At 37.0% G+C, this 144179-nt stretch overlaps 1 protein-coding gene across 3 annotated transcripts; it reads right to left on the reverse strand.

The window, feature by feature from the left end:
* Nucleotides 1–1562: 1562 nt before the first annotated feature.
* On the reverse strand, nucleotides 1563–107104 carry CDC42BPB (CDC42 binding protein kinase beta). 3 transcript variants are annotated; one of them, XM_070942089.1, is made up of 37 exons: nucleotides 106927–107104; nucleotides 82354–82445; nucleotides 79216–79299; nucleotides 67280–67375; nucleotides 62192–62340; nucleotides 56812–56905; nucleotides 56195–56395; nucleotides 55429–55677; nucleotides 52986–53065; nucleotides 52442–52608; nucleotides 52231–52350; nucleotides 48990–49123; nucleotides 46993–47235; nucleotides 46156–46266; nucleotides 43334–43581; nucleotides 43089–43194; nucleotides 42495–42619; nucleotides 39956–40061; nucleotides 37721–37869; nucleotides 37293–37387; nucleotides 37126–37205; nucleotides 29908–29997; nucleotides 29400–29474; nucleotides 27757–27862; nucleotides 25775–25911; nucleotides 23805–23944; nucleotides 23366–23447; nucleotides 19321–19537; nucleotides 17774–17836; nucleotides 11740–12336; nucleotides 10253–10350; nucleotides 10063–10147; nucleotides 9275–9395; nucleotides 9066–9183; nucleotides 6403–6508; nucleotides 6248–6318; nucleotides 1563–3363 (listed from the first exon to the last, which is right to left on the reverse strand). In XM_070942089.1, the coding sequence occupies exons 1-37, from the start codon at nucleotides 107102–107104 to the stop codon at nucleotides 3232–3234; spliced, it is 5145 nt and encodes a 1714-aa protein (XP_070798190.1). In that variant the 3' UTR covers nucleotides 1563–3231. The 3 variants fall into 3 exon arrangements, with proteins under 3 accessions (XP_070798190.1, XP_070798180.1, XP_070798199.1); XM_070942079.1 differs by having other exon boundaries at nucleotides 29400–29489; XM_070942098.1 differs by lacking the exon at nucleotides 29400–29474.
* Nucleotides 107105–144179: the final 37075 nt, after the last annotated feature.

Raw genomic sequence — 144179 nt, forward strand, 5'->3', positions numbered from 1 at the left:
GCTTATGCAAAAGACATTTCCAGTGTCTTTTGCATAAGCAATGTGTGAGAAAATATGCACAATGTTGTAGCCTATATGAGTTAAAAACTTTATGGTGAAAATTTTAAGAAACTGAATTTATTTGAATATTCTCATTGCTACTCAGGATTTTTTTTTAAAAAAAAAGGTTGATAAATTCAACTCAAATATGTTGTAGGAACATATTTGAGTTGAATTTCTGTATTAGAGCTAAAAAATAATATCTTTGGTTTTTTAAATGTCTTGATTTGGTTGTTTTTTGGGTGAAAATATACTATCAGTTTGCTGGAATATCCTATTTCAGTGATAATTGTTTTTAAGAGATAACATTACCAACTATTGGCTCCAATCCATCCTCCAGCTATTCTGTGTTCCCAAATGGTACAGAAAATTGGCAGTTCTCAACTAAGCAGTGTCCTCAGATAAAACAAGACAGGCTAATTCAAGTGCTCTGCCATTTCACATATTTTCACTTTCATCCCAATTTCATTCTAGGTATTCAATTATGCGGAATCTTTTATGACTTCTGTTTTACCTGAAACAAGTTATGTGTAATTAAATTCTGTGGTTCATACTGTCAAAAATCCAGAAAAGCCATTAGAATATTTACAACACATTTAACAAACTACCTTGTAACACTCTAAAACAAATGGATTTATTATTAAAATAAGCTGGGCTGGACTGAAATCCTCTTCACAAGATGCAAAATAACTAACATCTAAATTTAACTCTATTTTACTAGTAAGTATTCTTCTACTCTTAGTACATTTTTAAAATATACATTTAACATATAGTCTATTAAATCAGAGAAAAAGCAGTAAGCTGTCCATTAAAATAGATAACAAATCCAGTACTCCACAAAGATCTTTTTTGTAAAGCAAAGAACTTGTGCCAATATTATAATGACTTGTAATTTTCTCAAATGAGTAAACAGTTTTCCATCTGCCCTGAGAAAAACAAAGCAAAAAGTTGTCAAAGCAGGCACTCTTTAAGCGGGCCAGTTACATTAACCCATCCAACATCTGTTATTCCTAATAAATTTATATATATATATATATATATATATATATATATATATATATATATATATATATATATATATATATATATATATATATATATATATATATATTTAAATTGGTAATTCAGCATAGACTAGAACAGATGCCAGAAGAAAAAAGGAAGAAAAGATTAACAAAGTTTGCCTTTGTGACAAACTGAAAAGGGAACACAGCATTCTTCCCATTTCAGCTGCTGCTATAGCTGGGTTTTTTTTTCTGATTGAAGAGGAAAAGTTGATAAAAGCTCTTGCAACAACAAACCTGATTATGTAGGAGTTTTTCTCTTTCCCCAACTGAGAATGCTGCAGGATATTTCTTTTCCCTATTTCTGTAGAGATTAGAATCATGTCACAGTGCTTTCCAAAGAATTATGCGCATTTATCTAATTGTAAAGTTTATTGTCATTGTACGTATATACACAGTATATTCATACAATGAATGATAATTAATGACAGGACAACCAGAAACTTTTTAAAACATCCCTCTTCTGCTTTATTGACAAGTAGATTGTTCAAAAATGTTCTCACAATTCAATAATTACAAAGACTTGAGACATACATTTAAAAAAAGAGTAAAAACCAGAAAAAAACCCCAAAGCAGTAGTGTCCAGCTCAAACTGAGCTTTATTAATCAAGAATCTGAGAAAGAGCAAATATTGTCAAACACTTAATGAAACAGAATTAAATGTTGACTAGAACCACTTGGTTTAAACTAGGGATAAGTGCATGTCCTATACAGTGTCTCAGGAAAGTGTTAGCCATTGGTATAGTATTAGCCCATAGAAACCAGATTTTAAAACAATTGACATCCAACTGTCATCAAATTGGCACAGAAGGCACACTAGTGTGACAATGACAAACTGAATATGCCAGCCATAGAATTAATTACACGCTTTAAAATGAAACATGATCACTAGGATGGGTGGGTAGGTAGTGTTACTAAATGTATAATACATGGAAGCATGAGATTAAATATACATGTAATATGTCACTGCTGCAAAATATACAGGAATGTGCTGTGCATTTCCTCCCCTACATATTCAGTACTTTTAATGAGCAATCATGGGGTTGGGATCATCATGCAGGTGAGGATATAATGAATTAAGGGAAGTGGGGGAAAAAAGACGAGGTACCCTCATATACACACCCTTCTAAGCTTCCACTTTGGTTACCAAGAAAAATCAGAAGCGATTTATTACTACACAACCCCTTCATACAAGCAGCCATCGGGGAGCAATCTCAAGAGAATGCTGGCCTAGTAAAACTTTTTAAAATGTAGTGTTATCTTTTTACTCTGAAAAAAAAAATCCAAGAGAAATTACAAAAAGGTTTGAGAAGATGAACTGCGAGAAAAACAGTAAAATCTGTTTTCCAACAGTATGTTGTTTTTTAAAAAAAGCCCTGTCCTAGCTAATCAGATTAAAAAAGTAGGGTAAGGATAAAACATTTCTGATAAGTCCTTTATGTACATGACTAAAATTTCAGTAGAAAGACATTTATACAGCGGAGAACATATGTAATGGCTAAGTAAGTTAAAAGGCCACAATCTAGAACTTCTGTTTTCACTTTCCTGTTTTATTCTACTGAAGCTGAAATGGCCCTACAACTTCCTATCATCCTTCTAAATTTTGAAAAAAGAAAGAAACAATATATTTAGAATATATTTAGCCAAGGATGTAACTAGGCTGCTTTTACTTCATAGTATGCAAAGGTCTGCATTTTTTTTTCTAAAAAGAATTTGCTGATAATGAGATATTACATTATCCTATAGAAAAATAATATTCCTGGTACTGTATAGTAGTAAAAACTATCAGCATCTCTCTTTTTTTTCAGCTTAAGTATGAAGATTTTATCAGTAGCCTTTACTGTATGTCATGAGAGTATCATAGCTGTGCAGAAATGGATCCACCTTGAGTGTAAGAGTGAACAGTTTACATTAAAAAAAACAATTTAGTTACTATAGCAATAAAGATCTCTTGCCTCCTTTTTATGCCCTCAAATCTACAATCTAGATACAGGAATTTACTTTTGTGCAATGCTAAAAATTAAGCATCAGTCTTGGCACTGTTGTTGGAGACAGATGTCCTGCTTTTGATGCTCCACGACGTAGCAGACAATCCCAAATGGGAGAAACAGTGGAGAGAGCTGCAGTGTTATGCATCACAGGTTGATTGGTCTAATCCATCTAGTGTCAGCTGATTCCTATGGGGAGAGTTGGGACTTGGGGGACCGCTAGGGTTAGAGCTGTTGGAAGGAGTTGAGTGTTTGGTAGAATCCGAATCAGGCTGTTAAAAAGGAACAGAAAAACAATATCTTCCAGTCACATTCTATTTCTAGACCAAGAACTGCAAAGATGAATCTAACAAAAGGAGAGGCCCAGCCAACTGCCCCTGAAAGGAATCCTTCTCCTCCTCATCTAACATCTCCCACCCTATTATGTGCCCTCAGAAGTCTAAAAATAGTGTAGATTTATTTTTCCTCCAATTTCCTCTTCAAAATAATATTTTCTCCTAAGTCTTTAACTTAAACCCTCACCTATATTCTTATATTCTTACAAAATTTCTGTTTGTATCTTTCTTCTCATGTTTCTTTTTGCTTTTTTTATTTAAATAAATGATATTCTGTCATTGATTACACTGATTAATAGCTCTGTTTAAATCACTACTAATCAGAAGAACGGAGTCCAGACGGCCTCAGAAGCCAATAGGAGCAATCAAATGTTCTAAAAAGAAACTTGCAGTTCACAAAAGCAAAAATATTAAAATCAAACAAATTAAATTTGAGAGGAGAATGTATCGGTACATTTATAGGTATCCATGAATTTGTTCACAGAACTATTTTATGAATAGCCTTCTCTATAACAGAATATTCCCCAATAACTTTAAGTTATAGGAGATTTTGGCCTTCGAAAATACAAAATTCTTAAGATCCTGACATAGTCTCATCAGGCAACTTCAGATATTTTAGTACCGATAAGAGAATATTTTAGCTCAAGATTTGAACTGTGGGGGTCCTTGCTGATTTTTTGAGCTTGGTGGGGTTATTTTTTGCTGATGTTTCATTTACCAAATTAGGAAGCATTAGGATTAATGTATTTTAGTAGTAATTTTACTAAAACGACTAAACTACTGAACCTCAAAACCCTAAAGTCATGGGCAGATGTCCACTGTTCTTCACTAACATCCTTTCAATGAAAGAAAGTAGTAAGTTAGCCAGAACCTATGTCAATATACAGTGGGCATTTCCAGGGCAATAGATGTATAATCATAAATACAGCCTTCTAAAACGCTAAAAAGAAACTGTGGATATTCGTCATACTGATAAGTAACATCTATACTACACACAAACCTGTGTGTTGCACATGCTCACAATATTTCATGGGATAACAAACTACAAACTTATCTCCATCGGGATCAGTTTCCTAATCACATGGAGAGTTTTAATTTTGCTTAGCAAGATGCAGTTTTTGCACAAAACGATGGATCTAAATTTTTGGTCTTCATTTCCCTTCCATCCATTCCTTTTCTTATGTTCTTTTGCGATAGGCAAAGAAAGATTCTGTTGGAATTATATCCTGAATTTGGTTTGACCTATAGCTGAACAAGAAATGTATGGCCAAACTAAGCCAAATATGCAATTGTATAATTTCCTCAGGGCAGAATTCCACCATACTTAGTTTGAGAACAGACTGTAAAGATAAAATTGACCGATGATCTTTTTTATTATTAAGTGGTACAAAAAAGAATTAGAGATTTATGAAGCAGTTAAATATATCCACAGCTCTTCCTTTGCATCCATAGCTCTTTTGTGAGATATCCTGCTGATAGCAGGCATTCAAAGCACTGTCCTTCCTTGGACAATTTTCTGATATTTTAGAATGCAGTTAATTATTCATAATGTTTAGCTTCATAGCAGATGCGTTATAGTGTCAGCCAGTTTAATTGGGAAAAGAAGAATTTATTTAGACAACAGATTAAATGGCTACACTGCTTGAAGATATACTTGTCAAGATTGTGCTGTGGTTGTAAACACTGTATCTAATGCAGTTGTTCAGACAAATGCTGTAATAAGGCAACAATCCATAGAGTACAATCCATATACTGTTCTTTCTATATAAGCATACATACAAGCCCCCACATTGATTCAAGTACAAAATCTCATATGAACTCACTTTGTTTTTTCCCCAATGTATCATTGGATATTATTTGGTCTCTTTAATCCTAATTTGTATGTCATCTAGAGATGCCTTTTTAATTGAAGCAACAGATAGCTAGATTTTTTTTTAAATGCTGCCTAATAGTGTAGGGAATAAATTGAGGAAACCAGATTGGAATCCTTCAATTCATTCACTTGATTCCATATATAGCAAAATACATGAACCAGTACTGTGTTTCCCCGAAAATAAGATCCTGTCTTATATTTTTTTGAACCCCGAAATAATTGTTTGGCCTTATTTTTGGGGATGTCTTATTACTTTGGGGCGTGTGGAGCAAGATGGGGCTCCTCTTGCCATCTTACCTGATTTCCAGCTCTGTCTCCCTAACCCTAACCAGAGGAAATGGTGGGGACCAGCTGCGCATGCATTTAAATATTTTTGAGGAGGGCTTATAGAATAGAATAGAATTTTTTATTGGCCAAGTGTGATTGGACACACAAGGAATTTATCTTGGTGCATATGCTCTCAGTGTACATAAAAGAAAAGATATGTTCATCAAGAATCATAAGGTACAGCACTTAATGATAGCCATGGGGTACAAATAAGCAATCAGGAAACAATTGAACGCATGCGCTCAAAAGCCCGACTGGGCTTGTTATCAGGGGATGTCTTATTTTAGGGGAAACAGGGTAAAACCAAGCCTATTAAGAATTTCTGGTGACAGATGCGTAACATCCAAAAGGACAGCTAAAATATATGCGGAGGAAGCTATATACCACGTTACAAAAAGTATGTATCTCTGAACATTCTCTTGGTAGAGGGAAACCAACTGTTCCCTATTACAGAAAACAGAAAAGCTGATTCAACTTCCAATGAGGAGAGAGCAGAGAAAAAAAGAGGTCCACAAGTCTTAAAATTGCCAAGGTTGAAAACTCCTGCTCTAGTGTATCAACCATTTATCTAAATCCGCCTCACTATTTGAAAACCTGTGAGGATATAGAGATTTATCTCACCTCTTTGTCAAACTCCTGATCTGGATCAGACATACTTCGCAAGGGCATGGCTGCTCCCTGGTCGCTGCCACCTGCAAAGCAAAGGTGTTTGAGAATCTCTCCTAGAGAAGCTTATGAAGCTTATAGCTTTGAAAGAGATCTACTTCAACTCTTACTTGAAGATGGCCATGAAATGTAGCTTTTATTTCTGTGAGGTGCTTGGCGTGAAATGTTGCTTGTTGGAGGACAAACCTTCTCATCTTGTGAAGAAGGTATACCAGTCTGTAGCAGAAATGTAACCAAACTCAATTAGATGGATATTTTCAACTTAAGTTTCTTTTTTTAAATACAGAGCCTTTTAAAATATTTAAAACCTGAAATCAGTGTAAGAAGCTCTTTTTTTTTTTTTTTACAAATCTGTTTCATCTTCACTACCGAGAATCATATAAAGCGAAGCATGTTGCTCAAGGAATCAGCGAGGGGATAAATTTAGCCATTCCACCCCAAAAAGCAAGTAAATGTCAGTATTTAAATCTCAGTTCTTTCCAGCAGCTGGAGACATTTTACAAAAGTTATTAGAAAAATAAGTCTGTTTGAATGAGCCACATCAAATTATCTTTTGCTTTATAGCTTTATTTCCCCCTTGAAAGCTAATGCATAGCCAAAGTTATAACTTAATGCCTTATTTTGGATTTGGTGACATTCTATTAATTGTGTGATCTTATTGATTTTGCCAGTGTGCTATTACAGTCTGATATTATACAGCATAAGGAACAGAATTTGATTGCAAATTATGCCTCTAGGCTTTCCAAATAATAAAATGGGAACATGATTTGCCTTTTACTTTTGCTGCATTTGGCAGCTATGATAGTAAATGCTGGCAGTTTGGTTGCAATGAAACAAATATTGAGTATTATCCAATAAGCTTTCTCTTTGCCTCCTGCCACTGGAAGGATGGTTACTCTCTTATCCTAGATTATTAGCCTATTAGAGAAGACGGGATTTTAGATTTTGCACTGACAGCCTGCTGTTTTAACTGCGGAACTCAGGGCAGGAAAGCACAAGCTTATTCACACAGAGGTTAGCCAGCTGAGAGGTCTAATGTACACGATCATCCACTTCAGTTCCTAAAGAGCTGCTCCTACCCTTGCTATAGAAGCAGAGGAGGGGCAGGAAGAGGAGGAAAGCACTGAGGAGGAATGGTCACTCTGGAGAAAGAGATCAGCAGAGATAGGGCTCATGTGATAGACGTGCTCAAAGCCTGTTGGAGATGATATCAGAGCAGAATGTCGGGAGGATGAGGGGGAAGGAAATTCCTTCTATTATTTTAGACAAAAGAAACAAGAAAAGGAAGGAGGAAAGAAGAGTTATTCAGAAACACTATCATATGCCTGGCAATTTACTTCATTTTCCATGTCCTTGTGAGTTCCTGGCAACAGCTCTCAAAACAGCGTTACAGGGACTATTAAGATGTCATTTCCCATATGCCCACCCCAGAATGAAGGCCAAGGGTTGGGTTTGGATTCTCCCTTCTCTTTTCCTCTGCCTTCAGTCAGGCCTATTAACTAATGGGATCCTTTGTATTTTTTTGATTAGTGTCTAGTCTGTGACCATAGGAGTGTTGGAAAAGATGTCAATGGTAGAAGAGATTTTGGATTGAAATAGCTAACAAATTGTGAAAGGACGTCCCAAAGGTGCTTTTTTTTTTTCCCCAAGAGGCAACTGGACTTTCTGGTTTTTCTTTGAAGACGTTCAAAGACCTGGAGGTTTATCTGTGTCATCAAGGTCACCTGAGAGGGGGGATATGATAACATCTATCTCCAATCTATAACACAGTCTTTTCAACAGTACCAAGAAGACTCCACACCCATTTACGCCACTCAGGTGACCCTGATGACACAGATAAACCTCCAGGTGGCCTCAACAACTCTCTAAAATAATGCAAATGACCAGCTGTCTGCAAGGAGTATAAATCCTTCCATTGCCCACCATCCAGTCAGAAGAATGGAGAAGCTTCTTGAATGAGAAGGGAAACATCTTCAAAGAAAAACCAGAAAGTCCAGTTGCTTCTTGAAAAGGAAAAAAGCACCTTTGGGACAACCATGACTGGGATGACTGAGAATCTCCATAGACATGGTGAAAGGAGTATTTATTTATTTATTCAATGCACAGGTAGTCCTCAACTTATGACCACAATTAAGCCCAACATTTCCATTGCTAAGCAAGGCAGTTGTTAAAGGAATCCAGCCCCCCCCCCCCCCCCCAAAAAAAAATTTTCTTGTGAGAAGCTGCCTAGGAAGGTTACAAAGGGTGATGTATGATCCCGGGACAATGCAACTTCGTAAAATACATGCCAGTTGCCAAGTGCCCAAAATTTGATCACATGAGCATGGAGCTACAGCAACAGCAATGTGAAAAAATTATCATAAATCACTTTTTTTCAGTGCCTTTGTAACTTCGAGCGGTCACTAAACAAATGACTGTAAGTTGAGGGCTACTTGTATAAGGCTGCCCATTTATGTGTGACCTCTGAGTAGCATACTATTAAAATAAATTAAAAGAATTAAATGAAAAGTAACAAAGATTTTAAAAAAATTAAAACACAAACAGCTGATAAATAACCAGAATCACTAATACAACCAAGTGTAAGAGACTGAATTCCAGCCAACCTCTAAATTCTTTATAGGAACCACCTTAGGCCTGCTTAATGATTTCAATTACCCCTCAGAAAACAAACAGTATCCCTGTTTTGACTGCAAAACTGCTGGCCAACTTGTCCTCTGGCAAACCAGCCGAGCGAAGGCTTTCCCTAGGAACATTTTTTGGGGGGTTGTTTTACCAATGGCAGATCCATGAGCACTTGCATTCCATCTCCTGGTCCCATATGAGCCACATGGTTGAAATTGGTGGGGTTGGAAATCATTCTGGATCTGAGCTCGGGGTCTCGGAGCATCTCTCTGAATGAACAAAGGATATCAAATAATGACTTTTCAGCATGGGAAAGATTCCCTTTCCACCCAGGTTGTGACAAAAGTAGGCAAGCCTTACCGTCTTTGTTGTAATCTTTCTTCTTCAGGAACTTTAAAGACGAATCGTCTTTTGCTTCTAGTACGGAGCATTTGCTTTTTGCTGTTGTCAGATGTTTCTGGCACACTAAGAGCAGCTCCTCCTGTAAAATATATATACTGCAATTACATAGCTAAGATACAATCTCCTACAGGCTGCTCTCCAGATTTTCATCTATTATATTGTGGAGATCTCTAGATCTGCATAGCCCCATTACACATAAATCACAGATTGCTTTCTAGAACTGTTACTTGACTGCAAGATGTGCATACTTTAATTTTAGTAATGTTTTCCATAAAGGGCTGTGCGAATAAGAGACTTAATTCAGTCATTTTACAGAAGAGTTTCTACTCCTTGGTTTCTGATACCTTCAGGTAAGGGCTGGGGAGTGTCTCCATCATATGCCACTAATCATGACAATACCAGCCTAATTGACCCATAGTCTTATTTACACAAATACAACCATCTCCTTTTAGCTAATTAAGTCAATACAATTAAAATAAATTAAATAATACAATTAAAATAAAATAGTGTTAATATTTTAAAACCTTAATAGATGCCTAATATTTTTAGTGAAGCACTAAAAAAAAGAGAGTAAATCCTACTATCTATTTTTTTTAAATAAAAGCCACTTTATTTTAGTCTTTTCCTTGTCATGCTACGTTCAAGTCATGATAAAAACTAAAATATAAATAGGTACAATATACTAAATTAAAATTAGACTCCCCAAAATTCAACGAGAATAAGCCCCTCTCCACCCGTCTACCAACCTGAGAACTTGTTCTTGAAATAAATTAACCGAGGAGGTTCACAGCTAAGGAGATTCAATGTGCCATTAACATTTAGAGGTCGGATCTGTTATCAAGGCAAAGTGAGAGAAGCTTTTTAGACTTCAGTACAATGCAATAAAGTTTTCAGAAAATTATAAAGCACATTTTACTCTACACTCAAGATACTAACCTTTCTTAAACCAATAGTTTGGACCCATTCCATAGTGTTAACATCAAAAACATCAACCCCATATTCACTGTACACGGTTAAATAGGATGGATTGCAACCTAGAGAGAAAAAAACCAAAATCTCTTATGGTCCGTATATTTGAGATAAAACTGAGCACCTCAGTGTTTACCGCTGCTGTTTCTCAAGCTGATTAATACTGGAGAACAGTATCTTATGCAAAATTTTCATGAGCATCGAAAATCCTTGCTGGAGCTACTCCATTTTTGACTGCAGGTGGGCACTTGAATTTTGAAAGAAACAGATAAAGTCAAAATTCTGGCCCAATAGCTAGCACTTTATACAAAAGAAATATTACATTTATATACTTACTTAATTTATATCGTACCTTCAAGTTTAATCAAATACTGAAACTTCCATATTTAAACATTCATTTTGAATATATAACAGGGGATCAAATAGGTCTAATAAATAATGGTGTTTACTTACTATGTTTTCAGAAGGTTTTACATCATAAACTTCTGCCTGATATTCAATCACTCTAGAAAGCTAGTTATGCTCATTAAAAAAAAGCAACTCCTGTGGCCATACAATTATCTCATATTTCTATCTGATACTCAAAAGGAAAACTTGCTCTAAACACAGAACTTCCCATAGATAGCATTTTTGATAGCACATTAACTGAAGCATTTCCCATTCAGTGGTTAGATTTCAATTTACCAGCAAAAACCTTTCAGTTTAATAAAAGGATGGCATTTCCTTTTGAATATCATACCAAATCACCTTTCCCTTATTTTGTAACAGTAGATTTCATACATATCTTTAAGGGCTTCTCTTGCAATGGATTCATATATTCTGGCTGGGATGAAGGGCAGCCATTTTAATTTGAGTATTCAAGTATTTGCAGGCTGATTAATATTATCTCCAATTTTGATGGAGGGCAAAGCAAAATAGCAAGAGTTAAAAGCAACCCCAGATGAAAGCAAGCGTCACCAGAAGAACCACAGAGTAGCATTTAACATCAGCAAAACCCTTCCACCACCACACAAAAAAAGAGGGCTAGGGAAGAGGGAACTCCCTCTTTGCACCAACCACACCAGGGTCACAAATTCATACAGTACAGTGAGTAATAAAAGTAAGGTGAGTAACTTTCTGTCTATATTACTAAAAGCAAAGTTGTAGGAGGAACCTGCTTTTTCTTAGGACTCTGAAGTGGCTGATTTCACACTAAGACTAGGCTCATATACCACACTAAGCAATAAATAGAGTGAAGCATGGCTTATACTACTGGCAGGCAACAAGAAAAAGGGTTGAATCAAATCACTATTTCTGTAATTCTTAAATAGTTTCTTCTTCAAAATCTGGAAGCAAGCTTAGAGAGCATGTAAATTAGGTACCACGCTGAGTCAAATCGGCTATTGGGCCTATCAGTTGTTCACAAATTGAAGTAAAGCAATCAAAGATACAGGAACAGAAAAACATATACATACTACACGCAACGGGAGTCGCGGGCCACATTAGTTCCTGCATGCGTGACCTTCGACCTTGTGCATCAACGTATACTCCCAACAGGCTGAAGCAGAGTAGGTATTCCTCATTGCTGAGCTCCACAGCACAAAGGGTATCAAAAGACTGTTGCGAGAGGAATGCAAGTGAAGAATCAGTGGGATTTATCAGGCTTATAGACTGTCCATCTCCTTGGATGTTCAATAAAGAGAAACCGGATGGGTAGCCAACACAAAGCCTGTCTCTGAATACTGCCATCCATTGTACATGGCCAGGAGCTTGGATTTCATTGAACTTTTTATGGAAAGGTTTAGTTCTGTGAATCTCATAGCAGAGAATCTGTCGCTTAACGGCCACAAACAAACTTGGTAAGGAACTCTTCTTCAGCACTCCAGTTGTAATGAACTGGCAGCCTTTTGTTTCAGGAAGTTTGACATCAAAGCTGCTTTCTGATCCATCCAGGGAAGACCAAGGATACAAGTGAACATGATGATTCCGACCACAAATGAGAACAATTATTTTCTCTTTGGGAACAAGCTCTATCTGGTAGACTTTCTTGCAATCAGCAGCTCGAACAATCACTAGGGAAAATAACAGATGCACATAAGAACATGTATGTGTTGAGCCATGATATGTTAACAATGTAATTGTTTGAGAAATATGTAATCTTTTGCTGTAACAAAGACATAGTTTCACCAGCACAAATCTCATTGTGAATTTGAACAACTGCATCAAAACAACAGTCAATCAATCAATCAATAACAAAGCCACACAGTTTTATCATAGCAGGAGCAAAATGTTTCATTTTAAACACATATGGAGCTGCAAGTTTATCCTGAAAATGAAAATCTAAGCAATTATGGATTGTTTGCTGAAAAAAAGGATCCATGACACAAAATCTCATTTCCCAATCATTTTATCAATAGAAACCTTCACACTGCCCAGGAGAGGAGTAGGAACAAATACTAGGAAAAGATAACAATTGTTATTCATACAGAATTTTGAAACAGTACAAATAAAATCAAAACTAAAGTGCAATGGACAAGCAAAAATAAGAGGAGTAATGAGGTGGCGCAGTGGTTAGAGTGCAGTACTGCAGCTACTTCAGCTGACTGCTAGTTCAGCAGATCAGCGGATAAAATTTCACCGGCTCAAGGTTGACTCAGCCTTCCATCCTTCAGAGGTGGGAAAAATGAGGACCCAGATTGTTGGGGGCAATATGCTATCTAGTATACTGTCTTTGGTGTAAGCCGCCCAGAGTCCTCTGAGAGTGGGCGGCATAGAAATATGACTAATAAAATAAATAAAATAAAATAAATAAATAAATTGTAAATGTTCAGAAAAAGTTAGCTTTTAAGATATTTAGAAGGCTATGCTAAGATTGTATGTATTTTTCTATCTTTTGCTCCTTCTCTGTTATGGAGAAGGTTCCAGAATGTGAGTAATTCTACTGAAAAGGCCCTCTTTACTGGAAAGCTTAATTTCCCTAGAGAATCAGAAGATTCTGAGTTCCAATAGCTGGGGTTATACATGGGTAGTCAGGTATTTAAACATCAGGTAAAAACCCTTTGAATTGGGCTCAGAAACCAAATGGCTTCTGCTGCAGGTATTTTAGGATAAGTATTTTTTTAAATATGCTGTCAAAAGTCTGGCAGGTATATTAGCTAAAGCTTCCGAACTGTCTTCAAAGGTACTTCTGTACAAAGATATTACAATAGAGAAGCATGGAAAGTGTAAAGCATGCCTATTTGAATAATCTTCTTTTCTTTGGTACAGAGAAACATGATATAATTTATATTTAACTATCAATAATTCTCTAGAAATCGTGATTCAAAGAATTACACCATTACTTCTTTTGGCATTGTGCAAAATGTGTCTAGGTATGAAACCTATACCATGCATAACTCTTAAAATTGGCCATATGAAAATCACGCATACTTGCAGAATGTAATGGATCAAAAGTCTCAAGAAAAACAGATTCTCATATCTGCTTCTGTCCTGTAAACTCAAGAGAGCCCCTTTCTAGAAATTAGTTAACAAATCATAAAAGTCTCTTCCCCATGTTCAGCATAATAAATACAAGCATAGAAACAGAAATATTGTTCTGGAAATCAGAAATGAATTTTCGATAAAGAAGAGTAAAAAGGGAAAATTTAGTTGATGGATAGAATTATTTCAATTATACAAATACATTACATCCAAGTTACAGGGTATTAAACATTACTGCTAATATTTGGAGTCCTTCCAAAAGTCATAATTATTCTGAGGCATTAGCTTCTGAGGTTCGTGGAACTGGATGACATAGTAGCAGGATTCCTGCGCTGTAGTGCTTGGACATGCCTTAAAAAACCTCCAGAGTAGCCAAGAAAAACTGCTTTAAACGAATAGCCCCTGAAGGCTATTTGCTATTCGGCAACTGATGTAAATACAAACAAGGTAGAGAAAGCATGCAAAACACAGCTTCTGGAATTCTTTCTAACCCCTTAATAATACTAGCTCCACTTATGTGACTAGGAGGAAGGAGAAAAAGGATGAAGCAAATGACATAATTCCTTTCCAACATTCTTTTGGATTAGAAAGAATAAAAATGAATGATATTTCCTCTTTACTCTCACATACTATCTTGCAAATTAATATTATTGTGAATCTGCCTGGTTGGGTTACTTGAGGATTTATAGCTATACAGCATGAATACATATGAATTATTTTTTAATTCTCTATTTCTTGCCTTTTTTAATACAGAGGAAAGCGCCCAAACACTAATAAAATGGGTTTCATGAAGACATTACCAAAATGTTTTGATCAGTAGACAGAATAACAGGAAATGGAGATGTACTCTGTCTTGGATGATTTTGTACTAATTAGTTTGCCAGATTGCCAAAAAAAAAAAAAAAAAAAAAAAAAAAAGCTAATGAGGAATAGATCTGGATGGGAGACTACATCAGAAACCCATGGCTTTAGGCTAGTTTGCGAAGTTGAAAATATATATTTGAAAAGGGCAATAACAAACTATTGCCAAGTTGGGGGGGGGGGAACATTTGGCATATCTATCTAGTCATCAGGAGCCAAGTTCAACTTGATGGAGACAGTTTTTATAGTTTGGGAATGCTTCCCATGCTCAAATGGCTAGCTTTCCTACTTTTCATTTTCTAGCTTTAGATAGTGTGTCCTACTTTCCAGATAAAACAGATTTGATTTTGCTCCCACAAGTCCTAATCAAATCCAGACCAGATTAGCCCAACATGCCAAAAATCACATGTTTTTGGAAAGCATTCAGAAAGTTCTGATGTTTATAGAATATATAACTAAATTAATTTCTGGGGCAGAGAAGCTATTTATCATCTCAGTTTTGTTCTATCTACACCCTCAAGTTCATTTCCAAACCTAACATATTGTATACACACATGTAACACACAAGTGTACACCCACCCATCCACTCTCAAACTATTCCTATTCAGGATAAGCTAAACATTATGCAAGTGAAGAAGAGGAATAATAAATACCAACATGAAATAAGAAAAAGAGTAGGATGGATGGATATATATATATGCAAAAAATTAAAATCTCGGGTGTTTTCCCGCGTCATTGTAAATAAGTTGGTTAAAATATTTAAAATCCTGGTTAAAATCCCAGCTTAAAATCTTCTAAAAATCCTTACAGAGCACTCTGCAAGGTACTTTAAAACCTCAGCTAAAATCCTACCAGTGACTTTAAAAGTTTTTCTTAAAGCAACGTTTCGACAGGCTCACAACCCTGTCATCTTCAGGGTTATATATATATTCTATATATATATTTTCTATATATATATTTTCTTACTTCTTCGTAGGATTTATGTGTGTTTTTCCTCTAGCCAGGTTTTTCCTACGTAACCAAGGTTTTTCTGCAGCCCTAGCTCAGTGGAATCACATCCACTCGATTCTGGGCTTTTTTTCTTTCTGGCAGCCAGCAAGTTCTTGCAGTCTCTCAGTCTCGCAGTCAGCAAGTCTCTCACCTGGCAGCAAGAACTTGCTGGCTGCCAGAAAGAAAAAAAAGCCCAGAATCGAGTGGATGTGATTCCACTGAGCTAGGGCTGCAGAAAAACCTTGGTTACGTAGGAAAAACCTGACTAGAGGAAAAACATATATATATATATATATATCATATCATATCATATCATATCATATCATATCATATCATATCATATCAATCATATATCACATATAGGTTCTAGAATTTCCCAGCCAGCATAGTACTTGAAGTCCATGTATGGACTGTATGTCCATGTATTTTGCTTCTTTAAGTTTCTTAAAGTTGCTTCCATCCTTGCTTTCATCATAACATTACATTTCTGATTGTTAAACTTATAACCTCTTTATGAGGATCTGATCAGTTTTCTCTTACTGTAATTTCTTTGGTTTTTCCTTTTCCTTCACCCCATTCACTTTCCCTTCATACAATTGTTTGCAATTCAATTCACATTCATTCTTTCTGTATCACCAAACTATCTCAGCAAAGTTATTTAATATTCATTGGTTCTGGTGCCACTTTGTGGCCATGCTCCAAAATTGTGTGCTTTTCCCCCCTGCAACTGAACTTATGGAAAGAGGAATTTGGGGGGGGGGGCAAGAGAGGAAGAGAAGAATGTATGATTATTTGTGTAAAGATAAAAGACTGGATTTGAAAAGCTGTTTATTCTAGATTACCTAAAACTTCCACAGTATTCCAAAGGGTACTTCTGTGATGAATTTTATTATGTCAAAAGACAAATCACCAAGAGATACAGCTTAGTGCCCAGGTTCTTTTTTTCCAAGCAAGGTACAAAAGTAGCTTATCAGCTAATTAGGGCGTAGTAGTGAACAAACCAGATTAGCCTCTATGAATATGCATTTGCTGTCAAATGAACAAATGCCTTTTGTGAAAGGTAAGAGCTGTGTCTTCCAAAATGTCCCATTCTCAAGTGCACTCCAGGTATAAAAAAGATTTACATAGTGAAGGAATCTACCGTAAAAGACAAGAATTGGATAAGATCTTATTAGAAGGAGGGAAAGGGATATTATCTAAATGTTATGCATATTTATTGTCTCTGCAGATAGGACAGGATGTAGTGAAGGATTGTATGATAGCATGGGGGCGAAATTTTGGATATCCCCTTGACTTCCAGCAATGGGAACAGATTTGGTTGAAAAATATGAAATTAACCATGGCCTCCTCATATAAAGAAAACATATATAAAATGGTCTACCGGTGGCATCTCCCCCCGGCGAGATTAGCTAAAATGTTTCCCGGGACATCTGCCTGCTGTTGGAAGTGCGGTTACAGCAATGGAACCTATTTTCACCAATGGTGGACCTGCCCGCAGGCGGTTAAATATTGGAAAAAAATACGGCAATGGATTTTGGAAATTACACAGATTAATTTGGAACTAAGACCTGAGATTTTCCTATTGGGGGCAAAACCTTTGAATATTAAATCAGATATATGGTTCTTGTTGATTCACATTATCACTGCAGCAAGATTAGCGTATGCGCAGGAGTGGAAAAATCAATACTTACCGATAGATTTGAAAATAATATATAAAATTAATGAGTGTGCGGAATCAGATAGATTAACTAGATTGATCAATGGTAAAAAAGATTCAGAATTTTATAACAGTTGGAAAGTATGGTACAATTGGGTCCAGAAAAGGTGGGATAGAATAGATATATGATGATGTATATATATATGGTGGCAAATATGTATGTATAAAGGAATGATTTTATACTTATGGACAATGTAATCATATTATACCATGGTGGCAGGATTGTATATTTTATTTGTGTATTAGTGCATAGAATATATTAATAAAAATTAAAAAAACAAAATGTCCCATGAAAATGACCATTTAACAGTTCATTAAATAAGCCGGTATTCTGAGTTTTCACCTCTTGTCAGACAAGCAAATTCTATATAAGGAAATACTGCAAATAATCAAGAATTAACTGATAGAACTCATTCCTTGGCATATATATATCTGCTAAATGCAATCAAGGATTTACTTACCATCACGGGTGACCTCTATGACATAGAGACCTTCATCTGAGCCAATTGCTATTCTATCTCGATCTAATCGTAACAAGGTGAGAAAAATAATTATTAATATAAATATTCATTCTAACCCTGGTTTCTACTCTTTTACAGAAAGCGTCCATTTGATAGATGAAATATGCATATGCTAAAAGAACTGCACTGGATACCATTTTGTGGTATCAAATATCAGACCTCAATAATAATGTAATTCAATCCAAGTCTAAGCAAATGAAAAGTCCACAGAATTTAATAAAGCTTGCTCATAGGAAAGTAGGTATAGCAAAGGAGAACTTTGGAGGAGACTGTCTATGGAGATTCTCAGTCATCCAGGTCATGGTTATCCCAAAGATGCTTTATCAAGAGCAACTACACTTTCTTATTTTTCTTTGAAGATGTTCCGCGGAAGAAGGTTCTTGGATAAGTAGCGAAACATCTTCAAAGAAAAACAAGAAAATCCAGTTGCCTCCCGATAAAGCACTTCTGGGTTTGGAGGAGACTGTGCTCCAAGATTTTTCTATTTTGGAGCTTAAATTGGTAGAGATGAAGGACCAGATTTTTCACTAAACGTTGATCTCATGATCTCTATAACCAAGACTGTAATACTGGGTTAATCCCATCCATCTCATCCCATCTCCCGAAATGAGGAAAAATAGTTCTATTCCAGAAGATTTAAAGAAAGTGGAATATTTTTAAATAGTTGGGTAGCAGTATGCTTTCTCATTTCAAATTGCTGTTAATATTCTGCTCTCTTACTACTCTAAAACTATTATATATGGCGCTAATATAATCCTTTTGGTTCTTGCAGATGGCAACTGTCCATAAGAAGGAATTAAGGTAGGCAGGCAGGCAAACAAATGATGACTCCAAATGAGAAGGAAATATAACATTTGAATTTTTATAACATATAAAAATTTCAATTTCAATTGAACAGTGTGTTGTCTAGGTACAAATCGTTTTAGGAAATAATAGTCAAAGTATTTACAACAGTATTCATTTCATTAGAATTAATTATAACAATATTAATATTAATAATGACAATAATATTTGTTTAACCAATGTAACATACCTTCCTTATGTTACTGATCCTTCTATATATTTCCCTGTTTCTAGCCCATTTTTGTCAGCTAACCATTGATAAAATAGGCCCCAAGTCAAAAAATATTCAGTTTCTTTCTTTTCTTTAATTATAAGTGCTAGCTTATCAATTTCTGCACATTCTAAATACTAGATTTAAACATTTTCATCCGTTGTTTGTTAATGTACTTAACAATTTTATTTTAGCACAATAAGGGATGGGACGAAAACTGAGTCAATGCATCTAAGCATTGCTAATATCTACTTCAAGTAGTGAGAAACATACATCAATTTGTTTTATCAGTCAATCACTGAATTTCATGCTACTAATTTTTCCTGTCAAGAGATGAAAATAAGAAACAATATATTTAGAGATGGCAATGTATCAGTCTCAATTACAGTTGTAATGTTACACATTCAGAGTGTCTTGTTATATTCCAACATACCTATAATAGTAGCAGCTAGGCTGGTTTTAATGAGAGGCAGCGTACTGTCATAGGCTTCCTGTGGAATATGTATAACTTGATTTCTGAGTTTATTTTTGTGCAGAATAGATTGCAGTCCCTCTAGAATTCCAACCCACTTTCGCTTTTCATTCTCATTTTCTGTTAGGATCAGCAGAGAGCAGGTCTTTGAAGGAGAGCCTAAGAGAGAAGCTGTCACCTTGAGAACAAGAAGACAGAAAAGGAAAATAATTGCATGAAATTCACCCACACAAGACATGCCTCAATTAAAGCAAGGTGGCAAAATGGAAATGTATGCTAGTCAGACAAAGTGTTTTTCAAAATGGCCTGCTTCAGACTGAGCCTTCTGTAGGCAGCATGAATAAATGAAGTGGCAAAAGAGAGAAGGGATAATGACACTCTGATTTCTTAGAAGCCATCTACTCTGCAGATATTAACATAGGAGGGATTTGTTCAGTGTTTTCTCCCGCCTCAACCAACTTGGAAGTATAGACAATCATCTTCATTCTTACCCCTGATTTTGGGCCTAAGACTATGAAGCAGAAGAGAGACTGTAAAGTTCATGTTCTTGGGGGAGGTTGATTAGATGATATAGCTCAAAATCCTTTGCATTAGGCAAGTTGGTTTGGAATAATGGGAGTTGAAATAACATGCAAGGCACCACATTGTGTTTGGATTTAATTTCAATGAATTCATTTCTAGTTTATATTTAATTAATTACCAATACAAATTTACTGGCAAATCTCTTTTACTCTTTTTTGTAGAGTATGCCAGAAATATTGCTACAAACAGTGATGTGGAGACAATCACATACTGTATTTACTCATGTGGTTAATCAGAAATTCTTGCTTCATTTTAGGAGACCAGTTGGCATCGCGGCGGGAACGGTCTAGAAATAGTGGCGCTCCACCGAGCTCCATGAAAACTGGCCGGTATTTGTTTGCCGGGAGATCCTATGGGGTCAAAGCCATCCTGGAGGGGTGGTGAAGAAAGGAGAGGTGCTTTGTTGATCATGAGGAAACCGCAATTGCCTCATTAGATCCAAAGAAAACTCTCCCGAACAGCAGCAGGGACGACGGCCATTTCGGCAAGTCACAAGCTGTGACAACTGTGACAATAAGATTATGTATTGCTAAGGGCCTTGGTGGCGCAACAGATTAAAGCACTGTTAAGTAACACCAGCTGCCTGCAATTACTGCAAGTTCAAATCTCACCAGGCTCAAGGTTGACTCAGCCTTCCATCCTTTCGAGGTAGGTAAAATGAGGACCCGGTTTGTGGGGGCAATAAGCTGACTTTGTATAAAAAGAACACCGCTTGGGGGGGGGCGTGAAAGCCCTACTAAGCAGGTATATACAAAAGTATGAAGGCTATTGCTTAACGCATTGTAAGCCACCCTGAGTCTCCGGAAAAGGGTGGCATATAAATCGAACCAATAAATAAATAAATAAATAAATAAATAAATAAATAAATAAATAAATAAATAAATAAATAAATAAATAAATAAATAAATAAATAAATGAATGAATGAATGAATGAATGAATGAATGAATGAATGAATGAATGAATGAATGAATGTGCTGGAGCGGTTTGTGGACAGAGCATTGAAACTGGGTGAGATAACTTCCAACTTTTACTTTATAGAGATTTAACCCAAATAAAAGAAATTATAATTATATTAACCATATTAAGGTTAGAAGGTGGAAGACTATGATTAGGTATACTTAATTATATTATTGTTATTACTAACTGTGCAAAAAGTATATTGAAACTTATAGCTCTTAAGGACTATAAATTTAGGGGACTTGGAGATATAATTCCTGGACTGATTAAACCGTATTCATAATTGGCCTTATTGGTGATCCTAGATAATTGGGATATTGGAATTATGGTGGAATATTGAGTAATTTTTAATATATTAAACAATTAGTGACTCAACAGGGGACAAAAAATACATTGTATGAAGAAATATTATTGATGATGTTTCAATGTATTTATGAAGAAGTGACAAAGAATCATAAGGAGAGAATGGTATTGTTTAAAGACAAAGATGTAAATGTAGAAGAACCCCAACAAATTAGGGGGGGGGGAGATGAGTATAAATTGGGAAATTAGTATTACACACACTGATATATAATAGAATTTATTATAATTGCAATGTGCCTGTTAAGGTTAGAAGTGGAAGACTATGATTATGTATATTTAATTGTATTATTACTGTTAGCATTGTGTAAAAAGTATATTGACCCAGTCAATACACTGTCCACAAAATATGTATGGAAAAATTGTCTATAAGAGTTGTGCAGGTGTAGACTTAAGTAAGCTTTGGATGCTTACTTTCTTTCCAATTAAATTCCTTTCTAATTCATTCCGATTAAGTTAAAACTTCCAGTCCTTTGACAAACTCAGCCTTCTTTATTCCAATTCACTGAGCAATGTATATGCATTTGATATGTTTCATTTCCCATACAAATGACTTCCTCATAGTTCTCTCTCTATGCATTAATAAGATTAGCTGGTGCTCAAAACAAGAGCTTTTGCACTTATTTTGTAATTTATCAGGCTGCTTATATAAGGGAACTCTCACTGTGACTCTCATCTTTAGTAGAAATGGGTCAACAAACAATAGGTAGAATTAAGAAATGGTTTTAAATAGTCCAAACCTGTGAATATATTTATAAAACTCAATAGAGGAGACATACTTATGAAGAAGTGCCACCAAGAGCCTTGGTGGTGCAGCAGACTAAAGTGCTGTTAAGTAGCACCAGCTGCCTGCAATTACTGCAAGTTCAAATCTCACCAGGCTCAAGGTTGACTCAGCCTTCCATCCTTTCGAGGTAGGTAAAATGAGGACCCGGATTGTGGGGCAATAAGATGACTTTGTATAAAAAAGAACACTGCTTAGGAGGGGCCGAAAGTCCTACTAAGCAGGTATATACAAAAGTATGAAGGCTATTGCTTAACGCATTGTAAGCCGCCCTGAGTCTCCGGAGAAGGGCAGCATATAAATCGACTAAGCTCAGAAAGCACCAAGGACCCCTCATTTATAAAACTTGTATAAAAACTATTCTATTCAAATGTATATCTACAGTAGTAACACCTAATTCTTGTAGGTATAATTCAATTTTGCTTTAAAAATTAAAATATGGGAGTTCAATGATAGTAAAAACACCATGAAGGTTCCAGATTCCTAGAATTGACCCAAGTAAAATTAAATTACTTATAAATAGAGTATGTGTTGAAGAAAACTCATGGTTCTGTCCAACACATATTCTCTTCATAATGAACATAACCTGGTTGCAGTGTACTCTGTAATGTTAATTCAGACATAGAACTTTCTATTACTTCACTTTCTTCAACACAGTACAAATTATTTTACTATTTATTTTACCATAATTTTAGATTGAATTCTTGCCCCTAAAATATTTCCAGATATGGATGCTCCTAGTTCATTGGTATATGTATTATGTGTAATAAAGCCTTCCTTATTACTTGACATCATGGTGGTTTAAGGTAATCTGGCAATGAAATTAGCATCCTGAGACACTTTGGTAACCTGGAATTTATCTACATTTTAAAAAAAATAAAATATGACCTATAAACCGGATAACAAAACCAAAATATAATTATGTTGGCTATCTGCAAAATAAATATTTCACCTTCTTGATTCAGACTAGACAATCTCTTCCCAAGAGAGAAGTGAAAGATATCAAGCTGCATACACACACAAATAAATGTGTATCATATAATTGCATAAACTAGCTGAACATGTTTCACCACTGTCTTATCACCCTTTTAGACAGATTCTAAAAGAAATTTAGAAAACAACTAGAATATAATAAAATATATTTCTGTGACTAAATTATTATAAAAAGATTGTAAACTCACAATCAATCTTTGATAGGGTAGCTATGGAAACCTAAAAGTTGTTTTGCCTAGACTGGAAAATTCTGTAAAACTTTATTTTTTATCAATCACGGCTAAGTAAAACATGAATTGTATTTGTACAAATTAGTCAAATGATCATACCCTGAATATACAAGGAACATCTTTACGGGTTGCATGTATAACATCCGATGCTAGGACAGAACTCACACAAAACTCTTCATCTCTGGAAAAAAACACAACACTACATGTTATTAAATTTAAACTACATATCCTTGCAAAGATTATTAACAAGGAATTAACAAATTAATTGATAAAATTTGAATCACTAAGTTAAAGAGCTTTGGTCTACAGATTTATGATATTATTTTCTACCAGAAAAAATCAAGAGCATGTGAGAACATAAACCTATTCTCTCATACCTTATACAAATGTGGCCTACACATTTGTCAAAATGATACACAATGTATCAAAGCATGCTATGTAACATCAAAGAAAATTCAGCGATTGTGTCATTCTTCACTTGCTAATTTTTCTCTGACACAATCAAGCTTACAAAAAGATGTGGCTTAAGGTTGCAAACCTGAGATCCATAACCTGACTTGCAACAACTCCCGGCTGAGTGGATTTTCCTTCAGGCACATCATAGAGGAAAAGTTTACAGTCACAGACAACTGCATAAACCCGCTGCCATCCTTTCTTAACTCCTGTTGGCTTTGGGACCTGTAAATGTAGAAATATATTATTCATATCATAAAAGGGGGCAAAGACTCATTTTTATTTATTAAATTTATTGTTTTATTCATTAAATATATATACCATCTCACCACTGAAGCGACTCATAAAAATATTTCCAGGGATTTCCAACAATATATACTTTTTAAAAGATTGTAACTTCTTCATTTTAGATATACAATGGCTGCAAACAAATTAATCAATTAACAAATTGATCAATAAATATGATTGGCTTCCCTAAGGAATCTGAAGTGATCTTTCGAATGTTATGAGTCATCTCTTCATAGGAAATTAAGTTGCATGACACTCATTTTCTCAATAGCTGAATTTGCAAATAATATTAAGCCACAATTTAATCAAATAAGCAAAACTCTTTCAAGCCGTGGATCAATTTATAAGAAATCTGTTTTAAAAGTATTAATTTAAAGTTAATGATGATGGTATATTTTAATTCTCCCATAATTTCTGATGTAGGCTGCCACAAGAATACTTATCTCTTGAATAAACAATAAAATTCCACCCTTCCTGATAAAACAATTTCCAACTTTGTACTGTTAAATAATGGATACTTTCTCAAACAATTCATTATACAATTCATGGCATAAGCCCTGGTTATTTGAAGGACGGCTGGTCTCCAAATGCTTCTGTCCATCTGGTGAGATCAGGCACACTTGGGATCCCATTGATTAAGCAGCGGTTCCAAGAGGCGTGCCTTCACTGTTGCAGCACCTGCTCTCTTGGAAAGATATCCCCCAACTCCCAAGGTTCAGATGGCTGCAATGTTGATGTCATTCAGGAAGCTTTTGAAGACTTGAATATTCTCCCTGGGTTTGGGAGTAGGGTGATGGATGAGCCCCTGTGCAGGACATTCCAATTTCTATTTTATTTTTGTATTTATCTTATTTTTTTTAATTGTAGGCCACCCAGAAATATTGGAGGTCTATTCGCAACTAAATAATAAATTAATGAATGGATAGATGGATGAAAGGTTTTTCTAAATTTCTTTATCTGGCTCGTGTAAATTCAACAGAAACAGTTGAGCCCAATTCCTAATGATTATATGAACATGTATTCTAGATGTCAATACGGAATGTCTGTACTTGCTTTCTCTGGGAATATTTTTCAGATCCCAGTTCTGTTTAAGTCAAAGTTACAGCTCCTAATAGTCTTCTATTCAAGTACTAATTAGGCCCAATTCTGCTTAACTTTTCAAGATCAGCTGAGCTTAGTTAAGTGCTGCTGATTGTTGTCATTATTTTATGCTGTATAATTACTTTTTCAAATGTCACAGACACTCCACTGAACTTGGTAATTATTTCCATCTACCTATCTTTTTTAATCATGATTTTGGAGGACAGCAGCAATAACAATTTGATAATAATTAAATCCTGAATAATCTTGAAGGTGCAATCAATAAGCCGTAATGGGACAAGTTCTCTTTAAAGGAGAAGGAAATGCTGGGAAATATATTGAACTGGAAAGCTTCAAATGCCCTGAGACTGTTCTGGGTACAACTGTGGTTTGGATGTTGATGACGGGGTTGGAAGCAATGTCTCGTACCCCATCTTGCCATGCTTGACTCCTAAAGTTTCTATTCTAATTTCTTTTACCTGAAATTGTATTAAGTTTGGAATTCCTCAAGAAGCGACCAGCTTGAAGTTTTCAACTGAACCTGGACTCCATTTTACAGCCAGATTTGCCTGTCTATGTCTAAATTTGAACTTGTATTTGACTATGCAAAGTAAGTCTGATTATCTGATTACTGACCATCTGCCAATATGTGCAAAGGACCATCCTCTTTTTCTGTCAGATTCTTACCTTGACATAGCCCTTATAGGCTGTTCCTATGCCTCTTTGAACATCTACTCCAAGGGGTCTCTTGGCTTGCTCTGGAGGTATAGGACAGACTTGCGGTGCACCGTCTTTGCAGGTAACGTGGCATGCAAACGAACACACTAAGGATGAAAAAGTAAACTTGTTAAGCTTTGTATTATGGTACAATAAATTCTATAGACTAGAGAACTGGCTAACAGAATTGTGAATGAGCAAAGAAAGGACATCACACCATAGTTAGTCAGCAGCTAGTCTCCAAGAAAGACCAGTTTAAAATGGCAAACACAATATTCATTTATTTCATATTAAAAAATAATGAATATATCATAGCAGGAGCTTCATTAAACCATAATCATGCTTCAGTAATGTTACATTTTAAAGTATAAAAGACTCTCCAGGTTTTAAAATTATGGCATTTTCTTTCTTCCTGAATTTATACATACTTAATTATTTTGAACAACTCTGTTTCTGGTCAATTATTTAAGTCTTTAAAAGACCCATTAGAGTTCTGATTTTAAACAAAAAAAATGGAACCTAGTTTGGCAAGCCTCCCTTTTTTTCCTTATGAAATAAAGGTCTGCAATAAATATGTGTAAAATCTACAGATAAAGGAATAAAATGCACACCAATATTTTCACTTCTGGGAATGGTTACCTAAGTCTGAAGATATTCAAGATCTGTTGAGCTAAATAAAACTTTATTTTTAGAATTTTATTTCTATTTTTATAATAATAATAAAAAAGCATGCATCCTTATTTTGCATTTCTCAGATTTATGCAAATCTTTGCCCCTGAATGTTATCAGAACTCCATTTAATTTCTAATATACAGGTAGACCTCAATTTACAAGAGGTCACTTAATGGTCATTCAAAGTTCCAACTGACCTGAAAAGGGGGAATTACAAAATGCATTCAAAATTCCACTGGTTGGGCCCCATCTGTGTTCACATGTCCACATCCCTCAATCAAATGACAATGTTTTATGACAGCTTTCCTCAAAGCCAGCATTTACTTCCAGTTTTTGGCAAAACTGCACCCATACTGAGCCACTGGTTAGATTAACAGCTGTGTTTGCATAATGACTGTGGTGATTCGCTTAAAGACCATCACCAAAAAGGTCATAAAATCAGGTTGGGTAATGTAGCTAGCCTATTTTATAACCATTATGATATATGATTGTGATGGGAAGATTGCATTACGGTAGTTTGTCAAGGACTACTGATAATTGGTATTTTCTTGAGTCACCCAAGATATAATATTCCAGTATGAGACACAAGTAGCCTACATGTGCAGAACAGGGAGCAAACATTACTGTGGGTTTGGATAGTAGTCTCACTTTATCTGTCCAATTTTTTTAAAGTGATATGATCTCCCCTCTCCTTCCCAAAATATAGGTTGCAACTATCTGGCTGGCCATAGTTCTAGAACTCCTAGATAGAAAGTTGTAGATACACCTAAGATTAGTAGCTTAATTTTTCTTTATATATTTCATCAATGTATAGGTAAACATTCTGAGAAAGTCCCAAACATTTAGTGTCATTATTCAAAAGAAATTCCCATCAACATCTAATTTGTAGGAAAGCATTCTATAATATTATATATTATAATTCAAGTAAAACAACTGTATACTAAATATATTTTATAGCATCTTTTATATTGTTCAGTGTATATATAATCTTAATAATTAAGAAAGAATCACAATTCCCTGAATTGTGTGCAATTCCCTGAATTGTGTGGCATAACTGTGCATTAACATCATCTAACACCAATTAGCCATACTATAAAAAAGAACAGATTTAAAGCTAAATCTAAACCAATGCATTTGGGAACTAAATTTCTGCCTTTATTCAATACTACTATTATGAATAGATGCTTACTACAAGAAAATTTTAAACAGATTTGTTTTCTTTCCAAATCACAAGTAGGCTGTTAAGATGCCCAAATGTTTAAGAGATTTAACCAACTTACCATCACAAGCATAACCCTGTCTAATCAATCCCACCATGAGAGATGTACAGTGGCTGCATTGAGTTGGGCTTGAAAAGGATTTGATACTTAGTTGATGAGCTTTAGGCTGAAAAATAAGTTCACAATAAAGCAACATAAAAGTTCACTGAAAAATTGACACCTCTGATAAATTATTAATAAGACAGTGTATCAGCTTCCATATCAATTCCATATCAAGTGGACAGCTGGGGTTAATTCAACTGTAAACTCTTATTTGAAATGGATCTTGGTTAGGAGCTCCTTCTCGTATGCTGCTGACACATCCTCCATCTTCATATAAAAACTATTTTGAACAGAATAATGCTTTAGCTGTTCATTGTGATTATTTTCAGCAGTTAATGAGATTAATGTCACCCAGTTTTTGATGAACTGTTAAGAATATATTGATTTCAAATAGGTACTGTTCTTTTGTTTTGCTTTTATGACAGATCAATGTGATTGATTGCGCTTTGTTTGTTTTATCCTGGCTTTTGCACTGGGCTGAAATAGTTTTTGTATTGGTTAATTTATATTTGAATTGTATTGTCAAAAGCAATATAATCATTCTTTCAAAATAAATACATGTCCAGTATAGAGTAGTTTGGGCAAGATATATTTTTTTAAAAAATAGGTGCACTGTGCAACCACCTAAATTATAATCAACAATCAGCTAAGAGTTATAACCTATAATCAAATCCACTCATATACTGAAACTGAAACAATACGTAGGCTTGTTTATATTATTTATTATATTAGCTTTTACAGAAGCTCAACATCTTTTTTATCACCACACTTAATAGTATATAGCAAAACTAGTTGCTTACTGGCTACCACAACTGAATATCGACTGCACTTAAGTCTGTGGAACAAAATAATATAAACAAATACAAAGTTCTAATTTGGGGCTGATGAACTAGGGCAAATCCCTCTGGTAACAGATTTATTTAAGGGGGGGGAGGGGATCTAAGCCAGCAAATTTCCAGTCTGATTGAAAAAGAAGGGGGGGGGGAAGGGGGGAAGGGGAAAGAGGAAGGGGGAAAATGTGGAAATTTGCCAGATCAAACTTACTGAATGGACACAGTTTGCACTTACTTTATGAACACATGGAAGTGGCTAGAGAATTTTTTTAATGTTACAGCAGTTCCAGGTTTTGTGGAAAATAAGAGGGTTCTTCTCTGACATTTCCTTCACATATGGTTGCATAGTCATAGTCACAATCAGAATAGAAACTTCTACTCTTAAAAAAAGCTAGCTTTAATGCCAACTTGCTGGGCTTTTTACTGATTTTTAAAAATGACTGAAAATACCCTCTCAGGCAAAGATTTAGACAGAAAATGCATTTGTCATCTACTTGTACAGCAAGTATTTAGTGGGGAAGGACCTGTCCCATTATGAATTAGCTGGAAACAAAACACCCAAAAACACTTCCATAAGATTCTATACAGAATTCATTTTAATTCTTAGTCCAGGTTAAAATACGCCCGCCAAAAAACATGCTTAGACATAGCTAACATACAGACATGAACAAACTGACAAATGGATCATGCATGAGGCATAATACCTTACATGTTAACTCTCTGCCCACATTTTTTTTTTTGTTAAAACAAACCATTAAAGCCCCCTACCTTTGGTACAGCTAGAGAAATGGACTGAATGGTGGGGGAAGGAGCAGCAGGCATCCTCTGAAGCCGAATTGGTTCCTGGATTGCAAAAAACTATAGCTGAATAACATTTAATTTTTCCAGGATCCCATATACATTTGGTCTTGCAACATTTGACAAATCTACTTCTAAATTTTAGATAAGCGATTCTACTGAAAAATGCTGGCTTGCCCCTAATTTACTAGAAGCAAGTTTGCAGATCAAGATAGACTCACAGGAAAACCTGCAATTTAGCAAGCAGCAGAAGATAAGCAAATAAGAGAGCAAGAAACGCACAGCTGAATGCGACAATGAGAGCCAGGGAAACAGTAGCAAAACAAATGAAATGCACGCCAACTTTCTACATTTAAACATGATACAAGTCTACAAGGAAGCATGCTGTGAAAAGAGAAACTCTTTTCTCATGGATCTCTAATTGAGACACAGATGTATTAGGATACCCCAAATTGTTTATTTGGATATGGATGCTTACTTCTTGCTGCTGCTGTTCTGCAGGTGCAGAAGCTGACAGTGCCACCTCGGCCTTTGTACCTTGTACCTCCTGTTCACTAACAGAATTTGTCTGCAGAAACACAATCAAGAAAATTAGCTTCTAGCATCAATAGTCACTCAATATAGGAAGATCGAGGTTATCCGAGGTTAAAGAATCTATCTGTTCAGAATAAAAAAAGGTAAAGAGAGTTCTTCTGCCCCTACTAAAAACAAGCCCCCAGAACACAATGGAAATTAATCTGATAGAATGATCATGAACTGACTTTTCCTTCTAAAATAAAGTCCTCATTGGTTAGCCTCCCCAAATCATCTGAAGCTCTTTTGAATTGATTAGACACACAATATTCCACTTGATTACAAAGTCCAACCAAATGCCAAAATCTACATAAAGCATTAGTTAATTATGTTTTTTTATTATTAAAGTGTATCTGAAAGCAGTACTGTCTGAATGGCATGGAATATGCAAATCAAAGTGCAGGTGCAAAAATAGTGGAGGAGGAAGGAAACATGGTTATAAAAGACATCTCTAAAAGCAAAGACTTGTGGATAAGAAATCCAATTTATTATAAGATTGATATTCTGTCGTATTTGGGAATTTATAGGGGCACGCACGGTAATCTTTCCTTCCATTCTTTTTCAAACAACTACCCCATGGGCTGTCTGTTGGTCTGAAAGAGAACGGTGACCCAAATCATCCAGTAATGGATGAAGATAAACTTGGAATCTGAATCCACCGATCCAACACTTTAACCAGTATTTCACATTACTGTCACATGACAGAATGTATTATAAAGGAATAAAATAATCTGATTATTACTTGAAACACCACAACTATGTTTTATGTTAATTCATCTGACACATAGACAAAGTCAAACAAAACACATGTGAGTTTTCAAATTGTACATGAATAAATATGTACATTAATATAAAAGAACTAAAGTATTGCATGTATATTTTTGCATTTAGGAGGAAATAGTTAGAATATGATTATTGCTAAGAAAATAATGTCACTTCGAAAATCTAAAATATGTAGGTGGTCTGTAAATATGCTATTAGATAAATATGTTATTATTTGATGTAATATACACTATAATTCCTTGATAACTTTATTTTATAAAAAGTTCAATGTAAACAAAATGTCAGATACTATCTAGCTACATCAAGTGGCTATCAGTCATGTTAACTACTCTCCAAAATCATGTTAAATACAAACTCCTAGAGTTTGATTTACAAATAAGATATTTATTTGCAAGTTGGCTTTTTGTCAAAATTATCACTGGAGGGGAAAGGGAAATGAAAAAAATAGTTCCTCTGAGCAGCTATGAGAAAGGATTTTTGAATTCACAGATGACTGTTGAAGAAGTCCAGTTGCATACAGGTTCTTCAATATGTTTTCCACATTGGAGGGTTTAATCATCATGAAGTTATCAAAGATCATTTTTTTCAAAATAGCAGCAATCTGAGAGCAGACATCCCTTCCATAATGTTGGAGAAAGGTGAAAAGTTGAGCCCAGGTACCAATCCAGTATGGGGAGTTTTGGAAGAAAAATTGCAAATAATCCTGTCACTCTTATTAAATGACATAGATCCCACATAGACATTGCTGCTTTATATTTCCATTGAAATTGAGGGATTTGTGGGAAAGGGAAGATAATAAAATATCATAATTCAAATTGGCATACTACAAAACCACTGCTGTACTTTCAAATATATCATTTTATGGCATGAATGAAAACTGAATAATGACTTTTATGATTTAATATTAGCATGAAGAGAACAAGGTAAAAACTCCAAACCAAAACTGGCAAACATATCAGCAGATACAGGATTACCAGGATTTTCATGAAATATTTTATTAGCAGGTTAAAAAAAATATAAAGAGCTATCCCCAGTGAGGGTGAAAGCAGTAATAACTTGGTATATATAGGAGAGAGTGTCAAAACATCACAAATTTGTTGTTGTTATGAGGAATTTCATTGATATAGGATATCTTCAAAGGATTTCTACTTGGTTGCATTGGAAGCCTTTCAGAATGGTTTTCAAGAAACTGGGAGAATTTCTAACTTGGTTAGAACTAAATCCATCAAGTTTTATGGTTGAGGAAATTAAACTTTGGGTAGAACAGCCATACTTGATAGAGAGTAAGTTGGGATAGTTGAAGAAGTGTTGCATCAGTGGGCAAGATGTAATAAAACAGTGCATTGTGGTGTTCAAGAACACCATGGTGGAAACAGAATGCAGCTAAAGAGGGAACAGTTAGAAAGAGGTACAAAGAGACTCCATTCCATGAGAAAATAATCGCAACACAAAATATATTCCCATCAACATCCACTGGGTATCTATCTTGCCCAGACTGCAGATTGGGTATTTGTATTTGTATTTGTATTTGTATTTATTAAATTTATATACCGCCCTACTCCCGAAGGACTCAGGGCGGTGAACAGCCATAAAAATAAAACATGGAAATACAAAATTTAAAATAGAGATAAAACAAATTAAATAAATTTGGCTGAACCATATTTAAAACCCCAATAATTTAAAACCAAATTTAAAATTCCCATTTAAAAGCGGAGAAGTTTAGGTCAGGCCGGCTTGCTGGAATAGGAACGTCTTAAGCGTGCGACGGAAGGTACGCAGATCCGGAATCCTCCGTATCTCGGGGGGGAGCTCGTTCCAGATAGTAGGTGCCCCCACAGAGAAGGCTCTCCCCCTGGGGGCCGCCAGTCGACATTGTTTGGCCGACGGCACCCGGAGGAGCCCCTCTCTATGGGAGCGTACTGGTCGGTGAGCGTACTGGTTACCAGCTTTCCCGCAATTCAAAACACTGATCTTTAAAAAGCCTCACTGAGATTTGATAAGCAGAGCCAAATGATTCAGTTAGGGAGGCAATAAGGGTAAATTTTGATAAGAGATTTTCAGGAGAGATTCCTTGAAGTCAGGAATGAAGAACTAGAGCCAGGGACATCTGAATTCAAAGGAGTGGAATCAGTGGTGGGTTGCTCCTGGTTCAGACCAGTTCGCAAGAACCGGTAGTAAAACCAACAGGAGGCCCCGCCCACTGCCCTGGATGTTGTCATTGGTGATCTGCGCATGTGCAAAAGCTTCCCATTACGAACCGGTAGTAAAGGTAAGTAGAACCCACCCCTGAGTGGAATGAACATGCCACTCATTAAGGGGTACAGATGACTATGGGCAAAACCAATTACTACATTTATAACACATGGCTCAATAGCTGAAGAATGATCATTGTCTTTGTTCTTGATGAGAGGTTGCATGTAAGATTCACCAATGGAAAGGAAAGTAGTATTGACTCCTGCCCCTCCACATTATATATCTTTCATCATAATAAAGAAAGATCCAGGATATGCAACAATGGAGTGACCTGGCTATATGATTAAAAAGATAACAACAAGAATAAGCAGTGAGGACATAGTCAATTGATACAAAATGCTATCTTAGACATGGAGAATGGGCCTGGTGCCATCCATTGGGAAAAAAAATCCCACAAAGTTGTGATAAATGGGAAAAGTTGTGTTGGTATAAAAGTCCCTGTACTATCTATAAAATAAAGGGAGACACAATAGTACAATGTACTGGAGGTGGCTATTAGACTAATAGCAGACCTCACTCCCCCCTTGCATCTGTTCTTTCTCCACCTATCTTTTAATTCATATTGCTGTATTTTTCATTATTTATTTTTGCTAGCAACTCATTGTTTTACTAATGCTATATTTACATTTTTAAAATAATTTTACATTCTACTGTTGTAAGCTGTCCAGAGTGGTCCCGCGGCAACATGGATGGCAAATAAATGTAAAAATGAAAATGAAAAAAAAAATAGGCATTTTTCAAGGCAATATATATGCATTGCCTTACAGGAGAGGAAGAACAAATGTAACAAAGATAATCTTAAAGCAGAGCAGTTAAAATAGAAGTTAAGATGGATAAGATTTAGTACAGGCCTGAACCTGCCATTCTTTCTGATAAAGATGAAAGACCTCAAAAAGAAAGTGGGAATGCAATCTTCCAGAGAGATGTTCTCAATCTCGTTGCATAAGAAAGAGAGAGTCAGACTGGCATAATGCCCCCCTCTCCCAAATCAGAAGGTTCTTGGTAATGTCACTGTTATGCCATATTTTCTCCACTTGTTGATGACTGTCTTCACTGTGTTCCATGGTATATCCACTGCCTTGGGAAAAACAATTTGTACCCTTCTCCTGACTGATATAGTCCAACAATGAGATTCCTTTTGATGCTTCGTAAACTCCTCGCAGACCATGGCTTTTGTTGGAAGAGGCAACTGTATAAATGTCAGAAATACCCCACTAAAACAGCTAAACTTTAAGGGCAGGTATGTTCTGACTAATATTTACCATCAGTTTGAATATGATTAATTCTGAAGATAGCCACATTCCTACTTAAAAGATATGCAGACTTACACAGCATGTTATTGTACATTTTTTATCTTGATCTAATTTTTTTATATATGTCAGAAACCTGGCATTTGAACAAGGGTGTGTAGATTTTTTATTTCCATTGATTTTAATTCTTAGCAAATTCTACTTCTGCTTGAAATCTTGAAAATACCTCTGGCAAGTGGAATGAAAATGGACAAACTTTATTCCACTAATATTATGGCATTTCCCCTTCATATTTGATAGTGTACACCTCATAATGCTTTTGAGGTGGATACTTTACTGATGATTGTCCAACTACCTGCTGCTGAGATTGTCTAACTGCCTGCTATTGAATATTTTGGACAGTAGGAGCCTGGCTGAGATATCTTGACTATAATAGACCTAAAAAATGAATGTTGGAATAGGAATTAATTTCAGTCTTCTTCCATTATGTGAAGATTTTTAACATGGTGAAAGATTAATGACATAATAGTCACCTTGACTCAGGCATTTTCTGTTATCTTCAGTAGTACCGAAAGCCTGAAAAGGAGAACTGGTGAATTATTAGCATCTTGTAGCTAGTAGACTGCTTCTTCTACTTAAAATGATTTTGAATTTCAAGGCTCAAAGTCTGCACCATCATACAAATCAGCTTGCAACTGAAACAGACTTTCAGAAGGAGAGCTGAATTCTTGGTCCTAGCCTTGCCATAATGCAACAATACTGAAGAAGGTGGTCAGTATAGCAAAGAGGCATTTTAGACATAATTATCTCAAAAATCAGACCAGGTGGAAAACTATGCCATTTCTCTGATACAATGGCAATAATAAGAATTTCTGGGCAAAGGATCTCTGAAAACATTGCATTCGCTGAAAGAGAGGACAGTGATCTTAGTGGAAAAGGCTATACAGACTGGAACTCTGGATTTCAATAAAGGTGAACTGGAGATGTGTGAATATGTTGATCATACCACATATAGCAAATGAAATACAGATTTAAGTGAAGAACTTAACTGAATAGACTTTCAAAACTTGTTGCCAGCTCCATATTCAGTTTTTGGTTTCTACGATCATATTTGGAAGCTACCATGAATACATGCTTAAAAGAAAATGTACATATGCATAGATAAACATATCCTAAAGGAATATTTGGTGAAGAATAATGTTTGACTTTGATTAAAAGTGCAGCCTCTGTCACTTAAGGCTTTTAACTATGTAGGAAAAAATAATTTATTGTTTTACTGCAGCTAGAAACCGATAGCCACATTCTGGAAGAAGTAAACAGTCAAGTTCCTATTTTATTCATTCAAAGACTTAAAACCTATCTGCCTTTTTTCCACAATTAGCATACAATTAGCATATTCCATAAAATTTGGAAAGGAAATAAGGGAAGCTAGACATGTACAAATGCTGCTGAAATAATAAAAAATAACTCTTCTTGTATTTTATTCTCACATATGATCTTATTTACAATATCAATTTTGCCTGTTTTATAGAATGAGCCACACAATTCATGGAGATCAAGTGTGTTGAACCTAACATTAATAATTCCATATGATACTTTTCTTTATTGACCTCAGGGGAAAGCTGTTTATTTGTAAATGGTCCAGGTATGTGCACCTGAAGTTTAAATCGAACAGTCTGTGAAAGGCTTAAGTTATGGACCACAATTTCACAAACAGCCACTACCATTATGATACAAACAGCTGGGTATGACTATTTTCATCCAATCTGTGATGTTTTCTGGGTATTTGACTGGCAAAATGGCAAAAGATGGATAAACTGATCCTCGGATTGGTAAATCTTGACATATTTTTTTTTCTCTTGCATGAAATGGTCTTTTCATCTGATTTCTAACCAACAGATATATATATATATGTAGTTTATTCTCATTGTACGTATATCCACTGCAAGTTTAGTATCACATTTAAAGTAATATTAAAAATGACACTGATAACCACATTTTGGATTTAGAATTTATAAATGTGAAGTAATAAGAAATAATTCATTAGTTTAAGTGGCTATATTAATCAAAAATAGGTTATATTTATACTTATAAAAATTGTATAAATATATGATTTTTTTCCTGTTAGGCAAAAGCAACTATAAGCTATGGAGCTTGCCTGATACTGGTTAATACAGTGGACCAGCAGAGCTTCTAAAATATAATTGTAGATCTCATTGCTCTAAATCTTTCTCTTTACTATTTTAATATTACTTCGTCTGTTTTCTCAATGGAAAGGGGTAGTATAGAAAGAAGTCTGTCTGTCCATGTTGTGAGATAATAAAGGGTAAAGAATGCCAGAAGATACAAATGAATTTTCTCTTTAGGGAGGAATGCGGTTTGACAAAGGATGTGGAAGAATTAAGCTGACAACTGAAGAAAAGATATTGAGGAGAAATATTTATTAATAAAAAAATAAAGTGGAAATTATAGAATAGGAAATATTTCAGCCTAACACAGAAGTTTAAATCCTGTCTTCGCCTTTTTTTCATTTGTTTCCCATGATTCAAGTTACATAAAAATAAGTAATATATAAATAATGCAGCAAACCAAAACATAAAAACACACAATAAAATAATAATCTAACTTCAGTAGGAACAATACCACTGTACCTGCCATTGTTACAAGTTAAGGAAGGTTCAAGTGATGGTAGCATTAGTAGGAATAGGAGAATATATTCTGAAATGTGTTAAGTTTATACAAGACCAATGTTTTTATGTATAGACTCTGCACTGCAATTCAACATACGTTTCTGTGTTATCTTTGACAAATGTTTGTAATCACATTTTAATACTCACTCTGAAAGTTAGATCATGCGTAAGAGGAGAGGTATTGAAGTACTCAAAAATGGAAACTTGGAAATCTGAAAGTTTAAGACCTAAAAAATAAATACATAAATAAATGCATAAACAAACAAACAAACAGCAGTAATAATTCTGCAATCATATGTTGGCTAAATTTTCACCTGCATCTGATCGGTATTTTTCCTCCAGTTTCTTTTTAAAATCTTCAACTTCTTCCAAGAGTTCCTGATTTCTTGCTTCAGATTCCTTTAGTTTGCTAAATGACAAAATGGAAATACAGGGACATATGAAACATAAGTTAACCACCACATATTTTATTGCCTCTGTTCTTTGTTGAGTGGCTCTTCCAACCCTCCTAAATTTAGTTATTTTTCATTTCCATAATAGAGGTAAGTCTTATTCATGGTTATAATTCATGAGTGTGATATACTGCTTCCAATACTAAAGACAGTTATACCAATTAAATTAAATACCAGTTGCTGAGAACCATCAGAAAGAAACAAATGCCTAGAAGAGATCAGCATAAAAAAACCCTTTAATATATGTTAAAATACATCATTACACAGGACCCAGCCCTTTCAAAAATTACCTTTCAAAGGACAGGTTGGCATCTTTCACTTTCCTTAATTCTTCTTGGACTAGCTGTTTGGCACGTATTTCAGCATCAAGAGCAGACTGTAATTCCAGCCTTGCTGACATATCCAGCTTCTGACTACGTCTCACTTTCCAGAGTGGATCCTGTTACATCAAGCAATTGTTATTTCCTCTACATTATTGAAAACATTTTAAACATTAATAACATTTTAAATATTAATGCTATTCAAAAATTTCACTTGTACTTACGACTATTAATGAGTGTATGTTTGATTTGAAAAATCCTATATAATTGGGAAAAAATGTCAGAATAACTCTTTACAGGTACCCCTTGTTCATTTAGTGACCATTCAAAGTTACAATGGCACTGAAAAAAGTGACTTATGACCATTTTTCACAGTCACAACCTTTGAGGCATTCCCCATGATCATGTGATCAGAGGCTTGGTAACTGGTTCATACTTGCTCTGTCCCAAGATCATGTGATCACCTTTTGACAAGCAAAGTCAATGGGGAAGCCAGGCTCACTTAACAAGCAGGTTACTAATTTATCAACTGCAGTGATTCACTTAACAACTGTGGTAAGAAAGATCATAAAATGAGACAAAACTCACTTAACAAACATCTCACTTGACAACAGAAATGTTGGGCTCAGCTGTGGTCATAAGTCACGGGTTACCTGTATTTCTCAATCCGTTCCTATTGATTTCAGATAAATTTATATTCTTATCAGATACACATAAATGTAATCTGAAAGAAGAGAGAGCAATGCCAGCAACACTTAACCAGGATGTTGTATTATGGACCTCTGTTAAACGTGCAGGTCTCAGGAGTACCACTCTTTCCTTGGCGTGTAATAGGTGAAACATTTTCTTTCCCAATATATTGAAAGGAGGTGGAAAAGAGCAAAGGGAACATCAGATGAAAGCACCTCCTGTCCTATGAAACATTGCCACGTCTATATCCTTTTTCTTTGGGTTGTATATCATCTCCAATTCCTGCTTTTCTTGTAGCATTAAATAATAGGTTATTTATATATAACTATAATCTAGTCATTCTTCCCAAATGGATTTCAAAATAGGTAGTACTTAAAACAAAAACCAAAGGAAAGGAAATAAAAGCTGCCCATAAAAGTACTACAACAGAGATCTTCAAACTTGGCAGCTTTAAGACTTGTGGACTTCAACTCCCAGAATTCTCCAGCCAGCATAGCTGTTCTATGTACTACTCTGTACTACAACCTTCTTTAAATAGCTATTTAATTCTTAAGGATTAAAGGATTAAATCAAATGTGATTAGTTTCAGTCTTGATTTAGAACAATGAACCAGGGATGGTGGAAAATATAAAAGGATTCATATTGAGGGAGTAACTTTGTCTCAAAGAAGGATGTAGAAATAGTAAAAAAGGCATAAAAATCCAAATTGGTCAAGTGTTTCTAATCTGGAAAATAGGGTTAGTAAAAGGAGGTATAATGAAATTTAGAAAATATGTATAATAGCGAGATAGCAGATGAAGGTTTTTTTTCTTCATCTCTCATAATAATAGAACTCAGATCTCATTCAATGAGATCTCACCAGCAGATAATTTTTAATAGATAAAGTATAAATTTTTCATTTGATGCATAATTCATTTGTGGAAATCATAGGCTGAAGATGTGAACACTTAGATCATGGAATTGTCATTCAGTGAGTACATAGAATACATACAGAAGCAGCATATTGTATAAAAATGACAGACTGGGAGCAACAAGAGTAGAAAACAATTCAATTCATATCCTACTTGTGGACGTCTTAAGCTATCTGCCCAAGTTGGTAAGTTAACCAGACTGATGATCTGAACCATCATATGGATCCTTAACATGGTTTCAGTTCCAGTGGATCAAGGAGTTTTAGAAATACCACAACTGAATAATAAATACCACAACTGAATAATAAACAACCTTTTCCTCTTCTTTTAGAGCAGCAGACTCTCACTTACAGAGGCTAGTAAAAAAGTGTGAGAGGATTTTTCTCAGCCATAAGCACTATATCCATGCCATGGTATAGCTCAGAAGATGATGCAATGACTCTATTGGGATTATGAGGGACATGTTTAATGCTGAACTCTTCACTCTCCCATGGCATCTAAGTAGGATACCAGCAGACACAGCTGGTAGTGATTGAACTGCAATTAAAATGGCAGACACTATAAAGCTTTCCCATTAATTAATCATGTACATTTCCATGCTCACCAGTGTCCTTGATCCCAGACTAGAGCTTTTCAAAGATTCAAGTTCTTCTGTCATCTTAGAAGCTAGTGCCTGAAGATAGCCACGTGCATCTTTCTCATCACTCACCCTAGTGTGTAAAGCATATCAGAAACATAACTTTCAAGCAGTTACTTGAAAAAGTTTCATATGTATTCAGTCACAGTAAAACATTAGTAAAACAGTTTTCAAACTATCAAAATATGGTCTTGAATGAAAACATATCATAAATTTGAAACTAGCAGAGACAAGACACTTTTTCTATCTACGATTAAACAATTTTTATCAATTCTGTGGCTCTTTCCATTGTTGTTTGGGATCAACATAGCAATAGCAATAGCGCTTAGACTTATATACCACAGTGCTTTACAACCCTCTCTAAGCAGTTTACAGAATCACCATATTGCTCCCAACAATCTGGATCCTCCTTTTACGCCCTCGGGAAGATGAAAGGCTGAGTCAAACTTGAGCCAGTGTGCATTGAACTGCTAGCAGTTGGCAGAATTACCCTGCAATATTGCATTCTAATCATTGTGCCACCACGACTCTTTTATCCTTTATCAACTTTATTTCACTTATGTTTCCTCTGCAGTGGAAACATTTATATTTCACCATACTGTTGGTTAGGAATAGAACAAATTCCAAGCTCATATTTGAAATTCCTTTCCTCATGTTTTCAGGATGAGGAAGTCTCATTTATAATGTGGCTCTTGAAATATGACCCCTTTAAATCTTTTTTTCCTGCCCAGTGAGGCTTTCAAAGGAAGGCCCTTTCAGTTCCTTCATAAAATTAAAATGAAACAAGACAAAAGCCAAACATTACTTAAACCAGCTACTTCAATCACAATGTTCAGGACTATGAGAGAGACAAGTCAAGACTATTTTTACCATGTAGGCTAGCTTAGTAGCTCAAAGAAAACTTCCTCCATGGATATTATGCTTTAGAACGTTATCTTTCAATCAAGAGGAATATCACAGTTATCGAAAACCAAAATGTACAATTTATTGACATTGCAGTATCAGGAGATGCCAGTGTTGAAGAAAAAGAACTAGAAAAAATCACAAAATATTGCGACCTGGCCATTGAAACTACACGGCTATGGATGAAACATGTAACAGTGATACCCATTGTCATTGGGGCGCTTGGTACCATGTCCAAGAATTTTATAAGATACATCAACAAATTGCAGCTTCCTGCAATAACACAAGTGGAACTGCAAAATACTGCGCTACTTGGAACATCGTACATCTTAAGAAGGTACTTGGTTGATACCTAGGACGCTGGCAGCAACCGGTATCAACCATTAGGATCAGTCACTCGTATTTCTGATGCATTTTTGAATATTCAGTTGACAGAGTTTCATGTTTAATGAATAAAGTAAATAATAATAATAATAATAATGTCACATCTAACGTGACAATTGACCCATATTCATAAACTTGCTTTAGCAGAGACACAACACAAATTAGCCACTTTACTGCAGACAACAATGAAGACCCACAGGAGCTGCCTTCTGCTACACAGAGAAATGGAACCCTATATTTATGTTTCTCCCCAAGAGTTTAAATTCTCGGCCTTTTCCTCCTATCCTCCAAGTCAATAATATGAGAGTTTGTGAGCTGGGAAGACTGAGACAGTAATGGAAGGAACTATAGTCATTTACAACAAAGAGACAGAAGTCTGTCGGTAGCTTATTTCAGTATAATCCAGCTGGTGAAAATACTTGGGAACGACTCTGTCTTAACAAATTTACGAATAAATGGTTGGAAATTTCTCTTGACGTTTCTGAAATTTCATATTTGCTCTTAAAAATATTAACTTTAACGTTAAAGGCACCGTTTTATTTTTAACACTGCACAAAATGGGGAGGGGGGAAAGATAGGAGTATTAGGTATATTTGCTGCTTTGAGTTATTTATGAAAATATTAAAGAGAAGAAATATAATAAGATTTTACTGCCCTTAGACAAATCCTCCACATTGGGGTCACCGAAGAATGTATTATTTTTTCCATTCAGGCTGACTATTAAATTTATGAAGAATATTATAGTGGTGGGGGGGGGGAGGATAATGAAGCTCTGTTGCAAAGGGAAAACAAATTCATTTACTATTTTGGTTACATCATCACGTAATTTAAGAAAATATTTAAGGTTCAACACTGTTTCATTTTACTTATCTGGTACCAGAGCTCTCAGTTTTTTTAGTATAAAAATATTGAAATAGCAAAATGAAGGAGAGCCATTCTGAAAACTTTTCTGTTGGTATTTAGGCAATAATTAAAACTAATATTTAGTTGCTCTCATTGTAGAGAAATTAGTCAATATAGAATTGATAAATTGCTTGTAACAGTGAGAAAAAAGAGAAGACAATATTCTAACCTATTAAACATTTGCTGTTATGTGTAATTTATGAAGTTGATCACATTCACAAAATGATACATTTCAATTATCTTCAAATTTTACTTCTGTTGAGAAGGCTCCAAGTGTTGTTGTTGTTTTTTTTCTGGATCCCCAAAGGGTACATACCACTGAATGATTTCTGCAATCTGAGCTTCCCAATGGGCCACAGATTCTTTCTTTCCTGCCAAATCCTGAAGCTCATCCTCTAACTGTCTGTTTTGCGATGTCAATTTATCGACAAAGGAACAAAGCTGTGACAACAGAATGTATTAATTAGTAGTTTTCATAAGTGTAATTTAATGTAATTTACAGCCCATCCATTCAAGCTAAGCGCAAGCTGCTTGTAACATGCCAGATTGGGTACCAAACAATGAAAGCCCTATACCAGACAAAGTGCATACATATGTGATTTTTTTTCTTTAAAAAAGCAAGATAATTCATCAAAGTTCTACTTAGTATATGGAAATTTCAGACAGTGCTGGCTCAATGGCCTTGAAACGGTGATGAGCACCTCCCCCTATAGTTAGCAATGACTAGTGGAGAAAAATCTGCAGGGATTCCTTTACTTTTACATACTTGGTATAGGGATATTCACACATACACACAATGTTCAGAAATATTTCTACCATTTCTTGATTTTTTGGGGAGAAGAATTGAAAAAAAATCTGAATTTACATACTATTTGAGATTAATAAAATATTTCTGCTTAATCTAAATTACCTTTTCATTTTCAGTCGTTAATTTCTTGTTATCTTCAAACAACATTGTCCTCTCTCGTTCATATTTGTCTTTTAGAGTTCCCACAGCTTCTTCCATCTCACTGTGCCTAGAATTGAAATAAGATCCCATAAATGCCATTCCAAAGATTGCTAACACCTTTTTTCTACTTTACTTTTGGATTTCAGATACTTTTTGAACAATTTAAAAAAATAAGCTTTCAAAACATAACTGTACACAGTACTTACTTCTCTCTTTTTGACTTATCCAATTTATCTTTTAATACCATGATTTCTTTTTGAAGTGCAAGTTGATGGCTTTCTAAATCATGTGCCTCCTTTTTCACATTTTTTACTTCCAAGACATGGGAAGCTTCTCGCCTGACCAACTCTTCTTCATAAAATGAAAGTTTATTCTGAAGCTCTGAGTTCACTTTAGCTAGCTCCTGCTGATGCTCCTGCATGGCCATTCCTGCACCGCGTCCTCCTTGCTTTACCTGCAAAAGAGCAAAAATTGTTTTTAAAAAGGGGAGGATGTAAAAGTTTATCTCTCTAATATCAAAAGTAAATATTTGTTTGAACCAAGAGACAAATCAGGATACTTCAAACATATTGGTTAGCTCTTGGAAGCAACAAGAAATTGGAATTCCCAGAGTTCTAAACCATACGAATGGTAGATATTCTGTAAAAAGACCTGCTGTTTACTTTTTCCAAGGTGAGAAAACTCTATGAGAAAACATAGAGAAGAATAGAATGACATAGGTTTTATAACAGGAAACAGACTTCTAGCCTTTCCAGTGCTGTGTGGATTATTAGCATCTCATGGAAAGATATTTTAGCCTAGTCATCTTATCAGATGAACGTAAGTGCCTTATTATTTTTCCTATAGCAGCATCTATGCAGTTTATCGTGTCATTTATGTTGTCTCAGATACAAATTTTCACAGTTTCAGTCACAAATTGACTTCCGTGGACCTTACTTCATACTTAAGTGGTCAATAGAGGAGGCGTGTATAAGTGCACTAACGTGCCTATTGTCCCTGTCATTGTATTTTTATTTTCTTATTCTTGTTCTCATTTTTGTTTGACAAATTCCAATAAATAAATAAAAAATAAATAAATTTTAAGGAAATCCCATAAACTACATGGCAACTTTTGACATATTGTGTCGTTGGGGCCATAAGCATGGCCATCTATGTAGATCCATGTCCTCCAATGCATGATTAGGTCCAAATGATGCTATATTCATCTTTGAGTGCAAAAGGAGTTTCTACTTGAACTTGAGGCAGTAATCCATCTGTCTCCATTTCAAGAAATCACTCCTGGATTCAACATTGCTGCATAATTCTCACTTATCTCTACCCTCCCCTGTTTGGGGAAGAAAAAGTGATTGGCTTGCAGCTTCAGAGGAAAGTAGATTATTTGGACCCCTTCCAATCAAATTCTAGACCTGGGTACAGTATCGAGACAGCAATAATAAGGACAGAATGGACTTTAATATCATCTCTCATGAGATCCTTCTGTACTTGCACAGTTGGTTGGGAGTGGAAAAGAGGTTATTGTGATAGTTCTCTTTCTTCTTCCAGATTTGGTTCCAGTTGACATTGATGGAGAAATCTTGCCCAAGGCCATAGTTTATTGGTTGTATCAAGACTTGATTCTCTCCTGACACCTATTGAACATCTACACAAATATGCTCTGTGAGGTTAATGTTGGTATGAGTTTGTGTATCATCAGTACCCTGATGACACCTAGCTATACATTTCAACTCTAGGCCATCCAAGAAATACTGTAAAGATTCTCAGTGTCTAGTGGCTTGATGGGGAGGAACTAGCAAGTTACATGGCTATGGATTTCAGGCTATTTGGATGTGGAAATCTTCCTTCCAATGTTACACTGCCCTAAATAGAACCAGTGAACAATTTGACCACCTCCTCGCCTCTTGACTTCTGCTCAAAGAGCACATAGTAGCTAGTTAGGTTAGGAGATCATTTGCATAAATCCATCTTGTGCGCCGTTATATCCATTCAAGAATCAAGAGGTCTTACTCACAGTTGCTCAAATTATGGTCACCTCTTCTCTAGATTTGTGCAATGCCCTTCATATGGGCATGTTCTTGAAAACTACTTAGAAGCTACAGATACTCCAAAATACACTGCCATGAGAAAGTTCATGTGTGGATCAGCCATCACCTGTGTACTTCTGGATATTTTTAAAATGCTGGTGATCATCTATAAAACCTATCATGAGACAAAACTATTCTTTAGACCACCTGTCTCCAATTGCCCGTATTATGATCTAATAGGGTTGGTGTGCTCTGGATTCTGTCTATTAAGCAGCCTCATTTTATGGGACTTAGGAGTTATATTTTCTCTGTCACCACAGAATATAGAACATAAAACAATAGGGTTGGAAGTCTTCTAATCCAAACCCCTATTCATGGCAGGACATCCTATACCATTCTGGACAAATGGCTATCCTGTCTCCTCTTGAAGCCCTCCAGTGATGGAGTATCTACAACTTCTGGAGGCAAGTCGTTCCACTGATTAACTGTCCTCACTGTCAAAATATATCTACCCTCTATGGAAGAGCATTTTCTGAAATATCTGGACAGTCCCAACCACCTTTTGAAATACTTGAAAACCAGGCTGTGTCTGGGCCACAAGGCTGTGTGGACCAATTTTAAATGTTGCTGTTGTTACTTTTTGTTAAGATGCCTAGAATCACATAGTGAGTTGAAATTATAATAATAAATAAAATGTAGATAACTTGTCAAGTAACCATAAAAACAATTTCTACCATGAGATTTGAAGCATACCACCTAACCCAATATTTTTAGGGGATGTCTAATATCTGCAATGGACTATAGATGAAATGCATATGATGCCAATTTGGTTTTAGATGTTTCAATATGAATATAAAATTAATAGTAATTGTATTGAGCTTCCTGAAAAGCTAAATTCTAGAACATGGATAGTTTGCAACTGTAAAATGGAGTACGTTAAACACACACACACTTCTTGTTCTCAAGTAAGCCTCAAGATGGTTTAATCATTCATAACATATTGTCACCTTTAGTGTTTCCAGTTCATTTTCCAGCTGTTTAGCTGCTTTTTCACTACATTCTCTAAGTTTCCGCTCTTTTGATACTTCTGCTAGTGCATCATCAAGTTGTGCTTCTAGCTATAAAAAGAAAAATAAGCCTAATTATAGAAACAACTTGAGCTTAGCCATTATTAATTCTACAACATCAAGAGGAACTAGCTGTTGTACAAAATCCTTGAAGTACTAAAAAATAAGCTAAAGCCCATTTTAAAAACAGCAAGACTTACAGGAAAAGGAAAATAGAGTGTAAAAACAGGTCATTTTAGGATACACTGAGATATCCTCATAATTTATTTCTGAAATTTAAAAAAACCTGTTTTCTCTTACTTTATTTTCATTGCACTGGTTTCTACCATATCTTAAAGATTTCACTGAATCTAGATTAGATTATTTTTACAGCAAACGTACACTCCAAATAAGGGGCAGATTATATTATGTTTTAAAAATAAACCGTTTGATATGTAGAAAATATCAGTATAAAGAATGGAAAAATATGGTATTGTCATGATTAGATAAAAATTCTAACAACAAAAGTGCCTTATTATAGAGATGTGAGGTGCGGTAAATAAAACCGTAATCCAGAAAACTGCTATAAATGCAGACATTATAATAGACTGTATCCATTCAATAAATACTTCACATTTTCTTTTTCTATATTACCTTCCAAACTAGAAGTGTTGTTAAGAATTTCACACACACACTCAAATTAAACAGTTGGGTAAATCCACAAACCAAGTCACACTAACTTTACTAAGTATCAGTATCAGTTAAAATCCATGATCCTCAAACATCCTGATGAGCTACCTCTTTCCTTGCTTTTTCCAATTTACGCATTTCTTGTCTCATAGAGTCTGTTTTCTGCATGACCACTTCCACTTCTTCCTCTTTGTCACGGAGTTGTCGAGACAGTTTCTGCTTGTAAGAACGCAAGTCTGCCATCCTCTCATTCAGTTCTGAGAACTCCTGCATTGCTAGCTTTCTTTGTTGAAGAGCATCCTTTAATTCTTTTGACTGTATCTTTAATCTTTCAGATGCCTCAAGGAGTTGCTAGTGAAAGGAAAGGCCCAAATCAATTTAAAAGCTATACTGAGTTTTAAGATACATTTGGTTAATGTCAAATAGCACTTAACAAAGTATACAGAAGCATGCTACAATTATATCCTGGAAACTTTGGGGGAATGACTTTGCATCTCCCTCCTATCCTCAGTGTATTAAGAATATTTCAATATAATATTAATATTGGCTTTTATTATATCACCAGCTTGATATACACAATACACTATATATTTATTTTTAATTTCTCTCTATTTTTCCTCTTCTTTTTTTACTTTTTAAATCTATTTTCCTTTTTTTCTCCTATCTTTTACTCATTTATACACTGTATCTAGCATCATCTGATTAATTCTTTCTCTCTTCCTTATCTTTCTTCCATTCTTACATCTTTCATTGTTCTATTTCCTTCTCTCTTCTTTTCTCCTCCATCTTCAAAGAAAAATAATATAGATTTTTTTTTATTCTTCTATTGTGGTTGCTGCTTTTGCTCTCCACATGCATTTTGCAGATCCTTTCCTTCCCAGAAGCAGAAAAAAAAAATTTGAAAGGTTCTGCTGCAATTTCTGGCAAAAGGAGCCATGGGATAAGAAATAAGTAAAACCTTTACTTTTGGTGATCATCTCTTCTTTAAAGATTACACAGGAATAGCAGTTTCTCACTGGGATTAAAGACAGGGAATACCTTAAGATAGTTATGTACATGGTTTTTCAGTTAGGCTCTTGGCCTTCCTCTAACCAAAGGATTGGCAACCTTTTGTAACTCTGAGTAACAAGTGTGAATCCATGTTTGCACCTGTGCAGGTTTTTTAACTTGGTTAAGGAAGTGGTTTGCCAACTTTCTTCATCTATGATGTTTTTTGACTTCCACGTCCAGCCTGTAGCCCTGGTATTCTCAAATGGTATCCCACCCAAACACTACAATTAGTGGTATGCCAAATATTTTGGGCCCAAAACATCCCATTCTGAAACTCAAACATCCCATTTCAAAGTTGAAACAGGCCGTTTTACCTCACGAAAAGCATTTAGATACTGTTCTGGTATTAGCAAAAATGTTCTGAATTTGAAGTGTCAGAGTTATGGTTAGGTCAGAATTTTAAATTCAAAATGTTTTGTACACCACTATATTAATTATGTAGTATAGGTTTTCCTTATGCAAAAATATATACAGGATATAATTCAGTTTAATCCACAATTGACTTTGATGTATGGAGGAAAGCGGTAGAGGAAGTAAGAGAAAGTTAATGAAATGTGGCATCTGTTGTTCATGGGTAAGAAACTAGATTTATGGCTATGACATTACAGCATGAAATGTCTTGTTAGCAATTGCAGGATTTTAGTGACAAATTTCTTCTGGCTTTTTTTGTTTTGTTTATAAAAAAACACTTTTAAATAAACCTTGCATCTCACTCCAATAGTTGGGGTATTATTAAGTAAATATAACTGAGCAGCTAAAGAAGTCTGGATTAGTAAAGCCTAGATCCTGATTGTTGTCTACTCAGCCATGAAGATTGCTGATTTATGTAATCCTAAAAAAATACTGGCATAGAATTATAAAATTCCTGTTATGTTGAAATATATTATTCCCATGCTCTGGAGAAAAAGTATGTGATATGAATATGACAAGCAACATATTTTACTAATAACCATTCTTAAACTATGTTGCCCAGCTGGCCAAACCAGCTGTTTTATACCTCTATTTCCTAGGCAACATATATCTCACTTCAATGAAGCATTTTCTACAATCAATACCTTATGAAGATCTTCCTTCTCCTGCCTTAGTATCCTGCATTGCTTTTCAAGGCCTTTTAACTTGTGGGTGGAATCTTCATGTTCCTGTCGCAAGGTCACTGCATCTTCAAGCTGCCGTTCTAACCTATTTGAATCTATGAACAGGGAAGTTTCTTTTCAGAGAGGATAGAGAAACAATTCTACATTTCTCTCTTGTTAAGATGAACAATTTAAATTGGATCACAATTCTTCCCTGTTACAATATACACCAGCAAAATCGCATTTTTCTTTGAATTCTCATTGAACTAATGAGAATTCTCATGGAATATTTTCCACAAGGAAGAGGAAGGAAACAATCACAGGCTAATGCATGGTACAGACATTACAGGAAGAAACAGGAAATTCAGTTAAGCAATAAAGGTCCCCACCCCTCAGTCATCTCTAGCTTAAATTAATCTTCCTGCCATCAGAGATTTAATCAAAAGTTTATTATTCAAGCTTTTAAGCTTACAAGAACTGGGATCCTTTAAAGATAAAAATACGAAAGAAGGGGAGGGAAAATAAAACATAAAATCTTCCCTTTGGCTTTCTGTCATAATTCCACCATGGAAAACTGGTGGGGGAGGGGGGTAATCTTTCTGAACAACCAATACTTTAGGAATTTTAAAAATATGTTGTGGGAACTTTTGTAAATATGGCTACTGTTGGGTGGAGGAAAAAACAGCCAATTACAAAGCATGGATTTATCAAAACACTGCCTGGCATCCCTTCTACTTCATCATTCTAAACAATTCTTCTTAGTGCTACTTCTAACGAATTATTGGACATAAGTTACATCTCATTTTTATTTTAATGTGAGTTTATATTTAATCTGCAATAGCAACTAAAGATAATATTTAAAGTTGACACTATGTTTACAGCATTTCAGGATAGGTTTTTTTCTTTTTTTTTTAATCTGGAAAAAAAATTAGGCAGGCCAAGGAATCTGGCAGGACAAACAAAAAAGGTTTGTAGATGAATTGGTAACCCCAGATGTCATATTATGGTTCTCAGGTTTATAATATGGTAAATAGCTTGAACAGAAAGAAAAAGTCCAATATACACACATGAACACATAAATGCATGCAAGTGTCTATGTTATGCATGTTGTAGAATTGTTCTTTATTTTTAAAAAAACCTCTAGAAGTTATAGAATATAAACTAAAAGGGAATTAATTGTTGTTGTTATGCCACTTGTTTTTACATACAGTATAATGGTCAATTCAAGGCAGAAAATATACCTAATATTTCTGCTTTCTCTTTTTCCCATAACCTTTTGAGGTATTGGGCTGAGAGAAAGTTAGTGGCCCAAAATCACTAGCTGGGTTTCATGCTCAAGGGAGGTCACGTTCTCTGGCTGTCTAGGCCAACACCTTAACCACTACATCAAACCGGCTCTCCATAGGAAACATTTGAAAAAGTAGGCATTTATGCTGCATCTGCAAGCGACTATGTTGGGAAAAAAATCCCCCCTACATTCAAATCTGGAGGAGGATTAACAATTGGATTTTAATCAAAACTCACAATTGTAACTTTTTCAACAGAAGTGATGCACATTTTTAAAAAAGCATTTTACAAACTGAAAAAATGGATAGATTGACTAGATGAAAACATAGGAAAACCAGAATATTTTACTATATAGGTATAGTCTAAAACAATAGAAGAATTTATATGACAAAAGCCACATGATTCTGATTCAAACCTTTCTCCAATGGTTTAAGGCAAGCATGTCCAATCTTTTGGTTTGACTAGACACATTAAAGAGGAATTGTCTTGGGCTGCATACAAAATATATAATTTATGTATATAAATAACAAATTTCCTTTATTTTGGAGGGTCTTATGGGGTCACATTACTAGTTGTCCAGGGCTGCATGCGGCCCCCAGACCATGGTTGGACACACCTGATTTCTTTAAGGACTGGTTTCTGTAAATTGCTTCACCTGCAACCCATCTATAATCTCAGAACAATCACAGATCATGCCTAAATATCTCACATATAAAGATTACATAAAATGTATTGTTTTAATATATAATATGGACATCATCTATGGAGATTCTCAGTCATCCAGGTCATGGTTGTCCCAAAGGTGCTTTTTCAAAAGACAACTGGACTTCCTTTGTTTGTGCTTGAAATCATTTCACTTCTCATCCAAGAAGCTTTTTCAAAACGTCTTCAAGCAAAAAAGCATCTTTGAGATATGATATTTATTTATTTTATTAGATTTTTATACCACCCTTCTCCCACTGGACTCAGGGTGGTGAACAGCCAAGACTAAAAACATCGCATACAAAATTTAATTTAAAAAAAAAAAAAGAATTAAACAAATTTTGGCCCAATAAATTTAAAACACCCCAACTAAAATCAATTAACAATTAAAAATATCTAAAGGGGGGGGGGGGTTAAGCTAGCCCGGCTTGATGAAATAAAAAAGTTTTAAGGGCACGGCGAAAAGCACGGAGATCTGGGATCTTATGTATCTCCGGGGGCAGGTCATTCCAGAGGGCAGGTGCTGCCACAGAGAAGGCCTTCCCCCTGGGGGTCGCCAGCCGACATTGTCTGCCGACGGCACCCTGAAGAGTCCCTCTCTGTGGGAGCGTACTGGCCAGTGGGAGGCTATCGGTGGCAGAAGGCGGTCCCGTAAGTACCCAGGCCCTAGGCCATGGAGCACTTTAAAGGTAGTAACCAACACCTTGAAGCGCACCCGGAAGACCACCGGGAGCCAATGCAGCTCGCGCAGGAGGGGTGTCACATGGGAGCGCCCCGTCGCTCCCATGATATGGACCTTGTTAATTTTCCCCCTCAGCCAAAATGCATGAGACAAGCTTTAGTTTTACATATAATAAAAATTCACAAACAAATAACTAGGAGATGTCTAATAGTAGACTCATTAACACATTGTATTAAAAGCCATAAACTCTCCTCCTTCTATGTAGCTCACATAAGGAAGTTTAGACAAACAATGCAGATACGTAATTGACAAGCAGTAATAAATGTGAAGGTGGAGTTTATTTAAATAATCTGAGCTAAGATTGACAGTTCTCAGCACCATTACTGTAAGCAAGCCAAGTTTTAATGAAAGTTTTTATAAATTCACAATATGAACCAACTGGATAGCCATACGGAAGAGCCCCCAGAAAAATGACTGAGGCACAGCTTTTTTAAAGTGCATAGCACAAATTAAGGCTTTATTACTGGATTTAGTATGTATTCCAAAACTTACCTGCTATTTTATTTTTCAAGCGTTCAACTTCTTCATTTAGCTTTTTTATTTCTTTATCCCTATTTGTGTTCATCGTTAAGCGAGTAGAACCATGAAGAGACTGAAGAGCCTGGGTAGACTCTTAAATTGAATGAAAAACATAATGGTTAGAAATGATAACATTATATTATTCCACCAGATGGACTACAAGAAAGCCAATGAAAAGGTATACCTTGCAACTTCCTACTCAGTTCCAGCTTCTCCTGTTCCAGTCTTCGTATTCTCCTCTCATATGCTTCTATTTGCAAGCTATTCTCCAGGTCACGTTGAACATCCTCATCTTTGGTTATGCTACTGGACTGCATTACACTTCTAAGTGAACCTCGGTCAGAAAAACAGCTGAGACCCAAAATAATCAATGCACACATTAATTAGCATATTTAATCAACCATAAACAGTAACCTTCCTGTTGAAAATTCAACAGAATCAGAAAAATTAATACAATCTTAAGATATATAAGTACTATATGGGTTTGGATCGTATGAATTCCAAGCTTAAATAATACATACGTATATAAATACATATATAAATATACTACCTCACGTTTACTCTGCAACACTGCCATTATAGAAAAATACCTCTTTTTCTTTCCCGTAAAGCATTTGTACCTGGCAGTGTTATATAAATTAAGCATAAAAAAGAAGCAAAGACTACCCCTAGAGCTGGAGGCCCTCCATGTAAGCTTTCTAAACTGCAATTCTTTTTTTTCAACCTACCTTTCTGTTGTGTAGGTAAAGCCAACAAAAGGTAAATGCAACCCAGAAAAGCCAGTATGAGAACCAGGTGGTATCATCTCCTGCACAAAAACAAAAACATGGTGAGTTAATTCAAAACTGAGAGTATAACACAATATGAACAGAAAAGGCATGGATTTAAAAGAATTTTAAAAAGCCTTTCACCCTGCCTTTTAAAGTGCACTATTCAAAAAATAGCTTACAAAAGTACCTCACAAAAGTAGCTTAGGGGATCCTAAACTTAAATCATGCTTCCAACAAATACTTCATTTATTTGCAAATCTAACCTGTACAACATCTTAGTTTATTAATAGAGCAATATTTAAATTATCCTTATAACGAGATCTGGTATCTCTTTATTGCATAGTATGTATTTGCATAGATTTTTCAAATTATAGAAAGACCATTGTGGTGTGTGTTCTTAGCATTTGTCCACGTGCTTGTGAAGTCCACTTCTTTTTGCACTGTGCATACCTGCTTCTTATGGTAAAGCTATCAGTGCATGATGGCAACTAGGGCTTTTTTGTATATTAGCTGGCTTGTCACAAGTCCTGATGCTGATGTGAGCTCAGAGAAAATGATTGGCCCAAAGTCATCCAGAACTCTTGCTTGATTAAGGAGTCCAGCATTTCAGCCATTACACCATGCTGGTTCTCTCTATTTATAGGGAAAAAAAATATTTTTCAACATCCCTGTAAAGGGTCTTTCTACATACCAAGTTATTTTATTTTTATTTTCTCCCTTGATTTTTTTTTTTAAATTTACTCTGATTTAACCCAATCCCACTATGAAGCAAAAAATGAAATTGTCCATGCTAGATGTGAAGTAAATGAATAAAATGTGACAAGAACATGAAATGTAGTTTAACCATGAATGTATCTGAGAAATTAAGATATTGGAATTTCATTTAGAAAGAAATTCCTTTACATCAATATTTTTCCTAAACATGATTCAATCTGAACATTAATTTTAAGAATTGCATGAACTCAAGTATTATACAATACATATATCCCTTCTCACCCTAGGCTTTTAGCTTTTTTTATTTTAAAAAATCATTTATTAAATGATCTTTATTAAACCCGATACAATTAAGAAAGTAATTTGGCTTTACACATTCAGATAATGTATTTAAATATGAAACAAGTTAAATTGAAAGTTGATCAGAATGTCAAACAAAATAAAGCACTAGAAATCTGTATCATATTTAGTACAGATTTATATTTTAGTGTGGATATCTCTATTAGTTTACTGGAGGAAATAAATAGCTATAGAGAATTGCATAAAAATAATTGATGTCTGTTTATACTACATGGAAAAGCCATCCAAGATCTTTTCCATTTCTGACCTTTTAAGTAAAAGACAAAAAGTAGAATCTTAGAATGACCTAAAGGCTCAGGTTTAACTGATTATTTTGAATGAATTCAATGGTTTGCTGAAATGTTCTATATTGGGTTTTGGCAATGCACTAGGTTCCAATCCAGAGCCTCGGGGAATTCACTGAATCTTTCAAGATTCAATCAAAAGAGAGAAACAAGATAAAGAACAAATAAAAACAGGATGATGAAACCAACCAAAGATACAGAAAACACATCACAAAGGGCTCCATCCATCCTAGCCCAGAGCCTGGGAGATCATCTGCAGAGGGTCTTGTGGCCCATCCTTATTGAACCAATTCCTACTTCAGAAAGTATATTTCTGGTCAATAATGACTAGGGCTCTCAGGGGGAAAAAAATAGAACATTCCCTGTCCAGGACATAAACGTTTTAAATATCACTGGTTATATTAAATGGTAAATTTATGGACTGGTACTGTTTGGACTCTGAGGTCTGGTTATTAATATAGCAAATGAAAAATATTTTAATTTTAGGAATTTCATACATGCCGTTTTTAGAAGCATTGGCATTCTACAAAGCGGATGACCTAAGAAAGATTTAAGACTAATTTACTATAGTAAGTCAAGGAAAATTTGAACTCTTTTTCCAAATTGTTATTGGGGAACCCTCTTGTTTTAATATACTATTCAGGGTAAAAGATAATTAACATTATTTGTGTCATGGTGTCAGGTCATAAATTATATAATTTACACAAATCATCAGATTTTATTGTTTTGAGGGATGTCCAAAAGAACAAGTTCTCCATCATAGCTGAAGTCTGGTAAATCAAGTTTACTCTAATAAATGTAATCAAACAAGCCATTTTTTTCACACTGTCTACATATGCAAAGCAGAATAGAAGTAAAAACATTAAACGTATTTTCAGGTCTGTTCAGTTCGTATCAAAACAGCTAGAAACAGAGATTTTAAACTCTAAAACTCCTTCCAGCATGCCCCTGCAGCCTACAAAAATATCATGATTCACTTCAGAAGCTAGAAAATCAGTGATGTAGAAAACAAACAACAAAAAGAAAATGCAGCAATTACTCACAGGGTTTCTCAATATATCATCGTCTACATCAAAATTTGATGTATCTGAAGGACTGCTAACTTCTGGAATGTAAGGTGCTTCTAAATTTCGGATATTGTCCCAATTGAGTCCTTCAAAAAATGCATGTGATTTGAAATCTTCTATTCCATTCTGCCCCAGACGACGTTCCCTGCTGCAGATAAGTCGTTGGATTAAGTCTTTTGCTTCTTCAGATACGTCAGCAACATGAGATGGAAACTGGAACCTCTCCTGAAGAACAGGAAGAGAAATCTGAACTGAAGATATTCTTTTCTATGACAAAATATTTTTAATGTGTACATTTAGACCACTTCTTTTAAAATAAACAAACTATAGAAGGCTTCCTGAGCTTCAAAATTTGTTAAGTGTTCTTGTTTTTAGACTTTCTACTTTTTAATCTTAAATCATGTATCTTTGGCATTGCTTGTCTGAAGAAACACCCTTAAATATATTTTATTAGTCTAGACTAATTTCAATATGTTGTACTTATATTTTTTGGTGAATGTAAGTCTGCTTGGCCGCAAAATATACAGTGAAAAGGTTTTTAGAAATAATTGAATCGATATATTCCAAGTATACAACAGAGCTGAGAAATACCTGTTCTGAACATTAGTCACAGAAGATTTTTCTTAGAAGATACATTGAGCAATGCAGTTATTCATGCACACAAACACAAAGATTTTTTATTTTTGTGACATATTTCTGCAAAAGTTACAGCTAAGAGGAACAAACATTTCATAGCACTTACTTCATGATTCATAATCTTCCCATAGGTTTCCACCAGTGACTCTGCATAAAAAGGTGTTTCTCCATATAACATTTCATACATGCAGACACCTAGGGACCACCAATCACATTCAGGTCCATATTTTCCCATGCCATCCTCCATGGCTTGCAGTATTTCAGGGGAAATATAATCAGGGGTGCCCACTGCAACTGAAGATTGTACCTTGAAGAGAACCAATATAAAATAGTATATAAGGAGAAATTAATGTAATTGTATGCATGTATAAATCTATAGATCAATGAGCATTACTGAGATACAATTGCACTTTTAAGTATAAATGAAAAGAATCGTAACACCACTTTCTTATGTACAAATAAAAAGTTAAATTGGCCATGAAACATCATAAGGAGAGGAAATACATGGGAATATTACAGGATACACAATTCATAAAGTATACATAGCAGTTCTGATTAAACATATTGCAGAAGAATGATACAATATAAAATGTTGCTATATCTATATACTTTATATCTTTATGTAGTACTTTTGCAGCTTATCTTCCAAATAACAAATAAACTCAAACACACTGTTGTTTAAATATTCTATTTAAAAAAACACTATACTTTTTTGATACATACAGTGCCATCCTCGCTCATCTTTAAGCAGGATCCAAAATCTGCCAGGCGTATGTGGCCATTCGCATCCAATAAAACATTGTCAGGTTTTATATCTCTGATTTTTCAAAAAAGAAAAAAGTATTATTTTAAATCAGGCATATAGTTGGAACATTACCTTCAACCAGGTGTTCTAAACGTACATTAAAATGAAGTTAGTTGTTATAAAAATAGGATACTGACAATTTTATATAATTTATATTTAAAAGCTGGTGTCGTTTTATAACAGCAAAAGATCAAATTGTCTGTGCCAGAAAAATAATCCCAAATATCACTATAAAGAATACTGTAAAGTATCACTATGATTATATAAACCTATCCAATTAAATTCCCACCCTGAATAGGATGTGCACACTTTGAAAATAATTTGAAAGAATAATTCGGAGCATCTAACTTGGTTCATTTATGTAGCTATTGTACATTATTTTTTCAGGTTTGTACAGAAATCTAAAACGAAACATGGGTCTTCAAACATTAGCCAGGATGCACTGCATTTAAATAAGTTCTGAATAATTTATTCCAAATCATTTTTAACTGGGCTGCTTTGACAAAGAATTTCCTGGTTTCCTGTTTCTTTCAAAGTGCATATTTTAATACAGTTTATATAGTTTTCACAAAAAATAACTCCACAAACAACAATGAAAGATATCTTTATACATGCAAACATTCACAATTGCCTTGGTTTTGTTGCTAAATTGAACATATCTATTCTATTTCCCATTTAACTTGAATCGTAATAATGTGTGAATCTGCTAAGCTTGTGTTCTGACTTTGTTGGCAATATAATGTGCCTCCAAATTTCTTGAAAAATTGTTAACTTTTCAAGAAATAATGTCTAATAAACATTCTGGATGTTTAGACATCATGTTTAGACAAAAAAAAAAGGTCATTAAAAGCCAGTATATATCTGCCATACTTCATGATAGTGTATTTATGAAATTATTCTAAAGGAAAGGTTCCAAGCATAAATTAAAGAAAACTCATCTTCTACACTGAAAAAATAGCAGAATGAATGTGTGAAGAAAAACTATGGCTAAGAAGTAGATCATAGATCAATATCCACATATATTGCAGGTTTTATCACATGTTTCTCATCTGTTTACCGAAGATTCTTTTGGAACACGTATTCCTAAGAACTCAACAATAAAAATGCACAACACGTACTTTGTCTCCCATTTCCTCTCACAGTATAAGAGGAAGGAAGGTGATTAACTACTGAAGAGCTTTAAAACTGTGGTATTTCTTTCAAAGCTTCACTAACACAGGGACTTTTTCTGCCAGCAAAACAATCTGCAAAAAGAAACACTAAGAGCTAATAGAGGTTTCTTTGCTGTACAGTGTAATCAAAACACAGTAATGCAGCACATGTGTACTCAAAGGTAAACCTCACTTACCTCAGAGGGGCTTACTCTGAGGTAAACTTGCATAACATTGCAGCATTAGCAAGTAATAGCATTAATGGACAGCTATATTAATTCAGTTCACTGATTTTTTTTCTCCAATTTTCTCATACATACTTATTCTAAAAGGCTAATACCATTTTTCTGGCTAGCTCTGATCAAAACAATAAGTATTCAAACAATTTCCTGAAGCAATATAGTAATTTCTGAAGGTTATTAAAAGCCATTTTGTATTTAGCAATATAAAAAATTACTTTAATGGGGAAACTATTGGCCTGCTGAAATGACCACACATTAAAATCTTTTTAATCACATAGCTCTCAATATTATACATTTTTGTGATGGTTTTATATATATTGTAGCATTAAATTGTGCTCTATGAAGGACACAAAATAGGAGTAACAACATAATACTGAATTTCATTTGTGAGGAATGCTGTTTTGTACTATAATCCACAAGTCCAATTCTCCCAAGATATATTTTATATATAATCCACTAACTAGTGACTCAACCCCTCCAACCGCCCATATGTTTCAACTATCTCAGAAATGAATATTCCCTTTTTGATATTCTGAACTTATAACATTATGTACATTAAAGCAAACCTTTTGCAATCAATTCAGCTTGCTTCTGACTTAATTATTCCTTAGGTTTATCTTTAATGCCATGATGAAGAGGACTGCATACTTAATATATGCCAGCATAGATTAATTGGCTTGAGAAGTTCCCACAACAACTCAATATTATTATTGTTTAATTCCTTTGCCAAATCTGGAACTGATTTGCCTACAAAAAGGTTATCTCAGGATTTGTAGCAATGTCTATTATATAAAATACTGCAGCTATATTGCTTTATTTTGTAGAACTCACATGCTATGGGATGAGTGGCTTACATTCTCTTCTTATATGAACAGAATTTAATAACAACAACGATGCTCCCACCTTTTAAAAAATATATAGTTTGATCAATTCAAGGGAATATACTTGCCTCCTATTTTCCCCCATAACAACACCCTGTGAGCTGAGCTGAGCTGAAAGAGAATAACTGGTCCAAAGTCACCCATCCCACTTTCATACCTAAGAGAGGCCTAAGTCCCAGGGCTCCAGGTTTCTAATTCAGTGCTTTAACCACCAACGCATACTGTCCTAAACTGCATACTAAATTAATAAATTACAGTACAAAATAATACATTATTAAGAAGAAATTAATGTCACTGCAAACAAGAAACAACCAAGTAGAACTTATACAAGATCCCCACCAGTGCTTCTTTAAAAAATAAGTTTTAACAGCTCTCCTAAAATACAATAGGATGGAGTTAGCAAACTGCTCCAAACAAGTGGGGCTACTTCACAGAAAGCTCAATACCCTGGGCTACATATTTGACAATACCTAAAAGAAAGGAACATGTAGAGTGATTGAGCTTCCTAATCCTGTAACTAATGTCACCTTACATTAAGAAAATTTCAATGTGAGACAAGTTTATTTTGGGTGCTGTCTTAATGTTTATAAATATGTACAGACTTTGTTCAAGATTACAACAGTAAAAAGGTCAAAATGAAGGAGTACTCTTAAATTCAAAAACATATTGTTTTCTTTATTCCTCATAAATACAGCATCACATTCTAGATGTAATCTCATAAGCAAATGAGGAAGTTTCCTTCATGTAGATTTTACACTTACATAATATATTTGTTCCAACCTTATGTTACTTCAGCATGAAAACTGGCCATGCTGGTACTTATGAATCAGAAATGCACCTATTTATTTAGAGTGCTCAAAAGCACACCTATAAAACTGTTGCATGAAAGACATGGACAAAATTCTTATTTATTATATATATATATTGAATAAATCAATATTTTATTGATTTATTCTTATACGATGTATCCAACTTTCCTTGGTTAAAGCTCAGAACAGTAGTTTGAAGAACTGTAATAGGATTTGTACAGCAACTTATTGCCCGACAATTAGGATATTAAAAGTTTTCCTTCAATGGCATAGGTTTTCAATATTTAAATGGATTTGTGGAATTTTTAAAAATGAGATTGAAAAAGCTTTTTTATAGTTATAAGTATTGCGTTTAAAAATATTTTAAAAGAGAAGTCGTATTACAATTGTTTTAAAAGTTACAATTTGAATACAACTGAATGAAACTTTTTTTTTTGGCTTGATTAGCAATAGCAACAGCACTTAGACTCATATACCGCTTTACAGTGCTTTACAGCCCTCTCTAAGCAGTATACAGAGTTAACATATTGCCCCCAACAATTTGGGTCCTCATTTTACCGACCTCGGAAGGATGGAAGGGTGATTCAGCCTTGAGCCTGGTGAGATTTAAACTGCCGAACTGCAGCTAGCACTCAGCTGAAGTAGCCTGCAGTGCTGCACCCTAACCACTGTGCCACCTCGGCTCATACATTGATTAAATACATTGCTGTTCCTCTCTACCTCTAAATGCACACGAAACCCATGGCCTGTATACAATTAAACACTGTACACTGGATACTTCTAGCCAAAATTAACCGGAAAGGATAGCCATAAACATTCCACCACTATTTTCTATAGTTAGTTAAGAGCAGAAATAACATAACAAGCAAATAAACTAGAAATTGGGGATTTATCAGCTTTTAGGAGTCTGAGGCCGAAGATATAAAATAATACATTCCTTTAAATAGCAAAGAAGGTGTCTCACCAAGCTAAATATTTTGAAAGTGAAAGTAATCATTTTGCAGTAATGCTAAACATGGCAATAAAGACCCAAAACTATAATCCAATGTTCCGTGCATGGGCAACCTATTATCTAAACAGAGGTGCCAGTGTCCATAAGAGTCTTTCTGCTGTACTTCTGTGTTCTCAACACTTTTGTGTTCCCATTATTTTTTCCATTCAGTTTTTTCCTTCTGATTGGACAAGTTCTAGTAATCTTGATTTTGAATTGGTATAAAAATAAAAACCTGAAATCAGTTTTTCATGCACTGAATGATATCTCCCTACAATGTAAGAAATGATAGTTTACAGTACAAGTATAAAAAGGTACAGAGAGATACTGTAAATGGCATTGGTATATATTACATTTTTTCTCATCTCTTCTCTTTAACTTTTGTTACTACTTTTCTGCCAGAGTCTAGAAATTTCCTGCAACGTTTTGCTTTAAACCCCATTTATATATAATACCCTTCAATCTGAAATTTAAATTGAACCAATCAAAAACTGAAGGGGTTAAAATATACGTTCTATAAATTCAAAAGACTATTTGATTACAGATGGAAGAAATGAGCAAACGGTACTGTATGCTCTAGGGAAGGGAAGGGAAGGGAAGGGAAGGGAAGGGAAGGGAAGGGAAGGGAAGGGAAGGGAAGGGAAGGGCAAATTGGTCTGCTGAGCCCCCTAATAGCTTACAATATTTGAAGATGGGCATGGCCACAATCTGGAATTATAAATAGGCTTCATAACAACATCTTACTGTTTATATAACATTTGTTTTCATAAATAGCTTTATTTTATATTTAATTAGCTTAATACAGACAATCCATGACTTAAAACCATTCATTTAGTGACCATTGAAAGTTACAATGGCGTACAAAGTGATGTACGCCTGTTTTTCACACTTATGACTATTGCAGCAGCCCCATAGTCACCTGATCAAAATTTGGATGCTTGGCAATTGATTCATATTTATGATAATTGCAGTACCCTGAAGTCATGTGATCACCTTTTGTGACCTTCTAACAACTAAAGTCAATGGGAAAGCCAGACACACTTAACAACCACGTTACTAACTTAACAACTGAAATGGTTCACTTCACAATTGTAGAAAGAAAGGTCATAAAATTGGGCAAAACTCTTTTAACAACTGTCTCATCTAGCAACGGAAATGTTGGGCTCAATTGTGGTCGTAAGTCGAGGACCACCTGTATTTATATGCCGCAATAAGAATCCTTACCTGTGCACATAATGCAGCTGATGAATGGAATGAATAGCAAGAACCATTTCACCAATGTAGAACCTGGCCATATCTTCCGGAAGCTTGTCTTCAAACTTGCTAAGTAATGTCAACAAATCACCACCCACATAGTAGTCCATTACTAAATACTAAAAAAACAAGAACACTTACTGGTAAGAATCACTGCAGAATTATATCATAACTGTTTAAATGAAATGGATTAAATGAAATGTTCACTGGAATACAACTTTAATATATGCTTGTGGAAACTGGAGTCAAAGTGAGTGGTTTAACTGGACACACTGACTTTAACTGCTCCCTCTTAACTAATGATTAAATTATCCAATTAAAGTAAAGATGGGAATTTAAACTAACTTAAACTATTTCCCAGATAATCATTATGCTAGACACATTCTCCCCCACCCCATCCTGGTTATTTCATATACATATACTATACAGTTTACAAAAGAGAAGCATTAATACATACAATATAATTAAAGAAATATAACTTCAAACTTAGTCATTCTCATAGGAATAATTTAAAACAAAAAATGGGAATGAAAAAAATGCTCATAATGCTCATAATGTTCTTCCTTTTTCCTTTGCTGGGGGGAAAATAATTCAAATATAATTGGTAAAGACCAATGAAATGTGTTTATTTATTTATTTGTTTAAATTTCTATACCGCCCTTCTCCAATATAGGACTCAGGGCGGTGAACAGCCAAAGTAAAAACAAGACATACATACAAAACATACAAAATCTAAAAAACTGATTAAAATAATTAAATATCTTGGCCATAATTAAAACTGTTCCAATTTAAAATCAATTTAAAATTTGACTCAAGCCAGCCCAGCTAGTTGAAATAAATGAGTTTTCAGGGCCCGACGAAAAATCCGGAGGTCTGTTATTGTACGTAACTCTGGGGGGAGGTTGTTCCAGAGGGTGGGCGCCACCACAGAGAAGGCTCTCCCCCTGGGGGTCGCCAGCCGACATTGTCTGGCGGACGGCACCCTGAGGAGGCCTACTCTGTGTGAGCGTACTGGCCGGTGGGAGGCTATTGGTGGCAGAAGGCGGTCTCGTAAGTACCCCGGCCCTAAGCCATGGAGCGCTTTAAAGGTGGTCACCAACACCTTGAAGCGCACCCGGAAGACCACCGGGAGCCAGTGCAGCTCGCGCAGGAGAGGTGTCACATGGGAGCGCCTCGTCGCCCCCATAATCCCCCGCGCGGCCGCGTTCTGGACCAGCTGGAGCCTCCGGGTGCACCCCAGGGGGAGCCCCATGTAGAGAGCGTTGCAGTAGTCCAGGCGGGAAGTGACGAGTGCCTGAGTGACTGTGCGTAAGGAGTCCCGATCTAGAAAGGGGCGCAACTGGCGTATCAGGCGAACCTGATAGAAAGCCCCCCTGGCCACGGCCGCCAAATGATCTTCTAAAGACAGCCGTGCGTCCAGGAGGACGCCCAAGTTACGAGCCCTCTCCGTGGGGGCGAGTGATTCACCCCCAATAGCCAGCGATGGCATCAGCTGGCTATATCGGGACGCCGGAAGCCACAGCCACTCGGTCTTGGAGGGGTTGAGTCAGAGCCTGTTTCTCCCCATCCAGGGGAGTATGATGATTTAGTATGCTAAAATATGGTCCCAGTGGGTACATGATGCTATAGCTATGCTGAGGTTAAGAATTATGATGAGGCTTGTCATTATCTGGGCAAAAGATTGCTTGCAAAACCAAAATGCACTGCCTCAATTGTTGTAAATAAATGTTCATGTATGTAAATTCCTTTCAGTTAATTGGGTTCACTGCAATGATCAGTTATAGTCAAAAAAATATGATAAAAGATTCCCAGATATGCTACCAAACTCCATAGGAATGGGCAGCTATACTAAATCTAAATAACAACAGCAATTTAGTAGTTTCCTGGAGAAATGAAATCACAAGAGTAAATGTCAACAAATGTGGAAAATATAGATTAGCCAGAGCTACACATACTAATTGCTTGTTAATTAGTATTTTTCATTTAAATATACTAGTTTTCCTATTTTTTTTCTAACTTCTCACCATAAGAGTAAGATCAGAGTAAAATATTTCAGGAACATCTTAATTCCTGTCCACATCTTAAATAAATATTAAAAGGAAAAGGTTATCAAAAATGGCTTCATACATCAGCAGGGAAACCATGGGTGAAGTATACTTTATAACCTAAATGTGCTCTACTGAACTTTTTAAAGACTATTAAACAATATTATAATGTGTAATTTTGACAAATTATAAATTGTTAAGGCTTCTACCTAACCAGACTGCAAAGTAGCCCTGTGATAATAAATGGGTGAATTAATATATGAAAAATACATTGAACAAAGGAGGGAGCTAGTTCTCAGTCATTTGTTCTTTTGTCAAGGTTCTTAAAAACTGCCTCTATTTCATACACTTGAAATTCTTCCTTTGGCACTCCTTTCCTTAACAACCCTTCTCAAAGACTCAAAGCAATCAGAATATCCCAAGTAACCATTTGCATTTTTCCCATCCTCCTTTTTTTTTTTTTTTTTTAGAAGATGACTATTTACTTCTTATCGGACGCAAACCTTTTAGGAGCCTCCAAACATTTATCCCAGGGATGTAATCCTATGCACACTTACCTGGTAGTAACTCATTGAAATCAGCAAGATTTATTTCTGAGTAAACATGCATAGGATTGTACTGTAAAGGCGGTTTCTTTTCAATACTATTCCGGTTTTTATTGTCCGCAAGTGCTTCAGAGCTGAAAATGAACATTACAGAAGCCACAGTTGGCCCACAAACCGGTTTGGCCACTTCTGGATTTTAACAGCAGTCTTGAGATTTTGTGTATAAAATGACACATTAACAGTACTGTGCCACGGTAAGTAACTAGATGATAAGTGTTCAATTAAACAATTTATTTATCTAATTAAATTAACTCTAGCTCATTATACTTAATAGCAACCTAGAGAAAATAGAGTAACTTGTAAATAATTTGTTTTGGAATATTTTTCTCTTTTAAAATAAGAATATAAACAGTTACATATTTATTTATTTATTGGTTCGATTTATATGCCACCCTTCTCCGGAGACTCAGGGCGACTTACAATGCGTTAAGCAATAGCCTTCATACTTTTGTATATACCTGCTTAGTAGGGCTTTCGGGGGGCCCCTAAGCGGTGTTCTTTTTTATACAAAGTTACATATTGACCCAAAAGGAAGATGATTCTAGATTTTAGGCTAAACACCCAAATTTTATATACTTTTCAGCTGTGATTGCCAATTTCTATTTCAAATTATTTCATAAAAATGCTTACTCCTTACTATACTTCAAAAAAGAACAGAATCAGAGGCCCATTCCAAGAAAGAATACAGCCAGGACAAATATTAAATGTTCAATTAAATTAATGACTGCAAATAAAAATTGCCTGTAAAATAAGGTATCCCATCTGTAAATTTAATTAAGCACCTATTTGCATATACAAAGAGAGACACACAAACTAGTCATATTACACACAAATATGTATACACTCACTGCAGTGAGAGATTGCAGAAATGTGGGCTCAGCTACCGTAAATTTCTGCATGTTTATTTGCAGGAAGTCTGCTATGCTGTGGAAGTTCTGTGTAGCCCAGTTTACTCCATATAAGCGGAATGTAAAGTAAGGAAGAAATTCTTGGGTTCTGAGTTGCAAGAAGAAAACTGGAGGTCTCCATACTGGGCTGCAATCATAATCACAACTGCATACTACTAAATCCCGTTAAACTCTGTGTCCCTTATTTCCAAGAAATAATGCTTAGGAATTTTAGTTCTGTTCATTCAATTTGGTAGCCCCATGCTTCTCTCAGCATCCTTCATGCATAAAGGCTAAGGAACTGCAATGAAGAGCCTCTCTATCCAGTGATGGTTTTGTTGAACTTTCAGGGTCTCTCCACTGCAATCAATTACCAATTACATACGGAGAGTGATAATAAATATTTGTGTCTTTTCTTCATTAGAAGATGAAGGTGAGCTATAACAGTGATTTCTTCTACTTCCACTGAAATGATTCCTTTTCAGCTCTTTGTTTAAATACTTGCTAACTCTTATTTCTTCGGTTCCAGTATTTTTAACAAATGCAAATAAAAATGGCACCAATCTAGATCACATCAAGCTGAGGGCAATTGCTAATACTTTGGAAGATAGGCTCAAGATTCAGAATGATCTTGAGAGACTTGAGCATTAGCCCATATCCAACAAGATGCAATTCAGTAATGAGAAAAATAAGGCGCTGCACTTAGGCAGTGAAAACCAAGGCACAGTTACAGGATACACATGGCTCAACAGTATCCCTGTGAGAGGGATCTAGGTGTCCTGGTGAATCACTGCTTCAGCAGGGTGCTGCAGCTCCCAAAAATCCAACACAATCCTAGGCTGCCGTCAACAGAGGGATAGCATCAAGATTACAGGAAGTGATAAAGCCATTCCTCACTGCACTAGTGAGGCTACATTTGGAATATTGCACCCAGTTCTGGTCACAATACAAAAAAGAGTGCAGAGAACAGCAAAAAAGATGGTAAGGGGCTGGAGGCTAAATCATACAATGAACAGCTAAGGGAATGGATATGTTTAGCCTAACAAAGAGATGGCTCAGGGAAGACATGATAGCAATCTTCCAATAACTGAAGGGCTGTCACAGGGGAAAGAATATTGATTTATTCTAGGATAAGAAGTAATGAGTGGAAGCACATCAGAGAGAGATCCAATCTGGAAATAAGGAGGAATTTCCTGACAGTGAGAATTATTATCAATAGAAAAGCTTGCTTCCCAGAATTGTGGTTACTCTATGACTGAGGTTTTCAAGAAAAGACTGGACAACCATTTGACCAAAAGGTATAAGGACTCCTGACTTGGGCAGGAAGTTGAATTAGAAGACCTCTATGGTCCTTTCCAGCTCTATGATTCTATGAAAATCCCTTTCCCTTCACTGGAGGGGAGGAAGAGGAGAAATCTTCCTTTCAGATAAATACAGTTGATAATGCTCTGACTTCAAAATATGTTGAACTGAGAAACCAGATTACGAACTACTTCTTATAGGCTTGTTGTACACACATACCAAATAGTTTTCATCCTGAAAAGCGTAGTGCAACGTTGTAATCCACTGACAGTCTCCATTCACCAAAACATCTCTCTCTTCTCGGAAACAAGCAGTCTAAAAATAAGAGAGTAAAAGGGGGAGAAAAAGTTGTTTAACTAATCTCTTGACTTTAATAAACAAGGATGCAAATATTGTATTAATGTTTATCTAATATAAGATTATAACATTCATAAATATACCACCTCTACAATAATTCAGTATCTAAACCAGGAATAAAACTTTTCATAGCTAACCAAAAATAATTTAAAAATCAAATTTAAAAAGCATGATAGCATTTGATTCTTGAGATAACATTTTTGTTTTATGCAGTACTGCAGGCTACTTCATCTGACTGCTAGCTGCAGTTCAGCAGTTCAAATCTCATCAGGCTCAAGGTTGACTCAGCCGTCCATCCTTCCAAGGTGGGTAAAATGAGGACCCAGATTGTTGGGGGCAATATGCTGATTCTGTAAATCGCTTAGAGAGTAAAAGCACTATGAAGTGGTATATAAGTCTAAGTGCTATTGCTAGTGCTATACTGACAGCCTTCAAGAAAACAAGAAACTTTTAAAATGTTTGCTTGAAAGAAAACAAAAATAAGTCTAGAGAATGGATAATATAAACCTGCCCAATTTATTCAATGTTTCCTGGAAATGGGAGCTGAATTCCTTGCATGCATCATAGAAGTCACATATCTCTGAGCCTATTTCTCCCTCTACCCACCCCCACTAATCGTATATGTATTTGAGGATCATGACTACTTCCAAGGAAAACAGAAGGGGGAAGATCATTATGACTTCAGAAAAGGTACTTCCTTGTTTTAATGAATGTCCTAGCTGAAGGCTTTATGTTACAAAGGATGTGAAATCCATACTGGTGTCTAGTATCTAGGAACAAAGAGTAAAGTTAGGATTTTTAAACATAGATCATGGAACATATTTCCATCTAATTTTCTATCTGAATCGAACGTTGTCTTACCTGAACGTTCCTTTTCAGCTCTCTGCGACTGCAATCCACCTCTGGGTTTCCTTACTCCTCGCTTCTCCTTTGACTGGGTGAAATTTTTCTGCTGTCTCTCCGTGCTGTGGCCACGCCCCACTTTCCCATGATGCACCAGTCTTTGAACGAAGGCGTGACCACCTTGCAAACAAATCAAAAAAGGGTCAGGACAAGCCTTACAAACTTTGAAAACTGGAACCAGTAATAAGGCAACACAAGAAAGAAAGCGAACAGGGCGGGTGTGGATTGCAGTCGCAGAGAGCTGAAAAGGAACGTTCAGGTAAGACAACGTTCGTTTTCCAGCCCTCTGCTCCTGCAATCCACCTCTGGGATATACCAAAGTTCAAATCCCAGGGCGGGAAATCAATTGGACCCACACTCCTGGACCTCAATGACAGATTGTAAAACACGTCGTCCAAAGGACGCTTCAGCTGAAGCATAGGCATCAATCCTGTAGTGCCTGATGAAAGGTGTCACAGAAGACCAAGTAGCGGCCCGGCATATGTCTGAAACTGAAGCCTGCGTAGCCCATGCGGCCGACGCAGCTGCACTACGAGTCGAGTGAGGTAAAATGCGACTTGGTACAGGACGAGAACGTTGCTTATAAGCTGTAGCTATGCATGTCTTGATCCACCTGCCCACTGTGGATGGAGAAATCTTCTGGCCCAAGGAGGGAGGATGAAACGACACCAGAAGAGCCTCAGTTTTCCGGATGGATTCAGTCCTGCGAATATAACGACGTAGAGCCCTACGTACATCAAGGGTATGCCAGTCTTTTTCGCGTTGATGTTTCGGCGACGGGCAAAAGTCCGGAAGGATAAGCTCCTGAGCCCGATGAAAATATGAATTTACTTTGGGTAAGAATGCAGGGTCCAGACGCAGTATTACTGTATTAGGTTGAAAAATACAGAGATCTTTTCTAATTGATAGGGCAGAAAGTTCAGACACGCGTCTGGCCGAAGTTATCGCCAATAAAAAGGCTATCTTGAACGACAAATACCGTAGAGGAATTGACCCCAAAGGTTCAAAAGGAGGGTACATTAAGGCCTGAAGAACAAGAGAAAGGTCCCAGGACGGGTACCTATGAACAACAGGTGGGCATAGATTCACAGCTCCATGAAGAAAACCCTTAAGTAGCGGATGCATAGACAGAGACGAGTATGGAGGACACCGAATGACCGTAGACAAGGCAGCCGTCTGACGACGAAGGGTAGAAGGTGACAACCCCTTGTCCAAGCCGGATTGCAGAAAACATAGAACGTCCTCTATGCTGGCTGAAGTAGGGTCCACCAAGTTGGCCGCACACCAGCTACAGAAGGCCTTCCAGGAAGACTCGTATATTCGCGACGTCGAAGGCCTACGGGAAGCTTGAATCGTACTTATGACGGAGTCGGGAAGCCGGTCTTTTTGCAAGATGACCCGCTCAAACGCCAAACGGCCAATTGGAGCCATCCTGGCTCTGGGTGGTCGATGGCCCCTTGGCGTAGAGCGATGCGATCCCGTGGAATCAGCCAAGGTGGACGAGACGACAGGGCGACAAGATCGGCGTACCACTGCCGACGAGGCCAATCGGGAGCCACCAGGATCATTTCGGCCCTTTCCTCCAAGAGCCTCCGAATCACCTGAGGAATCAAAGGAATCGGGGGAAAGGCGTATAAGAGCCCTGGAGGCCAACGGCATCGGAGCGCATCGTGATCCATTGCTGAATGGCACGGGTAACGCGTCACGTAGAGTGGAAGCTGGGCATTCGACGGGCTGGCAAACAAGTCCACGACAGGCGTGCCGAACCGAAGAACAGCTTCGTGGAAGAGCCTCGGATGCAGTTGCCATTCTGAATGATGGAGACTTTGTCTGCTGAGCCAATCTGCCCGCACATTGTCCACTCCGGAAATATGATCGGCTCTCAATGACAGAAGGTGACGTTCCGCCCATCGGAATAGACTCTCCGCTTCCAACATCAGCCGCCTCGAATGTGTCCCGCCTTCTTTGTTTACATAGGCCTTGGCTGCAATGTTGTCCGTGAGCACAAGGACGTGGTGACCCTCCAACTGCGACTGAAAATGTTTGAGGGCCAGGCGGATTGCTCTGAGTTCCAACAGATTGATGTTGTGGCCTCTTTCTGGAAGGGACCAACGACCCTGCACTACCTGATTTTGAAGGTGGGCTCCCCAGCCCCGAAGACTGGCGTCCGAAGTTAGAGTCAGCCTGTCTTGAATTAGAAAGTGCGAGCCCTTGAGAATGGCTGGCCCCAGCCACCACTGAAACGACAGACGAAGTTGAGGTGGAAGGTATATTTTGTGAAGAGAGTCGCTGCGTCCCGAGCGCTGGTAAGGGAGCAGAAACCATTGCAGCGGCCTCGCGTGGCGGCGTGCCCATGGCACAATTGAGAAGCACGACACCATCTTCCCCAGCAGTTGTGAGAGCTGGAGAAGAGGAATGGAGCGATGAGCCAGAATTAGACGAATCAGGTCTTGAATGCTCAAAATCCTGTCTGGAGATAGAAAGACCTGACCCCGCACAGAGTCTATCACCGCCCCCAGGTGCAGCAGCGATGTGGCCGGGTGAAGGTGACTCTTTGGAAAATTTATTGAGAATCCGTGATCCTGGAAAGCCATGATGACAAGATGAAGGTCTCGAGCTGCCTGAGTCCTGGACGATGACAACACCAGGATGTCGTCGAGGTAACAGAGTACGCGTACCGGGATCTTTCGGAGTGCCGCCGCCACCACAGCTACCAATTTGGTGAAAGTTCTTGGAGCAGATGATAAACCAAAGGGCATTGCGCAATATTGATAATGATCGACTCCAATTTGGAAGCGCAGAAATTTCCTGTGTGAATGTGATATTGGGACATGCAGATACGCCTCCCTGAGGTCGACCGATTGAAGGAGGTCGCCACGGCGAATCCCCCCCAAGATGGACCCCAGGGAGTGCATCTTGAATCTGCGATAGCAAATGAAAAGGTTTAGTTGTTTCAGATTCAAAATGGCCCGACAACCTCCGGAATGTTTCGGGACGAGAAAGAGCGTCGAATAGAATCCCAAGCCGTGTTGATCCGGCGGGACCCTCTCTATCGCTTTGATGTTGAGTAGATGGAGGACTTGTTCCTGTAGCAAGCGTCCCTGTTCTGGAGAACGTGGCGCAGGACAACAAATGTGGTGAGACGGAGGGTATCCCAGGAACTCGATCGACAGGCCGGAGGACACCGTATGAAGAATCCAAGGGTCTGTGGTCGACTGCTCCCATTGGTGGTAGAAAAGTTGCAGACGACCGCCAATGGGATCCTGCGACCTGCAGTCATTTCCCCCTGCGGAATTGACGATATCCAGATCCCCGAAAAGGACGCTTGGAGACAGAGGGGTTCCTAGCCCTGTCGCGAAAACGCTGTCGATCGGAGGACCGGTCGGAGCCAAAGAATTGCGGACGATGTGAGTAGGCACCGCCTGACCCCATCGCTGCGCGAAAGGACTGTCTTTGATAATAAGGCGTATAACGTCGTTCAGGCCTGCGATACGAGGAAGTCGGCATAATCTTCCTCTTGTCCTTATCCTCGATAAGGACAGGATCAAGAGCGGAGCCGAACAGGTTCGGAGCCTTGTAGGGCGCTGCCGCCAAGCGCCACTTAGCTTTGGCATCTGCCCTCCAGTTCCTAAGCCAAAATAAACGACGGGATGTAATAGACGAGGCCAATGCCCTGGATGTAAACTTCACAGAATTCAATGATGCATCGGCTGAATATTCTGTGGCCGCCACAATTTTGTTTATGTCTTGATGGAGGCGTGTGTCTTCAGGTGGCAGTCTATCCTGTAGTTGCTTCAACCAAAGCAGAGTCGCCCGATTAAAAAAGGAGGTGGCGGTCGCGGTTTTGATTGCCCATGCCAGGGCCTGATGTTCCTTACGAAAGGAAAGTTCAGCCTTCCTGTCCTCCGATTTCAGTCCGTCCAGCGCATCTGTTGACAGTAAGGACGAGGAAGACAAGTTGGTAATGGGCGAGTCCACCACAGGTACAGATAACATAGCGTCCAGCTCTGGTGCTGCACAATACAATTTCTTATCAATGCTATTGGGGCCCGTTGACGAAGCTGGCTGAGACCAAGGAGATTGTAGAACGTCAGAAAAAAGTTGAGGACAGGGGACGAAATCCCTGCCCGGCTTGGAAGACGAGAACAGGGCCTCATGCGGGGTCGACGTGGATGCCGTCTCAGATGATGTAGGCGCAGAAACAGCCATGTTTGTGACCTGGCGTGCCTTATGCAGAAGAGATTTGAACAATGACGGCCTGAACAGCCCAGTAAAGGCAGGAACATCAGGAGCGAGGCCCTCGTCCTCAGAAAATTCCAAGTCCTCGACCGTATGCTCCTCACGATCGGAATCATCCGAAGAATCAGGAGCTAAATGGTGAGCTGGCCTCTGAATCGGTGCCATGGGTGGTTGAGTCACCTGATGGGGGCCCGGTTGTGCAAGAGCCAAGGGCGGTTGTTGAATTCCCGCTGCCCACAGGGAGGACAAGGCATTAGATAGCAAAAGCTGCAAGTCCAACTGGGAGGACGATAATTGTCCATCAGCCCCGCGAAGCCCAGCGGCGATTGGTGTGAAAGTCGCTTCAGGACGAGAAACGGGAGGGGGGGCGGGGTTGCACAAGCCCACCGATGAAACATCGGGCAAAGAGACTGAAGCCCTCTTAGACAAGCGACCTGAAGTACTTGGCTGTGGTGGATCGGGCGCCGGGGCCCCACTGGGCGACGAAGGCAAAGGTGCTGGATTCAGACCAGCTGGAAAAACCGAAGCCAAGGTGGCCTGTCTGGCCTTGTCATATTGGCGCTCCAAAGCTCTGTGGCGTCGTTGGGCGTCCTTATCTGCCGCTGCCGATGACCTAGGTTGGCGGGAGTCCTCAGGAGCAGATACAACCCTGCTACGAGACTTAGACTTGTGTTTGGCTGGAGCCCTAGGAGGACTGGGCTCATGCTCCGCATCGGACGAGAAATAGGCATCCGCCATTATTAATAAGTCCGAATAAAATCTCACTCTCTTTTCGTTTCTCTTATTATTATTATTAATATATATATATATGTATTATTATCTTTTTTTTTTTTTAAGATCAAAAATGTAATAAAAAAACAGTTCTTAGAACACTTATCTTCTTTTCTTTCTTTCTTTTCTTTTTTCTTTTTTTTTTTTTTTAAACAAGAACAATCAGAACTATATACACCTAGGTACCCCTAATAACGAGGGTAACCCAAAAAAAACAAAAATAGCTCAGCCAAACGATCTTTGACAGGAAAAAACACAAACGGCTGGCTAAGGCTTTAAGGAAAAGTGGTCCTCTCAACTAGGAAGGCGATACAGAGAGAGTGGGTAACGCAGTGAAGCCGGCCCTTAAGGAAAGCTGTTGCTCCAAAATGGCGCCCGTTAACACACCGCCAAGGATAGCGCCAAAATGGCGGCCACGGACCTTCTAGAAATGGCGGCAGCGCAAGCGTCGGGAAAAACGAGGGCAAAAAAAGGGGGCAAGAGCAACCCCACCTGACGCCGCCCGAGGGACGGACGCCAGCAAACCTTACCACCGTAGCAGCCGACGCCCTCCAAGGCGCGGCGGCTGGAGCGAAGCCTCCGACACTGCCTGGGCGGCTGAAGCCCGAGCGGCAACTTTGAAATGCTGATGATCAGAGCGCAGCACACTCGAGCAATAACCTTGGAAATAATATGAATAATACGTCAGAGGCCGCAGGGCAAACCATGCGGAGCACTCCGGAGCCGCCCTACGAGAGCCACTAACAAAAAATTCCACTTGCAGATAATTGGTGTGGGGGAGGAAAGGCGGCAATCGCGAATCCCCGCGCACCACACCGGCGGCTAAACGGAAAGCAAGGAACCGCCCCGAAGGGACGGTAACCCAAGCTGCAGTTCAAACTGAGAAATTCCTGAGCGGAGGATGGGCCGGATCCCCAGGCACCTGTCTCACGCCCCGCAGCTCACCAATAGAGGCTCTCACCGAAAACGAGAAAAATACTAAGAAAAATAAATGAAAGAGCCTAACGCAACTCTGCTAAATATCCTAACTTGAGCACGAAGAGAAAAGTACACCAGTCAGTCAGCGACTGAGTGAAAAGACTGGTGCATCATGGGAAAGTGGGGCGTGGCCACAGCACGGAGAGACAGCAGAAAAATTTCACCCAGTCAAAGGAGAAGCGAGGAGTAAGGAAACCCAGAGGTGGATTGCAGGAGCAGAGGGCTGAAAAGGAACGTTCAGGTAAGACAACGTTCGATTCAGATAGAAAATTAGATGGAAAGGCTTTATGTTACAAAGGATGTGAAATCCATACTGGTGTCTAGTATCTAGGAACAAAGAGTAAAGTTAGGATTTTTAAACATAGATCATGGAACATATTTCCATCTAATTTTCTATCTGAATTCTTTGATCCGGAGCATGGGTCTCTTACTTCTATCTCCTACTTAGTCTGAACCACAAAATTACAAGTTTATTCAAACATCTATTAACCCTACTTCCAAACTCCTGCCATTATCATAAATTTCATTTAAACATTAGAAAGCTAAATTTCAGAATTAGATACTAATACTAAAGATAGCATCTGATAGTATCAGATAGGCAAAGATAATTCATCTATTTTATATTAAACTTTTAAATTGCCTCTCTTTGGAGGTTCATTGGTAGTTATCCGTTATCCAGTGGTGGGATTCTGCCGGTTCTAGGGGGTTCGGCTGAACCCTTTGTTAAATCGCTGGCTCACCCCGCCCCTTGTCCCCCCCTCCACACCATTATTTATTGCCAATAAATAGTGGTGGGCGAGGGGCTGGCGAGCCAGCAATTTAACAAAGGGTTCGGTGTTTTTTTGTAATTTTATTGGCCCGCAGAGCTTCAGCATAGGCTAATTAGCCCTTGCTTAGATCGGCTCCCGACTCTCAGCTGATTTGCTCTCAGCTGTTTTGCTCAGGGCTCTGCTGCTTGCTTGCAAAGAGTGCTGATTTTTTTCCCCCTAGCTATGCTGAAAAATGAAACAGAAAGTAAAGCAGGCTGTTGGCTTTGCTGTTGTTGCAACGTGGCAAAATGAGGCAGAGAGAGATTTCTTTTTCTTTTTCCTCACCAAAAAAGGTAGGTGCAAACAATGGGAAATTTAGGGGAAAAGTGGAGAGTTCAAGATTTTAAAACACAAAAGAAAAAAAGCTCTATTTAACTAGGGAATTGTAATAATTGAGATACTATTAATTGTATATTGTGTTGAAAGCAGAAATGGTTAAGTTGTGGTTTGGAGGAATATATGGGGGAAATTATTTGGTTTATTATTATTGGTAAATATAATTAATTGATTTGTAAGAAATTGGATTGCATGGAAATAATTGGAATATCCATGTTCATATTGATTAATATACAAAAAAGGTAGTTATATAACTAATTGATTTATATTAAAATGTTGAATTAAACAACTGTAATATTACATAATTAACCAATGTGAGGATGGATATAAAAACAGATGACAATGGGAAGGGGTATAATATAGAATAGAAGGGAAAAATTGAATTTGATTAAGATTAGAGATGAAGATGAAGGGTAATATTGGTTTTTTACAAAAATAGATGAGGAATAAATATGGCAAAAAGGAAATATAGAAATTGTAAATTTAATTGAAATGACTAAACACTGTTTAAATTTGTGAACCGGCCAAATACTCTGTTCAAAGAAAATACATTGTATGTTTGTATGTGTGTTTCTAATTATTGTTATTTATTCATATTTGTTCTCTTTTATTCTTTAAAGTTTAACAATTCATTCTTTATCTTAATATCTTTATATTTGTTTGGGGTTGGTTTTCTTCCCTTTCATCTTTTTTATTGTACAGCAATCTTTCTCCTCAAACCTACCACCTCTCTCTTTTCTTTCCTTCTTACTTTCTCTTCCTCCCCTTCTTCTTCTCCTCCCTACTTCCTCTTCCTTTCTCCTTCTCCTCCTCTCTTCCTCCCTCTCTTACTCTCACTCCTACTCTAATTTCCCTTCCCTTCCTTCATCCCTCTCTATTGCTGTATCCTTTTATGCATATGGACTACTCAGAGGGCTGAAAAAGTTATTTTTGACTGGTCCTCGCACTTTTGACCAGTCCTCAAACTTAAGACTGTCCTCACATTTTACGTTTTTGCCCTATCTTGTCACCATGATGAAGAGAAGCAGTTGTGAAATGAGTGACACGGTTGTTAAGAATGCTACAATGGGCATAAATGATGACCAGTCATAAGTGCGAAGACCGGTCAAAAGTGCGAGGACCAGTCAGAAATCACTTTTTTCAGCCCTCTGGGTAGTCCTTTTGTGCATATGGACTATTCAGAGGGCTGAAAAAGTTATTTTTGACTGGTCCTCACACTTTTGACCAGTCCTCGAACTTATGACTGTCCTCACATTTTACGTTTTTGCCCTATCTTGTCACCATGATGAAGAGAAGCAGTTGTGAAATGAGTGACACGGTTGTTAAGAATGCCGCAACAGGCATAAATGTGAGGATGGTCATAAGTGCGAGGACTGGTCAAAAGTGCGAGGACCAGTCAGAAATGGCTTTTTTCAGCCCTCTGTAGTCCCTATGCAGATAGCCACGCCCACCGGTCACATGACCAGCTAGCCACGCTCACCCAGTCACATGACCAAGCCACACCCCCAACTAAGCCACGCCCACAGAACCGGTTGTTAAAAAAATTGAATCCCACCACTGCCGTTATCTACTATTTACTGCAGCAGGATTTCTTTCTTATTTAACACTGTTTATTTTGATATAAAATAATACCTCACCTTTATACTATTCAGGGAATAAATTCATAAAGTTTGTTAAGGGCCTGGAGAATAATAATCTGTTTTTGTTCTATAATATTGTGGCCAGATATTATTTCAATTAGAAAAGTATTGCAAAATATATGAATAACATTATGAATATGTTAAGCTGAATTAGAATAATTTATAAATTGTTGCAACCATTTTAATAGAAGCTATAACAAGGTAAAAGTGGAAGATTCTTAAACAATCCATCACTTGCCTCCTGTTATAATTATTTCAGGGTCATAACACAGAACATTTCTATGCATCACTCAAAAATATGCTTCACTAAGTTCAATTAGTGCAGAAACACACGGTCAATTTACTTTTTCCCTTACTTACTTTCATGCATGAACTACCCAATTTCTTATGTTTGCCTAATAGTTTTATTATCCACTAGTTCTTCTTCCACTGTGACATTATATCCCAGAATAAGTATAATTACATAATTATGAACTACTAATTGTAGTTAATAATTTGAACTATCCTAGGTAGCAAGATGGAAATTTCTAAATCTGCTATGAATTAGGGCTACAAAAATCAATCTCCTTATGACATAATGTACAAGGTAGTTTTTCAGCAAATATTATTTTGGTGGAAAAGATTATAATTTTTTTAAAAAGTCTGGCTCAGAAGCATTTACCTATATTTTATAATTTTGGGAATATACCCAGCAATTTACCGTAAGTGGACCTTTCCTTAAAATATTTAAAAAGCTTTTCATAATATAGAATGCTGAACAGCATTCAACATAAACATACTGGGAACTAATCTGCATGATTCAGTATCCTCTTCAAAATATTTTAAGAGATTTATGATCCCTAATGTATATAAGCCTGTATTTATACAAATGTGGTAGGGAAGAAGCAAGTCAAGAGTTTTCTTTTCCTATATATGGAATAGAGAGAGAGAGAGATTTCTGTTAGCATTTAGGTATTTTTTAAAAACTGAAATATTGTAAAATTTTGGAATTGATAAGAGGACACTGTAATGGGAGGATAATAGATTGTGTTGACAGATTGCAAGATCCAGGAATAAAACATTCCTATTAGAGTGTAAAGTATACATTCAACTACAAATGCAACTTCCTGTTCAAAACCTAACACTATACAAAAAATATCTGAAGCTATAGAAACTGAATACTGAACTGAAAATATCCTACCAGAGAAACTGCTGTTATGAATATGAAATGGGCTGTTTCATGCCTTTTGAGACCTTTTGCCAAAGTGGTTGAAATTGCCCATTTTGAGTTTATAATGGCTGTTTCCCATTTGAATGGGATGTTTTGAATTCAAATGAGTGTATTTCGAATTTGAATCAATTGGATTTGAAATATTTTGTATATCTTTACCAAAAAAACCTTTAAAATTTGAGTATTCTTATTGAATTTGGCTATATTTTCATACATAAATCGAGTGAACTTGTTAAAGTATCAGACTAGAAATCCGGTGACTATGAGTTCTAGACCTGCCTTAGGGACAAAACCAGCTGGGTGGCTTTGGGTTACTCAACTTCTCTCAGCCCTAGCACTGGGAAGCAATAGCAAACAACTTCTGAAAAAACATACGAAGAAAACTTCAGGGACTAGTCAAGGCAGACTAGAATCTGAGAATCAAGCACGATTGAACAAAAAAAATAAGATTATATAAATCTACATACTTATAAATATTGGCTAATTAATTCTTGCTTTACGTATGATATAATGCATATTATATTAAATATCTTTATTATAACAAATAAAATATATAAAATTTATTTATTTATTTAATAATCAACAATGATCTATTTCTGCAAAATCTACTTCTTTATAAAAATGGAACCAAGTATGCATCTTCCTTGAAATCCTGACTTTCAATGTAACAAAAGTCCAAGCTTCCATCTAGTAATTAACATGGTTTTCATAGTAAATAAAAATCATGCTATGTGAAAAAAAAATTGGGCCAGACAGACCACTAAATATAGTTATACAGAAAGTGATAAATATGATATTTAATATGAAAAACCTCCAGGAAAACGTAATTTTCCTATATGCTTAAGTAGTAACTGTTTAATGTGATTTTAGTATCATTTATAAAGAAATCTGAATTGAAAATATCATACTTACCTCTGCCCTTTTAAGCATTTCCCATTTATTTAGGATTTTCATTGCATAAATGCGTTCTGTGCACTTCAATTTTACAACTGCAACCTACAATTTAAAAAGTAAAAATAACTCCATGATGTTCTAGTATTATTTATTCATTTCAGTTTTGAAGCCACCTGACTTTTGGCATGTTACAGATAAAAAATTAAAAGAAAACAAGGTATTTAAAGGGGAAACAAAGACATCAACCAGAGACAACACCCAAAGAAACAAACAGCAAAATTTACAACAGCTGCTGTAAAACTGGGAGGGAATGAAGCAGTGGTATGATATCTCGCTTAATGACCCTTCACTTAACAATCCAGATTCTGTGCCAAATTGGGGTTGTAAGTGAACACTACTTGTATCTACCATTAAGAATCTTGGCTGCTTTCAAAATGACATAATTTGTTTCCTAGAGGGAGTGGCTCACATCAGAATTGGGTTTCCTCATTTTTATTACAGTTGACATAGGAGAATGTTTTCATGAACCCCTTAAGTTTTGATTTGAATAGCAAAGTTAATTTTACTACAGGTAGTTGTTGACTTCTGATCACAATTGCGACCAACATTTTCATTGCTAAGCAAGACAGTTGTTAAGGGAGTTTTGTCTCATTTTATGACTTTTGTCAGTGCCATTGTAACTTTGAATAGTCACTAAACGAATGGTTATAAATTGAGGACTAGCTGAATAGAATAGAATAGAATAGAATAGAATAGAATAGAATAGAATAGAATAGAATAGAATAGAATAGAATAGAATAGAATAGAATAGAATAGAATAGAATACTATTGCACAGTGCAGACCCTGTGACAGAAAAAGCATTCCACTGAGATCCCATCAGATGATACTCTTTTAAAGACAGAATCTGGAACATGCCCACCGCTCTGTTAGACCTTATTGGAATGGGCAGAAAAAGTAGGGAAAAGATGGTCGCTCAGGTAGCCAGTCCTATGTCATGAAGGACTTTAGAAGTCTTAAATAGCACTCTGAATTGCAACCAGAGGCTAACTGTAAACCAGTGCAGACTGCATGCAAAAGTGTTACACAAACATTTCAAGGTGTGCCCATAACTTTATGCATTGATGCACTCTAGGCCAACTGTAGTTTTGGGGTGGTTTTCAAGGTTATTTTCACTGTTGCATGTTGCAATAGTCCACACGCAAATATAATAAGGTATGAATGACTGTGAGAAGGGGTTCCTGATCCAGAAAAGGGCAAAGGCGGCCTGGCTATAGCTGGGATCTACTCTTCAAGCAGGAGTTATGAGTCCACACTAGTTTTCTCCAGAGAAGTTCTATGCCATTTTAGAATTAAATACAAAGAATTCATTCAGACAAAAATACCCAGCCACTCAGCCGTATCAGGATTGAGTTTAAGTTTCTGTTCTTTCCATCTAGACCCCAGCAGCCTTCAGACATTGGGATAAAATAGAATCATTTGGTCAGGTTGGGCTGGAGATTTTGTTCAATTTATCACCAGCATATTGATGATACATGAACCTGTGTTAATGAATGACATCACCCATCAGCTTCCTGTAGATATAAGCAGGCTGATGAAAACATCCAATCTTGTGCCATTCTGTTCCCACTTCTCAATATCCTCAATACCAGTAGAATTGACAGCACAGTGAGAACCACTGTAATACTGCGCCTCCACTCCTATTCCTGCAGTCCATCCAGAAGGCTACCATGATCAATGGTATCAAGAGCCACTGAGAGATCTAAAAAATTGCACCATTGCTGTCCTGACTGAGGGAGAGGTTACTGAGAAGTGTGTTCAATGCCATCTCTATACTATGCCCCAGGGCAAAGCTAAAATTATTGAGCTGTCATCTGCACCTCTATAACTGTCTGGTTTGGTTCTGCAGCCCAACAAGACAGACACAGACTTCAGAGGATTATTAGAACTGCAGAAAAAACAATTACTACCAACCTGCCTTCCATTGAGGACCTGTATATTACATGAGTCAAAAAGAGGGCTGTGAAAATATTTATAGACCTTTCACATCCTGGACATAAACTGTTTCAACTCCTACCCTCAAAACGACGCTATAGAGCACTAGACACAAGAACAGTTTTTTCCCAAACACCATCACTTTGCTAAACAAATAATCCCTCAACACTTTCAAACTAGTTACTAAGTCTGCACTACTATTAATCTTCTCATCGTTCCTATCACCCATCTCCTCCAACTTATGACTGTATGTCTGTAACCTTGTTGCTGGTATCCTTAAGATTTATATTGACTTTTTCCCTATGATTATCATTAAGTGTTGTACCTTATGATTCCTGACGAATGTATCTTTTATTTTATGTACACTGAGCATATGCACCAAGACAAATTCCTTGGGTGTCCAATCACACTTGGCAATAAAGAAATCTCCAGAGGTCTGCGTTATCTTGATCTTGCCATTCTTTAAATAGGTCTTGGAAGACCTGATTGTTTTCCTAAGCTCTTTGTTAGGAAGTATGTGCTTTTGTGAGAATGTTGTTGGTTTTTTTGAAAAGTTTTTTTTTTTAAAAAAAAAAACATGAAACATAAAATACATCTTTTTAGAGCAAGGATTTGATCCGGTATAAAGTAAATACAATTACTCACATTCCCTCAACCAATTTTGTTCCAAATTTTATCCATTTACCTCTTTAAAAAAAAAGAAAAGAAAAAGAAATCTTATTCTAAACATTTAGATTTTAAACATTCTACTATGTCACCCTAAATTCTAAACAATTATTTCCAAATAGACATCATTCCAAATCTTTGTCATTAATGGGTCTTAGAAATGAGGAATATATATGAAATATTGATTGTTAAAATGACAAAAAAAAGTGAGAATGTTGTTAATGTGCTCTATTAATTCCCTGCTTTCTTTTTGTTTTTATTTATAGTATTTGTTTTTAACTTATATGCTGTACATGGTTGTTATGTATTCAGCAACCTATACATTTGATTTATATATAATATTGTGAGATGCAACACATAGCTACGAACAGATCATCTTCAATTATCTAGCTTCCATTGTAAAAGGAAGGTGGGTTCAAAACAAAGAATTCCTCCATTGGAAAAATCACTCAACAGTATGTTTCCTTAGTCATCTGGGAGCTTTAAAGGTATCTTACCTCACCAAATGCACCTCTGCCAATGACTTTTATGATTTCAAAGTCATCTCGATGAAGTTGCATTTCCTTCACCAACTGGGTAAATGGTTTGGCTGTTTGAAAATAAGAGGAAATCTCAAGTTAAAGTTTGTATATTGCATATGATGTAAACTTTCGGATTGGTATCAATCTGTATATTAGTTTAGAATTGATAATAAGACATCAAAAATTACTACCTCTATCACAGATTACATGGTCTAATATAAAGAACCCTATCTAGACTTCCTAGAACAACTAACCAATGAATTAAAAAAAATAGGTGGCCCAAAAAAAAGCCCCCAACCCAGTTACATTTTTCAGTCCAAATAAAAATGCTAGCTAAGCTAGGAAGCAAGTAGGCAATGAAAATTCTCAGAGATACAGAATGTATCTCTTATTAATAAAATAAGCAAAAGTGCTAACCTTAAAGAAGAACCTCAAGCCTAGCTGCAAGAAATTAACAAATAGCCTTGGGAAAATAAGGCTTTCAGAAAGCTCCTAAGGTAAAAGTACTACTTCAGGTCAATAATTATTTGGCCTTTGAATCTAAAAGAACCATTGTATAATGTTCTATATTACCACTATTATCTCATACTTCGCGTACCCTATTAAATATTTTAATGCAATGAATAATCCTAATCGTATCAATCAGAAAAAAGTTATTTGTAATTAACTAGTTTGATGTTGTTTATATCTAATCAAATGTTTATTACTGCAATCAAATCAAAAGATGATTTGCATATATCAATAAAGAAGATTTGTGTGCCATACCTCTCAGGCTTTTGTATTCTCTCCATACCAAAATCCATCAATTAACTTTTGCTTTAATGTAATTGGACCTTTAAATATATTCCTGGGAGAATTCTCCTAAAGCAGTCAACACAATGTTTGCAATACCACATTCAGTAAATAACTTCGTCTATAAGTTTCCTTTCCCAGATATCTTCACAAGGTCTTCAAATGGAAGAATTAGGAACAAATCTGGTTTTCTGAAGGACACCAACTGATCCCATGTTCAGTTACTAACCTTATGTAATCTAGAAGTAGCACCCATACCGGTAGTAGATCTAGAAATACAATTTACTGGTAGTTTACTGGGTGAATGGAGATATAATTCTTATGCACTATCTTCAATCACCTCAAATAAAATTAACTGCTTATCAAGCCAGGTCCTAGAGATTTCATTATGTGCCATCAACTTAGTATTGACTTTGAATGACCACACACATCATTTTTCTCCACAACAATCTGTCCCTAGCATGGTCTTTCAGGTCTTCCAGTGGAACATGCAACACTACTGTAATTGAGTCTAACCACTTTATTGCCATTCTTCCCTTTGCTTCCATCTTTCTCAAGCATTATAATCTTCTCTAGAGAGTTAGATCTTTACAACATGAGTCTGGAGTAGGAAAATTTGAGTGTGGTCATTTGTGAGTGGATAAGAACTCTTGAGTTCATTTGTTCAATAATCCATTTGGGTTTTTTTTTCCCCCTTGGATGTCCATAGTATATTTCAGGAATCTTCCATAACACAAAACTTCAAAAGCACGGTCTTTCATTTTTTAAAATTCAACTTCTCTTTTTATATTTCAGAGAATACCATTGTTTATACTATTTTAATATAAACACATCACAACATCTGAATGTCTTTTTCAAGGCCTTCATGAATACCAGTCTACAGCAAGGGTGTCAAAACTCAGCACAGGTTACCGTCACATGACATTTCACAACATTTTTCCCATTCATGGAGCTGGGATGGGTGTGGTCTGCGTGTGACACATCCAGTCCACAGGCCGCCAGTTTGACACCCCTGAGCTACAGCATATTTCTTAACAACTTGTTCCTTTACTGTTGATGTTGATCATAAAAGGGAGAAGCTAACTACCTCTTTGATATCATTTCTACAACTTACACGTGCTATTAAACTACTAATTAAGCAATAAACATGGTTTATAAATGACAATGGTTTGATTCACACAATATACTAATCCAAAAACACATTAGAGTTTAGCACAATACATGAATAATCACAAAAAATTAAAGTTGAAGGCATGTTTAGAACATTTTAATGTTTTATAGAACATTTTATATTTGTATAAAGGAAACACATTATACCACAATAGGCAACAAGTCCAAAGGCGAACTTATTCTTATTCCAAATTTGCCACACTTTTAATAATCATATTCTACAGAAATACATGCACCCACAAACAAGTAAAAGAAGTTTCCAAATAAGACAAGAACAATTCTTAAATATCCTGTCCCAGCCATGGAAATTGGGACACACAGGTAAGTTTTATATTTTTACTAAAAAGGTCTTCAAACAGAATTTAAATGGCAAAAAAGGATTGGACAAGCAATCATAATCCCTCATACCCAAAATACCCAGCCCACAAAATTTCAATCAGCTTAAATTAGAAGTAAGAAAGAATTCAAATTGTAAACAAGGTACTAGAAGGTCAAATAAATATAGTATGAGGGTCCAGGGTTACTACTTGTGAGGGTAGGCTCTTAAGGAGGTTCAGGAATACAGTGGTGAGGTAAATGGAGAATTGTTGCCAATGAATCTGTCAGGTACACAGCTCCTCTTATATAGAAGTAGCATGATCTAGATTTGTTCCATTGAGGGGGTTGAGGTTCTTTCTGGCCAACAGTTTTCCTGAGTGCCTTTGATCAGCCCACCACTTTTCAAATTGGGAGAAGATGCTAGTTCTACCTCCTCATCTTCTGAGGCCAGGGATAGCTGCCTCTCCTGGTTTCTAAGCAACGCTTGCTTTTCCTGCCTGACTCTTCCAGCTGAATCCCCTCAGGCTGCTCAGGTTGCTGACCCTCCTGTAACTCCTCTTCATCTTCAGAGTCTGAGCTGGCCATGACATTAAGTGTAGCAAGTAATCAATAACTCGCACAATAGTTCTATTTATTCTAGTCCACCAAGAACAGATTCTGTGGTAGCAGTCTCACCTGCATTTCTTAGGTACATACAAGACATTGAGCGGTGAAGGAGAGCACATATGGTTGTAAGAGAAGAGCTGACTTGGCTAAACATAAAGATTGTCATTTGAAGCAGAAATAGCAGAAAGGAAAAGGGAGTAAAAAGCAGACCCATAATGGGGGGGGGGTTATGAAAGTCATGATTTACCTAATCACCTGAGGTATTACAGTAGGTACTAATAGTTCACCCACAACACAAAGCCATGAACCATGCTTTCCAAGAGTTAGTGGCTCAAATTTAGCCAAAACCTACTAAGTGATATAAAATAGCTTAATACAAGGTTTGAACTCTGTCAGTGATGATTCACACAAGTTTAGTAAATTACCTCATAAGGTTGTAGGGAAAAGATAAAATAATAATTTCATTTTTAAGATTTAAAATATTTTACAACCATTCGGTCTTGTCTGGGTTAGGTCTGAGCCTGTTGACTCCCATCCAGATCCTCACAGCCTCCAGGCACCGGCACATCACATCACATCTTGGCTATTGTCAAAAAGCTAAGCAGGATTGGACTAGGATAATTCGAGGATGGGAAATAACCAAGAAATACCAAAGCTATAGGCTAATCTCTGGTCACCTTAGAATTAAAAGTAAACTAGTTCCATATGGTTGCCAGGAAAACTACATAGAAGTGTTAGGAGACCTTATCTTTGCCTTTAATGAAACTGATAGGCAGTATACTCTCATTTATTAAATAAACGCTGTAATTAGCAACTGGAATTAGTTATCACTGGTGTGTTTGATAAAAATGCTTTTAAAATAGTATGCTCCTTTAACATTTAATTTTGGGACAATATTCATAGTATTTTTTTCATAGTTTCCTGGATAACTTAAAGTGTTTCTCCATAAGAATGGGATTTACAGAAGTTGGAAAAATGCCTTGTTATGTGTTGTTAAGTGCTCAGAAGAGATCTAGGCATAGTCTATCAACAGCAGGTACCAGTTTTCCATTGCAGGTATACTTGATTCTGTTTGTAAGTCTTCCATTCTGATATTTTCAGTATACTGACCAATTTGGAAGGAAACTAATATTCCCTTAATTAGGAAGAACTGGATATGTGCAGAAAATTTTGAATACAAAATGCTCCTTTTTGTGATCAAGATGTCACTATTTTGAGAGCATGAAATGAACTGTGCTTATAACTTTGGACTTTTCAAGCAAATATGGAATTTTTTAAAGTCAAAACAGAGCTGTTTCAAACTCAGTACAACCTGTTTTTCACTCAGAACAGTATATAAAATGGACACAAAATAGGAGTTTCACATTTGAAATAGCTTGAATTTCAAAAAAAAAGTTTTAAATTAAAGTTCAAATTTAAAGTATTTTATACACCTTGCTAATAATAGTACAGTAATCTAAAGCTTTCCCCTCCGTGGGGGAGGGCCTTCTCTGTGGCTGCCCTGGCTCTCTGGAACCAATTATCCCCTGAAGTCCAGACTGCCCCCACCCTACTGGTCTTCCGGAAAGCGGTAAAGACCTGGCTCTTCCAGCAGGCCTGGGGCCGTTGATCTCGCTACGGTGATCTTGCGAGATCCGGCCACGAATTGGAGTGTATGGGTTTTAATGTTTTCTTTTAAACTTTTGTACGGGATATTGTTCGCATTGTTTTATTCTCTGTTGTAAGCTGCCCAGAGTCTCTAGGGAGTTGGGCGGCATAAAAATGCAACAAATATATATATATATATATTTAATTTGATTTATATGCCGCCCTTCTCTGGAGAATCAGGGCGGCTTACAGTGCATTAAGCAATAGTCTTCATACTTTTGTATATTTTATACAAAGTCAGCTTATTGCCCCCACAAACTGGGTCCTCAATTTACCTACCTTAGAAAGGATGGAAGGCTGAGTCAACCTTGAGCCTGGCAAGATTTGAACTTACTTTAATTGCAGACAGCTGGTTAAATTACAGTGCCTTGTCTGCAGATAGCCAGGTGCTATCATCTAGCTAAGCAATAGTTTCAATGGCAAAACAAACAAACAAAGGATCATGTATACTTTTCTCTACTTCTCAGTGTTGTCATTCTATAATCATAACTAATTTAAATTAAAATTAAAACGAGGAGAACTAATTCCAGGTTCACTTTGAAAAAGAACTGAACCTCAAATAACCTACATTTTAAAATCTCTATCTTAACTTTATTACCCATTGTCCTCCCTCAGTTCTTTGAAGGGTTAAATGTCCTTTCTTTATAAAGAGGACAAATCTATTCCAGAGTCTCTCAACCATTTCGGCAACACTCTTCCGTGGAGAGTGGTTTTTCCATGGACTGGAGAGGGCATGGTTTTACATGCTGCCTGCACCCCATAGTTGGACTTTGCTTGTTTACCCGGACAGACCAGTTACTGGCATGCAACGGACTGGGCACCCCTGATCTATTCTATTCATTTCTCCATCTAATATCAATTCTGCCATAGTGTTTCTAGAGTGACAGTCTTAAACTAAACAATCTACACATGAATGTATTTATGTAATTATTTTTATGCCATCCACTTTTAAATGTCCTTGAAGTAGTGTACAAACATGAACACATCTCAGACTCATGAAAACGAGAAGGGAGAAAAGAAAGATAATGCATCTGAACACATTCAAAAGCACATTATACACACATAGAAACATTAGTATCTCAAATAAGTACTGTAAATAGCCTGAATAGGACTGTAGACAGTCCAAATTCTCTTTGATCTACATCATACATGATTATTTCAATGTTACTGCCCATTAGAGAGGGTGAAATGAGGGCAAGGTAATGTATACTATGAGGAAGTGTTTAGGAATCAAATAGGAACAAAAGGATTCTTATTTTTCATCCGAGTTCTCTTTTACAGGGGAAAAAAGTACTGCCTGAATAATGTACGTTATAATTACATTCAAGCAACCAGAATGCCTATCTTCTGTCAACCACAATGCTTGAAAACGAAAGATAAGTACACAAAGGAAATAACCTTGATGTTTTATAAATATTCCTGAAGGACCTTTGAATGTTATCAGACACAAACATTCATTCATGTATGCATTACATAATAACCCTAAAAAAATATAAAATTTTGTCTTCTATGGTAAGTCTCATCCAATTTTATCCTCTCAAAAGCAAACCTGGAAAACTGACTGGGTGGAATGCAAATGAGTCTTAGCCACTTGTGAACAGCTTTTATGGCATATAAAATCTACCACAGGTGATCGTTTATCAATCATTCATTCAGTTACTTTTCAAAGTTACAATGATACCAAATAAATGTTAGATAGAAATGGTAGTTTTCGTGATCAAAATGGGCAGCCTATCCATATATTTACTGCATGATGTGCTTCAACTCCTCCTACCTGCATATCCCCTCACAATTTATTCACCGCTTTGGCTGTCCTATGCTCTGCTGCCGCTGCCTATCCCTCATGGAGGCATCCCAAAGGGCTAACAGTTGCAATGGCCGAGCACACCTTGTCAGCAGCAGGAAGAAGACGACATCAAAAGTGAGCTGGTGGGGGGGAATAGGGAAGCAGGACTGAACAATGGCAGTGCAGTGCAGGGCAGCCAAATAGACAGAGAAGTGGGGAGAGGAGATAGGCAAAAAGGGAAAGCTGGACAAGAAGGCTCAGCAGGGCAGCTCTCTTCATCTGCTGAAGAGCTCAATGGGTCCAGGCAGGAAGCATGAGGTCCTCACCTAACTACCACAACCAAGACTACCAGAAGTGTCCTCATAGGCCATATGGTCACATGGTATTTTGTCCAATGACCACTTTGCTTTGCAACAGAAATTCCCAGTCCCAATTAGAATCATTATACAATATAATGACTGTAGAAGAGCAAGTGCTTTTCTGACATTTTTCTCATTGCACTATTTTTTTAAAAATATATATATTTTGAAGTGTGAAGGAATCTGTCATTCCTTTCATATGTAACTGATAAAACAGAATGACATGCCTATTCATGTTTGTATCATATTTAACTAATAGAATTCGGGAGAGAGAAGAGGGGAGCAGGAATAAGTACATGTTATAAGCAGATAGTTCAATTTTAAAATCCAGTGCTTTCAAAATGAAAGCAAAACACAAAATGCTTTAAGAAAAGAACCTTCCTTTTTCTTCAAAATGGATACATTGTGAAGTTATTATTGTTGCTGGATATAATGTAAATATGTGAACAGAACATATTGCCACCTAAAGATAGAGAGCAAAGGGTAGCAATTACTGAACACAAAGGTGTGGTATACCATTCTGTTTTTTCCACTTCCTTGTAATAAATTGCAATACATAACCAGTCATACTCAGTTTTGTCCTCACCCTATCTTACTTCCTTAGTGATCTAGTTTTGATTGAAAGGCCAATGAGAGTCAAACCTTTGCCTTGGGCAAAAATCCATGAAAATGCATGAATCACACTCAGTGTTGTTATAATTACAGCAATGAAACAAATTTTCAATAGTGAAACTTTAAATTTGTAAGGAATGCTAGAAAAAAAGTTTCCCGGATGGTATGTTTCACAGGCTCCAACTTTTGTTTGAGAAGTAGCCATTCTTTAGAATGTATTTTTGTATACTAATACCTTGATTAAATCTGTACTCTGGATTAATATTTAGAAAGATATTTTTCAAGTTCCATACAAGTGAATACAATGATACAAGCTACTCTACTGAAAACAAATCTACAAAATGTTTGGGACCAGAATACCTAAACAAACAAAAATCTGCTCACTCCTTTGGGATCCACCCATCTATCATAATAAGAAATATTGAACCTCCAGTATGTCCCACCCCAAATTTTGGGGGGAAAGTTCTATTGAACAAGAGCCAATTTTGGAATATGACATTCTTGAGTCATAGGAGTAAGCTTTGCTCCCTGTCAATCTTTCATTTATAATGTGAAAAGTTTTAGTTTAGATTTTTAAAGAGCTGTATTCTTTGTCTTTTTGCCTTCCTCCATCACTCTAGTTTAAAAATCAGTGTTTTTAAACCAATGTCCAAATTCTTTGATAAACTAAAACAGATCGTGAGTCCCCTTTTGAATCTAGAAAAGCTAATCAGACAACAAAATGAGATTTCATAGAAAAATGGAATCAGATAAAACTTCAAAAGCATTCTACATTTAATTATAATAACTGTACCTATTCTGTATTATATGCCTTGATGGTATAGTTTACTGCTTAAAATCATACTATCTATCTATCTATATATATATATACAAAACAAAACCTATTTTAACATCTCATCAATTGTTACATAAAAGACCTACAGATAAATATGGGACATCTAGTGAAAATCCATCTAATGAAAACCTAAAACCCATCCAGTAAAAAGAGGAAAAAGCTGCAGCAATAGAATTGCAAGTTTTATTTCAGCATCATGTAGCAAAAGGAAAGGCAATATGCAACCTGATGTAGTAGGAAGCATTTTTTAAAAAACATCCTACGTTTTTTCTCAAGCATTACAGTAATTTTTAGCACAGTTAAATAGTTGTAACTTAGAGTAGATACCACCTAATTCTCCACTACATATGTCAAAAAGAATCTATAGGATTCTATAATATATCTTTTAGGGAATGACTAAGCCCCCGCTCCCCAAATATCATTTGCTTATTTAATTAACATATTTCTATGGCTACCGATGTTAACCAGATAACTCTGATAAAATATAAAATAACTCTTATGAAATATATAATAAGAACACCACATCAAAGCTTTATAACATCACATTAAAAATTGAGGCTCTTAACATATTTAACAGCATAAAACAGAACACACTGGGATTCACTAAAATCATGGCTTTGTGCAGAGGGTTTCCCCGTTTTTGGAACACATATGCAGTGGGAAAGAAGATATACAGTACATAGTATATAATGGGAATAAAGGGCGTAAGAGATGCAGTGGATTCTGGAAATGCAAAGAGTGGTAGGGTGAGTTAATTTTCTGAGAATTCCTGAAGCTTCCACTTTTTCCTCAACTCAATAAGAGCCCCGGTGGTTAGAATGCAATATTGCAGGCAAACTCTACCTACAGCCTGAAGTTTGATCCTGATGGAACTCAAGGTTGACTCAACTTTCAATCTTTCCAAAGTTGGCAAAATGAGGATCCAGATTGTTGGGAACAATATGCAAATAATGCTTACACTGTAAAACGCCCAGAGAGTGTTGTAAAGCATGATGGGACAGTGTATAAGTCTAAGTGCTGTCACTATTGCCTTTCCATGATGAATGTTGCAAGAGCAGTGAGTTATGAGGAGAGTTATAAGGCTTGCCCATGAGGAGTTGAGTCACTACCAACATTTAATTGGACTGTGGCAACAGGATCAGACAAGCTGGCAATGGGCTGATCCTGACAAGATTCTAGCTTTATGTATTAAAACAGACATGGAATGGTTAAGGAATCAATTTCATGTTAATCTAATACCTGACACAATGGCTAGTACCAAGGGGAAGTCCAATGGTTTCATTTGGTGGGGGGGGGTTATATACAACATTCATTTATTGTTTCAAGGAGCACCAAATTTTTAGAAGCCCTGGTAGAATATTGATGAATTCATTTTTTAAAATGTTGGCTTATAGACGTTTCAAGTTATCTCTTTTAGTGAGCTCATGACAAATGCGTTTTACAGATTCAGAAGCAAATAATGCATTCCAATTGAATAAACTTAATATTTTATTGGAATTACTGATTAACCATTTGTAATACAATGTATACCTTCTGAGATTTGTTGCTGAAGTGACTGTTATGGATATTTTAAAAAATACAGCAAAAATGAAACTGTTGCATAGATTGTTTATATTCCTAGAGATGAGAGTTATCTGACTAGAAAAAAAAAACCCACTTTATTTTACCAGTAGTATTGGTCTTTGGACGTAGCTTAGTGATAAAACACAAAGTTCATATCCAGAAAGTCTAACTCCCAGTATAAAATACTTTCAAGTCAAAGTACTAACTTCATGAGTACATTGTGTAAACTTCTTGGTAACAAAGAGGACGTGAAACAGTTTTATATTTCCAAGTATGTTTCATTAATGCTGTCTTCATCTTTATAAGCAATGGGGGACTCATATTTGTTCAAAGGAAATTATTTCCGGGCAGCACATGTTTTAATAGGAATGTACCCAACAAAGATTTCCCTTTCTACAATTATTGTGTCCAGTATCATTTTTGCTCTAATGAAACTTTCAACTGAAAACAGGATAAGTTTTATATATTTTCCCTCCAATACCAAGAGCAAAATCAGAGTGAATGATATATAAAACCACAAGTGTTAAAAATCAGTGCATATCCATCTCTTTATCACCTCGTCCCCCAAGAAATTATTTATTTTATTTATTTCCATGTTTCTAAACAATTAACTTCAACCAGCTCCCACTCAGTTTAGACTTGAGCATAACATTGAGTGTAATTTTTGTTCAGTGTCTTTATTTTAATATATACTTGACAGTTATTAAAATTTATTTCTAGAATACTGTTTTTTTGTAAAGCAAACATGCAAAATGGAAAATGGAACTGATTTACCAGTTTATACACAATAAGAAAGATACAAAGAAATTATATTCATTGTTCTCAAATTGACATAACATTAGATTAATATGAAACTAAAACACCGTCATCAGCTGAGCAGCCAGACATGCTACTCCTCTATAAGTAGTGTTTCTTTTTTATTTTTCAAACTTTGATATTGTATGGAATTGATTTCAAAAGCCAGAATCTGTGGAAGTGAAAACAGTTGTTGATTTTCAATAGGTAATAATGAAAATGAAGCATTGCTTTGACTATGTGTTTTGTACCCTTGTGATCAAGAACATGGAAAATGTTCTACATCCAAGTACAGGAGTACAGATGTAAAAATTATAGCATCCCTCAGTAGAATGGACTCCCCCCATACAGCTCTATCAAAATCTGTTATGTTCTAGAATACATTTTGAGGCATATAGGGATCAACAGACTAGACAAATATAGTGACTAAGGTGTTGAGGTAAAACTAGGGAGACCCAGATTAAAATGCACTGCTGCCATGGAAGCTTACTGGGTTAATTTGGACTAGTAAATTACTCTCAGTCCCATCTACCTCATAGGGTATGGGAAAAAATTAAAGGAGGCAGCATTATGTATGTCCTGAGTGCCTAAAGAAAAGATAGGATCTAACAAACAAATATTAATTTGCTACGCTGCAAGACGTTGACTGTACATTGGAATCCTTGGTACTCTCTGAGCTTGATTGTTTGCTTGTAGATGTTTCATTACTCAATTAGGCAACATCATCAGTACTAATGAAAGTGAGGTTTGCTCCCTGTTTATACACTATGGCTTGGTCCTACTACTATTGATGGAAGTTGATTTTTTTTCCTCAACAGGTCCCAACTGTTTCTGCTTAATTATTTGTCTGTATTTTATACTAGGAATAAGTTTTTTTGCATCTGAAGTTTATTGCTGGAAAGGCTGTGCTCTGGTCTTTCTGTTTCCTTCTTAGCATTTAGCATTTGAGGGATAAGGAGGAGACACTGGAAAACACAAAGGTAAAGATATAAAAGACAATTAAGGGAAATGGCAAAAAGGATGCTGATTTGATAGATATTAAAGGAAGTGCATAATAAGAAGAAAACTAAAGCAGTGGGAAACCAGGAAAATGAAAGGCCTGCTTTCAAGATTCTTTCTTTAGAATGGTTGGCATGACCTTTAAACAGTATAGTTCAAAAGGAATTACAAAAACAGGGAGGCTTGAATATTTAAAGGTCTTAACTGAAACTGAGAAACTTGTACAAAACTCAACATTTGTTGGGCTTATTTATAAGTTATTGAAATACATTTAGAAACCAAGCAAGTTATAGACTTTTATGATTAAATGGATGCAGAAATTAAAAGTTACAATAATGGAAATATCAACAGAAGATAAATATTAAATCTACTATGAATATTACACTAAGAGAAAGCCAGTATAAAAAGTTTTACCATTGGTATATTACCCCGCTGCTATTAAGATAGCTATAGATAGTCCTTGACATACAACCATTCATTCAATGTCCAAAATGATAACATCATTGCAAAAAATGTGATGTATGAGCAATCCTCACACTTCACGTTACAGGACCCCCATGGTCATGTGATCAAAATTCAAGCTCTTGGCAACCAGCATGAATTTACAATAGTTGAAATGTTTCATTTGCAATCTTCTCAGTCAGTTCCCAACAAGTAAAGTCAATAGGGGAAGTTGGACTCACTTAAGAACCACATTATTCACTTAAAAAGAAAGATTGTAAAATCAGGTACCATTCACTTAAATTCATTGCTTTGCCTAGCAACAAAAAATCCAGTTCCAGTTTGGATCATAAATCAAAGACTACCTACCTGTAACTCATATTCTAAAAACTGTTGGAATGCAATATTCAGGCTGTATCATTTTTTTCATATTTGCTGACAATGCTATAAAGTCCAACAAATTAGATTTCTGCTAAGTGGTGACAAGTTAATGACACATAATCAAAAAACACTATAAGTAAATTCCTCACATATCTTTAAATATCCTAATCCTATTCCTTGGATGAAATTCATCTTAGTATTATTCAAAGCAAATAAATATTCTTGACTATGTTATACAAGGCATAACCACATATAATCTACAAAACTATCTTAAAACTAATTCCAACTATCTGTCACAACTATTTTGCTATACAGTTGGCTACTATCAAGGTTTACCTAGGAACAACTAAACTATCACTGACAATTGTATCACTGTTTAATTATACATGTGTAAGCATTTAAGAACATTCCTAGCAGGGAAAGTTAATACAGATTTATGCATCAACTGTAAATAGATTTTCTCTTTCAGACTTGGCAAAAGTACTGATGTTTCAGGCAGATATGAAACCATTTGAAATAAAAATTCAAACAGGTACCCATAATGTGAATTTTGATCACTGTATGACATAACAAATAAAATTTTAACAACCTTGAATATCAGTTCCTTCCAAGGAATTAATTTTTAAAAGGTTCAGTTACACAATAAAACATCTCTATATTCATTTATATTGGAAGATTTAAACATAATCTATGATATTTCTGAAAAGGCAAAGATAATATTTTGGAGAAGCTTCAATAGCTTGGTAAAAATAAATACACAGATTTACTTTGTGAAATATTGTAATATATGAGTTCATGTGTTAATTTTCATTTTATAATGGCCCTTGAGAAATGAAACAGTTTTGGACAGCCCAATGCTACTATGTACATCCTTGGAAAATAGCATCCTAAAGCATTTGTCTCTCAAACCCCCTTTCCTTTAGACAAAATTCTGTTTGTCAATTTGACTGCAGTTTGTTTTGAAAGGGATTTCACTTATTTCAGTAATCAAATTAATATGTAAGAACCAGGGCTGTGGAGTCGGGAGATAAATGTTCCAACTCCGACTCCTCAGTTTTTTTTACTTCCGACTCCGACTCCGACTCCAGGTACCCAAAATTTACTCCGACTCCGACTCCACAGCACTGTCAGGGCTATGGAGTCAGGAGATAAATGTTCCGACTCCGACTCCAGGTACCCAAAATTTCCTCCGACTCTGACTCCTCGACTCCAACTCCACAGCACTGGTAAGAACCCCCTAGATCTAACACCATACTTGATATGCAAGCAGTCATAGTTGCTAACAGCAGCTTTATCACTCTATGCATTGCAGCCTTACTACAAAATCAGACCTAGTCTCTATTATTCCTGTTCTATTCATGTACAGAATAGGCTACTGTAAAGTTCTTTACTTGGGATTGCTTTTAAAGATAGTTCTGGAACAAATGAACAAAAGGCAACCATCAGAAACCTTGACAGTGCTTTCAATAATCAGAGCACATTGTGTTTCAGCTGAATCAGTTATTTATCCATTACAAAACTCATTTATTCATTTTAAAGATGGAAGTGGGCCAAGACCAATGTCCCTTTATACACTCCATTCATCTGTATGAACATGCCCAAGCTTTAAGATTAGAACTAAAAGGGATATACACAGAAGACCAGATAGTAACAGAACATTGGAATATCTTTTCTAAGCAATTTGGCAGGGTCCCACTTGTTTTGATTTCATAGTGGTTATTAGAAAATTTTTATTGAGACAAACAGTTGATGTGAAATCCATGGCTATTATTAAGGACTTAAATAGATTTGTTATGTTGTCTATTTCTTCCTGCTATTTAGTTTTTATTAATTACCTGTGATAATAAATCTGGTCTATTAAACAGTATCAAATGAAAGTAAAGTATCATACAATACATTCATTTATAAAAGTCTTATTAGCATAACTAAAGAATTTTGTTCTTGTTAGTTGCAAAGTCGTGTCCGACCCATCACGACCCCATGGACAACGCTCCTCCAGGCCTTCCTGTCCTCTACCATCCTCTGGAGTCCATTTAAGCTCACGCCTACTGCTTCAGTGATGACTAAAGAATAATTTGTTGCAATACACAATTGTAGAAGTGTGCATCACTTTGATCAAAAGTAAGCAAGAATGCTTCAGAGCCATGTGAACACCCTTGCTATAAAATCAGATAACATCTTAAAACAGGCCTAGCGAGGGTATCAATGTTACCTCCAAGGCATCCTTCTCCAATTCAGATCTAAATGCAATGTATCTTTATGCAACTTTATCCAGTTGTCTAAAGGAGGGAAACTTAAAATCCCTATTAAGACCTGAAGGAATACATTGTACAAATGTAATAATAATTCTGTTAGGTCTTGCTGATGTGACTTTCATGCTCTTCTCAAAAGTAGCCCTTTAAACCCATTTATATGGACAGAAAATCAAGTATGATCCAATGTAAACAGATCTGAAGAAAAGATTGAAGTGAAGTATAAATCGTTAAAATATTTCAACCAAACCAGATGCAATTACTTATTCAGTAGTTTATTAAGGTAAATTTAATTCAGTAAAACATGAAAACTTATTTGCACACTGAAAACTGCAATTAGAAAACAAGCATCCTGCATTTACATAATCTTCAGGCAAAACCAACTTCTATGTTCAAAGCACCATTCTTGGATTAAGGAATACTAGTTAGTCATACCATTATTGTTATAGATGTATACATTACCACCATCACATTTAAAAATGCAGTACTAAAATTAATTATATCAACTGCATCCCAAGACAGAAAAAAGATAAAGATGAAATAGACAACATGCCACAGCATATTTAACATTCAAATTCCCCACTAAGCCCAAAGGGACAGCATGTTCTTAAAATGTATATCTAATACAATTCCCTCTTAAGAGCTTTTTTGTTAACTTGTCACTTTCATGTTTAACCTTCTTAGGGTTCTAGAATTTAATAGCTTGTACAGGGTTTCCCCGAAAATAAGACCCTGTCTTATATTTTTATGAACCCTGAAATAAGTACTTAGCCTTATTGCCATGTGCTCAAAAGCCTGATTGGGCTTATTATCAGGGGATGTCTTATTTTGGGGAAAACAGGGTATTGAATGGCTCTTTGCTACATAATGCTTTACTAATGGAGTTTGAGGTTTACTCCAGTTTAAATGCATTGTTGAAAATATGTTTAACAGCCCTGAATATCATGCTTTACCACATGGGAAATTATGACATAGAAGCCTACCAATGCTTTTACATAATTTCTATTCTGGTATCATGTTAGTTTGCATACATTAGCAGACTTTAATATTTTTATATATTTTTTATTTTTTAATATAATACACACCATACATATTTTGTGGACAGTGTCTTGATCAGATCAAATCTTTTTTAAACAATGCTAACAGTAATAATACAAATAAGTATGCATAATCCTGATCTTCCAACTTCAACAGTACCATTCTTTCTTTATAATTCTTTATCATTTTTTCCATTAATTCATTTAAACATAACTAACATTTCTTTGTGCCATGTATTTGTTATCCCCTAAGTTACTAATATTTACTATTTTGAAAATTACTCATTATTCCATCATAATTTCAATATCCCAAATGTCTAGGAATACTAATAAGGCCAAATATTAACAAAATTTAATCAATATATTGTTGATTATTGATCATCTACACCAGCGGTTCTCAACCTGGGGGTCGCGACCCCTTTGGGGGTCAAACAGCCATTTCACAGGGGTCGCCAAAGCCCTCTCTTGCCCCCCCCCCACGCCTTCACTCATCCTCACTCTCTGCTCTGTTGGATGGCCGGCCGTTCACTTACCCCGCCCACTCCCAATCTATTGCTGCCTCCTGAGTCCCAGCTGATGGCTAGAGGAAAAAAAACTGTTTAAATTCTTGCCGCGGGGCTTCAAAGGGCCGCCCTATAGCCAGTGGTGGGATTCTGCCGGTTCTAGGGGGTTCGGCCGAGCCGTTTGTTAAATTGCTGGCTCGCCCTGTCCCTTGCCCCGCCCCTCTGCATCACTATTTATTGCCAATAAATAGTGGTGGGCGAGGGGCGAGCAAGCCAGCAATTTAACAAATGGTTCGGTGTTTTTTTGTAATTTTATTGGCCCGCGGAGCTTCAGCATAGGCTAATTAGCCCTTGATTAGATTGGCTCCCGACTCTCAGCTGATTTGCTCTCAGCTGTTTTGCTCAGGGCTCTGCTGCTTGTTTGCAAAGAGTGCTGGAGCAATTTTTTTTTCCCCTAGCTATGCTGAAAAACGAAACTGAAAGTAAAGCAGGCTGTTGGCTTTGCTGTTGCTGCAACATTGGAAAATTAGGCAGGCAGATTTCTTTTCTTTTTCCTCACCAAAAAAGGTAGGTGCAAACAATGGGAAATTCAGGGGAAAAGAGGAGAGTTCAAGATTTTAAAACACAAAAGAAAAAAAGCTCTATTTAACTAGGGAATTGTAATAATTGAGATACTATTAATTGTATATTGTGTTGAAAGCAGAAATGGTTAAGTTGTGGTTTGGAGGAATACATGGGGGAAATTATTTGGTTTATTATTATTGGTAAATATAATTAACTGATTTGTAAGAAACTGGATTGCATGGAAATAATTGGAATATTCATGTTCATATTGATTAATGTACAAAAAAGGTAGTTATATAACTAATTGATTTATATTAAAATGTTGAATTTATATTAAACAACTGTAATATTACATAATTAACCAATGTGAGGATGGATATAAAAATAGATGACAATGGGAAGGAGTATAATATAGAATAGAAGGGAAAAATTGAATTTGATTAAGATTAGAGATGAAGATGAAGGGTAATATTGGTTTTTTACAAAAATAGATGAGGAATAAATATGGCAAAAAGGAAATATAGAAATTGTAAATTTAATTGAAATGACTAAACACTGTTTAAATTTGTGAACCGGCCAAATACTCTGTTCAAAGAAAATACATTATATGTTTGTATGTGTGTTTCTAATTATTGTTATTTATTCATATTTGTTCTCTTTTATTCTTTAAAGTTTAACAATTCATTCTTTATCTTAATATCTTTATATTTGTTTGGGGTTGGCTTTCTTCCCTTTCATCTTTTTTATTGTACAGCAATCTTTCTCCTCAAACCTACCACCTCTCTCTTTTCTTTCCTTCTCACTTTCTCTTCCTCCCCCTCTTCTTCTCCTCCCTACTTCCTCTTCCTTTCTCCTTCTCCTCCTCTCTTCCTCCCTCTCTTACCCTCACTCCTACTCTAATTTCCCTTCCATTCCTTCATCCCTCTCTATTGCTGTATGCTTTTATGCATATGGACTACTCAAAGGGCTGAAAAAGTTATTTCTGACTGGTCCTCGCACTTTTGACCAGTCCTTGAACTTACGACTGTCCTCACATTTTATGTTTTTGCCCTATCTTCTCATCATGGTTAAAGAGAAGCAGTTGTGAAATGAGTGACACGGTTGTTAAGAATGCTACAATGGGCATAAATGATGACCAGTCATAAGTGCGAGGACCTGTCAGAAATCACTTTTTTCAACCCTCTGAGTAGTCCTTTTGTGCACATGGACTACTCAGAGGGCTGAAAAAGTTATTTTTGACTGGTCCTCGCACTTTTGACCAGATCTCGAATTTACGACTATCCTTACATTTTACGTTTTTTGTCCTATCTTATCACCATGGTGAAAAGAAGCAGTTGTGAAATGAGTGACATGGTTGTTAAGAATGCTGCACGGGCATAAATGTGAGGATGGTCATAAGTGTGAGGACCAGTCAAAAGTGCGAGGACCTGTCAGAAATGACTATTTTCAGCCCTCTGAGTAGTCCCTATACAGATAGCCATGGCCACCCAGTCACATGACCAGCTAGCCACACCCACCCAGTCACATGACCTCCAAGCCACGCCCACAAAATAAGCCACGCCCACAGAACCGGTAGTAAAAAAATTTAGAACCCACCCGTTTGGATATCACCACAACATGAGGAACTGTATTAAAGGGTCGCGGCATTAGGAAGGTTGAGAACCACTTATCTACACAATCATTTATATTTAAAACTAAACCAATAATATTTTACTTGCAAAAATAAAGATATAATTAATTTTGTAAATCCTTTTTTTATACTCTTAACTCTGTGAGACCCTCCTAAAATACTTCCTTCATTCAATGGATGTTCCAAGATTTGTGCTTGTCTAGAAAAGGCCCTAAAACGTTTCTGTTTTATCTCAATAACTAAGGCTTTCCTGTGGTAAATGGTAGCTTTCAAATATCAAGGTGTTAACATCTACATAATTTCTCCTATAGGTGTCTGTCATATTATGTTCACTTAAATATATATAAACTACTTATTACTATTATTTTTACTATAATAAAATAGTCTCTGTGGAATATTAACAAATTTTTCAAGCTACATAAGTCAAGTCTTACAGTATTCCTTTCCCAAATAATTAAGATAAGAAGAGTCAATGTCAACTTGTTGCTGCATAATCAGTCAGTAGTTTTAAAACTAGTTCTGGAAATTCAAAAGGTTAATAGAAAATGGATTAAATCCTCTCAACTTTGTCTTAGTAGATGTGGAGGGAATGGTCAACTTTAAAACAGAGAGATCTGCTAAATGAATCTTACAAAATTCCTATGATTTCCGCCATAGTTATGAAAGGATGCAGTTTAAGTGTGAGTATAAATGAATAGCCCTCTTTCCAAAGCTTATAGCACTACATTAAACAAACATTGGCTAGAGATTTTGATTATTGTGCTATTCTGAGACACTTTTTTGCAAGTTTCTGTGCAGGACTCTGGATCTTTTCCTATAATCCTAATTGTTGATATGCTTCCAAAAAATAATGCCCTTGCTTTGATCAAGCTTTTTATCTACCATGTTTCCCCAAAAATAAGACCCTGTCTTATATTTTTTTGAACCCTGAAATAAGCGCTTGACCTTATTGCCATGCGCTCAAAAGCCCGATTTGGGCTTATTATCAGGGGATGTCTTATTTTGGGGGAAACAGGGTATACTTATCTATACTGTTTCTGCTCTCATCTATGTTACTCCTTCCTCCTGGCCAGGCTCATCCTCATCACTACATATCTGGAGTTGTTGAGAATATCTCTGACTGCTGATTTGAGACTCCTTAATTAAGTGTGTATGTTCTGGAGCGTGCATAGGAAAAGATACAGTTCTTCTAAGGAGCAGCTAATAAGTATAGGAACAGTATCTATATTGCATCTAAAGCGTCAAGGAATGCAGTGGCTCATGAGATTAGAATGCTGGGCTGACGACTGGCAGCCTTGCGCTTGAGACCAGTTGCCAATGCAGAGCGGGGTGAGCTCCCATCACAAAGCAGGCAGGTGACTGCAAGTAAATAAATGGGTACCACTTTCATGGGCAACTTCACAAAAGGAACCCCTGGGTGCCCTCGGGCCAACAGTGATATCACCGGCAATTCTTTTCACCACAGGAACAATTTGGTGTTTCCAACACGCATGTATTTGTATCCAAAGCACCCTTGTCGACTTCAGATACTAAATATTGTACTTCTGTACAATTGTGTGTTTTAATGTCTTAATTCTTAGCAAAGGAATTCACACTAATGATTAGGTCATTAGTCATGTGAATAGTTTTCTAAACTTGAGTGTACTAATATTTTCATTTTTCCTTTCAAATGTGATATCTATACCCAGTTACCCACTATTCACTACAAAAGTGCTTTTATTTCGAATTCTGCTTAAAATCAGCTATTATTTAGTTTATAGTTCAGTCATCCCATAGTATATAAAACTGATTGGTACTGAATTAGGCTATTAAATCACTTTGCTTAGAATGTTTGGAATCTTCTAAATCCAAAGCATGTACTCTTTACTGAGCAATCATACTTTCCCACTGCATGTACCTTGGCAAAAGTTCTTGCAACAAATATTGGCATCACCATACGAATTAATGTTCAACTATTTCCTAATTCTTCTATAATACAACTCAAATTAAATAGTAAGAATATTTTTTAAAGGAAAAAATAATGGCGGTGGTGGCAGTGGCTAAATAGCCATTATAATAACAAGGCAATATATCAAAAAAGTTCAGGATTCTGAACTATTTAGCATTTACTTGTTGTCTCATAAATACTAGTAATATAATAGAGAGTTGTACAATAGCTGGGCCACCTTTAAAACAAATTCTAGTATTTGTTACTAGAAATGAATGTTTTTGTCATCCCATACAAACGAAGTCTCCAAAATGGAACACAGCAATTTATATACATCAACTGCTAATATACTGTAAATATTTTTTTAAAAACCCACCATGATTACTGTATTACTTTATATCTACCACAAAACTAATCAATTCTATGAGCTTTCAAAGTAGATGACAGGTAGTGTTAAATTATTCAGTTAAAGGGCTTATTGATGTCAATAGATGACTGCAGGAAGTGAATCCTCTTAATGGGTTAATGTAAAACAAAAAGCATTGGTCCATTCAGAAATTGAGAACCAGATGTTCTCACATTTTGTGTTGTACTAAGTATCATTAAAAGCAAGTAAAAGATTCTTCATGGCTTATATTCACATGTATCACTTCCTGGAGAAATTTAAAAAACAAACTCTTGTAATAAAATGAGTAAGCCCTAATCACGCCTAACTGAAAGGGAAGTGGATTTATATAGCAAGTTTAATTAGAGTTAAATTAATAATTAACCTTACATATTGTAATACAGTAAATGTCTTGTAGTTTTGAGTTCCAAAATACAGTTTCACATTCCATGAACATTATTTTACTTTCTCTACATCTTAATAAGCATAGCCTATTCTTAAATTATAGCTGTTAATCTACAGCTACATTTTGTAAACCCATGCGTTATATCTTATGCTGGTCAGTGATGAAAAATATGTGGATTGAATTTACAAAACAAAGGTAAAGTCAGAAGTACTCCATTAATCAGTAATCCACCAATTAAAAAAACATTTGGGAACTGAATGCTAAGCTGATATATTCCAAAATCATGCCTCTTTCCAGGTACACTTTTTAATTTAACCTCTCTCTTCTCCTCTTCTTCTCCCCTTCTAAGAATACCTTGGAAGTTTATGTGGAACTCAAAGCTTTTACCTAACCTTTGAGGTTAGGAGTAACCTAACTTCTCACAAGAGAAGCTGTGTAAGAATTCTATTTAGACTGCCACAACCCTGAACAGCGGAAAAAGAAAACAGAAAATCCATACAACATCTTTCAACAAAATTGAAGAGCCTTGGTAGTACAGTGGTCTAAGGCACCCTGTTATTAAGCTGGTTATTAAGACCAGCTGCCTGCAATTACTGCAGGTTCGAATCTCGCCAAGGCTCAAGGTTGACTCAGCCTTCTATCCTTTCTAAGGTAGGTAAATTGAGGACCCAGTTGTGGGGGCAATAAGCTGACTTTGTATAAATATACAAAAGGATGAAGGCTATTGCTGAGCACATTGTAAGCCGCCCTGAGTCTCCGGAGAAGGGCGGCATATAAATCAAATTTAAAAAAAAAAAAAAAATTGATATCCACATAATTTCATCAAAAACTGCTTGACCACTCCACCCAATATAGTGCAATCAACACAAGCCATAAAAAGGCTAACACTGTCATACATCAAAAACATCTGAGAAATCATCAACACACCATTATAACCACAAAGAATCAGTGCAGCATTCAAACCAACTAAAGCCCTCCAAAACATGAGTAAACCAAGACCCAGCAGACCCAGAAGAAAAAACAGGAGTCATCTATGACATTACAGTGTAAAGACTGCAACAGCCATTATGTAGGACAAACAGACAGAAGAATAGCAGAGCACATCCATGAACACCAATTAGCAGTCAAAAGACATGATGAAAACTCCTTAATTTGACAACATATGGACAGAGTTGGCCATAGTTTTAACTGGGAAATGGTGACCATCCTAGACCACGCTAGGTTCAAAAACACTAGAAAATTCCTGGAAGCCTGGCACTTTGACAAATTGGCCATCTACAGTCACCCAGACATAAACAACATCTATATACTGTGCAAAAGAAACAATCAACAAACCAAAAAGGGAACAAAAACATCTCCCCAACAGCAATCAATACCCATATGAGCACAGATTAACACCAAGATTAACATCAGAGCAACAATCAAGAAGTAAACAATCTAGGAACTGCCAAACAAGCTAACAGTAAACAGCCCAACCAAAAAATCATCAAGACCACTCCCACCAACACTGATACTAAAATATAAATTGAGAGCAAGCTCCACTCCTTACTAGCACTGATGTTACCTACTTTGGGTAATGAAATGTCTACAAGAAAACAACCAAGCTGAGGGAGCACTAAGAACCTTTGAAAATCAAGTTCTGGTTGAGCCTGGTGCTTTGTTTTGCAGCGTATTAACTTCCCATCTATTTTTTAAATCAAAATAATCTAGAAAATAAAATTGAAGAATCTGTTGGGTTTTTTATAAGAAACTGTTCTTTATTCTTTATTTCTGCTTCCATTTCAAATCTTTTCTTTTGTCAATTCAATTTATGTTTAAAGTTCATATGAATGAGTACCCCTCTCATATACGCTTTACTTTAAATCAAAATAATCTAGAAAATAAAATTAGACAGGAAGATTACTGAACACTAAAACTGGATTGGTGGAATCTCTCTCAATTCCAGGAGTTACACTGGGGATTCAGAGCTTTCTTTTCCTTTCTTAATTTATATGCTTGTAATGGAAGGATTTTTAAAAACAAAGTTCAGAAAGGAATGGAGAGGTACAAGCATTTGTCTTCCTTCCCTTCCACCTCATTACCCTGTTGCACTGGATTTCTTGGAACCTCCAATATTACAGCACACCAAAAAGGTACATTGTATTCCTCAGTTACTAAAAGTAACACTGACTCCAAATTCTTCATTTAAACTAATGAACTAGCTTTGAATTCATCCCACATCTCTCCTAATAGTCCATCTGGCTGTGCTATTAATGGAATCTAATCCATCCCCCTCCCCCCATATTAGTCAGGATGACAGTCCGAACTGTCACCTTCAGGATATGAACACTTCCTTCCTTACAGCTTTGAATATAAAATTGTCTTATGACTTTTCTTCACTTCTCATTTCAGATAAATACAGTATTTCTGTAAGAGCTGCCTGGGATGTATTGATTAGTCCCATTTTCTTAAATTGACAACAATGTGCAATTTCTTTCACAAAGTCTGCAATTTCTTTTCTAATGTATAGTACTTGTAGATTGAGTTCTCTGTTTTCTCTTTTGTGATCAGTAGTGTCTGGAGCTATTCCATGTGTTGACAATTCCTGCCCTAAAATAGTGTCTGGTCTGATTTTGCAGAAACAGCATATCTTTCATTCACATCCTGTTCTCCTTAATTCACCTGTAACCAATACCATTCTATTTTAACTTTCCCCTTTTCTTATAAATTAGACTAGCAAAATCCATAATTCAAAGTGAATTGATACCATATCCTTTGGCCTTACCATCTTCCTATTCATCCAGCTACCATTGAATTCATGCAAATCCTATTTCTGCAACTGTAGACCATTATGAATGATTAGGGGGGTGGGGGGAATGCTCTCCTAGCTTGGATAATACTTTGGCTCTTCTGCCTTCTTTGTAATTCAAATGCACTCAATGTATATCAGTCATATCGTTGAGTGAAGACATTTTCCTTCATCCTCACTGTTGCCACTCCCAAAGTCTCTTAACAGACATTTCTCAACAGAAATGTCCATGTTTAGCTCTGTAAAAGCTTTTAGGGCAGAAATTGTGCTCTCTTTGTTCACCATTGCCACTTTATTGCTTAAGTTTCCCTTCCAAAGTCTTACCATCCCAGTTCTCCTAAAAATGAACCTATCCCAGATGATTCAGGTAATAATCCTCACTTCTCCTGCTACTTCGGCCAATTTGACAGGGGATGCAACTCTTTTTCCCATCCTCCTGTTAATTAACCCAGCAATTCTTCCTTCTCACCTCCCCCAAGCACTTATCAGCCAGATCCATCCTTATAATACATTTCCGTCTCGGGTTTCCACGAACTCCCCCAACCCCATCATCTCAAAACTCCTGTTTTAACCGAGTGGGCGCTCCCGCTTTCTCTCGCACTACAAAAACAGGCTTTTAATCGTATCCATTGCCTACTCGGAAGCAAATCCGAGGGATCAGAGAGGAAGCCCCCACCCACCCCTCAACCAAACCGACCCAGCGAGATTCCCAACCCGGTTCCCTTACCCTCCCCCACGCCTCCTCTTCCTCACCCCACTCGAGGAAGTCGGAGACGAGCCTGTCCCTGCGAAGCGGCGAGTCGCGGCTGCACTCGGTGTAGAGCCCGACCAGGAGATCCAGCAGCCCCTCGACGCTCAGGACCTTTTCGTTGCGCCGGGGCCCATCCAAGAGCAGCTGCTCCAGCTTCTTCAGCCGCACCTTGGCCGACATGGTGGCGGCGGCGGGTGAAGAGGAGGAGGAAGAGAGCGAGCTGAGCGACTGGTCGGTCAAGGCAGGAGGGAGAGGCCGAGCGAGGCGGAGAGGGAAGGCGAGGAGGAGGAGGAGGAGGAAAGAGCCGCCGCCTCAGGCTCCGGGCAGCGGCGGCGGCGGCGGCGGCCAAGGCATCCGCCTATCCAGGCGCTCCCTTCTCAACGCCTTCCGACGGGCCCTGGGCCCGGCAAGACTAGGGGCTGCTTCGCCTCCACGCTACGCCCACATTTTGCGAGGCCTTTCCGAAGAGCAGCTCTTGCAGGCTCCGCTCCAGGCCCGGCTGGTCCATCGGTTGGGTCCCTCCCCTTTCGGACCCGCCCTCTCGCTTCGCCTGGCAACGGCTGAGGAGGAGGAGGAGGAAGATGAAGCCCCGGTTTTCAGTTGCGACGGTCGCCGCTGAGAAGGCGGTGCGGCAAAGTCATGCCGGTGGTCAAAGCAACCGCCCCTCCCCCCCCCCCAAAAAAAGCAGGCCGCCTCTTCTCAACTCAGCCCCGCTTCTCGTCCGTCTCCGCCCCCCCCTCCCCTCCCTCCCCTCCCCCTCCGGCGCTTGGGAGCAGGATGGAAGGCACTGGGCGAGGGCCCTGGAAAAGTGGCCCGAGAAGAAGCCGGAAGGACTTGGTCCTCGCCTCTTGCCGTAGTTCCTAAGGAAACGCTCCCGCTGGCCGTGAGCATCCGGGCAACAGGAAGCTCGGGGAGGAGGGGGAGGAGGAGGAGGAGGGATGAGAGCCGCGATTGGGAAGGCAGGGATGAAAACCTTTGCGGCAGATTCGCGAGTTGCGCAACCTGGAAGCCCTCGGGAGCAAAACAAACCGGCCGCTTTCTCGTCACTTATCCAAACCCTTCCCTTTGCCAAGTGGATTGAAACAAGCAAGGCACCGGAATTCCCGTCAGCATATTCCTGGCTCCCACGCCCCAAATGCTTTAGATTTTCTTAGAACTTCCTACTCGTTCCCGATAAGGGCATCCCGTTTATAAAGACGGGGTTTTACATCCAAGCCGATTGGGTAAATTTAGCCAATATTCGTTTAGATATTCGAGGGTCGGTGCGTTGCGTGAACATAGACCTGATTTTTTATAGAGAAAATAATAACACTGAGCTTATCTATTTCCATACCCCTCCTCCTCCTCCCGTAGCTTTCTGTGATTCAGCAGCTGAATCACTGGCCCCCATGGAAAGGGCCCGCAACTTGGGCGTCCTCCTGGACGCACGGCTGTCTTTAGAAGGGCATATGATGGCCAGGGGGGCTTTTTATCAGGTTCGCCTGATACGCCAGTTGCACCCCTTTCTGGATCGGGACTCCCTAGCACAGTCACTCAAGCACTCGTCACCTCTTGTCTGGACTGTAGACTGTAACGCTCTCTACATGGGGCTCCCCTTGGGGTACACCCGGAGGCTCCAACTGGTGCAGAATGCGGCTGCACGGGGGATTATGGGAGCGACAGGGCGCTCCTTGTGACTCCTCTCCTGCGCGAGCTGCATTGGCTTCCGGTGGACTTCCGGATGCGCTTCAAGGTGTTGGTGATCACCTTTAAAGCGCTCCATGGCTTAGGGCCGGGGTACTTACAGGACCGCCTTCTGCCACCAATAGCCTCCCACCGGCCAGTTCGCTCCCATAGAGAGGGCCTCCTCAGGGTGCCGTCAGCTAGACAATGCCGGCTGGCGACCCCCAGGAGGAGAGCTTTCTCTGTGGTGGCACCTACCCTTTGGAACAATCTACCCCCAGAGATACGACTAATCTCCGACCTCCTGACTTTTCGTCGGGCCCTAAAAACTCATCTCTTTCAGTTAGCCGGCCTCTCTTGATTTTATGATTTTATGGTTGATTTTAAATTTTGATATGGATTTTAAATTGATAAATTTTAAACTATGGGCCAAATTTAATTATTTTAAATCTATTTTTAATCGCACTTTATATATAAATGTTTTATTTTGGCCGTTCACCGCCCTGAGTCCGAAAGGAGAAGGGCGGTATAGAAATTTGAATAATAAATAAATAAATAAATAAATAAATAAATAAATAAATAAGTGGCTGAGAGTTTACAAACTTATCAAATCCGAATAAATACGATTAAAACGGCATCAAAGTGTTCGGTTTCTGATTTTTGTTGTTGTCTAATTCTGATTTTTGCAGCAGGGATCACATAGCTCTGATTAAACTGGGAAAGATTTTCAAGATACATTTTGGGTAAGGTGACCAGATGTCCCGCTTTTGGCGGGACAGTCCCGATTTTTAGCAATTTGTCCCGCGTCCCGCAGCGTTTCAAAAAAGTCCCGATTTTTCATTCTGCCTCCTGAGTCCCGCTGCCTCTTGAGCCCCAGCTGATGGCTAGAAGAAAAAAAAAACTGTTTAAACTCTTGCCCGTGGCTTCAAAGGGCCGCCCTACAGGCAATCAGTGTAAAGAGTTCCTGAAGCAGTTTTTTTTTCCCCTAGCTAAGCTGCAGAAATGAAACCGAAACCAGGATCTTTGGTGCAAGGTGACAAAATGAGGCAGAGAGAGATTTATTTTTATTTTTATTTTTCCTCCCCAAAAAAGGTAGGTGAAAAACTGCAAACAATGGGAAATTTAGGAGGAGAGTTCAAGATTTTAAAACACAAAAGAAAAAAAGCTGTATTTAACTAGGGAATTGTAATAATTGAGATACTATTAATTGTATATTGTGTTGAAAGCAGAAATGGTTAAGTTGTGGTTCAGAGGAATATATGGGGGAAATTATTTGGTTTATTATTATTGGTAAATATAATTAATTGATTTGTAAGAAATTGGATTGCATGGAAATAATTGGAATATTCATGTTCATATTGATTAATATACAAAAAATGTTGAATTTGTATTAAACAACTGTATTACATAATTACATAATTAAACAATGTGAGGATGGATATAAAAATAGATGACAATGGGAAGGGGTATAATATAGAATAGAAGGGAAAAATTGAATTTGATTAAGATTAGAGATGAGGATGAAGGGTAATATTGTTTTTTTTTTAAAAAAAATAGATGAGGAATAAATATGGCAAAAAGGAAATATAGAAATTGTAAATTTAATTGAAGTGACTAAACACTGTTTAAATTTGTGAACCGGCCAAATACTCTGTTCAAAGAAAATAAATTGTATGTTTGTATGTGTGTTTCTAATTACTGCTATTTATTCATATTTGTTCTCTTTTATTCTTTAAAGTTTAACCATTCATTCTTTATCTTAATATCTTTATATTTGTTTGGGGTTGGCTTTCTTCCCTTTCATCTTTTTTATTGTACAGCAATCTTTCTCCTCAAACCTACCACCTCTCTCTTTTCTTTCCTTCTTACTTTCTCTTCCCCCCCTCTTCTTCTCCTCCCTACTTCCTCTTCCTTTCTCCTTCTCCTCCTCTCTTCCTCCCCCTCTTATCCTCCCTCCTACTCTAATTTCCCTTCCCTTCCTTCATCCCTCTCTATTGCTGTATCCTTTTATGCATATGGACTACTCAGAGGGCTGAAAAAGTTATTTTTGACTGGTCCTCGCACTTTTGACCAGTCCTCGAACTTACAACTGTCTTCACATTTTACGTTTTTTGCCCTATCTTATCACCATGGCGAAGAGAAGCAGTTGTGAAATGAGTGACATGGTTGTTAAGGATGCTGCATGGGCATAAATGTGAGGATGGTCATAAGTGTGAGGACCAGTCAAAAGTGCGAGGACCTGTCAGAAATGACTTTTTTCAGCCCTCTGGTTAGTCCTTTTGTGCATATGGACTACTCAGAGGGCTGAAAAAGTTATTTTTGATTGGTCCTCGCACTTTTGTCCAGTCCTCAAACTTACAACTGTCCTCACATTTTACATTTTTTGCCCAGTCTTATCACCATGGTTAAGAGAAGCAGTTGTGAAATGAGTGACATGGTTGTTAAGAATGCTGCATGGGCATAAATGTGAGGATGGTCATAAGTGTGAGGACCAGTCAAAAGTGCGAGGACCTGTCAGAAATGACTTTTTTCAGCCCTCTGAGTAGTCCCTATACACATAGCCATGGCCACCCAGTCACATGACCAGCTAGCCACACCCACAAAATAAGCCACACCCACAATGGTGTCCCTCCTTACCAATCTTAAAATATGGTCACCTTAATTTTGGGAAACAGAATAACACAGTTAGAAAGGACCTTGGAGGTCTTATAGTCCAACCCCCTGCTCAAGCAGGAGGTCCTAAACCAGTAAAGACAAATGGCTGTCCAATCTCTTTTAAAAAAGGCAAGCCATTCCACCAGTTGATAGTTCTCACTGTCAAGAATTCTTTCCTTACTTCCAGGTTGTTTCTCCTTGATTAGTTTCCATCCACTGTTTCTTGTCCTGCCTTCTGGTGCTTTGGAAAATAGGTTGAAACCCCCCCCCCTTCTTTGTGGCAGCCCCTCACATAACTGGAACACTTCTCTCATGTTGCCCCTAGTCCTTTTTTTTCACTAGACTAGACATCAGAGGTGGGTTTCAACAGATTCTGACCAGTTCTGGAGAACCGGTAGCAGAAATTTTGAATAGTTCGGAGAACCGGTAGTAAAAATTCTGACTGGCCCAGCCCCCATCTATTCTCTGCCTCCCAAGTCCCAGCTGATCGGGAGGAAATGGGGATTTTGCAGTAACCTTCCCCTACCATGCCCACCAAGCCATGCTCACTAAGCCATGCCATGTGAAGTGGATTTAGTTGCTAGGTTGTGTTCATAAAACATGTCTAGCAAGAAAGTGAAGCTAACAATTGCATGCAATGGCATTACAGTGGTACTTTGGTACTCAACTGCTTTGAAACTCATCCAATTCGGTACTCAACACATTTTGACACAAAAAAATTGTTGTTTGGTACTCAATGCATAAGCGGGAACTTGTTGTCTTGTGACTCACTACATTATTTCTTACAGTAAAAAATTATTTGGTACTCATTATGCTTCCCAAAACCAGTTAAAGATGAGTTACTGATGTACCACTGTAGTTTGGTATCATTTTAACTGTTCTTGTAGCTTTTTAAAATGAAGTTTCAAACTTCTGAATTCTTGTTACTGAGATAGATACACTTACTACCTTCAATCTCTTTGTTCTAGATCAGGGGTGGGCAACTGTGGCCCTTTTACAACCTGTGGACTTCAACTCCCAGAATTCCTTGGGAGTTGAAGTCTACAGGTTGTCCACAGGTTGTAAAAGGATGCTACACTACACTTTATATGTATTAAGGTTATCGTGGTCTGTTGAATTAAGCTTTAATTGGATGTTTCACATATTAAGCAATATTCACATATGTTCACCTATGACAATAACTGGATTCAAAACAAACTCAAGCAAACTCATAATCAGTCCCAAATAGTATACTTCTGATGTTAGATGCCAGTTATTTCAGTTGGGATTATATAACCACTTGTGCTTTAGTCAACAAATTACAGATAGCACAGCTATGACTAGAACAATGTGCAGACCATCTGGCTTCAAGAACAAGGTGTTTGCATAATTCAAAATAGTGTCACATTTTCAGATAGCTTTCTAAGACCATGCATACATAATTTCTGATGCAATGTTTCAATTGCTAGTCAGCTCATGGAAATCTCCGTGACTATTTTGCTTCAGCTGCTTGTCTGGGAATGAAGAAATTGGAGATCGTCACACACACAATGGCTGCCTGCATTCAGCCTTGTGAATCTTAGACTATGCAAGCTTGGATTGGGGTGGTGCTGATAACTGAGGTGAATGCTAAAAATAAAAATGACTTGGCTATGAAAGGAAAAATATGTCCTAACAGTTCCTTTTTCCTGCCTGATTTTTCTGTGGAAAAATACAAACATCATTTCCTTATCTGTCTTGTGAAATTGTTCTAAAACTGCTTTTGCTAAACCTTATGTAAACAAAGTAATTTCTGCTGTGTCCACCAGCACCTTCCTGAAATATTCCTCAAAGTGCACATGTTTAAAAGTAACTTTTTCGAAAAGGATTTCTAAACTAAGGTATAGTCTGAGTCCTTTTTTTTCTTGGCTGATCTCCAAGAAATTTGGTAGATAATAGAAGACTGATATCCTGTGTTAGATGGCAACAGGAAACTGTTTCAGGAAAGTCCACCCACAAAGATCATGGGTTTTAGACTAATCAGTTAAAGAAACCAATGGGAAAACTGAGAAACACCGGTCCTCATATTGTAGAAACAACTTGGGCTATACACCAGTTTTCTCCAACTTGGTGCCCTTGAGATATTTTGGGAATACAATCACAAATTTTCAGGCAGCGTGACTGTTGCCTGTGATAATTGATAAAAGCGAGGCATCTGATTGGAATAGCTATTCAGGAAAGATAATGTAGTAGTCGTGTTTTTCTCTCTCTCCTTTTCCCTTTGTTGTATCCCAATAGGCAAGAAAATATCTCCGGCAGAGGAAATTTCTCTTACTCAGTCCCTCCACTCCTGCCGGCACCCTGGCTTCTCCTGTTCAGCTTCATTGAAGATAAAGTTGAATTTTATAGGTATTGTCTTTCCCACCTCCCTTGGGTCCTCTGTTCTTTTTCATAAATTTGGCACTACAGTCTTGGGGAAAAGAACCAAGTAGTTAAACAAACTGCAAAAATATGTTAGACTATTCTAAAAGCAACACTTTTGCACCATGCATTATATATGCTCCCATAAGCTGACATATAAACCTTTTCCTTCCTCTGGTTTTCTTTAAAGGTGAAACTAATGTAATGGAATTCTTAGAAATTTAAGTAGCACTCTTCTCACACACACCCTACCCATCCATCAACAACAATCCAACATGCATGAATGTAAGATGTTATAGTGCAGATATCTCGGAAAGAAGTGTGCACCTTGAATGTTTGATCGTGTTCTTGAAAATACTCACCTCAAGATACATAATGTGCCCATTCAGTAGCCCTCAGCCAAAGTATTCCAATTACCTGTGAGGTACCTGATTAAATTAAGGCACACTGTATAATCCTTTGTTCCATTCTCCAATTTTTATTGCAACAGAGCAAGCTTAGATGGGCTTTTAATGTCAGTGATAAGCTTGAATCAGGAAAGGTTGTACCATATTGAAAAAAAATGTCTTTTTTTTTCCCTTCTAAGTGGTGAAGAGTGGGGTGGATATTGTACTTTGGCCAAAGACAAAAACAACAAAACAGCAGGGGACACTGTGTGAAAACCAGTATTGCTTGTTCAATTGGCTGCCTATTGAGAACTGGCATAGGACCATCCATTGTTATGAAGGCCACTTAAAACACATTATGGATTTAAAGGAAATACTCAGAAATGTAGCAGCAAGATATGTCTGTTTTTTATGTGTTTATTCACAGTTATGTAATAGTAAATGGATAATATTGGCTTTCTTCCTCACATCAGAAAAGATTGAGTACAATTTGAACATTTCCATTCATCCAAGCCTGCTGAGCTTCTCTATTTAATTGCTTTTATGTTCTGCTTTTCATCCAGGTATTCAAAGCAGCCTATGTGGTTGTCTTCCCAGCCTTTTGATCCTCACAATAACCTTGAGAGGTAGATTAGATTAACTAATGGTGACTACTAGTCACCCAATAAATATATAAGCAAATTGGTCCTTTCAGTTTTGGTCTTCATAATTCTGAAGCAGTATCTACAGAGATTCACCAGGGGTGAAATCTAAAATTTGTTACTACTGGTTCTGTGGGCGTGGCTTGGGGGGGGTAATGTGGGCATGGCCAACTTTTTTTTTACTTTTAAAAGCATTTTTTCTACAACCTCTTCGGCCAAAGAGGTTGCAGAACAAAATTGCTTTTAGAAGCCTCTGACGATCAGGCAACTCAGCTGGGATCGCCAGAGGCTTTTAAAGGCATTTTTTTTTCTACAACCTCTTCGGCCGAAGAGGTTGTAGAAAAAATACTTTTAAAAGCCTCTGATGATCCCAGCTGAGCCGCACGATCATCAGTGGCTTTTTTTTTACTTTTAAAAGCATTTTTTTGGCTGAAGAGGTTGTAGAAAAAATGCTTTTCAAAGTAAAAAAATAGCCTCTGATGATCGCGCGGCTCAGCTGGGCATGGAGGGGAGGGGCGCAGGGATTTTTGCTACCGGTTCTCCGAACCATCCGCCGCCATCACTACCAGATCGGGCAATCTGGTCCGACCAGGAGCATTTCACCCCTGCTATAACCCTAACAGAATTGAAACATGCTCCAAAATGTTCTGCTATTGATATTCTCTCAGAGACTTTTCCCCTCCTGCTTTTCTGTTGCTTTTCTGAAGAATTTTTGTACTACTTTGGGATAAATCTAGAAGGAAGGTGACTGTTTTGTATATATGAGAAAGGACTATTAACAGAATTTTGAAACTGACCTAAAGCAAAACAAAAACAAAAAATGAAATTGACAAGATTGCATGCTTACTAAGATTTTAAGTACTGAACTTTACTAGAGAATGGAAGATAGTCAAAAAATGATGGAAAGACCTGTACTTGCACCAGGGGATTACATGATATTGATTTTTTTAAAAGAAACCCCTAAATGTATGAAATGTATGATACAGAAAGGGAAACAGTTCAAACCTATTGAAATTTCTAGAGAGACATGTACAAATAGTATATGCAAATGATAACAGCTAGAGCCTGCAACTGAATTATGAATTTGACTGTGAAAAATTACGCCTATTGCTGCAATTATGCGATGAGTTTTGCACTCCCACTCTGTATCCAACAGATACAGTATAGCACTTTTTCATGTACCTACTAACTAGATTGTGTTTCACAACAGCATTGGACCACCCCTGGTAAGATGAAACAAGGTAAGTGGGGTATTTCGTATTTGAAATATTGTGAATTTGAAAGTTACGGTACACCTCTGGATAACACAACATACAAACATAAACCATGGTTTATAAGTTATACACCAAGCTAACAATCAAACAAGCTGCATGATGGCACAGCACAATGTGGGAATCAATCACCTACTTATCATTTGTTTTTATTTTATTTTCCTTAAAAAATAATGGAATCAAAATGGGCTGTGAATTACAAATATATATTTCCCCCTCTAAGAAATTAAGCTTTAATTTGTACCAATATTATTTACACTGAAAATGTGATAAAAAAGAAACTCTCTGAATTGGGGAATGAAAATAGATATTTCCAAATATTTTTTAACACTGGTCCCCAACCTTTCCAGTTCTGCCAACTGGCAGAGTTGAAATCAGTGGTGGGTTTCAAATTTTTTTACTACCGGTTCTGTGGGTGTGGCTTGGTGGGTGTGGCATGGCTTGGTGGGCGTAGCTTTGGGGAGCATGGCAGGGGAATGATACTGTAAAATCTGCATTCCCACCCCCACTCCAGGGGAAGAATACTGTAAAATCTCCATTCCTTCCCCAATCCAGGGGAAGGTTACTTCAAAATCTCAATTTCCTCCCGATCAGCTTGGATTTGGGAGGCAGAGAATAGATGGGGGCGGGGCCAGTCAGAGGTGGTATTTACCGGTTCTCCAAACTACTCAAAATTTCTACTACCGGTTCTCCAGAACTGGTCAGAACCTGCTGAAACCCACCTATGGTTGAAATGGTTTCACATGTGCAACCTAATCATGTGCTAGTAGTGAAATTCAGTTTTAGCTAAAGAAAAGAACTTAACCAGCTTTGTTTCTATTTAGAATCCACTTCTGAAGTTATTGCCCAAAACTGGAAAAAAATGATATTTTAAATTTTAGGTTATAATGATTAGAATGATCTTGTAATTATAGAAATAGCTTGAAATCTTTTGAAATTTAAACCAAAGGGTTGGTGGTGTATTTTTTTGATACACTGAAGAAAATTGGAAGCCATTATCTTTTTTCTTCTCATTGCACTTTTCCCTTTTTTTTCTATATTTCTAACTTTCGTTTTGTAGATTTTATTTACAATGAAACACAATATAAATTATATTTAAATGGTCCATTTAAAAAAATTAAAATTCCATTTCTGACTGCTCCCTCTACTAAAAATGATTTACCGGTAACAAATATTTTCCTTCCGTTCTGCACAGATATAAATTGATGGCCAGAAATGGATTCTATTATGTTTAGTGGTGATCTTATTATTCCGTTTATGGATTAAAAACACACCTATGGTGGTATTTTACTGGGTTTTCCTGTTACAAATAAAGAGATACCAGTAACTGATGACCTGTCTTTATGTGTGTCTCATTTCTGAAAGTCAGAGAATGATGAACTGTAATGCTCAGTTTCACCATTTTTAAAAATCTTTTTAATCTGCTATTTCTTCCATCTAGGCTTCTAGTTAACAGCTCTAATTATTTCTTATTCAGGTTTTTGTTTACCTGTTTTGTTAAATCTTTCTATATCTCTTGGCAGCCCTAATCATACTTTTTAAGACAGAGCTTCCCTCAGATTAGGAGAATCCATACCTTTCTTTTTAAAGCAAGTAACTGCTTTGGAGTCACTGATGTGTGACTAGCAGAGTCATAATGAGACAGGAACTAGCTTCCATAATTAACCTTTCCAGTCCTTTATAAACTCTTGCTGCTCCATCTTCCCATTAGCATCCCATTAGATTCTTGAACTGAGAGATTTCCATTTCTTGAAAAGGATCATCTGCTATAGTTTATTGCCTTGCTCAAATCGGATTTTTTTTTCCCCCAGATTTTTTTTCTGCTAGACAAGGTAATAAGTTATTTGCATTAAGGTGTTGCTTTCCTCGACAAATGTACAATTGAATAATTAAACTCTGCCAGCTGTTCCAGCCCTGGAGCAAAATTCCCCTTTACCTAATGAAACCTCAACGATCCATCATCTGTCCTCAGAGTAAATATTGTTATTCTTAAGAAGATTTTATTGAAACCTAACAGGAAGCTGCTAAATTGTCAGTGGCTGTGTTCATACATAGTAAAAAGACATGATGTGGTTTGTTTAGTTTTTGCTTAAAGTATTGTATGTACCAACTATTGTGAATTATTTATTACCGTATGTGCCATCAAGTCAGTGTTGACCACATATATACAGACCAGTGGTGGGTTGCCCCCGGTTCGCACCGATTCTATAGAACCAGTAGTAAAACCAGCGGAAGGCTCTGCCCACCAACCCCAACATCATCAGAAGGCTTCTGCACATGTGCAGAAGAGTGCGCGAGTGTGCACAGCCCTGTTGCGAACCAGTAGTAAAGGTAAGTAGAACCCACCCCTGATATAGACCTTTTCTAGGATGACCTACTCCCAGATTGGCCCTTGACGTTTTCCAAGAATACATCCATCACCACTGTAATTGAGTCTGTCCACCTTGCTGAAGCCGTTCCCTTCTTCTTTTTCCTTCCATCTTTCCCAACATTACCATTCTGACTTCTTGAGGGAGCTAAATCTTTACATAATATGTTCAAAACATGTTAATTGAAACCTGAACATTTATGTCTTAAGGAGAACTCATATTTCTTGACTACTGGTTCTGTTTCCATTGGAATTTATAGTTAAATCCAAAGGGGAGAAGCTATCCATCCTACCTGACAACTTAACAAGTTGTGCTTATCAAACCTATTATTGGTTAGTGAATAACTTATGATTAAATAAACCATGGTTTAACACATCTATAAAAAAGTCTTCTGAGAGGAAACACCTAAGATAAATACATTGATAAACCTTATAATCAAATATACATTTAGGCCATGGTGGGTTTCAAATTTTTTTACTACCGGTTCTGTGGTTGTGGCTTGGTGGGCGTGATGTGGCTTGGTGGGCGTGGCTTGGTGGGCGTGGCAGGGGAAGGATACTGTAAAATCTCCATTCCTACCCGACTCCAGTGCAAGGATATTGTAAAATCTCCATTCCCTCCCCAATCCAGGGGAAGGTTACTGCAAAATCCCCATTTCCTCCCGATCAGCTTGGACTTGGGAGACAGAGAATAGATGGGGGCAGGGCCAGTCAGAATACCGGTTCTCCGAAGTACTCAAACTTTCTGTTACGGTTCTCCAGAATTGGTCAGAACCTGCTGAAACCCACCTTTGATTTAGGCATATGTAAACAAATATTGAACTGTTAATTTACATTGACCTGTGTAATGACATTCTATAAAGCCAGTGTCACCAAGTTTTTGTGGGATAATAGGAGCTGTTGAAATTCCCACTTACAGCTTGTGATTTTTTTTCTTTTTTTAGTAGTAACTAGTTTTATTTGCAGGTATATAAAGTAGTTGAAGCATCATTTAATTAAAACAGCTAAAGAGGAACTAATTAGATCTTTAGCAACTAATTTCTTTCCCTCACTCCCACACATTCCTTCTGATGAGTAGCAGAACTTATTTTATTTATTTAAAATATTTGTATAGCCATCCATCTTAAAACAACTCTGGGCAGCTTACAACTAATCAAACAATATAAAACCATATAAAATTAATTTATTTGATCAATTTGTTGATTTGATTAGCATTTGGTCCAGCATTTTTAAAGTAACTACTGTTCTTATGGGTATGTGTGTAGTGTGTATTGTATTACTAGATTCTTACTTAGAGTTTCTTTTTAAAAAGAGTTAATATTACCTTTGTATGTGAATTCTTCCTTCTCCAAATTTTCATGAAAGCCACCTGTGATCAATAGAATTGTCTCTTTAGCCCCTGTTCTACTTTCAGTAGGTCTTCTCTGGAACCCCTGCTCACCTCCACTTCAATGGTTTTGTCTCAGGGTCTCTGGGAACCAGCAATCCTTCAACAGTCAATATAGTCTAGAATTCATATCACAGCCAAGATTTAGCCATAGGAAATCTAAGTCTCTTCTCTTTAACATTGCAATCTAAGCCAACTATGCATTCACCTTTAGTGTCCTTTGCTATGCACATATGCTTTCAATGAAATTATTTAATTATAATTAGACTTATATATCGCTCAATAGTGCTTTACATCACTTTCTGAGTGGTTTACAAAGTCAGCATATTGCCCCCAACAATCTGGGTCCTCATTTTACCAAACTCAGAAAGGTGGAAAGCCAAGACAATCTTGAATCCTGTCAAGATCGAACTCCAGACTATGAACAGAGTTAGTCTGCAATACTCCATTCTAACCACTGTGCCACCAGGGCTCCTCCAATGCCATTTCTATTCCATGACCAGGCCTAAATCCTAACTGAAATAGACCCAGACAATTCTGTTTCCTTTTTATTATGTCATCCTAAAACAAGATTTGTTTAACCCTACTGAATAAACTTGACTTCTTTCCCACAGCCCATTAAACAAAAACCAAATCACATCACAGATAACTATGCTGTGTGAACCCAATCATTCATACAGAACTGTAGGAGAATAAAGCCTTATTATAATAAAGATTAAATTAAGAAAAGGAACAGATTTTATGAAGAAACGATTTCATATTACAGTAATCACAATTAAAGCTGTAATTTCCTTCCTACCTATCCTACCTATCATGATTTTCTATGCATTTTACTATCTACTTGATAGAAAGGGCCTACCAAGGAGCAAGGGTGGTGCAGTGGTTAGATTGCAGAATTGCGGGTTAATTCTGCCCTCAGCCAGGAGTTTGATCCTGACTAGCTCAAAGTTGACTCAGCCTTTCAGCCTTCCAAGGTCAGTAAAATGAGAACCCAGATTGTTGGGAGCAAAATGCTGACGTTTGTAAACTGTTCAGAGAGTGCTGTGGAGTGGTATCTAAGTGCTATTGATTCCTGACAGGCCCAAGAGTATGAGTGTTGCAATCAGTATTTTAAGTATTTAGTATTTTACAAAACCCACATTAGCCACCTAACTGTTTTAGGAGCTTATCTTTTATTATATTTCAGAGTTATTTCCTAGAATTCCACAGTAGGTCCTGGCCTTTCTGCAGTGGTAGGTTTCAAATTTTTTTACTATCGGTTCTGTGGGCGTGGCATGGCTTGGTGGGCATGGCAGGGGAAGGATACTGGAAAAATCTCCATTTCCACCCCACTCCAGGGGAAGGATACTGGAAAATCTCCATTCCATTCCCAATCCAGGGGAAGATTACGGCAAAATCCTCATTTCCTCCCAATCAGCTGGGACTTGGGGGCGGAGCCAATCAGAATTTTTACTACTGGTTCTACGAACTACTCAAAATTTCCACTACCAGTTCTCCAGAACTGGTCAGAACCTGCTGAAACCCATCTCTGCCTTTCTGTCAATGTCTTGAACACAGTGGAATATTACTGTTTAAGAGAGTTTCTTTCGGTTGTGAGAATCTCTTCTAAAAATGGAGATTCAAGTCTTTAAATGGTCTGATCAAATGCCTGCCAAGTGATTCCTAGGAGAACCTGTTTAAAAGAAAATAACTATGTGTGAGTACTACAGTATTCGTATAGGATAAGGCTGAATTATAGGAAAATCAATCTGGGATGTGGAGTTAGGTATATTTTGAGCATGCCCTTCATTTAGAGTTAAAGTAAGTAAATGGGGAACTATCAATACACAACCATAACCTACTACTAGATAAGATAGAAAAATGTGGGTTAGACAGCATCACCACCAGATGGATTCATAATTGGCTACCAACCGCACTCAACATGTAGTCCTCAATGGAACTGCATCTACATGGAGGGACATATGCAGTGGAGTCCCCCCAAGGCTCTGTTTTAGGCCCAGTACTCTTCAACATCTTCATCAATGACTTGGACAAGGGGATAGATGAGGAACTCATCAAATTTGCAGATGACACCAAGCTGGCAGCAATAGCCAACACTCCAGAAGATAGCTTCAAGATACAGAAGGATCTTGATAGACTTGAACATTGGGCGCTATCTAACAAAATGAAATTCAATGGTGAAAAAAGTAAGGTTCTACATTTAGGCAAGAAAAACAAAATGCATAAGTACAGTATATGTGGTACCTTGCTCAATAGTAGTAACTATGAGAGGGATCTTGGAATCCTAGTGGACAACCATTTAAATATGAGCCAGCAGTGTGTAGCAGCTTCCAAAAAAGCCACACAGTTCTAGGCTGCATTAACAGAAGGATAGAATCAAGATCACGTGAAGTGTTAATACCACTTTATAATGCCTTGGTAAAGCCACACTTGGAATACTGCATTCGGTTTTGGTTGCCAAAATGTAAAAAAGATGTTGAGACTCTAGAAAGAGTGCAGAGAAGAGAAATAAAGATGATTATGGGACTGGAGGCTAAAACATATGAAGAACAGTTGCAGGACCTGGGTATGTCTAGTTTAATGAAAAGAAGGTCTAGGGGAGACATGATAGCAGTATTCTAATATCTCAGGGGCTGCCATAAAGAAGAAGGAGACAAGCTATTCTCCAAAGCACCTGCGGGTAGGACAAGAAGCAATGTGTGGAAACTAATCAAGGAGAGAAGCAACTTAGAACTAAGGAGAAATTTCCTGACAGTTAGAACAATTAATCAGTGGAACAACTTGCCTCCAGAAGTTGTGAATGCTCCAACACTGGAAGTTTTAAAGAAGATGTTGGAAAACCATTTGTCTGAAGTAGTGTAGGGTTTCCTGCCTAAGCAGGGGATTGGACTACAAGACCTCCAAGGTCCCTTCCAACTCTGTTATTCTATTCTATTCTATTCTATTCTATTCTATTCTATTCTATTCTATTCTATTCTATTCTATTCTATTCTAATACTGTATTGTATTATCTATTGTCCCATTCAAATTAGTATTCCCCAATCTTTGCCTCTGAAAGATATAGCATCCTATTACGTTTATGAAAGACTCTTGTCTATTCAGAACATTTACTCTGATGGAATAAATTTTCTATAATTTAACTATAAATTTTATAGTTTTCCTTACCAGGATCCCAAAAGTTGAGCTGTATTTTGAGTATACAGGTATTGATCTTGACTTCTCTTGTATATTATTACTATAACAGTTTTAAATGCACTAACTGTTCATTGGTTTATTTTGTTCTGCTGTAACCTATTTTGAACATTCAGAAAAACATGGAATGTAAAACAATATAGTAACCTACAGGATTCCTCCAATACCCGTATTATGAATTGACCAAAATACCTGAATAACTGCAATGTTGTTTGTCCCAATATAAAACTCCTGTAAGCTTTCTGGTAGATTAATATTTTCTGGCTCCATGATTTTTATTTGAGGTTAAGAAGAACTAAAAACCCAAAGAAAGAATTACCATAAATCTCTAGAAGAAAAGAGGGAAGACAGCAACAAAGGCCTCTCTTCCAGCCACCATCTGTGTGTGTAAAGCAGCAACTTTTTCCTACTGACACCAGACTAGCAACAAGAAAAAAATATTTTTAAAAAGGTTTAGAAAAGAGGCTTCTCCTAGTATAGTATACTCTAGAAGTTTTGAGATTATCAGAGAATTTTTGGGTTTCCCTGGGGGTGGGGGAATCTCCTGGTAGAGACAGGCTGCTTGGGAAATTGATCAGATTCTTATTCATTTACAATTAAAGGATTATAATATGATATTGTGGTTATATTTTAATAAATCAGATAACCAATGTTTCATTATTGGTAGTAGTTTTAGGAACGGAAGAACCACTAGTATAGTTTGTATGCCCAATTTCCCCATCACTAGTGGAGCTGATAACAAAGGAAGAGGAATGGCATAGATCTCAGCACCAATTGATGAAGGATATGAATTCTGACATGGAGCAAATAAAATTTCAAGAAAGAAAAGGTGATTTCCAACATGATTTCTTCGGCTGTAATTTCATTTAGACTTCAATGAAATTAAAAAAAAAAACTACGGTACCTTCTGGCATTTATAATGTTGTTCAAGAAGAAGTTGATTAGCCAATTATTAGAAGTGTTTTTAGATGTGTCTCTGACAAAGCTCATTCATAGAACAGAAATGATAGGATATGAGGTGAAAAAAGAAGATTCACACTATTATGCAATACATAACAGCTTTAATTTTTTAAAACGTTTTAATTTATTCAATTTATATGCCGCCTATTTCATTATCAAGCAACATTCCATAAAATATATTGGGATGTCTTCTACAGGAACGAAATCCAAAAATTCTTTTTTTTTTTAATCTCCTGCGAAGTTAAACAGATTTCTTAATGACATTGAAGAACCAATGCACTAAACACCAAGATCAATTAGTGATTGTAGTTGGACAGCTGGTATGTAGGAAAGCAGCTTACTCAGACTAATAAGCATTGCCTTGCTGTTACCTCACAATCCCTCCATCCCTTTGTTCCTTCCATCTGCTGTCCCTCATCAACATCTGCAAGCTTTTGGGGAAGGGACATTGGGCCTATTCACATGGCTTGTCCAGCACAATGGGGCTTTCAGGTGCCAACACGATCCCATTAGATTCCTGTATTATATTTCCTCTGGGTCTCAAAGTTCGCAAGGTAGGTTACAATCCCTGAACAGAAAAGCATAAATGTGAAAACAAATAAGAAGATGACATTTATACCCTGCTTTTCTATTAAAAATGACTCGTCAATGATTAACAATGACATGTAAAGTACATCCATGAGGGGATGATATGTTTCCATGACTCCTCTAAGGGGTAGATGGGGTACCTAAGGGGTAGGACAGTTATTAAGATGCAGAATCTTAATAACTGTCCTTGGACTAAAAATATATTATGTTCTGTATGAATTTAATATAAGTTATTTGCAGAAAAAGATCCAAAAATGTATGGCAAGAACTGAGATTTTGCCTGTGGAATAAAGTGTTACAGGGGTAGCATAGTATCTAATACAGTATATTAAAAAAAATCTATCCTGGATTTTATGCTGAGTGAAAATTAAATATGTGACATTGGCTTACGATCATAAACAATCATTGACAGCTCAATAATATTTTAATACATTCTAATGTATTAAATATATTAGCTGCATTTTAAATAGTCTAATAATATAATATATTAGTAGATTATTTTTTCAGCTTCTTAGTCAATAATTTAGAGTTTTATTTTTTATATCTACCCAATAATTTAGTGGTAATCATAACATGCTTTCAAGTATTTTAGGGTTTTCTTTTAGTTTTTTTTTTTTTTTTTTTTTTTTTTTAGTATTTTAGCATTTACATTTACAAACAATTTCAGTTCAGTTTATCTCAACATGTATAATTTCTTTGGAAAATTTCCTTTTATTTTCCCAGTCCTGCAATATTCTGTAAAACTATATTAAATTATGGCTTATTTTATCCAAGTTTGCACAGCTAAGCTATAAAACATAGTTTTCCAACTAAAATGATTAGGGTCATGAAATCAAAACCATATTAACCATATTATGGCTTATCAGAAACTATGAAAGACATTAAAATGTTGAAAAAATATTGTAAAAGAAAAATCCAACTACTGTATAGTCACAACAGAAACCCAGCTATCGTTTCATTATCATTCTGTTTCTCAATTTTGGGGGATTTTCAACCACTCTACAGACCTTTGCTTCTTTTTTCTTGCTCCTTCTTCCACATTTCTTTAAAGTACCATATTTTTTTTAATCTAAATTCTACAAGCATGGATTGTTTTTCTTTGTTATTGTTGTTGTTGTTTTTAGTTTATATCAGAGGTGGGTTTCAGCAGGTTCTGACCAGTTCTGGAGAACCGGTAGCAGAAATTCTGACTGGCCCCAGCCCCATCTATTCTCTGCCTCCCAAGTCCCAGCTGATCAGGAGGAAATGGGGATTTTGCAGTAACCTTCCCCTGGAGTGGGGTGGGAATGGAGATTTTACAGTATCCTTCCCCTGCTATGCCCACCAAGTCATGCCACGCCACAGAATCAGTAGTAAAAAAATTTGAAACCCATCACTGGTTTGTATATAATTTTTACTTGATGTTAGGTTCTTTTAAAAGAAATAATTCAGAATTATTTTTCTTGCCTTGAAAATCTGTCTGCCATCAATGTACATACTATTTTACAGAGTTGTATAAAACACATCCAAATGCAGACCTTTCTAGTTGATAGTCCTAGGAACATAACTGTGGAGGAAGGAAGAAAATAGAAGCAGAATAATATGGCTGTGAGTCATCCTTGACAAAAGATAAGGTACTCCTCGACTTACAACAGTTCATTTAGTGGCTTGAGTTAAATTTTAAATTTTAAATTGATTTTAAATTGGGTTGTTTTAATTTACGGCCAAAATATTTAATTATTTTAAACTGTTTTTAAATTTTGTATGTTCTGTTTTTTACTTTGGCTGTTCACCGCCCTGAGTCCTATTTGGAGAAGGGCGGTATAGAAATGGAAACAAATAAAATAAAATAAATAAATAAGTGACTGTGCAAAGTTACAACGGCACTGAAAAAGGTGACATGACTGTTTCTCACAGTTACAACCTTTGCAGCATCCCCATGATCATGTGATCAAAACTCAGATGCTTGGCAATTGGTTCATACTTATGACCATTGCTGTGTCCCAAGGTCATGTGATCAGCTTTTGCAACCTTTTGACAAACAAAGTCAATGGGGAAGCCAGATTCACTTAACAACCAGGTTGCTAACTTATCAACTGCGGTGATTCACTTAACAACTATGGCAAGAAAAGGTCATAAAATAAGGCAAAACTCACTTAACAAATATCTCACTTAAGAACAAAAATTTTGGGCTCAATTGTGGTCGTAAGTCGAGGACTACCTGTACTCATTTGAAGATTTTGGTTTAGGGAGATTTGTAAACCCAACCATATGTGATTTATTGAATAAAACACGATTAAAGAAGTTAAAGCTTAATATTGGCATGAATTTAGTTTAAATGTAAAGATAACCATCATGGCAGCTATTTTTGTGACAGACACAGATCATAAATAATCACTCATTTCTAATATGTGATACCATAATGATGACTGTTGCATGATGTATGATGAGAATTAACCTGCTGTTGACTTAGTTTAACCATTCTGTTGACTTCCCTGCTCCTGGTCCAGATATTCCAGCAATCATCTATTATCATCTATTTATTTGGAAATGCTGTTAATAAAAAAAAGCCTGTGCTGATCATCATCAGAGTTTCCACATCTGGGAGGGGGAGGCTAAAAGTCCAGCACACACATTGATAGGTATCGGTAGGTTAGTATATATACACACACAAATCGCAGATCTACCTTATTTTCATGGCTAAGTTTTCTTTAATCATAAGCGAGCCAGTAGCCCAGGTTTGTACAGCATGCGAAAACGAAGTAAGCTAATTTCACCATAACCAAGCTGCGGTTAACATGATCTTCTTAGTATGCTATCAAATTTAAATCAAATCACAATTTGATTTTCAGTCAAGCAACCCATTAAGCAAAATCACAATTATAATTTAGCACATTTTCAAGCATAGAGAATTTTATACCTTTCAGGGTTATTGTAGGAAACTGAAGTAGGTGGTGCATTAGCATACTAAGATTATTTAAAATCCTAGATGGAAAGGCAGAAAGAAATGCTACCTGCATTGAGGATTTCTGCAGCGACAAAATGTTTTCCCCTTTCTTGAATAGAAGACAAACTTTTCAAGGAAGAACAGAACTTAACTCAGTTTACATCTGAAGAAATAAGAACTATGCTTTCCCATATCTGTTTTTCCACTCAATCACACTTTGATGTTTCCCATTCAGCTGCTTCTGTTTTTTAATTTTGTGTTGCCTTTGCCATCTTTTTTATGCTCTAGAAAAGTACATTTGAAAGAGCCCTCGTGACCTCCAGGAATGCTCTAGGGAGCCATCCTAACATTTTTAATTACTTAAGAATGAATAAGAGGCGAGTGGAAAAACCACACCAGAGTGCCCTCTAGCGACATTCAAGAAACACGATTTAAAAAAAAACAACCATATATTGAACTCTGTCTGAATTTTCTGGCAGTATTTCCTTCAAAGACTAGCTCAACCAAGGTACAAAGATAAATTGTGGTTGAGTTAAAAAAAAACAAACATGCTTATGCAGTTTACTGATTTAGTGTAGTATATTGTTAAACACAGTTGTGGTGCACACAAACAATGGCTTTGAAGAATGGTATTAATCCACAGGTACAGATGTTTAATATTTTCTATGTGGTTGCCTTTACCAATAAAATATTTATGAATAATCTAATAGTCAAACCAATAGGAGAACAGTATACAGTATAATACAGTACACAATGAAAACATTCTTAGAGCCACTTCTTGGAAAAGGTTTCAGTTGGAGAAACAAGAAAGTATATACAGCATTTCCTTTAATGCTAATAACATGGCCCTTAAGAGTTGTTACCTGAAATTGTCCAGAGTAGCAAAGCTTCAGGTCTGCCAACATTGCTCGATAAAAGCACCCACATGAATGAGAAGTCAGAGTCCCCTGTGCCCTGAAGTCCTAGAGATGTATAGCAGTTGCTTCAATAAATATCAGGCTATTGACATTTATAATGCTTCAATCAGTTAATGGGTAACAGAAGTGTTCCACTCTTTATTTCTCAGCTTCACAAGTTCTAACAAAGGGGACTAGGGGGTTAAGGTTTTTTAAATATCTAAACTCCAGGCTCCGAAGAACCTTTGCTTTTATAAAGGTCAAAATCTTGCACAGACTGAAGTCAGGGAAAAATGTGCTTTTTTTATTTCATTGGAAGTGAGCCACTCTCAGTGAATGAAAAGCTCTCCTTGGCTTCTTCTCACAAGCCAAAAGTTCAAATGAGTATGTGTGCAGTTTGGAAAATAGGCACTAAAGTGGAGGAAAATGGAAAATCAAATATAAGCTGAAAGCATCTCGAAGGTGTAAATGTTTTTCCAGGAATGGATGTGGAATACGGAATCTTTCTGATTACATACGTGCTGCTGCTTAGTCTGTATTTGAAAATTTGTAAATTTTTGTATATTTTTATATACAAATATATGATTATTTTCAGTACTCATGTATGAACATAGACATTATACGGTAGTGCACTACCACAAAGTTAAATACAAAGATCTTAATATTGCAAAGCCAGAAAAATACACTGGATTAAGCTACAGATGGTCTTCGCTTAAAAACTACTCATGCAGAGACCTTTCAAACTTCCAACAGTGCTGAACGAACGATAGTTATGACTAGTCCTCATTTTTATGTCAATCACATAAGCATCCCCACAGTCACATGATTGCAACTGGATGCTCAGCACCTGGTTCTCAATAACAACATTGCAGCATCCCACTATAAAGTGATCGTTATTTCTATCCTTCCTTGCCAGCTTCCAAAAAGCAAAGTCAATGGGGAAGACAGCATAGTGACCATATGATGTTACTGCTTAACAACCCATAACCGCTAAACAATGACACCTGGGCATGCCAGAATTTTCTGTTGCTAAACTATGCAGTCACATGATATCATCCTTTATAATCCGGTCACTTAGTGATGGACATTTTGGTCCCAATTATTGCTGTTAAGTGAGGACTACTTGTATTTGTTAAATTATTAATACTTGTATCAGCCAGATGAACTATACTAAGCTACCTGTTTCTTCCTCAAAAATTTATTCACATACTTCTGATGTTCTGAAGGAGCTGGCAGACATGATCTCAAAATCCCTGACCCATATCTTTCAAAGACCCTGGAGTACTGGGGAACTACCAGAAGACTGGAAAAGAGCTAACATGGTTCCAATTTTTTTAAAAAAAAGTGGGGGGGGGAATGGATCCAGGAAACTACATACCACTTTGCCTGACATCAATTCCTGGGAAAATCCTGGAAAAGATATTCAAGTTACAGATCTGCAAATACCTAGAAGCAAAACTATTACTGGGAGCCAGCTGTTTCTCAAAAACAGATTATTGCAGACAAGAAAAGAAACTGTATTCTACTCTTCCCTTCCTTCCATGAGTTGTGGTGGCACAGTGGTTAGAGTGCAGTATTGCAGGCTATTTCTGCTGACTGCCGGATCCTTGCAATTTGGCAGTTCAAATCTCACCAGGCTCAAGGTTGACTCCGCCTTCCATCCTTCTGAGGTTGGTAAAATGAGGACCCAAATTGTTGGGGGCAATATGCTGACTCTGTAAACCGCTTAGAGAGGGCTGTAGAGTACTTTAAAGCAGTATATAAGTCTAAGTGCTATTGCTATAAAGCTAATTGCTCTAAAGCAATTATAACATAGAAATTATAACATTCCTATATTAATATTTAATCCCCAGCATACACGACTCTGGGTGGGACTCTGGCAGTTGTTATTTAGTGGCATTGAGGAGTGATGAGAGACTTTCTTTGTGAGAGCTGAAGGGAATGAATTGTGCATGCTGCTTGCCTCCCTCAGTAGTCCTGTCTAAGCTCCCTGAGTCCATGGCTGAGTTGGCAATGGAGTTCCCCATACAGACGCTGCTTAGGACTTCAACTTGCCTTCTTTGGGATGGGAGTTGGAAATGGCTTGGGAGTCCATGGTCATCTTGGCAGCAGTTGACCTGAACCATCTTATTGACAGCTGGACTCACATGGGGGTTTGTGTCACAGATTGGATCTGATATTTATCTCAGGCAGTGGCATCTGGATCCAAGTGGTTGTTACAATAGAGTGTGATCCTACCTACTCTGAAAGAGATGATGATTTGCCTGTTCCTCACGAAACCATCCACTGTCTAATCTTCATAGGGAAGGTTGTTGAAAGTTGCACTAGGCTTACAACTTCAGAGAGTCCTGAATGAAACAGATTATTTGGCCTTTTTCAGTTAGAATTTAGACTGGGCTACACAATATCAAGACTTAATTTGTCACAGTTGGGGATGACTTCTGGAGCGCTCCAAATGGAGGGTTGTGTGTCTATCCTGGCTCTCCTGGATTTTTCACCTTTAAAGTCCTACATGGCATAGGATAAGGTTATTTTCAGGTTCGCTTTCCCTGAGGGTATCTGCCTATTCCACAAGCTCAGGCAGATGGGCACACTCCAAGTTCCTCAAACATTGTCATCTAGTGGGACCTTGAAGTTGCAACTTCTCTGTAGCCACTTAGAACTTTTCAAATAGCTCTCTGCCTGAGATTTGGGTGTGTTTGTGTATGTACACCTTTAGCCTTCTGGAAGGTAAGAAAGACCTGTCTCTTCCCCAAGCAATGGGCTAGAATGAGTTTGGGTCATGGGGTCACCTGGGCCGTCTGATGGAAGGGTCTGATTTGTTTTTATATTAATGTTTTTTATAGGTTGTGGGCTGGGTAGGATCACTGAATGAGAAAAACAGCCATATTTTTTAAAAATCTATAAAACTTCTGAAAAAGAATCAACAATGTTGGTCCTCATGCCATGATAAACAATGTGCAGCACTAGTTGAGAAGGTATGTTTGCATCCAGTTCATACCACTGTTTTTGAAAAATTCTTAAGAATAGAAGAAAAAGTGGATGATTGTAAAAATGTTTTGGTTGGGGCAATGTATTGTAGTACTAACAACCATAACATATGGGACATTCTTACCTAAGAGAGAAAATGCAATAGCAATAGCACTTAGACTTATATACCGCTTCACAGTGCTCTACAGCCCTCTCTAAGCGGTTTACAGAGTCAGAATATTGCCCCAGGGGTGAAATGCTCCCGGTTCGGACCAGATCGCCTGATCTGGTAGTGATGGTGGCAGGTGGTTCGGAGAACCGGTAGCAAAAATCCCTGCGCCCCCCCCCCCATGCCCAGCTGAGCTGCGCAATCATCAGAGGCTGTTTTTTTTTTATTTTTAAAAGAATATTTTCTACAACCTCTTCGGGTGAAGTGGTTGTAGGAAAAAAAATGCCTTTAAAAGCTTCTGACGATTGCAGCTGAGTTGCCTGATTGTCAGAGGCTTCTAAAAGCATTTTTTTCTGCAACCTCTTTGGCCGAAGTGGTCATAGGAAAAAAAATGCCTTTAAAAGCCTCTGATGATCCCAGCTGAGTTGCCTGATTGTCAGAGGCTTTTAAAAGCATTTTTTTCTGCAACCTTTTCAGCCGAAGAGGTTGTAAAAAAAATGCTTTTAAAAGTTAAAAAAAAAAAAGTTGGCCATGCCCATCCAGTCACATTACCCCACCACCAAGCCACACCCACAGAACCAGTAGCAACAAATTTTAGATTTCACCCCTGTATTGCCCCCAACAATCTGTGTTCTCATTTTACCAACCTCTGAAGGATGGAAGGCTGAGTCAACCTTGAGCCTGGTGAGATTCAATCTGCTAAATTGCAGGCAGTCAGTAGTCGGCAGAAATAGCCTGCAGTACTGCATTCTAACCACTGTGCCACCACACCTTAGATTGTCAAATAGAGGAGCATCATTCCTCCTTTATAAGATTAAGTATGGCAGCCAGCAACTGGCAACCTGCCTCTCTCACCCCCCCAAGTCAGAGCACTCTAACTCTAGGTTTGCTCTCAAACTGAACTTGACTCAATCAGAAAAGGTAACTGTTCTAGTAGCATTCCCAAAATTGCTGATTCTAAGCTGATGGTATACCTGCTATTTTGTATTTCAATTAGGAAAGTCTTAGATCTAGATAATTCCTCCAGGTGAAAGAAAAGCAACAATTGTTTTATTTTTTAAAAAACAATATTATTCATAACAACTTCAAACTAATGCAATAAATCATTGAGTTTCCCATCTCCCAAGAGAACTTCATAAATTGAGAAAATGTTCAATTATTGCGAAACCTATCCATAAGAACCACAAGAGGGAGCTAAAAGTAAATTAACTATTTGTTCCTGTCTTTTTTCCCACAGAAGGGAGCTAAAACAGTTTAGAATAACAAATTTCATTTCTAACCTTTGCATTGGAACAAACTACCTAATGAAGCAATGACTCAGTAGATCTACCTTTCTAAGTCCCAGTTCTATAAGCCCAGATAATGAGATATGAAAGCAAACAAAATGCTTTTACGGTCTTACAAAGAAGAACAGAGAGGCAGTTGAAAGAGATAAATTGAATGAACAGGCAGGTTTCAGAAAAACAGAGGAGTGTGAGGTTGGATAGCTGACATATGATTCAAAATGGATAAACCCAGAGAATACAAGAATGGGGTTTAGTTTAATTTCAGTGAATAAAGATAGGCCTTTGTGTGCATCATTTATCCATATCGGGGTGGGTTCTACTTACCTTTACTACCGGTTTGTAATGGGATCGCGCGCGCGCTCGCTTCGCATGTGCAGATTGCCGATGATGACATCCGAGACAGTGGTCCCGGGACAGTGGGTGGGGCCTCCCGCCAGTTTTACTACCAGTTCTTACGAACCAGTCCAAATCGGGGACAACCCATCAGTGATCCATATATTAGATTCATAGGATTGTCCATAGGATATAATAATAATAATAAAAAAAGTCAAAACAGTGCCACAGTGGTGTGATCAAAGGGGCATCCATTTGTTATGTGTAACCCAGGTGGGTCCCTTGAGGCCACCATCTTGACTCTTTTGACCATATCCTCTGACAACCCTGTGGATTTATGTTCCTCCTTTTTTATGAGTTCAAGGTGAGGTATATAGTACTTCTGCTTCAGGGGTGGGTTCTACTTACTTTTACTACTGGTTTGCAGTGGGGCCGCACGTGCGCACTCGCTTCACTCACACGTGCGCACGCTCTTCTGTGCATGCCCAGAAGCTTCTGTGCATGCACAGAAGCGTTTTGGTGACGTCAGGGTCGGTGGGCGGGGCCTCCCACCGATTTTACTACCGGTTCTATAGAACCAGTGCAAACCGGGGGCAACCCACCACTGTTCTGCTTCCAAGACCACTACACAACAAACTTGTGGATTGTGTCCTGGATAGGTTTGTCAAGTTCTCATTAAAAGCCACCTAAACTGGCAGCATCTAGCAACAGTAAGTTTTGTAATTTAGTAATCCTGATTTTTAATATTGGGATAAATAGGGGGGAAGAGCCATAGGCTCTTTTTCTACTTTATGCACGACTTTCCAGCTCTGTTACCTCTTTTCTCTTGTCTGCTTTATTTTCTATATTTATTGGAATACAGCTTAGTTGCCTAGTAATTTTGACTGTTGTTTGCTACAGATTTTCTTTCTGAATAGTACTCTACCTACTGTAGTACCTTACTATAGTTTCACTACAGATGTATATGACAGCATTGTTATATCAGCACTTTTATTTCTCTTTATTCTGATGATTCCTGATGTGCAATTCAGCTTTTCAAATAGCAGTTGCACATTGGGTTGATATTTTCATTGGGGGCAGCTTGACATTTTCATTTCCATTATGAGTTTAAGATTCCTGGACATACCTTTGTTCCAATATATGTCGCTTTGGACCTGCTTTTATTGAATTGCATATGTCATTCAAAACCCAGTTTGGAGTTCTTCACTATCTCTTTTTTTTCTTTTACTGCCCTCAATAACCTGGATATAAACCATATGAAGACACCATAAGCGAGTTCATATGAATATAAATGTGCTTAATATAAATGGGTTTAATAAATAAATAATTTGGGGATATGAACAAACTTTGCTACCTTGGTTCTTTTTTCCTCACTTCCTATTTAGAGCCAAGTTAAAAAGCAACAAACTTCATGCAGATGACCTCTTTGTGGCTTTGAGCTCAATCAGAATAGAGCTGGAAGGTACCTTGGAGATCTTCTAGTCCAACCCTGTGTCAAGCAGGAGACCCTAGACAATTTAAGACAAGTGGTGAAACACCCACAACTTCTGAAGGCAAGCTGTTCCACTGGTTAATTTTTCTCACTGTTAGAAATCATGTTAATACAGATGTTATACAGATAAATACAGAATATAAAGATACACTTTATATTCAAAAGAAGATAACTTTTCTCTTGGCTAATTCTGCTTTCTTTTGCTGCTGGTTGATTGTATGCACTCCATATATATTGTTAAAGTACTTTGATACTGAGATGGATGGCATATAAATTTGATAGATGAAACTAGGTTAGCAAGTCATAAAGGAATCTATACCTTTGTCCCTGTGTTCATTTCCACGTATACCAGGCAACTATTCTATTTCCCATCTGTTCGGTGGTTGTCTCTTTTCTTTCTAAAACTGCTAGAGCCAGAGACGTTGTTCCAAACTGCAAATTGCATTTCAAGACAAGATTTAAAAACTGCCTTAGAAAGAACTGATTCACAAAGTCGGTCATATTTGCAAGGAACAAATTGCTGATGAACTCTAATGCTATGACGTTCATACTGATTCATGTGATAATTATTTTAGGTCATTCGGTCCATACTTGTGCTATCTGTGATTCATCCTGCATTAGCCTGGAGAAAATGATGTGATCTGCAAGTGACACTTTTGAAACTAGCAAGTTTATTAAAATAATAGTAATAATAGCAGTAACAACAGCAGCAACAATAATAATGCAGTACAATAAGACAGCTAATTTGATGTACTGATTAAGGAAATCAGGTTAGAAACCAGATCATGATGCCAGCTGGGTGACTTCGGGCCAGTCACTCTCTCTCAGCCCTAGGAACAGGAAGACAAGACCTTCCGTAAAAGCCTAAAGAACTGGCTCTGCCAGTTAGCTTGTGGATCCAATGGGAGGTCATCTCAGTGGTTAACGGTTGATAGGTTAACACCAAATCTCATCTCCTCCCCATCTTTAATTGACTGCAGAGTTTGGCTTTTTGTATTAACTTATCTATGTCTTTTAGCCTACACAGTTTTTATTTTTTTATTATTATAAGCTGCCCAGAGTTACCCTAAAGTTAGATGGGTGGCCAATAAATTTTACAAATAGGAATAAATAAGCCATTTGCACAAACGTTGCCAAGGAAACTGCAGGGACTAGTCTAGGCAGTTGCCAGGAATTGACACTGAGTCCAAGGCACAAAAAGTCTATACAATCATGAACTGGGTGAATTCTTGATGGTTTCCCCATTCCCTGCCCAAGCAAAGCTAGGAAATGATTGTGGAAGAGGGACAGGGAACTTGATGTTCTTCAGTTGTTGCTGAGCTACAGTTCTCATCATCTCTGACCATGTTGATGGGAGCTGAGAGCCAAACAACATACGCAGATGCTTCTTACTGTATAAGGGTTTGTTTGAGAAACTCTGGTATGTGAGAAGCAACCTCATTCCACAGAGAGTGGAATAATGTGGTATCAGTTTATGTTTCAGCAGTCCCATACGTTGCTTAGGAATTTTTAGAAAAGAATCTTATCTGATCTGAACTACTGAGGTTAACAGCATATTTACTTGACATGATTGTCAGAAGCAGGATTGTCCCAATAGCGCTGCTCAGAATTTGTCAGTTGTAACAATAACTTATGATTGAGTTGGTGGTGGTTGTTTTTAAGAGACTAGGCAAGCATAAACATGAGAATCTGACTGGCAAATTGAATGAGCATCTGGAAAAAAGAGAGAATATCCAAATATTCAAAATAGTTTTTTTTTAAAAAAAATATGAATATTAGATTATTGACCATATGGGCAAAGTTAATACATGATGCTAAATCCTCATTTATTGTACTTTATTTTCATTTAGCAAATTATAGAAAATTAAGCACTGTAACGTATTCCTTGACCACAATTAAAATAAACCATGGTTGATTGTGATGAATTTTGAGCAATGGGCAGCTACTGCCTTATTTCATACCAATTATTTCTCATTTCTATTGTCTACTACTTTTTAAGTGAAAGTACTTGGACTACACATGGATGTAAACCATGTAGGTCACGTTATAGCTCTCCAGCTGCCTCTGAAACAAAATGCTACGATGTAAAAACATGCAGCTCATGCTGTCATTCCTCTACCTGCAGAATGAACATAATCTACTGTTTTTAAATTACATATTTTTATCTCAGGGGTGAAATGTAAAATTTGTTACTACCGGTTCTGAGGGCGTGGCTTAGTGGGGGGGGAGTAATGTGACTGGGTGGGCGTGGCCAACTTTTTTTAAAAAAACTTTTCAAAGCATTTTTTCTCCAAATGCAAAAAAATGCTTTGAAAAGGCTCTGCCGATCAGGCAGCACAGCTGGGATCGTCAGAGCTTTTCAAAGCATTTTTTTAACCACCTCTTCCGCTGAAGAGGTTGCAGAAAAAAAATGCTTTAAAAGTCTCTGTGATGATCCCAGCTGAGTTGCCTGATCGTCAGAGAGACTTTTAAAGCATTTTTTTCTGCAACCTCTGCCAGGGAAGAGGTGGTTAAAAAATGCTTTGAAAAGGCTCTGACGATCCCAGCTGTGTTGCCTGATTGGCATATCCTTTTCAAAGCATTTTTAAAACCACCTCTTCCCAGGAAGAGGTTGCAGAAAAAAATGCTTTAAAAGTCTCTCTGACGATCCTAGCTGAGCTGCGCGATCATCAGAGGCTTTTTTTTTACTTTTAAAAGCATTTTTTCGGTGGAAGAAGTTGTAGAAAAAATGCTTTTAAAAGTTTTTTTTAAAAAAGCCTCTGATGATCTTGCGGCTCAGCTGGGCATGGTGGGGGGGGGTCAGAGATTTTTGCTACCGGTTCTCCAAACCACCCACCGCCATCGCTACTGGATCGGGCGATCCGGTCCGAACCGGAAGCATTTCACACCTGCTTTATCTTTATCACATTTGTCTCATCTCCAGAAGTAGCAGCTTAGTCATCTTTAGACATTTCAGCTACAATATCATGTTTTTCAGTGGTTCCAATTTTTTTTTTATTTTATTTACTATGGACATGATCTTGGATACCTCAACAACAGTATGGTTGATGATGCAATTGAGCTGGAATCTGCCCAGCTCTTATTGGACCAGTCCTTCAACTATAATTTGGGCTAGACCTTTAAGAAAGTCTAGAGATCAAATTTCCACAGAGAAATCTGTCTGGATGATATCTGAAGCACTTGTCAGTTCTTACTTGGTCTCCTTATATGCACTAAACACATGTTTCAAATCTGGTTATGCTTATAGATTGCAAATAGTTCAGGTTGTATAAATAGAGAAAGTTCTCTCTAGCATATCTGTCTTGCTCCATCTGATATCCCATGCCTGCAATATTTTTTTTTAAAATGTGGGATTAGGATTTTTATCAAAAGAGCATCAGACTCGCATTCAAAAGTAGACTGAAGGATCATTGGATCAGATCTATACCTGCAATTGTTAATGGGCAACTTGACAGGTAGTAAAACCACCAGTTGAAGGCCCTGTCTACAGCCCTGCTCTATTGTTTCTTAAGAAATGTAATTTAGTAATTACATTAGTCTTTTTTTTAAAAAAAAAATCTTTATTTACATTTTTCATTAAAAAACAGAAAACAACAACACACCATATAAATAACATGCAAGACAACATAACAAATAACAAACATATCTGCAAGTAATATCTTAACAACTAAATATTCGGTACGATATATCTACATTACATTCTGAGGGAGACAGAACAACTTATATCTCTTTATATATCAATTAGGTCTATCTGACCTCACTTTATTTGTATAGTATAGGTTTCTCAATAAATACCTTTCCTCTTTTCGATTGGGTTATGATATTCTCTTCGCTAGCCAAGTATATAGTTTTTCCCAGGATAAACATGTTTGTGTTTGATCTCTATCTTTTAATTTTTTAGTCAATTTATCTCTTCCGCACAGTCCAAAATCTTTTTTATAATTGCTTCCTCTGATGGGATATTTTTGTTTTTCCAAAGTTACACGTATATCAATCTCGCCGCTGTGATAATGTGTACTGCAAGATACCATGAGTCTCTTTTAATATTTTCCGGCTTGGAGCCGAACAGGCATGTCTCTGGTCGCCATTCGATCTTTTGATTTAAGATCTCATTAAGCCATTTTTTTATTTTTCCCCAAAATGTTACTGCTTTCGGGCACGTCCACCACTGATGGTAGTAGGTGCCATGCTCAAACCCACATTTCCAGCATTCAGCAGACTGTCCCGTGAACATTTTAGCTAGTCTATCAGGGGGAAGGTGCCACCTGTAATTGTCTTTTCCACCAGTGGGTGCTGCTCAGTGGGAAAGGCATGAAGTGAGAGAAATTCACCAATCACTTTCCATAGCTTGTTCCATATTAACAAAAGGGAAAGCGCTGCTTTAAAGATTACTTTAAGTAGCCCCGGCTGCTGGTTGTGGAAGAGATGAAGTCAATAACATGAGAATATAATTTTCAAAAGCCAGACATGTTTATGCTATAATTAAGGATGAGTTCTGAGTGAGGATTTGAGCCAGGTTTCTTCAGCCGTGAAAGTGGAACAATAACCATCATATCATGCTGACTTTCATATGTAAGTGAAAAGCCAGTGGCCTATTGTATGCAACAAAGGGCATCAAATAATTTTAGCCATCATACAGCACCAAGCTATTCTGAATCAATAATATGTGACTAATAAGACACTAAGAGCCTGCTGAGAAAGAAGACAACAGCTTGTCAAAAAAAAAAAAAATGTGTGGAGACATTAAAATTTTGGGACAATAACACGATGCACCAAACAAAAGAGAATGTGAAATTTTCACCGGTCTTTTCAGGCACTAATGGAGCTGTTGACAGAATGTTGTCAGGTTAGGAAGACATTTGGATCCGAAAGAATCCACAAACTGTCAGCAGATACAGCCTAGCAATGATTGGGGTTAAAGCCTGCCTTGGTGATAATTGCAGTGAGTGCTAAAAAAAAACATTAATGGTATAAAATAATATCTTCCAAGAAGGAAGAAGAAAAATATGTAATTTCTCTCTCTCTCTCTCTCTCCCTCCCTCCCTCCCTCCCTCCCTCCCTCTCTCTCTCTCTCTCTCTCTCTCTCTCTCTCTCCGTTCCTTCCAAACATACACACAGAAAAACAACCTACATCTAATACTGTTCTCTTCTTCCCCATAATTCTTGGCTTTTCTGATTGTGAGTTGGCTTTTTAGGAGGGGGAAAAGGATCTGGAGCTGTAGTTAAGGGATAAGTGGATTTGTATCGCACTGAAGCATTCCCTCCCTGTGTTACTGTGGGCGTTACAAATTGCTAAGCAGATTTCAACTGTTCTTTTGAGTTGTGAGCTGCATATTTTCAGCACTTACTGATTATTCTCCCACCCCTACCTTTTCTTCTTTTTCTTTTTAAACAAAATGCCATGAGTATGATCTTAAAACTCTTGGATTTATTTTAAAAAAGCATGACTAGAAGATTCCCTACGCTCCAATAAATGTTGTAGGATTAGCCCCAATTAGTAGAATTACAGAATATAATTTGATGAATCTACTATGTGCCACCTCCTGGGCAACAGGATACAGGAAGAGACAATAGAAACTTCATTCATGCTGCCCACTCAGTACAATCCAATGAATGCCATAAAAACAGTGCATTTAAGCACAGGAGTGATGTGTAGTTTAAGTGGAGATAGTAGCACTAATTCTGTATTAATATATGTTTTGCTTTGCCAGGAAAACATTACCATAACGACTAAAGGAAAGAAACAGAACCTTTCAAGACTTCAGAATTAGTTTCTTTATTCATACTCACTATGTGTTAGGTTGCCATGTTGTACTGACAAAGAAGTGAGCTCATGGCAAATATTTTAGTTTTATGTCTTTGTGGGATCAGAATTGAGAGGAGGTAGAATTCCTTGTGTCACTCTGCATTAGTAACACCATAAGTTTCATAACTCTGATGTTGTTAGAATGACTCATATCATACACCGAAGAAGGTGGCATCAAGAACCATGGTGGCGCAGTGGTTAGAATGTAATACTGCAGGCTAATTCTGCTGACTGCCAACTGCCAGCAGTTCGGCAGTTCAATTCTCGCCGGCTCAAAGTTGACTCAGCCTTCCATCCTTTTGAGGTCGGTAAAATGAGGACCCAAATTGTTGGGGGCAAGAGGCTGACTCTGTAAATCACTTACAGAGGGCCGTAAAGCACTATGAAGCAGTATATAAGTCTAAGTGCTATTGCTATTATGTACACTGATTCAAAAGCATAGTACAATCTTTAAATCTGGCAGCATTAATAGTCAGATACATCAGGGTAATGGTCATCATTTCAGAGATTAAAATATACCAACCCCTTCTTTTGCTCCTGCATTTGCACTGGAAGAATAGGGGGTTTGGGAGATTGAAGCATTCTGTATGCTTATAAGAGTATTCCTGAGGGTAAAAATATGAGAAATGATTGATGAAACATTTTTTACAATTGTAATAAAAAGGAAATGCAACCTTTAAATCAAGGTGATCTATTTATATGCGTCTTGCTCCTGCTATGCTGAATACAATTCTTATACAAATATGCTTGACTATTGGAGCAAACGTCTCATCATTGTCATTACCATTCTCAGCCAAGAGTTTATTTAGCACACCAGTAACAATTTTTTTCCAAGTGGAACCTCCCCCCCCGTCCACACACACATCATATGTGGTTTTGAAAACTCACTTGTGTCTCATATTTACTTCCCTAGTAGTAACCTGAGAGGTTTTTAAAATATCATTCTTGTGGAGTGCTTCAATTATCTCTTCTTCAGCCCTTCTCATTTCTCCCCAGTATTTCTCTACCCACCCTGAATTTGTAGCGCGTAGCTCATCTTCATAGTTCAGGGAATATTTTTTTTCCCCCATTTTTTTGCCACACCATTCTATTCTGGGATATAGGGCATTTCAGCTGCATGCACAGTCCCTTTATAAATAGTATCTGGATCTCAGAGCCCTAACCTCCTGTGCCATTTTTTATATTACAATTCTTAACTGCTCTTGCCTTATCATCTGTACAGTGTAATTCAAATGGTCTCTTTTTGGAGGGGGAAAATAACAATTCGCCATTGCCAGTTACAGTGCAATACTTGCCTTTAAATGTTATATCACATCATTTTTCTGTGGTTTGTCTTAAAATTGACTCTTTAATAGGAAGGGACACTTCTTATTTGCCTAATGCACAATAGATAGATGTCTATGGAGATTCTCAGTCATCCAAGTCATGGTTGTCCCAAAGGGGCTTTTTCAAGATGCAACTGGACTTTCTTGTTTTTCTTTGAAGATGTTCAGACAACAGAGAGACTCTTACAGAGCTTTCCCAGGGAGGTGATCTTTTAAATTTATTTATAGGTTTCCAGTCTCCCTTTCCTAGAACAAGGAAAGGCAAATGACCCAAGCCATTGCAAATATATCCTGATTTTTCTCCTGACAAAGCAGGTTCCTGACTAAGAGAACCTGCTCTTCAGAGTTTCTCAGCTCTAAGTCTTGCAATTTATTATGAAATTACTTTAAAAAAAATTTTTTTATTCAACATTTTTCACCTTTAAAATCACAATTATACTTTTACAGCTTTCCGTTATTGGATTTTTTTTCTTAATTTCAACTTATCCTTCAGCTTATTGTGTACATATACATTCTTATTTCTTAAGTACTTATTTATATGATATATACAATATATACATATCTACTACACACTAAATATATATTTTTTGTTATATTATCTTCTCTTAACATTCATTATACATTAATTTTAGACTTCTTTTCCAGCCAGTTATACCACCTATTCCATGTCTCATAGTATACTGTTTCCTCTCTGTCCCTTAATTCCATCGTTAATTTGTCCATTTCTGCGCGTTCTAGCAACTTTTTTATAATCTTTGTGTTTGATGGAGTATATTGTTGTTTCCAATTTTGGGCAAATGAAATTCTGGCTGCGGTGATTATATGGAGCATGCGGTATTGGATTTCTTTACTCATCTTTCCTTTTATAATACCCAAAAGAAATAACTCTGGTTTCATGTCGATTTTTACTTCAATAATTTCCTTCAACCACTTTTTAATTTTTAACCAATAATCTCTGGTTTGGGGACATGTCCACCACATGTGGCAGTATGTCCCTTGTTGGTGGTTGCATTTCCAGCAATTTGGTGGGCTATTAGAAAACATCTTGGCCAATCTCGCCAGGGGTAAATGCCATTTATAAAATATTTTATAGATGTTTTCCTTGTATGTGGCTGACATCGTCATTTTATAATTTTTCCCCATAATTTTTCCCAATGCTCCAATTCTATATTATACCCAAAATTTTTCGCCCAAATTATCATTGTTTCTTTCACAGTCTCCTCCTCCATTTTAAATTTGAGGAGGCAGTTATACATTTTGGTGATCATTTTTTCATCATATTATGAATTTAATATCTTCTGCTTCTCTCGTTTCTATTGCATGAACCACAGCTTTTTACACTGCCGGATAATTACCAGTAAGAGCCCTGGTACCGCAGCAGACTAAAGCACCTTTTATTAACATCACTTGCAATTACTGCAAGTTCAAATCTCACCAGGCTCAAGGTTGACTCAGCCTTCCATCTTTTCTAAGGTAGGTAAAATGAGGATCCAGATTGTGGGGGCAATAAGCTGACTTTGTATAAAATATACAAAAGTATGAAGGCTATTGCTTAACGCATTGTAAGCTGCCCTGAGTCTTCGGAGAAGAGCGGCATATAAATCAAAATTTAAAAATTTAAAAAAAAGTAAAAAGAAACCAATAAGCATTTCTTGTCATGTAGGCTTGTTTTGTCTCTCATTGGGAAACTTAAGTTTTGAAAGAGAGAAGTGAAATCCCAAATGCTTTTAGCTTTTCCACTTCATACTATTGGCTTTAGCTTCACCCACTGTACCATGTTTCCCTGAAAATAAGACCCTGTGTTATATTTTTTTGAACCCTGAAATAAGCGCTTGGCCTTTTTTTCAGGAAGGTCTTATTATTTTGCGGCGTGTGGAGCAAGACAGGGCTCCTCTTGCCATCTTATCAGATTTCCAGCTCTGTCTCCCTTACCCTAACCAGAGGAAATGGTGGGGATTGGCTGTGCATGCGGTTTAATATTTTTGGACAGGGCTTATTTTTTGGGGGGGGGGGTTATTTTAGCACATGAGCTCAAATGCCCAATTGGACTTATTATCAGGGGAGATCTTATTTTGGGGGAAACAGTGTACTGTATACTAATAAGTTCTTGGGAAATGCAATGTGGTATTGACAAGAAAACAAAGAGTTCCTTACTTTTATTATAGATCATACTTAGTTTGGTATTCTCTAGAAGTATTGTGCTGGATCTTTGTAAGATTGTTTTGAATAGTGGCTATATGGGTTAGACACTGAATAAAGAAATAAAAAACTTTTAGTGTCCTTAATTGGCAGAGTCTATCCTGCTCGGAGATTATGGGTATTCAAATAACATATCTGGAGGACACCTTACTGGGGAAGGCAGAATAAGCAGGATTATGCAAAAAAGGAAAAAGGGAGCAAGAAACAGAAATCAAAGAAAGTTTGATTTATTGTTTTTTTTAATCCGTTTTATCACTTCTTTAAAACTTCCAAGGAGTTGACAAACTGCTATGGAAATAGAGTCGATATAACTTGGCTCAGATGTGAAGAGTTTTGGAGCTGAACAATAGTCTGTCACTAATAT

This window comes from Pituophis catenifer, unplaced genomic scaffold (assembly GCF_029215685.1).
Source record: "Pituophis catenifer annectens isolate HBS135680 unplaced genomic scaffold, rPitCat1.0.hap2 SCAF_1, whole genome shotgun sequence".
NCBI lineage: Eukaryota > Metazoa > Chordata > Lepidosauria > Squamata > Colubridae > Pituophis > Pituophis catenifer.

What these genes read in the sequence shown, in the direction of transcription:
- CDC42BPB (XM_070942079.1), bottom strand. Translation starts at nt 107,104, where the DNA reads ATGTCGGCCAAGGTGCGGCTGAAGAAGCTGGAGCAGCTGCTCTTGGAT. An exon ending in AAACTATTGGTTTAAGAAAG is followed by an intron (nt 10,148 to 10,252) that starts GTTAGTATCTTG and finishes CCTTGATAACAG; the next exon opens with ATCCGACCTCTAAATGTTAA. An exon ending in ATCAGGAGTTTGACAAAGAG is followed by an intron (nt 3,364 to 6,247) that starts GTGAGATAAATC and finishes CCTTTTTAACAG; the next exon opens with CCTGATTCGGATTCTACCAA.